Below are 133174 nucleotides of genomic sequence, written 5' to 3'. Positions count from 1 at the left end.
GAAAATGTGATTAAATTCCTTAATTTTTTAATTTTTTTTTAAAAAAAAAATAAGAGAAAATGCTGTTTGTAGTTAGTGCTCTCATACTACTTTGTCTAAAAACATACTATTCAAGGAAAGGTGGCTAGGATAATTGTATTTTGTGCGTGTCTAAATCAGCTATGCAAAGTGAATGGATTCCTCCTCTAATCCTAGTATTTGGATTAGCTTAATTAAGCTGATCTCCATCTCAATAGCAATGAGATATTATTTTTATCTTTTTAGTTGATTTATCTTACAATTTGTGAAGTTAGTAAAGGTGTTATTAGTTATATTTATCAGTAGTAGTCATGTTTATCGGTCTATCGATTCTTTACGTCCAGCAAGAATGTTCTTCTATTTATAAAGTCAAGAAGTTATGATGTAGAATAAAAAAAAAAAAAAAAAAAAAAAAAAAAAAAAAAAAAAAAAATTAATCAAACACGTATGTGTATCGATATCTTCTACCTCGAGTAGAGAAATTATTAATATACCTTCTCAAATTTCATTACTATCATCGTCCACAATCATTCATTCATTTGAAAGTGCCTATCAGAATGGGCTCCGGCCAAGCCATTGCCATCCATGAGACCATGACAGGGTTGGCTTCACTTATCAACTTGTACACTGTTTCTATGGACGAGATTGAGTAGGACTAGCTAGCTGGAACCTTTTGATTTTGATCGTACGAACCACAAACAAACATCATCAATGGCAGTGCCTCTGATGACAGATCGACATGGTCTGTATACAGTCGTTTACTCGCAAGTCGCAACTCTTCCCCGGTCCCACTATATTATTATACACGACAAAATCAATTTGTCTTCGTCTTACTCGGACGCGGACCAAATCTCTAATCCTAGGGAAGCAAAAGTGCTTACAGCTTAGCATAACGGCTGACGCTTTTTTCGACGCTTTCCTCTCATGTGTTTCTTTCAACTTATCCTTCTCTATTTTCTTTCACAATGGAACATATTGAATGGGTTGGGATTTTTTCTTTTTCTTTTTTTCTTTTTTTTTTTTCTCTTTTTAATGATCCATGCCCCTCCTCTTGGTTCCAAAAGAAGCCTTTTGTTAGCATAGAAAGTTGGTGTTGATTTAGAGTGTTTTCAAACTAATGCAAATACAATAAGTGCTTGGTGTTACTCTGACCCCCATCGGTGGATGCTATCCTGTATATATTGTTCTCCTTATGCATTTAATAAATCTCAATTCTCGAATAATATGTTAAAATTGGGTGAAAACTATAATGGCCCATGGCTATGTATTGGTGACTTTAATATGATCCTCTCACAGCAAGACAAGATGGGAAGTTTGCCGTATGCCTCTTCCTCTATGGATTTTTTTTCATGATTTTGTAAACTCCAATGGAATGGTTCATTTAGGATTTACTGGTACTCCTTTCACTTGGTCTAATCATCGGGATGGACATAATCTTATTCGCCAACGTCTGGATCGTGGTATGGCATCCTCCCAATGGGTCCATTTATTTCCGTCCTTTTCCATCTTGCATCTCCCGGCATTGAGTTCAGACCACAACCCTTTTCTCCTCGATACAGCTCAATCTGCAAATTTTCTGTTCCGACCATTTAAATTTGAGGAATTCTGGACACATCATCCTAACTGCTATTCCACGATAAATCTTGCATGGTCTCCCAATTGTTATGGCTCTCCAGGACATATTTTGAATAAAAAATTACGCTTCACAAAAGTGGCTCTCAAATCATGGAATCGTCTCTCTTTTGGCAATATCCATAATCAACTTCACTCTTTGACTTCCCAGCTTGATGCTCTACAAAAGTCTGCTAATCTGTTTAACTTTTCTTCTCAAGAACAGGGTTTGCAGAAAGCAATAGATGATCTCCTATGCAAAGAGGAAATTCTCTGGCGTACCAAATCTAGGGAACAATGGCTTACATGCAAAGATCTCAATACAAAGTTCTTTCATCTTTCGACTCTTATCAAGCGTAGACGGAACGCCATTGATTTCCTCAAATTATCGAGCGGTGCTTGGGTTTCCGATCGACAGACAATAGGCACCACATTGTGTTCTCACTTTGCAGATCTCTTTGCCTCTTCCCACCCAAATCTTCCGGATGAACTACACAATCTCTTCGACAATACTATCTCAATGGAGGAAAATCTTTCCATTTGTTCCTTGCCTTCTGAGAAGGAAATTCATGACTCAGTTTTTAGTATTGGAGCTACAAAGGCTCCTGGTCTGGATGGGTTCACAGGGCTTTTTTATCAGAAATATTGGAACCTTGTAAAACCGGTGGTTCTCAGCTGCATTTGGAATTTCTTCAATAAGAATCATCTTCTGAAAGAGCACAACCACACTTTCATTGCTCTAGTCCCCAAGCAGTTGGGTCCTTCTATGGTTCATCATTTCCGGCCGATTAGTCTCTGCAAATTATTTACAAGATTATTTCCAAAATCTTAGCAAATAGACTCAAGGGCCTTCTGCATCACTTTATCTCTCCATATCAATCGGCTTTTGTTCCTTCTAGAACAATACAAGATAATTCTATTATGGCCCATGAACTCCTCCATTCTCTCAAATCCAAGAAAGGTCGTGGGGGCCTTATGGCTGTGAAGATTGATATGGAAAAAGCTTTTGATCGAATGGAATGAGAATTCTTATTAACAATAATGCTTAAATTGGGCTTTCACCCCACTTGGGTCAATTGGATAAGGATCTGTGTTTCCTCCACTTCCTTTTCGGTTCTGATTAATGGATCACCTTTTGGGCTTTTCACTCCAATCCGTGGACTTCGTCAAGGTGATCCCCTGTCTCCTTTCATTTTTATTCTAAGTACCGAAGTTCTTTCCAGACTCGTTCAACAACAAGAAACCATTGGTCTTCTCAAAGGAATTTCAATTTCCAAATATTGTCCACCAATTAACCATCTTTTGTTTGCGGATGATCTCATTATCTTTGCCAAGGCAACTTCCTCTGACCCGACATCGATCACATCTTGTCTCCATAAATACTGCAGTTGGTCAGGTCAAAAAGTTAATAATGGGAAATCTTCCATTCTCTTCAGCAAGAACACCTCTCCTGCTAGCATCTCCAGTATCCTGGGAATTATTCCTTATCGTCTGACAACTTCTGCCCCTTTCTATTGTTTGGATTCTCTTGCAAGAAGGCTTTCCAACCCTTAATTGATAAAGTTCTTTCAAAAATCACTGGATGGAGGGCAAAGACTCTATCTCAAGCTGGACGGACTGTCCTTATTAAGTCTACAGCAGCGGCAATCCCTACTTATGCTATGAGTACTTTCTTATTACCATCTTCCTTGTGAAAGACTCTAGATAGACGGTTCAAATATTTCTGGTGGGGGTTTCCCCCTGAAAAATCTCGTAATCTGAGTCTCAAATCTTGGGATTCAATATGTCTCCCCCACAATCAAGGTGGTCTTGGTCTCAGGAAAATGGTCACCACTAATCTGGCTCTCATTACTAAACTCGGATGGAAACTCCTTCATTCCAATTCTTTATGGGTTCAGCACTAGCAAAAGATGTACTTACATTATGGTTCTCTCTTTTCGGCTCCCTCTTCCCCTACGGCTTCTTGGCTTTGGAGAGGCATCCAAAAATGTAAGCAATATTTGGTTTATGGTTCTTGTTTGAAGATCACTACAACTAGCTCTGAGCCCATTTGGTCTACTACTTGGGTCCCTACCCTCCCTTCTAATAGACCTTCTCCAAGACACCCCAATAGCAGGAATCTTCCATCTCTCTCTATCTCTGATCTCATTCTTTCAGGCACACAGCAGTGGAACGAGCATCTTCTTTATGGCATATTTGAATTTTCCTATGTTTATGCGATTAGCCGTTTGCCTATTTCACAAGAAGTTAACTCAAGTTACCTATGGACTCCCTCTTGCTCTGGTCGGTTCACCACCTCCTCTGCATACCTTGCAATTCTAAATAATGACTTTACTGGTTCCTCACTTATATCCCCGTCTTCTATATGGAAGAATATCTGGAAGTTACAGCTCACAGATCGATTTAGACTTTTTCTTTGGAAAATAGCTTGGGACATTCTCCCAACGACCACACCGGCTGCAGACTATTATTCCCAATTATAAACCTAATACTCTGTGCCCGCTTTGTAAGTCTGGACCTGACTCCGCTCGGCATCTCTTCTTTCATTGTCATTTTGCGATGATTAATTGGCGCCTTTCACCGTGTCCACTTGACTCTACAACTTTGGATTCCCCCAATTTACAAGATTGGATTAGAATTATCCTATCCCCGGGGGCCAATCTGCATATCCCCAGTTCTGAACATCATCGCTTTCAAGTCTTCGCTACGGTCACATGTGATCTGCTTTGGTTCCACCGTAATAAAGCATTCCACGATGGGACTTCCTTTGATGCTCGTTCAGTTGCCAAGCTCATTACAAAAAATATCACCAGCATTGTGATGCTTGGTCACATAAGCTTGCACCCGTTCCAGAAAAATGGATCCGGCCGCCCCTGAATTGGTATAAGATCAATTTTGATACTGCAATACGAGATTCCTTTTCCAGCCAGGCTGTTATTTGCAGAAACCATAGAGGACAATTGATCAAGATAGCCTCCCAAATACAATCCAAATGTTCCCCTAATAAAGGCGAGGCTTTAGCAGCCCAACTTGCTGTCTCTTTGGCTGCCTCTCTCCACCTCAATAGGTTAATCCTTGAAGGTGATTCTCAAGTTGTCATCCTTACTCTTCAATGTCCAACGATTGTCCAGGACTGACATATCACCGACATCATCACATCCACATTAGACTCTATTCCTCCTGATTCTCCTTGGTCAGTACGGAAAGTCAATAGAAGTGCAAACTCCAGTGCCCATTATGTGGCACATTGGGCCGCAGCTAGATTTAATTCAAGCAGCATTCCTACCTCCTCTGGTTTTCATCCATCTCCTATTCCTTTAGTCGGTGGCACTGTTCCCTTGTGCAATGTTGTTCTATCTCCTGATCCTCCTTAGTAGTTTGATTCCAAGGTCTTTTGACTTTGGTTATTTTGTAAGTTTGAAACGTACTTATATATAAAAAAAAATAAAAAAATAAAAATGTCTATGCTCAGAATGCAACTGGATGCGGAGAAAAGAGTAGTGCTGTAGCTTGTTTTGATCAAAGGCTATTCTTTCTTTTCTTTTTCTTTTTCTTCTTTAAAAATAAAAATATTAACAAATAAATTAAATTACATGCGACTCAAAATTATTTTCAGGCTAAAACATTTTTTTAAAAAATAAAATAAAAAATAGATAGCACCTCCAATTATAATATTAACAAAAACTTTTAGCTTCAGAAAGTAAGGTATTTATAATTTGGCTTATTTATGCTTGAATTTGAAAACGTGAAAATTAACCTTCTTTTATGCTCTTTTTGTTTCGACATAAAATGGTTTCCGTTGTAAAATATTTTCGACGAAATCATTTTAAAAAAAAATAATTTTCTCGAAAATATTTTCCGGCGTTTTGTTCGCACAAAAAAATTACGAAATGTGAAAATGCAACTGTCGTCGGAATCCGACAACGTCCGATCGCCGTAGCTGGATTCCGGCGAGTATGTTTGGCCGGATCCGGCCAAAATTGCCGGACTCCTTCGGATCTGATCAGATTCGGCCGGATCCCAGCCATTTTGGCCAAATCCGGTCAGATTCGACCGGCTTCTGACCATGGCAGGATTTCGGCCAATTTCGGCCCGAATTTGGTCCACCGGCATCCGGCGATGGTGTCGGATTTCGCCGGAATCCAACTTCGGCAATATTTCAGTGGCCGGATGTTGTCGGATTCCAGCTTCAGCAATATTTCAGTGGCCGGATGTCGCCGGATTTTGGTGCTGCCTGGATTCCGATGACCGACCATTGCCGAATTCCAGCAATCGGATATCAAACGTGCGTGCAAGGACGAAAAGTTTAATCTCGAAAAACGATTTATGGTTTTTAAAACCGTAAATCGTTTTCCAAAAATTAAAGAAAGTTTTACGGTCAAACCGAAAATGATTTTCGTTGACCATTATTTTCGCCCCTATTAACTATGTGATTTCGCAGGTCAAATACAAAATCATAGAAAGTGTATCGTTTAAAAAAAATGGAAATTTAATTTATTATTTTTTTTTTTTTCATTTTTCCAAAAAACAAGATTAAATTGTACGATTTTAAAATGCCAAACCACGGCTTTAAAATCCTTTTTTAATTAATTACAATTTAAAATCATTATTTTTCAAATTTTAAAACCGCTAGTTTACTTAGACACTCAAAAACCACTCACAAGCTTTTTTTTTTTTTTTTTTAATTTTTTTTTTCGATTAAACAAGTTACCTTGTTTTGGCTTGTGGGCCAGCGTGGCATTGCTTTTAAGGAATGCAAGGCCTTCTTTTTCTCACATTTGCTACTTTACTTGACTGATCAAATTCAAGGGATGTCAATTGCCAAGGAACCGGTTCCTTTCTTGTTGCTTTTAACCGGAGAGGATTTTAGTAGCTTTACCATTGACAATTTGACATGCTACAAAAAGTTAACCCAAGTAGATCTCATTGCTGAACCTCTTGCTTTTCACTTTTTTTTTTTTTTTTTTCTTTTTAAATAAGATAAATTATTTTATGACCTAAATTAATTTTTACAGTATTTAAAAGTGTATATATGACCTAAATACATTATCAGGTTATTTAAAAATTTAAAATAATATAGTACCATAAATACTATAAAATTTAATCTAAACTATAAAATACTTCTTCCTCATTTTAATTTACTTTTGAAATTAAGAGGTTCCTATTCTTTTCTGGTGGGTTTAAGCCTTTAAGGCAAGGTATCTACTTTATGATCTCATTAATTAAATGTTTAAATTCTTGCCGTGTTAGTATTATGTGTGGAAAGTTGTTGCCGTGGAATATGGTCTTTTCCCTTCTATTTATAGCTAAATTTTTATTTTGTTGTGTTTAACAATTACGTCATTTAAAATTAAATGGCATAATGCATATATAGTATTATATTGTTGTTGGATTATTGGAAATATGGAATGAATAACGGAATCTTATTTTATTTTATAGTAAAAAATAATAATAATAATAATTTTTTAAAGAAGTTTTTGGCCAGGTCATCGTTCATCACCAAGCGGATAGCGTGAGGTTTTTAACTCATTTTTAACCGTTTAAGCGTAAGATTGTAACTTAATAACGTAATTAATTGGGGTCAAAAAGAGTGGCTTGACTAATTCAAACGCAACTACTACTCCTCTTCACGATACGAGTACAAGAACCAAAGCTACATTCCTTCCTATCCACAAAGATCTCTTCCCGTCCGAGTAACCAGTAAAACTCCACCACGTCATCAAGTAGTCAAAACAGGTAACATTTATTCACTAAAATACCCCTAGACAACTACTCCAATTGGCTCCTTGAACATAGCAAACATGAAAATGGGTGCAGAAGATCTAATACACCTCCCGCAACACCTCCTACCTTCCCTATATAACACCTCTTGGCTTCCCCTATTTCTCTTATCAGCATTTCCTCCTTCTGCCCTTCGCCCTCTCAAAAGCTCTTCTATTTCCTCTGTTTCCCTTTCGTTCTCCATAAAAAAAACAAAGACCCACCACCTAGGCACCCACCTAGGCTTCGGCTAGAGCTGGCTAACTCTCAGGAAGATCCGGAAGAAAGTGATTTTTCTAGTAATCAAAGGGTGGTTCTCGCCCTCTATGACGCCCTGAGCACCCGCGACGTGGCCACCGTGCACCAGATCGTCGCCGCCGACCTCGAGTGGTGGTTCCATGGTCCGCCATCTCATCAGTTCTTGATGCGCCTTCTCACCGGCACTGCCACAGCCTCTGCCTCGTCCTTTAGCTTCATCCCCCAGTCCATAACCTCCTTCGGGCCCACCGTCCTCGTCGAGGGCTGCGATCGCGCCTGCTCCATTTCCTGGGTCCACGCCTGGACGGTCTCTGATGGGGTAATTACTCAGCTCAGGGAGTACTTCAACACGTCCCTCACCGTCACCCGCCTCGGCAACTCCAACCCATCTTCACCCTCGTCGTCGGATTACGAGTCCACCTCGTCAGCATCGTCATCGAAGGCTGAGATCACGCCACTCCATTGCCCATCCCTTTGGGAGAGCAGCGTCTCCAGTTGGGTCGGAAAGTCTCTTCCGGGTCTGGTCCTGGCAATATAATCGATCCGCTACAGCCGTTAGTACTATTATCAAGTGCTACGATAAATAAAAGGGTGTAATGGGCTGAGCTGGAGTCCCAGAATTTACATCAAGTCAGATAGATGTGATTTAGCACATCATAAGGTCGTGTTTGGTTTTGGGTTTGTTTCTTTGTTTGGCATCTCTGTGTTTTGCGTGGTCTTGTCTTTGGTGTCTCCGTGTGTGTGCTGGAGTCGGGTCGGGTTGGTGCAACCATGACGGTGGAATATTCCTATTGGTCATCGTATCCCGTTGTAATCGTAGTCCCGTGTTTGGATTGTGCAATAAAATTAAAGATAATAGCCTGTGATTGTCATAAGATTTTTCTGACGCTTGATTTACCTTTTTAATATTTCTGAGGCAAGGTGGACTCGTGATTGTCGAAAGGGTTTTAATGCCAAGGCAGGTTTTATGGCATGACTGGTAAGTGGTAACGTTCAAGACTGCATTTCTCTACCATTCGGACAAATAAGCTCAATAATGAGAATTATCTTACATTTATATTGATAACAAAATGACTATGTTCTGACCACAAATATATTAACAAATAATTCAAAACACAAAAATAATTTTTATAATATACCACATCAAAAGTCAGAACACTTTTTTCTAACCAAAAATAAAAAATGCCCATCAAAACACGTTTTCTTCCGTGGTGACTAATTAGTTCAACTATTTCTAAGTTTCAGACTTCCTTTGGAGTACATGGCTAATTATTGCTGTTCAACAGAAACATATTATTGCTCTTCAAAAGTCTGAATATATATATATATATATATATATATATATAGGAGTAATAAATTTTTAAATTTCTAATTATTCACATCCATAATGTGAACAATTGTGTAGTCTGTTTTGATCGGATGTTTCCAGAAAATGTTTTATTCAATTTCTCTTCTCTTTACAAGTGCCCATGAAGAAGAAGTGATTTGAAATAATTGATGGAGATCACGAGGGAAGGGTCTTGGCTACAATGTGTCATTGACTCCTTCCAAACCATACATTATGGAATTGGTAGTGGCTGAGCCTTTTGGCAGCTTTATTTTGCGGTTGTCTTTAATGGAAATTTGGAATTGCAGAAGCTTGTGATGCTCTTCAAGTTGCATTTGGATCCGATTTGAACCGGAGGGAATCCAGTGTTGTTGAAAGGGTAATATTGTCCATGAAAATGTGAAAAATACAATATTACCTCTAAAATAAAACTAACCGGATCCCTGTGCAGGTATTAAACACGAAAGGAAGAAATTAGACCATGCACGGTCAATTGATTGCAAATTGTTAGAATAAATAAGGAGTTTAAAAATCAAAGTTACGGTTGAAACCTATTACAGTTAAAGACTTAGATCTAATTATTGTTGAAGATTATCACCTAATCACAGTTAAAAATTGTGACCTAACTATAATTGAAATCTATCACTCAGGCAAAGTGAAGACTATCACAATTAAAGACTATGACTTAATTACAATTAAATATTATCACTTGTGACTTAATTATAGTTGAAGATTATTACTTAGTCAAAGTCAAATTTGTGACTTAGTAATAGTTGAAGTCTATCGCATACTATCACATAGTCAGAATTAAAGACTATCACCTAATTGGTTAGTTGTAGATGAAGTCGAAGTCTATTTGTATTGAAATAAGTTAGTTGCACAATAATGCTGATGTATCAAACATTTTTATTTTTTATTTTTTTTTAAAAAAAAATATTAGACACAACAATATTATTTTATAATTATTATATAAAATAACATATCTCATTTGGATTATCTAATTGTCTTGCATGTAAACGGAAACTGGGTATACTGTAAATATTAGTCAAAGAAATAAAAGCTAATCAACCGCGAAAGTCTTAACAACTCAGATCACATCATGTTAATTATTTTTCTCACAAATTGATTAGCGATACAACCAAGGAACGAAAGTCACCTAACCAAAGGCATCCAACATTTGGATTTTGGAAGGATCTCAGCTGAGCATCATTCCTGCTGCTCTATAGATTCCTTGAACTGTAGTTATAGCCTTTTAATTGGGAAAAAGCACAAAGCCGAGACCCGCGAAGAAAAGGAAAAGATTCTCCAACGAACAATTTGGCATATAGGTGATGCCAAAGTTTTTTTTTTTTATATATATATATATATAGTGAGCTCGAATATGGCATATCCATTTTGTTTAAATTGGTCATTTGTGATAAGAAGGCAGGGGATTCGGCCAACAAAAGGTGATGCATAACTTATCTGCAAACATGTCCGAAAACTGTTAAATTCTTGTTATTTTAAAAGTTTAAACTAATCAAAATAAATTATTTAATTAGTATTTTAATATTTTCCTTTAATGAATCAATATTAACACGCGAGATATTTAATTGAATAATAATACTATATAACATACCACTAACCTACTAGCTGACATATTGCCAATTTACCATTTTATTTTTTTTATTATTATTTTTTGCTTTTAATAATAGTTAATTTAAGAGTGAGTAAGATAATAGTAAAATATATAGCAGTACTCTTAATTGAAATAAAAAGTGAATAACAAATACAGAGTTTTAAAGGTGAGAAAAAATAACTAATTTAATTATATATTAATATTCTAACAAAAGCTAAAGCTGGATCTTGAGACGGTAATGTTGATAATCCGAAGCACTTATTCAACAAAACAAAATATGCTTAAAACTTTCTTTATTGTGGTTAAATCAGCCCTGTTAAGTCAAATATCAAATACGACACGCGCATAAATTGATCGGTGATTACATTAAGATTTTATAATCTCCATTATTGTTAGAGTGGGAAGCTTTCAAATTGGCCGGAGCAAGAATTTGAGGGGAATTTGTTGTTTTCCATCTGAATTCATGCCAAGCTATCAACCTTGTCGTTGTCGTGTCATTTTCTACAATTATTCCACCTTTTATATCTTTTTCTTTACGAAAAATGGGAGAAGTATATATTAGAGAAGTGGTCAATATATTCATAAGTTGTATATACAATTTTTTATTTTATTTTTTAAAAATAAAATATTCTACTAGTCTTTATACATATCTGAATAGTTGCTGTGCTTATCTTAAAACGTGTCAAATATGATTACAGGCGCTTGGTAACATATTGAGCAAGACAAATTTAAGGAAAAAGATAATGGTGACAATAATGACTCGATATATCCCCCTCATCCGTCTCAAAGTCTTAAGTGATCGCCTCTGTTCTTAAGACAAAGATAACCCACAATTAAAGCACGAAGACAAACCCTATATAAATATGATTACAGGCGCTTGGTAACATATTGAGCAAGACAAATTTAGGGAAAAAGATAATGGCGACAATAATGACTCGATACATCCCCCTCACCCGTCTCAAAGTCTTAAGTGATCGCCTCTATTCTTAAGACAAAGATAACCCACAATTAAAGCACGAAGACAAACCCTATATAAATATGATTGGTCAAAATGATGAGAAATCAAAGTTCTTTATTAATTCCTTTTTGGGACGTGATATACCGAGTGCCCACCCGACCATCTTTAAAGAGAGAACACAAACTCAGGCAATTAAGGTTGTGGATCTAGTAGGACTCAAACCATAAATCCTAATGCGTTAAGAAAGTTAAGTTAATTCCATTCGCTTTACTTGTAGCATCTTGATTAACGAGAGTCTTTATAATTAATAAGCAAGTTGATAATGTCTTTTTTAGCACAAGTAAGCTTAGAATTTATTCCTTGACTTTAGTGAGGGATCCTATGTTGTGTCATAACTCATAAGATTCTTGAATCGTCACTGTACATTTGGTCTGATAGCCTTTCAATTCTCCATATCACTTGAAACGAAGAAGATGCCGATCGGATCAAAATCCCCGTGGACAGCAGTTTTGACTCACAAGGCTCTAAGAACATGCCACGTAAATCCCTTCTTAAAATTTTAATTTTTAACCAAAATTTAACCACTTTTGTTCTTTTTTTATTACCTTTCTCCCCCACTCTTTTGCAAGTTTTTCTTTTTGATTTTCTTATGTGGATGTCTGGCGAGAAGGAGTAAGGGCAAGAAAATGGGGGTAGAGATCGAGAGAAATGAAGAAGAAGAAGAACATGCAGAAGTGTGAGGGAGAAAGGGAATAAAAAGCCAGAAAGTGGCTTAAAAAAAAATAGAAAAAGAAAAAAAGTGGTTAAATTTTGGTTTAAAAATAAAAATTTAACAAGGAGTTTAAGTGGCACGTTCTTCAGCCCTGATTTTCTTAGATGGAGGTCCGGCGAGAAGGAGTAAGGGCAAGAAAGTGGGGGTACTAGAGAGAGATGAAGAAAAAGAAGATGCGGGAGAGTGGGGGAGAAAGGGAATAAAAAAGAAAAAGAAAAAGAAAAAAAAAAAGTGGTTAAATTTTGGTTAAAAATTAAAATTTTAAGAAGGGATTTACGTGGCATGTTCTTAGCCTTGTGTGTCAAAATTGCTGTGCAAGGCAATTTTCTAACGTCCCCCACGGTCCCAGGTCTACTTGTTGCAGGTGTAAATCTTTGTTGCATTGAGTACACAAAATGTTTTCAAACTTGGTAATGGAGTAGTCGGCTCATTATTGCTTTTGGAACAGGAATTAAACAGTTATTCCATCCTGTCTTTAATAAATATCGACAAGATTGTAGGTAAAAGTAGATGGAAACTAATGCCCTATAGAAAATGAGAGACACGTAAGCTTTTGCAAAACTTGTTTATGGCATGAAATGGGAAAGAAACTGTAACAATTTGCTTAACCCGTTGGTAAAAAATTTAACAGAAAATGTCTGATAAATTTCTGAATTGAAGCATCATTTCCATTGGATCTTTTATTTTTTAAAAATCAATATTTAGTGCTTAATTTTTTTGCGAATTTGAAAGAGAAAGAGATCCTTCCGTCATTTTCTCATCCGTTTTTCTAACTTTCGTTAGGGTGAGTCATCGTTTGTCCACGTAAGCATCCACAACTCAGGTTAAAAACGATATCATTTTAAATGTTGCATTTAAAAATATTATTATTTTATTATTCTATTATAAAATTAAAAAATTTAAAAACTGCTTAGTTTCTTCAATCCACCCATTGTTGCCGGGATTTGACCGGAAAATTGATTTGAACTCAGCATCACAGAGACTAACGACCCATGACCCATCTGAAAACAAGTATCAATGGCCATGAAGATCGAACACGGTAATACTACAGTGCCTGGGGAGAAAGCAGCCATTGATGTGGAAATTGGAGAAAACGGGTGAGAGTGCTGGTGTGGAAACAGAGGCTGATATGGGGGGAACAAGAGGGTGTAGTGTGGAACCAATAAAAATGGGTAACTCGTGGAGAAAAAGAAACAGCAAAACAAGGATTAGAAGAAGCTTCATTGTTTGTTTTGTTTTTTCTGTGTCCTATAATAAGATGAAGAACACATGAAGATAGAGAAATAAATGTAAAGGCCTGGTCTTGTGGCTTGTAAAGGGACAACAACAGCCTATGAAGCAATGTTCGTCAAGAATCTCACCTCAGAAATATTGCCTTGGAGGCTGTTATTACCCACATCAAGATTTAAAAATTAAAAATTAAAAAAAAAAAAAAGCAATGTTCATCTTTTGGCAGTCTCTTTCTTTCTTTTTTTTTTTTTTTCTTTTTTTTTGGTGTGTTGCTGTTGTTTTCGAACAATATTAATAAGATTATGGTCCAAAAGGATAAAAATATGCTCTTCAAGACGTATATTCTTAAACAAGATTTTATTTGAAAAGAAAGGAATGTTGCCATGTTGGCCACACGAAGATCGATATGCGGAACCTAAGCCTCATCCCTCTAGCAAATATCATTCCAGCTTCCCTAAAGATTCCTTGAAAAAAAAACACAAAACACAACCGAGAGAGAAAAGGAAAAAGTGGAAAAGAAGAGCATCCAAGGAGCATAAAAGCATTTGGGTTCCTATATTACGGAACAAATTAAATGGATTGGAATAATTTTAAAAAAATAATAAAAAAAATAAAAAAGCTCAGAATCATCAGGAAATCAACCAACATAAAGTGATGCATACATGTGTGAAAAGTAGACGTGGTTTGAGGTGCTGGAACAGCAACTTTTTGTTTCTAATGACTTTCACTTTTACTCTTTTTTTTTTTTTTTTTTGTTCGATTACTGTGGAATTCACAAAGTTTTGTTCAAAAAGGTTGGAAATAGACTTCAACATTTTTATTTTCTTCCATTGAATTAAAAAAGAAAAAGAGAGTAGAAAGTCTACATCTAATACGACATGCACAGAAAATTGATTAATGACTACTCTTAAGATTTGTCGTTTCGATTACTTTTATGGTGGAAAGGTTTGAGGGGAGTTTGTTCGTTTTATATCCGAATTCAACTTGACACGTCATTTTCTATGAATTTTCTACCATTCTTAATTAATTTTAATATATATATATACAGTTAAGCAAAATGGGGAGACTGATAGACGTGTCAATTCACAGCTCACAAGTTTTTACTTTTTTGTATTGGGATTACGTAAATAAAACCTTTTTTTTTAAGAGCAAAAAATAAGTAAATTTTTTTACCAGACCGGTACAACTTTTTACACTAAAAGCATATTTTAAGCTTTTAAACACATTCTCAAACACGTTCTAGTCATTATTTTTAATAAATAATAATGATAATTAAAAAAAAAAAAAACAGAATACAAAATGAGGAGAGGAGACACCACAACAAATATCAAGTACAATTACAAACATAATAGTGCAAGAGTACCAAAAAATAAAAAAAATAAAAAAAATAAAAAAAATCTAGGTATAGGCCAAATAAATGAACAAGTCCAAAAGCTTCTTGGCACACAAACCGATAAAGGGGCATAGAAAATGACGGTTTGAAATAACACAAAAGATTAGTGATTTGAAAAATTTGAGAGAATTTAAACAGGTGATTGTAAAAGATCACTTATAATTATAAACTCACCTGACTAAATAAAAATTGAGTTGCCTAATTATTTATCGGGTCAAATGAATTATTTAAGTGATTTTTTACAATTATATATTTAAATTTGAGAATAAATAATTTAAAAAATTCTGATTCGGAGAAATAACTATTTGAAACGACAAGACGAGAACTTGAAAGGCACGATAGAAAAGATAACACAAATAATGACTAGATTAGAGCCTCTAAAGAATTACCATCGCAGTGTCTGACGATGGAGGTGCAGAGCAATGAACATCGCATGGTCTTGAAGTCGTCCTAGGCAAAAAGGGAGTGCATTGGCAATGGAGATTTAGATTGTAAAAAATTTTATAGAAAATTTCCTGTGCTTTTCATAAAAGATTTTTGTGATGCGCAACAAGGTCATTATTTTTTATTTTTTGAACGGGGACCAATCTTACATATCATAAAAGCCAGACGGCATCTACAGCTGCCCGAAGGCATCAACGCAGCCCCAATTACAACAGCCCGAAGGCAGCCCCAAAGATACAGCAGAAGCCCGAAGGCATAAGGTGGTGAGAAGAGATGAAGAATCCCTAATTACCAAGTTAGGAACAAGCCTAACTTAAAACAGTTACTAAAACAACAAGCTAAAAATGCAAGAACAAAACAAATGACCCTTTCTAAAACAATGAAGAACAACCCTCCTAAAGTGAAAGGGCGTGGTCTAGCTACCAAGCAACCTAAATGCCCAAGCAATTTTTAGCCCATTACAATAGTACACTGTGAAAGAGGCAAGAATATACAGTAGAAACACAGAACAAATCGAAGCCGGCAAGAGGAGGGACCACTCAAACAGCGGAGCGTTGAGCCACCCCAGCTGCAAACAGTCAACAAACCATCCCGAAAGCACAATCCAACCGACCAGAAAGGAGGCACGCGGCCCATACGCGGAAGCCCTTTCGGCGCGTGCAAGCCACGTTCCGAGCGTGGAGGTACAACACAGCCGAAGGAAGAGACGGCAGGATCAGAGGTTGACGGCGAACAGCACGGGGGGGGGGGGGGGGGGTCGTGTCGTAAGATCTCCAGCGAAACCATGTAGATCTAACTCAAATGAAAGCCAGAAAAAACACGAACGAAAGTCACTCCCGAAAACGACTGAAAACGAAATGAATCTGTTCAAAACAAAAGAAGAAACAACAACCACAACACAAATAAACCAACTCTATAGCCCCAACAGCTAGGAGAACAACAACACCACCGGAAACTAACCGGGGGAACAAAAAAACTTCTACTGGAACAAGCTAGGGGACAAAAAAAAAAAAAAAAAAAAAAAAAAAAAAAAAAAAAAAAAAAACCACCCTAGTTCACAAAGAAACTAGGGAGAGAAAACACCACCGGGAGGAGGGAGCCTCCCTCCCCCAGAGAAACCAACTTCACAGAAAAACTGTCTCTCTAAACGAAGAAAAAACGAGACAGTCTCTCTCCTCTGGCAACAAGGTCATTATTGATTAAATAGTCCACTAAAAAAAAATTTAAAAACTATTTTTTTTTTACTTTTTTTTTTAAAAACAAAAAAAAAAAAACAAAAAGAAAAAAAAAAAAAAGTGTTTGGAGGGTGGCTCATGGCCACCCCAGCCCTAGGGAACTGGATCCTCTCTAGTTGAGAGGAGCCAATTAGTTATACAAAAGGGTATTTTTGTAATTTTACATAGTTATACAGGGAGTATTTTTGTAATTTTACACTGTAAAATTACAAAAATACCCTCATGTATAACTAACTGGCTCCTCTTCAGTTGAGTGTTGCATGCCCTAGGGGGGTGGCTCCCATTTTCTTTTTTCTTTTTTTTTTTTTAATAATATTTTTTCATTTTTTAATTGAAAAATGACAAGTAGCAAGGGTATTATAAACATATTTCGATAAAATGTGCATTTTTAAAACTATTTTATGGTTTTGAAGGCTAGAGTCCAAGCATTGACTTCGTGAGGCTACTTGCAAAATGACTGACAGTTTTAAAAGTTAAGTTGTCACATTGGATCATGTAAAAGTCCATCTAAATCTATAATAGATAACAAACTCACAAAAACACCTCTTCATTGGATTATCTATCCTAAATCTAAAATAGAGTTTTGGTAGATTTGTGAATAGTGCAACTCTACATGTGGAGTTGCACTATTCACCGATCTATCCATTATTTTATTGTTTTCTACATACAAAAAGTGAAAAAGTAAAATGATAAAAAGTAGAAAAGAGATAAAAAGAATAAAAAAATAGTATAGAGTTAAGAATAGATATTCGGATGAAGTGTGCTTTTTAAAACCCATTAGCTAAACTAGATAAAATGAGTTTTGATTAGTTATTTTAGATTGAAATATACACAATCTAATGTGAGTGCTCTAATTTTTCTGAAAATAAAACTTATGCACTGCGACCAATTATTGAGAAAGGGTATGATTTGACAAAGGTAAGATATTTAGGGTTTATTTGGGTTTTAAGTTTCAAAAATTGTGATTTTAAAACGTATTTAAATATTTGATAAAATCGTAATTTGACATTTAAAATTACTTTTAAAAAAGCATTTCTTAATTTACTTGTGATTTACGTTTCAAATGAACTCTTAGTTTAATTCCTAAAGTAATTTCATTACACGTTGAATTGAATATCTTCAACAATTTGAAGAGAAGGATGCATTGTAGATTTTTTTAACCATTATTGTCCAACAAACTATTGAAGATCTCAATCTCTATAAGTTAAGGTCACGATGGGATGTTTCAAGAAATCTATCACTCAATCAATCAAATTCCTTTTCTTGTTTACATTTTACATCACGGTTCTGTTTTAGATAATCAAATCCCTATTTAAAATCAATGCGCACTTAAAATCAATTACGTCATGCACTTAAATAAATCTTTCTGTGCCTACTCGAGAGGGACACAGATTTTCCAATGGCATTGTCAACACTTTCTACCCATAATTTTTAGAGTAAAGTCCGTTTAATTTGGTTTTTATATATATTCAATTTATTAAATTGATATTTGTTGTTGAAAATAATTGCATTCGGACTGGCCATCAGGTCAGTACAAGCTCAAAAAAGAGAAATAACAGAACTTTCGAAAACGTTATATCCCAAGAGATAGACACTAGACAGCTAGTCTTGAGAATATGGGATATGAGGTATAATTAGATTAGGTCCCGGGAATGCTGACGTCTCGGGACCAAGATTCAACTTAGACAACCGAAGCCGAAGAAAGATTGTCCCTGAAACTCAGTTATCAAGTCAGTTAAGGCATGGGACAAGCATGTTCCAGGAACTCAGGTATCAACCACATTTCAAAAAATTCGGATTAGCATCCCACGAACTAAGATAGACGTTACGGTTTAGATCTCTTGAGATAGTGCCCAATCCCTGAAAATTCGAAATTTAGGCTAATCCCGAATTCGTTGCCAAGGATCGCTTGGAGGTTGATAAGGAAAGCCTAGCTGTAAGGGTGCAGATCATTCAACCTATAAATAGGCCCCAACCCCAGTTGTAAATTTAGATTGAATTTTTAAGAATTAAGCAGACTTTATCTATTAGAAGGTGATTCGAGCATCGGAGTGAGACCTCTGGAAGAGTCTCTTAAGTTTGTTGATTTTGCAGGATTCTTGAAAAAGTCTGAAGAACTTAAAAGGATGCACCGAATTCACATCATACTGAAAACTATACTAACATCTGTATTTAGAGCATAAAAAAGCTACATGCTCTTAAAGAAATGCCCGTGTAAATTAAAAATGCCGTAAAATCAGATCCCACCCTGAATACGCTGTGTTTGTTTTATTTTTGTAATGATGATAAGAAGACGAACATGAAGTAGTAGTACATTATTTATATATATATATATATATATGAGAGAGATATGCCCACACTGTGAAAAATGGACTTGGGTTTAAGAGGATGGAGGAATATTTTTATGCTAAGAACGACGTCTGAATAGAATCTACCACTTTTTTTGTTGAAAAGAAAGAAGACTTTTTGAAAAGGTGTTGACGATCGATTCAAAGGCTCATCCAAAAACAAATCTTTTTCGTCTCATTGCGTTGTAAAATCAGCAGCACCGGCCATGTCTTATCTAAAACGACGTCCATTAAATTGATTGACAATAATTTACTTTGGCAAATACAATCCAAGTTTGGTAAGAGTGGGAGAAAAGCTTCCGCGTTGTTGAAAAAATCTTGGGCTAATTTTTGTTTTTTTATGATTTCAGAGAGAAAATCTAGTTTTTTTTTTTTTTTTTTTTAAGGAAAAATAAATCTTTCATTGATCAAAAAAAGAGTACAGACCAAACCACCATATAGGTGTACACAAGATACCCCCAAACAGGGGAATACTCCACCTGAGTCAAAAGACTCAGACCAATACAGACATCACTACTACAAATAAAAACCTAGCAAAAAAGAATGATGCATTTACGGTGAGATAAACCTTTGCTTTAATTGGGAATCGATCACACATTTTGGACTGAAAGCAATGACTAGATTGATCAATACTGAGCAAACTGCCAAAAGAACACACCAACAACCAATCCGAGGGGTAAACAACTCCACCATTAGCTCAAAAGGCTAAGTGGAAACAACAACAAGACAAACAAAAAATGAAACAACTACAAATGCAAAAGCTGGACCATTTCTCTCACTTCCCATAACTATAAAACAGTTTGGTGCACATTTTGGGTCTCCAAGAAAATTGCCTCCAACGATTCCTGAGTTGTGTGCGATTTCATCACACGATTTCGTCTCTGATGTAATCAGTCAAACCAGCGGCTAATCACAAAATCCTGGTAGAAATCAGACACCTGGCGCCGCAAATCGAGAGAAATCATCCTCTGATTACACCCTATCAAGCGAAAGAAAAAACATCTCCAGCCTGAAACCACTTCAGATGTCGATGACACCCAAAGAGAGAAGAAGACTTATTCACAAAACAAAACCTACCACATCCTCCTCCCTTATCATGCTCAAAAAAGACCTTTGCTCACAAAGGAAAAAACTAGAGGAAAAACTAGAGCTTTTTCATCTTCCATTTATATCTATGTAGAAATTATTTTGAGAGAAAATCTTGTTAAATCACAACTTTAGCAGAATAAAAATGGTAATTTAATTATTTAATTAAATATTCTAACACTCTTCCTTACATATGAATTCAAACTCTTATTTACTAAGTGAGTTTAAAGACATAAAATTATTTAATTGAAATAGAATGTGAATTTAAGAGAAAATGTTTGAATTCAAAACATTTACTTTGATAACATGTTAAATCACCACGTGTTAAAAAAACTTAAGCCGGTAAAAACGATGAACTTAAATTATTTAAATGAATATTCCAACGCTACGAACTATCTCAAATAGTACTTAAAACGTTCATCAAGGGAGTCCATGTCTATGCCTTGAAGTAATTTCTTGTTGTGATTTTGTTGAGATATTGAAATTACAATGAAAGTTATTCCATCGAATGTCAGGTGAACTATCATGCTTTACTAACATAATACTGCTAATTAGCTCTTTTTTTTTCTTTCTTTTTTTTTTTTAACAAAAAAAGACACAAAAATTGATTGAAATGTCACATCAACAAAGTACGATAAAAATGAAATAAGAGTGTGGTGTATCATGTATTAGGAGTGGGCAGAACCCACCCCGACTCCCCCGCCCCTAGGGGTGGGCGGATTGTGGGTCTTGGTTGTAAAAAAAATCGGGGACCCGCCCCGCCCTACGTAAGAAAACCCTAGAAAAGAAACCCTACCCTTATACTTGCCTGGCATCGCATCACCCCCCCCCCCCCCCCCCCCCCCCCCCCCCCCCCCCCCTTTTTTCATTTCTTTCTTCCCTCTTGTATAATCTTTCTTCCTTAATTTCTTCAGTCTTATTTTCCTTCTGATCTTGTCACGTTGTTTGATTCTATTACTTTTTCACTCAACAACATGAAATATTACTGCAGTTCTACAGGCTTCTTCCCATCTCTTCTTTGGGAAGAGATGTCGACCATGGAGATTGGAGAGCTTAATAGGCCTTGCCGAGTTGCCGGTCCTGTGGGGACGTCATGAAGCTCCAAAGCAAGGTTGGCGAGGAAATCGGGAACGGCGGGAAGATCGTTGATGACGCTCTTTAAGGCTGGTATGTGATTTCACTAATTTCCAGTGATTTGTTTGAATAAATTGAATCTGATTTTCTTGTTTGGTTCTTGAGAAAGTCTAGCTTTCTAGATCCAGGTTTCCAACCACCACGCCCTGCGCAACCCGCACCCTCTGCCCCGCATCACTCCCGCACCGCACAAATTTTGACTTTTTTGTGCGGTGCGCGGGTGCGATTTTCGCAACCCGCAGGGGTGCGGGGCAGGGGCAAAAAGGGTGAAAATCCGCCCCACTCCGTGCACACCCCTACCGTGTATAGCATTGCTAAATGCTAATCCTCCCATTAAAGACAAATATCTTTGGATAAAAATTAGTTCCAAAAATAGCATGCATGTGATGGGTAGCTCAAATATGACATTGAGCATTCTAAGAAAGGGCTTAAAAACTGGGCCTCTGTCATCGTTGCTATTTAGCAAATCTTACAATAAGTCAAGCCCAGTCTGGCATGATACGCCCAGGCTCGCACCACAGAAAGCAGTGGATTTGGGTTTCCTGTTTTTTTTTTTTTAATTATTATTATTTATTTATTTTATTTTTAAATCTTGTTAATGAATGAATTTGAAAATAGAAAAGAAGGGGAAACACAAAGAGAAAAAAGCTTGTGGTACTACTCCTTACAAAATCTGTAGTTCATATTTTATGAAAATGGGTGTTACGTAAACTACCGTGTTACTTTGTAAATGTAATAAATACCATGTGAATAACCATATGACAGCATTTTTAGTGGCTAGCGTGTCAAGTGTCATGTGAATTGTCACACTAGTTTATAAGAAATTTGTAGTAAAAGTTATAATACCCTTAGCAATATTAAAAAAAAAAAAAAGGTCATTCTAAATTTCTAAACCAGGTTTTATTGGTGAAAACTAAAAAGGCATAGTGTAGCCTTATAGAGAGCCACATGCTAAAAGTATGTCTTATAAAGGAATAATGTTATTTACTACATTAATATCAAATCACTAATATTTTACTATGCTGACACGACATTGTTAATTCACCCTTAGATCAACCCTTGTTTAAAGAAAAAGAAAAAGGAAAAAAAATTCCAATGGTGAATTGGCAATAAAAATTAAATGTCGGTTCAATTACTGATTTTTAAAAAAAGTTGTATGATAGAAGGACAAGAGTATGCTATTTAAACTTTCTTCAAAAAAAAAAAAAAAATGCGATTAGCACTGTCACGGCAGCAAAGTGAGATAGTGATAAAATAAAAATGTTATTTATAGGGTTAAAAATGTAATTTTTAGTGTTACTCTAAAAATAGACGAAAAAAAAAAAAAGGAAAAAAAAAAATGAGATTATAAGGCCAGTCTTTTCACGTTATAGTAGTTTATACAAACAACTAGGCCGCTTTCAAAAAAAAAAAAAAACAACTAGGCCCATATGAGGCCTGATCTTGCACGGCCTCCAGCCTCCAGGCCAACCTAAAAAAAAAGAAAAACCAATAAACCCAAATCTAAAACCCTTTTTTATTTGTAGTTTTTGGCTCAGAGATCTCAGAATTTTTCCATGAAAACCAGATAAGATTGCCAACCTGAAAGCTCCAAAAAGAAAACTAATCCCCTGCATACTTTTCCACCACCCCCTCAATATTAAATACGTTTCGTTTTCACCTTCTGTTTCTCTCTCTATCTCTCTGTTTGTTATATGGGAAAATCACTTCCTTCAGCGACTAAACTTCAAGAATTCGCCAAAATCGTGTCACCGGACAGACTCCAAACGCCGAAACGCGTAAAACCCATATCGCAAATCCGAGTCTCGGCCCCGGAAACAGGGAAATCCGGGGCTGTCCGAGTCGAATCGGAGCGAGTGAAGCAGCAAAAGTTGATGGAGAGATCGGAGGGGCAGCAGAGTCAGAGTGAGAGTCGGATGCCGCTGGGGCAGGTGGTCTCCGACTGCGTGCAGCGGTGGTTCCAGGACGCGCTCAAGGAGGCCAAGGCCGGCGATAGCGGTATGCAGGTCCTTGTGGGCCAGATGTACTACAGTGGCTATGGTGTCCCCAGAGACCCTCAAAAGGTCAACCTTTTTTTTTCCTTGCTTTTTTATCATCATAATAATATTCTTGTAGATGTTACTCAATGCAATTTGAATCATATGTAACACAATGTTTTGGTTTGCGTTTGTTTTTAATGGTTTTTCATATTCATGGATTCTTTTTATCATCGTAATTACATTCACTTCGTTGGTGTTATGGAATGAGGATACTGTCTTTAATTTAATTTGTCTCTCTTATGTGGTTGTTGCTTAGGAAACGAGAAGAAAGTTAAGATTCTGTATGCTATGTACCATTGTGTGTTGTTTTGGAAAGGCTCTTTATTAGTTAGGCCTAGTTGTATTAGGCTCATAGAAAGTGGGGGGTAGTTTTTTAATTTTTATATATTGGTTTGAATTACAAGTGGGCTTTAATGAGCATTATTCAGAGCTCCTTAGGGTCCTGGTGGATATTAGGGTTCTTTGAGTTTTCTAATGGGTCATTGGAGCACTTAGCTATCGTTAATTTTACTCGTGTTTATTAATCTGCTTTATTGTTGATGTCAGACTATTGTATTCATTGGTTGTTAACTAGTGATAACTGAAGAAATATATCATGTATTCGTTATCAAGGGACGCGCTTGGATGAATAGAGCTTCAAAAACTAGGGTTTCAGTTTGGAATGTAAGTGATAAACATCCAGGTACTATATCTCTCTCTCCCTCTCTGTGGCTCCATTATTATTGTGGCCTTGCTTCATCTAATTGTTGAATATCTGGTTTCCTTTAGGTTACAATGCAAGTGACTCAGATTCGGATGAATCAAAGGGTGATGCAAAATAAGGTCAAATGTGATCTCTTCTGTTGGATTTACCAATATGCAAAAACGAGTTATGTCTCTGGCATTTATATTTTTCTTTGATAAAGCTTGTTTTCTGACTCTAGTTTCATTCTGTTTAATGATGTATTGTGAAAACTCATTTCTCTATTACACTTAAACCCAGAAGTATCCTATAAACTCTGTAAGGAATAGAACTCCCAAGCCTTTAAGTTCAAGAGTATTGGTAGATAAATTGTCAGTGCAGTTTCTCCTCATGTTTATGCTGTAATTGAAGTGACCTTATGAAGTATTTCCTGGTCAGGCACATTTTTTCTTTTATAAATCAAAAGAAAATTAAAAAAGCTAGGCTGCCTTTAAGCTCCCTTACAAAAGCTCTTGCTTTGTCCTTGTCTGTTTCATCCCTGACTTATGCTTTAAATGTTCCCTCCTGGCTCCATTGTGCACTAAGTTAAGTTGCATGGTTGAGGCAGTTGCATTTGTTGACATATTTATAATGTCTAGTGGGAGATTTTTGTCAGGGGTCTCCTCTGTCCAGGATCTTAATTTCAACTAAGACATAACGCACTAAAAAAGATTTGTTGTTTCCCACACTACACCTCGAGATTAGATATTTGGAAAAGCATACATTAAAGTTACATTATTTCGGAGAATTTGAGTGAGAACCAACAGAGTTACTTCTCTTCAGTTGTGCATAGACTTTTGAACCTTGTTACTCTTAATAGACTTGAATGTGTTAACCTTTCTATGACAGTCAAATATGTTCCCCTCCCTCCATCTGAAAGTTGGGAGCTGCTGTTTATGACTTATTTAAGGATGGCAGTAATTCAGTGCATAATATAGCTGCGTTCATTTTGCTCTCTTCCTCTCACCTCTTTAACTGTCATCCTTATTTGTTTGTGCATTCAATATGTATCACCCTTTTTTTTTTTAACATAATTTTTTTTCGATGATATCTTTTTGTTTTTATTAGGCACTCCCACTTTAAGCCGTTAAAATTCAATTTTCTGTGTGTTATCAAGCATATTATTGTTGCTTTACAATCTTGCTAATTTTCCTGCATGGTTCTTGGGCTAAATGCATTATGTGAAAATTATATGATCCTAAACTAATTACAACTTTTATGAGCACAAACCTTGAAGGATATTAGTATATCACAATATCTTTAAGAAACAGAAAGGCTATTCTGCTATTGACTTCTTCCCAGCTCATAATCACAACAAAATAAATGAATAAATTTTCATAGGAGTGCAATTTAAATAAAACTGATTCATGCTTAAAGCAAAGCATATCCGGCAGCAGATTACATTGCTAATGTAGGGTTACCATTCAGGACTTGGGAGTTTGGGGGGACAATTTGGCTGATAGGCAGTACAGGGTTTGGCGTCAATTTCACATCCATTTTTCTTAGTATAGGGGAAAAGAAAAGAAAAGAACTACAAAATCAATTGATTTTTAACTTGATTAATGAAGCAAGGTTAGAAATGATTACTGTTCTGCTTTTTAATCAATATGGTCTGCTAGGCTGCAAGCCATTGTGTACTAATATATACCCCACTTTTGTTTTCCAGTGAATTCTGGGCTGTGCGGTGCTAACAAGGTTTCCATGAAATCTACAGACTGATTTTGCTGCTATCTTTGCCTCAATTTTTTTTTTCTCTCTCTCTCTTGTTAATTCGCCTTATTTACTCTCTTGGTACATTCCTTGTATGCTGCTGTATTTATACATAGACTTAAGGCTGTGTAGAGACGTCTTTTTCTTTTTTACAGGATTTTCATTCTCATGGCTTATTTTGTTGCTATGAAGTATTAAGATGAAATTCTTGTTCTTTGGCCCTAAATGACTCCTTTGGAAAATTATTGGTAATTTTGAATGATCTTGCTCCCTGTATGTATCCATTGGATGATTCAACAAGGGTTTGGTACATTGGCTTTGTTTGATAACACTTTTCTCTTTTTTCTTTTGTTTTCCCTTTTCAAAACTACAATATTAACAAACAACCCAAAATACAACATACACACAAAATACTCACATGTTTTCACATTTAGATCACATTAAAATAGCATCTTCTACCCATTAACAAACCAAGCCAATTTTCACTTCCGTTTTGACTTTAAATATTATGTTGCCACAGCCAACGCATAGTGTTAAATAAGATTTGTACATTAAAAAGAAAAGGGACGGAAGCTTCTTTACAAGTTCTTTCTCCGTTTTTCCATTTTTATGACCCTAGTTTTAACTTGATTGGATCAAATGGTTAGCCACAGAGATAGGGCGAAAGGACAACTCTATCTCCCTTCGCGTCTGTCCTTTCTCCATTCCCATGGCTTCTCAGGATTCGATGAAGCCCACAGGCCAACTCGATTAGCTCGGGCCTCTTGTTCCCACTGTTATCACATATAGAGAGAATCAAATTAATAAAAGCTTAACACTGTAAAACTACATGAATCAAGTAGAGATAATTTCTAACGTTTGCGAGTTCTGGGCGTTGGTCGTAGGTTGAATAGTGCCATGCTAACCCTTTCTTGAGCATTAATTCCTGTTACAAAGAGAAAAGATAGGTAATTTAGCTCATTGATAAAGAGGTTCAAAAGAGACCAATTTTGAGAGACAGTACCTGAACGAATTTGCCATCGCAATATAGATCACTTACGTAGCGTCCATAACGATCTTCCCCGTAAACAAGGACTCTCAAACACTTTCCCTGAACAATCTTAGTCAGCTCTTCCTTCGCTTCTTCTCCATATGGCATTGAATTCTCTGGTGCATCTATTCCCCTGTTTATGAAACTATTAACCATTGCTGCTATGTGAAAGAAAAGATTTAGCTAGTGAGTCCTATAAGACAGGTAATCTTACCTTAGACGAATTCTACACTTACGGGCAAGGATCTCCTCATTGTTCTGAAAATTTAGTACCCTGGGTGGCAGAAAACAATTATGAAGCTATAATCAAAATTGGGGTCTAGATTATGTGCAATAATGCTGTCTTATTGTACAGGGTAGCCCATGTAAAAGCTTGTTTAGGCCCTACCTGCTAGAGCGGGTTCCCGGGCAGCCCAGACCTAGCCTGTTTGGACTGCTTGAACACCTACTCAAGCAAGTGGGACATGAGGCTCTCATGGAGCTGCCCTTTTGGATGTGATCGATGAGTCTCTAACCAAAGCCTATATCGAGGAAGTTAGATGACTTACCCATATCCCGAATCCTTAATTCTTTTATGAAGTTCATCGGCCTTTGCATAATTCTTCTGAGCACGTGCTTGTGATCTTTGGACGGCTGCCATTTGTACATCTCTAGGAACGCATGACGACTCTCGGGGGTCTGTCGTACTGACATACACTGTCATACCATCTCCATCTGCTACAGCTTTTGCATCAACCTAGTTTCATTCGAATGATTCACTAAATCAAGCCCAACTAGCTCTAATATGACTAATCATGGCAACATAAAGTCTGAAAATGGCATAAACTCTTACTGGCAACGTCTCAAATTCGTACTCTACGCCTGCCGGCAATGATGTTGTGGCCTCAGCAGTAAGTTCGACTAAGGTATGAGGAAGAGGGAGACCGTAGAAAGTCAATAAACCCTAATAATGGGCAAATAGAGAGATTTTATTGTTTTCTTCCATGTAACTAGTTATAGGTATATATTATGCAACAAGTTCTATGTTGTGCCAGTTCTTTTATTGTACCTCAACATCTGCTTTTTGGTGTCTCTTTAGAGTCTCAATGATAAGTCTAGCAGCTTCTTCAGCTGTTTTTGGAGGGGGTTTTGCTTCTCTCCATGCCTCTATTAATTTTCTGTACCTTCATATATTTTCAAAAAATGTAGACAGTTAAGAGAAAAAGTTGTACAATCAAAGCATATTCATCACTCATTGTTTCTAATTCTTGCTAAATATATAAGGATTTTAGTCAATAAAATGGATATTTGGTTTCACCGGGAACATTTATGCTCTGTTTGTTTCAGCGTAAAATGATTTCTGAAAAATGATTTTGGCATTTTCCGGTGTTTGGTAGGGGCGAAAATAATAGTCAACCGGAAAATGATTTCTGTTTGACCAAAAATGCTTAGTAAATTTCGAAAAATGATTTACGCTTTTTAAAAGTGTAAATCGTTTTTCGAAGACGCCAGACGCGGTCGATCTATTTTAAACGACACAGTCGACCTTCACGTTCAAGCAGCCGACCACCATCGAAATATTTCCGGTAACGGAATCCGACAACATCCGGTTAATATCACCGGAATTCGGTCAGCCCAGATTCTGGCAACAAATCTGGCCAGAGAGGCCGGATCCCGGCCGGCCTTGGCTAGAGAGGCTGGATCCCGGCCGGCCTTGGCTAGAGAGGCCGGTTCCCGGCCGGCTCTGGCCAGAGAGGTCGAATCTCGGCCGGTAGGCTAGATCTGGCCAGATCCGGCCAGCCTGCCGGGATCTGGCCGGAATCCGGCCGTTTGTGCCGGATTCCAGCGAAACTGCCGGAATCTGGCTATCCCAGATTTTGACGAAACTGTCCGGATTCTGGCCTTTATCTCGAATTCTGGCTATATTAGCCGGAATCAGGTAAAAATGGTCAGAATCTTGTCGGTCAGTGACCGAATCTCGTCATCGATGATTTTTATATTATTTTATATTAATATTTATATGTTTTGAATAAAAATTAATTTTTATAGGTTAATATGATTGAATGAAAATATGAAAAATATTTGTGATTTTCTGTACGCGTCAAACACCGAAAAATGCTTTCGGCGAAAAATATTTCCAGAAAAATGACTTCCCTAAAACCATTTTACGCCGAAACAAACAGAGTATTAGTTATAATAGACCAGTTAGAGAGATTGTGCAACTTGTTCAATAATCAATTATCCTGAAAACTTAAACCCATAGAAAATAGTTAATTTAATCATTTGAGTAATATTCTAAAACTTCTTACCAATTAGCTTGAGCATTCTTGGACGAGACAACATGCTTGCTGAGTCCTTCCGGGACCTTAAAACATTGAAGAAAAAACAATTTGATTAACAGGATAGTAATTAAACTTACACAGATATATAATTAGCCCCAAAAATTCATTCTTGTATGCTTCGATATATAAGCCATTGCCAGATATGGTTATCACTTATCATAATAATTCAACATTTCTATGAATACCCGGAAAATAAAAAAGGCAACAAAAACTTGAAGCCATGCTTGAGTAATTGTGGCAGCAATAACGCCAAATGAAAGCACTTAAGAATACCTTGAAAATTCAAGGGAAGAGAAATCTGGGATCCACTAGAATTTCGAAACAAAATTCTCGGAGAAAATATTTCATTCCAACCTGATAACACCAATCAAGTATATATAATACATATTATAGGTGCTTTTTAAATTTCTGGACGAGTCTTTTTTCTTGGAAAATAAAAACTACAAAAATATATAAACTAAAACAAAGTAGCTAAACAGCTTAGACTTGAAAAATAAAGGTCAAAGGACGTCTGAAATTAAGGACGAGGGATCATTCATCTTGATTTCTGACTACTTGTTCTACAGATTCAAACCCAAAGAAACTCCAACATACCTGGGAGTTGATCTCAAAGTGGAAGAGATCCTGGGCGAGAGCCGATACGCCGACGGTGGCTGCCGATACACCATGATGTCCGAGTGATTCGGAGTCCCCAGCTGCGGTGGGCTTGCAACATAGGAACCTCAAGGCGTTTCCCATCCTGGACTTTCCTCAGTCTGAAGCTATGACTGATGGTCAATGGGTTTCAAACAAAAGCTAAAGAAACAAAAGGAAGAGCTTTTTTTTTGTTTGTAAAATTTGTTTTGGGGGCCGTGATTATCGGCTTTTGGCGAGAAACATTAGGTTTAAGGACAGAATGTGGGGGCAAGGCAAAGCAAGCGACGAATAAGGAAGCAGAATGACGCGAGAAATGCGAAACGTTTGTTTTCCTACTCCCCACTCAATTTTATTCTACTCTTTTCTATGTGAATTAAATATATTGTTAAAAAATTAGGGTCTTATTATTCTTTCTTTGATATCTTTCACATTATTAATTCACGTAAATAAAGATAGAATAAGAGTAAAATAAAAGTGGAACACCAAGTATTTCTCAGCAAATAATATACGTTTTCAAAATATATTGCAAAATGCGAGGCAAGTTATAAGAAAATACTGCTATTTCTAGAAACAGGGTAGGGGTACTTATTTAAATATGCACTATTTTAAAACAATTTCGCATTGCAAATATTTGGTGCATTAATTACCAAAATTTCATGTGGCCAAAAAAAGTATTCCAGAAGAAAAATAACTCATGCACAACAGTTGTGCACATGTTGTGCACATGTGTAGACACATGGGGTGGGACTCATGAAGTGGATCCTAGCACATGAGTCTTACCCCATGTGTCAATAGTTATGTACACAACTGTTGTACAAAAATCGCTGCTCGTTCCAGAATGCCTACAGAAAATATGTTAAATCTCTTGTATTTTCTTATCTCTTGTTCCTTCCTCTGCCTCTCTACTCTCTCTCTCTCTCTCCTCTCTTGGCGTTGGACCGCTCTTGATTGCGTGTGTTGTAGTCGATGTTCTCCGCCGCGTCTCGGCCTCCAAATATGAGGTAAGCATCTCACCTTCTTCCTGAAGCACAGACCTTAAAACATTGAAAATAATAAATCTTCAGATAATACTTCTAATGTGTTCTTCTACGAGCTAACAAATGTTTCTTCTTCCTCCTCCGATCTAACCCTAACGACTCTCTTTGCTCTTCTTCTAAAAGAAAATACTGAGCTTGTTTGGCAAATTGTTGTAATTGTAAAATATTTGTTTAATTAGTAGTAAAAAGTGATTGATATGATATTAAGTATAAAAAGGTTTGAAATTGTTTTATGGAAAGATGAAAAAGTTTTGTTTTGTAGTAAATATTTTTATTTGAATAATAATAAAAAATTATTAATATAATATAAAAAGTTAAAAAGAAAAAAAAAAAGAGAAAATGTTTTTTATTTGATTCTTTTAAGAGAAGTGAAAAAAATAGAGGAAGAGTGAGAGTCGTTGGCCAAATAAAGAAGAATAAATGAGACAGCCTTGAAAGAAGAATTGAAAGTTGAAACGAAGCGATAATGATTTGTCTAACTTTTGTCATTTCACATCTTTTCACGTCTGTTTATTACACCGTTTCGGCAACGTCCCGTTTAAACTTCACGGGTGGAGATTGCTAGCCAATAGCCATTATGTACTTTATATACCTTTTTTGTTTTGCAGTGAATTCCTGGGTTTTGAATCTCGTGACGATTCCGGTGCTAACCAGGTTTCCATGAAATCTACAGAATGATTTTGTAGCTGTCCATTCTCAATTTTTTTCTTTTTTTGTTAGTTCTCTTCTTTATTTACTTTCTCTGTGTACATTGCTTGTCTATTGGCTTTGTTTGATAGCAATTTATTTTTTCTTCTTTTGTTTCAACTTTTTAAAACTAAAATATTAACAAAGTACCCAAAAATATTAGGACTGACAAAACGGGTACCCGACACGACCCGTTAAGACCCGCGAGGCCACGACCTGTTTAAGTTAAACCCAAATATGAATCGTTTATGTTAACGGGTCAGGACTCCAAACACGATACGACAATTTCACGGGTCACCCGACAAGACCTGTGAAACCCGTTTAGCATAATGGGTCATGTCGGGTCGGTTTGAACATTCAAAGCTAAAACACCTTCACTGCCTTCAAACTCCCCTCTCTCCGTCTTTCTCGGCAGGAAAGTTGAGCCTCATAACAGGTAGGGATTGGAGTGATCTTATTGTAAGACTCCATGTTCTCTTTATATTTTTTCAATAACTTCTCAACCACAAGGAATTATAAGCGAGAAACAAATTTATCAATCCTAATATATCAATCGGTCATCCTACTCTTTTGAACATTACTATTCTTCTAAAAAAAAAAGAAGGAAAATAACTAATTATGAAGTTCTGTTAATTCAGTCAAAATATGGAACATTACCCCTCAAAATAATGGAGTTGTAACCCGCTGTGCTACATTGTTTGCATGGTAACCGGATACTCTCTCGGTCTCTCCTCCGATTTCAGCCCCGCAACTCGGCGAGGACGAGCTCCTCCAGCCTGAGCCTCCCGCCGAAGATCTCGTTCACGGCGACGGTCGCGGCTGTGGCCCTGGAGCTGAGGCCACTCCCTAAGGGAAGGCCCTTGTGGAGAGAGAGGGAGAGACCGACCGATCGGACGCCGAGCATCTTCATGACCTCGATGGCGGCGATGCCTGCGCAATTCTAGTTGGGGTTCTTGTTGAGCTTGCCGAAAGCGTCGCTAGAGATGGAGATTTGGCCCGAATGGACATTGGGGTCCACGGAGAGCGACACAAAGTCGCCGAGGTTGTCCATAGCGCAACCCAGGAAATCAAAGCCCAGGGGACGGGGAGAGGAAGAAGAAGAAAAAAAAGAAAAGAAGTTAGGTTTTTTTTTTTTTTTTTTTGGTGTTTTCACTGTTAGACTGTTAGCTAATAATAATAAATTTAAATTTAAATTTTTTTTAAAAAAAAAAACATAATCTTGCCTAGCGGGTCACCCACGGGTGACCCGCGACACGACCCGCCAAGCTAAGATAAACGGGTTGACCCATTTATGACCTAAACCCGTTTTTAAGGTAAACATAATTTCGTGTCGTGTTGGATTATTGGGTTGTGTCAAAATTGTCAGCCCTACCCAAAATACAAAACACTCAAAACTATTTTCACATTTATTCAATGCATCCTTTACACATTAACAAACAGACATAAATTTTTAACAAATCGGTTTGTAAGAAATTTCATACAACCCACATATAAGATTGACATATTTCCTTTAAACATGTGAGAAACATATATTTTTTTTTTCTTAATGCTATTAAAAAAGCATATGAGAAACACATGCTATTAAAACAACATATGTTTCTTACATGTCAAGGGACACATATCAATCTTATATATGAATTATAAGAAATTTTCTACAAACCCGTTTGTAGAAAATTTCTATTCTTACCAAACAAAGCCAAATCTCACTTCTGTTTTGACTTCAATATTATTTACCACAACCAATGCATAGTGTTGAATGCGATTTGTATGTACAAATTGCATTCAGCACTATACATTGGTTGTGGTAAATAGGCTGAAATTTTAAAAAAGGGACAAAAGCTTCTTTACAAGTTCTTTCTCCGTTTTTCTGCCCATACCTGCTCTTGGATGCAAGTCCATTTTTATGACTATGTTTGGCTCAAACGGTTAAACATGGAGACAGGGAGAAAGGACAACGCTATCCGATAGGGATAAATGGTTAGATAGGTTTAATAGTTGAGTTGGAATGGAATTTCAACTTATTAGGATTAAATTAGGATTAGATTATTTAATATTAGGATTAGAGCTTATTTGAATTTGAATATTTGAACTTTAAGCATTATCACCTTAGGTATTATCTACTTGTATTTCTATTTAAAGACCATTTGGTCGTTAATGAGAAAGGAAGAAAAGAATTGATATAGACTTTTATCTTGTGGTTTGATTCCAGCCTTAATTGGATTCACTTGGGGTCTGTCTTCAGCCATTAATTGAAGTTCACTATCATCTTTCCATTCAATTTCTATATTCATCCCTATTTTTCATAACTTGGATTAAATTAATTGGATTCACTTGGGGTCTGACTCCATGTTCTCTTTATATTTTTTCAATAACTTCTCAACCACAAGGAATTATAAACGAGAAACAAATTTATCAATCCTAATATATCAATCGGTCATCCTACTCTTTTGAACATTACTATTCTTCTAAAAAAAAAGGAAGGAAAATAACTAATTATGAAGTTCTGTTAATTCAGTCAAAATATGGAACATTACCCCTCAAAATAATGGAGTTGTAACCCGCTGTGCTACATTGTCTGCGTGGTAACCGGATACTCTCTCGGTCTCTCCTCCGATTTCAGCCCCGCAACTCGGCGAGGACGAGCTCCTCCAGCCTGAGCCTCCCGCCGAAGATCTCGTTCATGGCGACGGTCGCGGCTGTGGCCCTGGAGCTGAGGCCACTCCCTAAGGGAAGGCCCTTGTGGAGAGAGAGGGAGAGACCGACCGATCGGACGTCGAGCATTTTCATGACCTCGATGGCGGCGATGCCTGCGCAGTTCTAGTTGGGGTTCTTGTTGAGCTTGCCGAAAGCGTCTCTAGAGATGGAGATTTGGCCGGGATGGACATTGGGGTCCACGGAGAGCGACACAAAGTCGCCGAGGTTGTCCATAGCGCATCCCAGGAAATCAAAGCCCAGGGGACGGGGAGAGGAAGAAGAAGAAAAAAAAAAGAAGTTAGGGTTTTTTTTTTTTTTTTTTTTTTTTTTTTGTGTTTTCACTGTTAGACTGTTAGCTAATAATAATAAATTTAAATTTAAATTTTTTTTAAAAAAAAAAATAATCTTGCCTAGCGGGTCACCCGCGGGTGACCCGCGACACGACCCACCAAGCCAAGATAAACGGGTTGACCCATTTATGACCTAAACCCGTTTTTAAGGTAAACATAATTTCGTGTCGTGTTGGATTATTGGGTTGTGTCAAAATTGTCAGCCCTACCCAAAATACAAAACACTCAAAACTATTTTCACATTTATTCAATGCATCCTTTACACATTAACAAACAGACATAAATTTTTAACAAATCGGTTTGTAAGAAATTTCATACAACCCACATATAAGATTGACATATTTCCTTTAAACATGTGAGAAACACATATTTTTTTTTCTTAATGCTATTAAAAAAGCATATGAGAAATACATGCTATTAGAGCACTAGTAGCAGTTACCCTATATTGGTTCCCTTCCTTATATTTAGGGAAAATTTCATGAAAAACATCAAAAAACCTTCCACAGCAGATGCCCTATATTTAGATGAGGGGGTTGGGAATGAATAGTGATTCCCTATGTATACATGTCTACTATTCATTCCCTATGTATTATTTTAATATAAAAGAAGTATAATTAATTGATATAGGGAAGAGAGAAAAAGTAAGAAAGGGAGAAAAAGATTAAAATAAGAGTAAAAAAATAATATTTAATTGATATAGGGAAAAGTAAGGGAATCTATTGTGGGGTATTTTTTTATAGGGAAGCAAAAAGTAGTTTTGTTCCCTAAATATAGGGAAAATGGTTGGGAATCTGCTGCTAGTGCTCTTAAAACAACATATGTTTCTTAGAGCACTAGTAGCAGATGCCCTATAAGTAGTTCTATTCCTTAAAATAGGGAAAATTTGAAAAAAAATGTGCAAAATATGAGCCACAGCAGCTTCCTCATTTTAGATGAGGATGCTTGGGAAGCTACAGTACTTCCCAATACATTGGGAAGCACTGTAGCTTCCCAACAGATTATTTTAATAAAAAAAAATGTTTCTCTCTCCTCTCTCCTCTCTTCTTCACGCATCATCATTCCTCATTCTAAAAAAAACAGCTCTCTCTCTCCTCTCTCATTTTGTTCTCATTCCTCAACCTCAAAGAAGATGCAGACAAGAGAGAGAGAGGGAGAGAAGACGGAAAAAAAAAGAAAAAAAAAGAAGAGAGACAGACGAGAGGGAGAAGAAGACGAAAAAAGAAAGAAAGAAGAGAGACAGATGAGAGGGAGAAGAAGATGAAAAAAAAAAAAAGGAAAAAAGGAAAAAAGTCTCGAGAGAAAAAGAAAGAAGAAGAAGAGGAGGAGAGGAAAGTCTGCAATGAAATTAAAAAGAAAAAAAAAGTAAAAAAAGAAATATTATTTTAATTTATAGGGAAAGATAAAGGGAAGCTGTTGTGGGGTGTTTTTGTATAGGGAAAAAAAAAGTGGTTTGGTTCCCTAAATTTTCCCTAAAATAGGGAAAATGGTTGGGAACCTGCTGCTAGTGTTCTTACATGTCAAGGGACACATATCAATCTTATATATGAATTGTAAGAAATTTTTTACAAACCCATTTGTAGAAAATTTCTGTTCTTACCAAACAAAGCCAAATCTCACTTCTGTTTTGACTTCAATATTATTTACCACAACCAATGCATAGTGCTGAATGCGATTTGTATGTACAAATCGCATTCAGCACTATACATTGGTTGTGGTAAATAAGCTGAAATTTAAAAAAAGGGACAAAAGCTTCTTTACAAGTTCTTTCTCCGTTTTTCTGCCCATACCTGCTCTTGGATGCAAGTCCATTTTTATGACTATGTTTGGCTCAAACGGTTAAACATGGAGACAGGGAGAAAGGACAACCCTATCTGATAGGGATAAATGGTTAGATAGGTTTAATAGTTGAGTTGGAATGGAATTTCAACTTATTAGGATTAGATTAGGATTAGATTATTTAATATTAGGATTAGAGCTTATTTGAATTTGAATATTTGAACTTTAAGCATTATCACCTTAGGTATTATCTACTTGTATTTCTATTTAAAGACCATTTGGTCGTTAATGAGAAAGGAAGAAAAGAATTGATATAGACTTTTATCTTGTGGTTTGATTCCAGCCTTAATTGGATTCACTTGGGGTCTGTCTCCAGCCATTAATTGGAGTTCACTATCATCTTTCCATTCCATTTCTATATTCATCCCTATTTTTCATACATCCAATCAGAAAGCGTGCATCACTATCTCCCTTCGCGTTTGTCCTTTCTCCATTCCCATGGCTTCTCAGGATTTGGTGAAGCCCACAGGCCAACTCGCTTAGCTCGGGCCTCTTTTTCCCACTGTTATCACACGTATAGAGAATCAAGTTAAGAGAGGATTAACACTGTGGAATTACATGAGTGAAGTAAAGATAATTTCTAACTTTTGCAAGTTCTGGGCGTTGGTCGAAGTCTGTGTAGTGCCATGCAAATCCTTTCTTCAACATTAATTCCTATCAGATTGAGAAAAAATAGATAATTTAGCTCATCGATAAAGAGGCTCAAAAGATACCAACTTTGACAGAAACCGTACCTGTACGAATTTGCCATTGCAATATAGATCACCTACGCAGCGGCCATAACGATCTTCCCCATAAACAAGGACTCTCAAACACTTTCCCTGAACGATCTTAGTCAGCTCTTCCTTTGCTTCTTCCCCATATGGCATTGAATTCTCTGGTGCATCTATTCCCCTGTTCTAAAACTATTAACCAATATTGCCGCTAGGTGAAAGAAAAGATTTAGCTAGTGAGATCTATGAGCAAGGTAATCTTACCTTAGTCGAATTCTATACTTACGGGCAAGGATCTCCTCATTGTTCTGAAAATTGAGTAGTACCCTGGGTGGCAAAACAAAATTATAAACAACTGGAGATTTTGATGTAATGCAATAGCGTTGTGGACAGCTCATGTAAAAGCCTATTCAGGCCCCACCTGTTCAGGCAAGTGTCCAAGCAACCTGGTCGACGATCTTCTCCAGTTGAAACCAACTAGAGAGAAGTTGGTCCTTTATAAGTAGAGGGTAAAATTGTCAAATAAAATATAAAAAGATAATTTTGCCCTCCACTTATAAAAAACCGACTCCTCTCCGGCCGGCTGGTTTCAACTGAGGAGGATTCAAATCCAGCAACCTGAGCCTAACCTAGGGCACAAGAAGGTTTGGGGCTGTCACACGATTGCCAACAGCCTATTGCATGCGATCTACGTTCTCAAAACTGGAACCAAATTGGATGAGCCTCTAACCAGGGATTGATCTAGGTAGAGACCAAAGGGACCATGGTTTTAAAAATTAAGTTTAGCCCCTATATACTAAAAATAAATTTGCCCGTCATTTATACTTTGGCCCCTTCATATAAAAAATTCAGGTTCCGTCATTGCCTCTAACCAAAGCCTATATTGAGGAAGTTAGATGACTAACCTATATCCAGAATCAATAATTATTTTATGAAGTTCATCAGCCTTTTTATAATTCTTCTCAGCACGTGCTTGTGATCTTTGGATGGCTGCTATTTGTACATCCTTGGGAACGATCAATGACTCCCGGGGGTCTGTCGTACTGACATACACGGTCATACCATCTCCATCTACTATAGCTTTTGCATCAACCTAATTTCATTTGAATGATTCACTAAATCAAACTCGGCTAGCTCTAATATGACTAATCATGCTTGGCAACAATAAGTCTGAAAAGGGCATAGCTCTTACCGGCAACGTCTCACATTCATACTCTACCCCCATAGGCAATGATGTTGGGGCCTCAGCAGTAAGTTCGACTAAGGTATGTGGAAGAGGGAGACCATAGAAAGTCAATAAACCCTAATAGGCAAAAAGAGAATGTTAATTTTTTGTTTCCTTCCATGTATTATATATGCAACAAGTTCTATGTTGCGCCAATTCTTTTATTGTACCTCAACATCTGCTTTTTTGTCTCTCTTAAGAGTCTCAATGACAAGTCTAGCAGCTTCTTCAGGTGTTTCTGGAGGGGGTTTTGCTTCTCTCCATGCCTCTACTAGTTTTCTGTACCTTCATATATTTTCAAAATGTGGACTGTTAAGAGAAAAAGTTGTATAATCAAGCATATTCATCACACCTTGTTTCTAAATATATGAGAATTTCAGCCAATAAAATGGATAGTGGCAGACCCAGCATTGACAAATTGGGGGGGCCAGGCCCCCTTGGCCCCTGAATAGGTCCACCCTTGAAAATGGATATTTGATTTCACCAGGAACATTTAGTTTATTTTTGATAATAGACTGCTGAGATAGATCGCAAGCTACTTACCAATCAGCTTGAGCCTTTTTGGACGAGACAACATGCTTGTCGAGTCCTTTCGGGACCTTAAAACATTGAAGAAAAAACAATTTGATCAGCATGATGGAAATTATACTTAAAAAGATAACTAATTAGCTCAAAAAATTCATCCTTATATACTTCAATAAGCCTAAATGACATTAAATCACAACTTATCTCAAATGCTTAAGCTCATAGAAATATGTAAATTTAATCAATACTTGAACATCCCATTACGTGTGGGCTTAAACTTCATTTTAATAGGTGAGGCCCAACACGTAAAATATTTAATTATAATAATAGGTAAACGACGGAATCAAGGTTCGAACTCATAATCTTTAACTCATATACCATATTAAATTACCGCTCTTTCTAAACCAAACCTTGAAAATTCAAGGAAAGAGAAATCTGGGATCCACAAAATTTCGAAAGAAAATTCTCATTGAAATTTTTTTCATTCCAACCTGATAAAGCCAATCAAAGTATATATAATAGATATTATCGCTGCTTTTTAAATGTTTTGACAATTCATTTTTCTAAGAAAATAAAAACTACAAAAATATATAAACTATAGAACAAAGTAGCTAAACAGCTCAGACTTGAACATAAAGGTCAGAGGACTGAAATGAAGGACTAGGCTCGGGATCATTCATCTTGATTTCTGATTCCCTTACTTCTAAGAAATTTCAAATGAACTTATTCTACATCAAACCCAATGAAACTCCAACAAACCTGGGAGGTGATCTCAAAGTGGAGGAGATGCTGGGCGAGAGCCGATACGCCGACAGTGGCCGCCGATACACCATGATGTCCAAGTGATTCGGAGTCCCCAGATACAGTGGGCTGCCAACATTGCCCAAGCAACCTCAAGGCCTTTTCCACGTGGACTGAGATCCACTGCAATTTGGGCATTCCCATGTTGGAATTTCCTCGATCGGAAGCTCAGAATTCAGATAGATGGTAATGGGTTTCAAACAGAAGCTAAAGAAACAAAGGAAGAGCTTTTTTTTCTTTCGGCTTTTGGCGAGGAATCTTTGGACTAAGAACAAGGAAAGTGCGGGCAAGGCAAAGCAGGAAAGCAGACATCGACTAAGGAACCAGAATAACACGTGGCGTGTTTTGGTTTGTCATGAGTTTCTTCTGCGACGGGAACTCTTAATGGAGCTATTTTTTACGATGCATGCTTGCCCCACGATCGGCATAAGTGCGTGGAAACTCAGGCCCGTTTAATAACCTCTTTTCCTCTCTCTTCCTTTATTTTTACGTATCCCAAAAAAAATCAACTCAAAACATTCTTAATCTTTTTTATTTTTTATATCACATTAACAATTTTTTATTATTATTCAAATAAAAAAATTCACTATAATACAAAATTTTTCTACTTTTTCATATAAATTCTTTTTACTTTATATCACATCAATCATCTTTTACTCACACTTCAAAAAAAATTCTTCCATAAGAGAAGGGGAGGGGAGGGGAAGGGGGTTACTAAACAGGGCCTCAAACTGTTGCGGAGGAATCCTACATAAGTACTGTAGCACACATGCTCTCAAGTCTTCAATCACCTATTATAAAAGCATCTAAATAGTGAGCACTTGGATTATGTTTTTTTTATTCTTTTTGAAATTTGTTGGGGGTGTGTTTTAACTTATTGAAAAAATATTAGGATCATTTTTATCTTTTTATGGGACATGTACATTGCAAATTTTTGGTAGTTTATGTTAGAGTACCTCACACGACACTGCTGAAAAGAAGAGAAAATAAAAACTGCCGAACTAGCTTCAACGGCTAGTAGCCGTTACTCTACCCGGTACTGCAGAAACTGCAGTTTCTATTTCTGCAGAATGAAGTATGACTGCCCATACTTCATATCTCTCAACTTCACCACAAGACAAGCTCTCCATACTTCCCATGCCTCTGGTCATCCTTCTATGCTCTCTATACTGCTGATCACCTCTCCACTCTGATTACCTCAAGATTATAGGACAGTTTTTATTATTTGTTTAGTCATGTAAAGCTCTGTATATAAGTGTGCCTTGTAAACTATTATAAACTAAGAAAATCATCAATACACTGTTGAGATATTCTTCAACCTTCATTACTTTCTTCATGGTATCAAAGCCATCATAGGCCAACGCCAACTTTCTCTCCTAACACTTCCTGTTCCATCTTCATCTAACACTTCCACCTTTGTCCTACCAAATCTTGCCTCATTTACCAACACCAAACTTGATGGTCCTAATTACATGTCTTGGCTCTTTTTGGTTGTTCCTATTCTTAAGAGTCATGACTTTATGGGCATTGTGGATGGTTCAGAACCATGCCTACCTTAATTTGTGCCTGATGATCAAGACAAAGATGTCCTCAATCTAGATTATTCTCTCTGGAATAAGAAGGACCAATTTATTTTGAGCTGGCTCAACACCACACTTAATGAGTCAGTGTTGTCCACTTTGTATGGCCTCCATACATCTCAATAAGTATGGACCTTCTTGGCCACTAGATTTGCTTCACAATCTCGGAATAGGGTGACTCACCTTAGACGTGACCTTCAAAGCATCCGTCAAGGATCCAAAACCTGTTCTGCCTACTTACAGGAAGCCAAGAACTTGGAAAACCAACTAGTAGTAATTGGGAAGCCCATAGATGATGAAGACTTAACCTCCTTCATCATCAGTGGTCTCAATCCCACTTTCAACACATTTGTCACTACCTTCACCATGACCACCAAAGACAAGCTTCCAACATTCACTGATTTCCAGGATGAATTACTCAACCATGAGGCACTCATCAATCAGCAGCAACAAATGGTTACAGCCACTGATGCCTCCAACTTTGCATTGTTTGCATCTCGACAAAGAGGATCCTCAAAGCCAAACTTTCAGTCTTTCAATCGAAGGCCAAAGGGTGGCCAATACAGCAAGTATTCTCCTCGACCAGGACCTAAATTTTCTCCACCATTAGTCAGTTTTTCTCCACCTTTAGCACCTTTAGCTCGTCCACCTCTGCCTCGTCCTGCATCACCAAGGGGTCTTACACATCCTGCTCCTCAGAGACATCCTTCTGGCTCTTTTCAACCAAACTTCCGCATACCTTGTCAAATATGTGGACTATGCTTATCAGGGCAAACACCCCCCACACAACTTGTAGCCATGGCAACACAAACCGACCCAGATATGGAAGACCAACAGTGGTTTGCTGATAGTGGTGCTAACTCTCACATCACTAGTGAGCTTGAAAATCTGACTTTCCAGCAGCAGCCCTTCCAGGGAACAGAAACAGTAGCAGTTGATGATGGTGGAGGTCTTGCCATTGAGAAAACTGGTTCAACTATTCTAACCTCTCCTCACTCCAAATTTTATCTTAATCATATCCTGCATTGTCCTAAGGCTGCCACTAATCTCTTGTCCATTTACAAATTTTGTAAGGATAATGATTGCTACTTTATACTTACTTCTTCCCATTTCTTTGTGAAGGACATCAAGACACACAAATTGCTCTTGGAAGGCAGGAGTGAAAATGGGTTGTATCCACTTCGGTTCAAAGGAGCTTCTTCATTCAAACCTCTCTTTACTGCTTTCCTAGGACTAAAAGCAACCCTTTCTGTATGGCATCATAGGCTAGGCCATTCATCCTTTTTGAATGTTAACCGTGTATTGAAGGCTCATCATTTGCCTACTTTCAATGATAATTCCAATGAAAATCTCTTTTGTGACTTATGTCAAATGGGAAAAGCAAAAAAACTCTCATTTTCTGCCTCCAATCGGCTTAGTACTGCTCCCCTTGCTCTTATTCATTCTGATTTATGGACCTCACCTGTTCCATCAGTTAGTGGTTGCAAATACCATATAATTTTTGTGGATGACTTTACAAGATATACTTGGTTGTATCCTCTGCATAATAAATCTAATACCTATGCAACCTTTGTAAAGTTTAAAACTCTAGTGGAAACTCAATTCAACCATAAAATTTAAAGCTTGCAATCCGATGGTGGAGGGGAATACACCTCCATTCACTTTCAAAATTTCCTATCTCAACATGGAATCACTCACAGAAAATCCTGTCCTCATACCTCTCAGCAGAATGGACTTGCTGAGAGAAAACTTCGACATATATTGGAAACAGGTCTTACCTTGCTTGCCCATTCAGGATTATCCAACAAGTATTGGGTAGATGCCTTCTTAACTTCAGTATATATCATCAATAGATTGCCTACTCCAATCCTCAACCATTGTTCTCTTTATGCCAAACTCTATGGAAAGGACCCTAACTATTCTCTTCTTCGTGTCTTTGGGTGTAAGTGCTTCCCTATTCTCAGACCTTACACTGCCAACAAACTAGAATATAGATCCAAAGTCTGCATCTTTCTAGGATATAGCTATGCAGGCTACCGTTGCTTGGATCTTTTCACTGATAGGGTCTATCTCTCAAGGCATGTTATTTTTGATGAAAAATCATTCCCAGCCAAGGATCATGCTCATCTTCAACTGCTAACCAAGGTCAATGTTGTGTCCGAATCCCCTTTCACAATTCCGGTAAGTACTACTTCATCTCAGTCTTCATTACTACCTGATTCTATTTTTTCTGCCACTGAACCTATCTTGGAACCACTTGAACTTACTCCTCCTGTCTCCCCTAGCTCACCAAATCATGGCCCTACTCTTGCTCACCAGAGTGATCCTCATTATGCAGTCTCCCATGCACCTACTAGCCAGCCACATACAACCTCTCCTTCACAGACCCTTACAACTCTGCCACATATTTCCCTTTCTAATGAACCAGTTCAGACCTTACCCTTGGTAACTCCCTCAACACCTACACACTCCATGACCACCAGATCACACACTGGCTCCTTAAAACCTAAGACCTTCTCTGATTATCATCTTTACTATACCTCACACCATCCTCTCAAAAGTCATCTTCCCATATCCTCTATCATTGAACCAACCTGCTACTCAAAGGCTGCCATTGATCCTCGCTGGAAAACTGGCATGAACCAAGAGTATGAGGCTTTAATTTCCAATGGGACATGGATTCTTTGTCCTAGGCCCCTCAATCATAATGTGATCAGAAATAAGTGGGTGTATAAGATCAAACAACATTCAGATGGCACTCTTGATAGATTTAAAGCAAGATTGGTGGCAAAGGGGTTTGAGCAACAAAGTGGAATTGATTACACGGACACCTTCAGTCTTGTAATCAAGTCATCCACCATCATAATCGTTTTAGCCTTGGCAGTGACCTTTAATTGGCCCTTGAAACAGTTGGATGTCTCCAACGCATTCCTCCATGGTTCTCTCATGGAAGAAGTGTATATATAGAGCAACCACAAGGCTTTATCAACAAGGATTTCCCTGACTATGTGTGCAAATTACATAAGTCCATCTATGGACTTAAACAAGCCCCAAGAGCTTGGTTTCATTGCCTCTCTACTACCTTGCTGGATCTCGGGTTTCAGGCCTCCTTAGTGGACACTTCTCTTTTCATTTTTATCTGAAATCACATTAAAGTGTTTCTCTTGATTTATGTAGATGACATAATTATAACGGGCACTAACCAATCTGTCATTAGTTCTTTAATTACTCAATTGCAGACCAAGTTTTTCGTCAAGGACTTGGGAAATCTTGCCTTCTTCCTCGGCATTCAGGTTACCCGAACAGAAAAGTCTCTTCATTTGTGCCAAGCCAAGTACATCAAAGAACTACTCAATCGCACCCGCATGATAGGTGCCAAACCTGCACCTTCACCTTGTCTAGCTGGCTCAAAGCTTTCCAAACTAGATGGAGAACCTCTCCCGGATCCAACAGAATATAGGTAGGTTGTTGGTGCATTACTCTACTACACTCTCACTCGACCAAACCTTGCATATGCAGTGAGCCAACTATGTCAGCACATGCATGCTCCTTCCACTACACATTGGTTAGCTGTCAAGCGTGTTCTACGCTACCTCAAACACACTCTTGATCATAGTTTACAATATACCCTAGGAACACTTCAGCTACAAGCCTTCAATGACTCGGATTGGGCTAGGAATCCCGATGGCCGTCGCTCAACCTCTGGTTTTGGTGTCTACTTGGGCAATTGCTTGATTTCTTAGAGTGCTAAGAAACAGGTTGTGGTGTCTCGCTCTAGCATTGAGGCTGAGTACCGTTCCATGGCCCTCACTACAGCTGAATTATTTTGGATCCGCATGCTTTTCAAGGAATTCTGCATTCCTCTTACCTCACGTCCAATCCTTTGGTGTGACAATCTCAGTGCACTCACCCTAGCCTCCAATCCAGTCTATCATGCCCGCACCAAACACATTGAAGTCGACTACCACTTCATCCAAGAAAAGGTTCTAAATGGTGACATCCTCATCAAATTTCTCCCCACTAAAGATCAAGTGGCTGACATATTCACCAAAGGCTTATCTTCAACTCAATTTTCTTCCCTCAAATCCAAGCTCATGGTGCTTCCTCCACCATGACCTTGCAGGGGGATGTTAGAGTACCTCATACGACACTGCTGAAAAGAAGAAGAAAAGAGAAACTACCGAACTAGCTTCAACGGCTAGTAGCCGTTACTCTACCCGGTATTGCAAAAACTGCATCTACCCGATACTGCAGAAACTGCAGTTTCTGTAGAATGAAGTATGACTACCCATACTTCATATCTCTCAACTTCACCACAAGACAAGCCCTCCATACTTCCCATGCCTCTGGTCTTCCCTCCATGCTCTCCATACTGCTGATCACCTCTCCACTCTGATTACCTCAAGATTATAGGACAGTTTTTATTATTTGTTTAGTCATGTAAAGCTATGTATATAAGTGTGCCTTGTAAACTATTGTAAACTAAGAAAATCATCAATACACTGTTGAGATATTCTTCAACCTTCATTACTTTCTTCAGTTTAGACTTTTGGAAGGAGGACATTGATGCAATTTTTAATTTTGGGAACATTACGAATTGAGTGATAATTTGATGGGGGGTATACATACTTTTCCAATAATTTTATTACTTAATTGTAAATTTAAAAATAAAAATTTAATTACATATTTAAAATATTTTCAAGAAAGAAACAAATTATTTTTGATACAGGGCATTGGATAGCCCAATGAAACAGAGCCACTTCTCACTTCGGCTTTGACTTTGACTTCGACTTCGAATATTAAGTTACCATAGCCAACACATGGTGCTAAATGCGATTGGTACATAAAAAAAAATAAAAATAAAAAAAGCGGACTGAAGCTTGTTTACAAATTCTTTCTTCGTTTTTCTAGCTCTGGTTTTCACTTGCTATCTACCTCCGCGTTTGTCCTTTCTCCATTCCCATGGCTTCTCAGGATTCGATGAAGCCCATAGGCCAACTCGATTAGCTCGAGCCTCTTTTTCCCACTGTTATCACACAGACAGAGAATCAAGTTAAGAGATGCTTAACACTGTGGAGTTACATGAATGGAGTAAAGATAAGTTCTAACTTTTGCAAGTTCTGAGCGTTGGTCGTAGGCTACGTAGTGCCATGCAAAACCTTTCTTCAACATTAATTCCTGTTAGATTGAGAAAAGATAGATAATTTAGCTCATCAATAAAAAGGTTCAAAAGAGACAAACTTTGACAGAAACGGTACCTGCACGAATTTGCCATTGCAATATAGATCACCTACGCAGCGGCCATAACGATCTTCCCCGTAAACAAAGACTCTCAAACACTTTCCCTGAACAATCTTAGTCAGCTCTTCCTTTGCTTCTTTCCCATATGGCATTGAACTCTCTGGTGCATCTATTCCCCTGTTCTAAAACTATTAACCATTGTCGCTAGGTGAAAGAAAAGATTTAGCTAGTGAGTCCTATGAGCCAAGTAATCTTACCTTAGTCGAATTCTATACTTACGGGCAAGGATCTCCTCATTGTTCTGAAAATTGAGTACCCTGAGTGGCAGAAAACAATTATAAACCTATAATCAAAACTAGGACTGAGATCTCATACAATAGGGTTGTCCAATTGCACAAGGCAGTCCATGAGAAAGCCTCTTCAATCACCACCAGTTTGGGCTGCTTGAACACCTACTCAAGTGGGTAGGGCATGAACATGCTCTCATGGGCAGTCCTATTGCAAGCAATTCCCATCCTCAAAATTGGAACCAAATCGGATTAGCCTCTAACCAAAGCCTATATCGAAGAAGTTAAATGACTAACCTATATCCGGAATCAACAATTTTCTTATGAAATGCATCAGCCTTTGCATAATTCTTCTCGGCACGCGCTTGTGATCTATGGACGGCTGCCATTTGTACATCACTAGGAACGCAAGATGATTCTCGGGAGTTTGTCGTACTGACATACACCGTCACAGTATCTCCATCTGCTACAGCTTTTGCATCAACCTAGTTTCATTCGAATGATTCACTAAATCAAACCCAACTAGATTTAATATGACTAATCAACATTAAGTCTGAAAAGGGCATAGCTCTTACCGGCAACGTCTCAAATTCATACTTTACGCCTGCAGGCAATGATGTTGGGGGCCCAGCAGTAAGTTCAACTAGGGTATGAGGAAGAGGGAGACCGTAGAAAGTCAATAAACCCTAATAATAGGCAAAAAAGAGAATGTTTATTGTTTCTTTCCATGTAGTTCTATGTATTATGCAACATGTTCATTGTTGTGCCATTTTTTTTCTTGTTGTACCTGAACATCTGCTTTTTTGTGTCTCTTCAGAGTCTCAGTGATAAGTCTAGTAGCTTCTTCAGGTGTTTTTGGAGGGGGTTTTGCTTCTCTCCATGCCTCTATTAATTTTCTGTACCTTCATTTATTTTCAAAAGGTAGCCAGGTAAGAAAAAAAGTTTCACAATCAAAGCATATTCATCACTCATTGTTTCTGATTCTTGCTAAATATATAAGGACTTCAGTCAATAAAATGGATATTTGATTTCACTAGGAACATCTAGTTCATTTTTGATAATAGACCGTGTAGATAGACTGCATGCTACATGTTCAATAACCAATTATTCTAAAAACTTAAACGGATAAAAAATTGTTAATTTAACTATTTAATTAATATTCTAACACTACTTACCAATTAGCTTGAGCCTTTTTGGACGAGACAACATGCTTGCTGAGTCCTTCCGGGACCTTAAAACATAGAAGAAAAAACAATTTGAGATGGAAATTAAACTTACACAGATATCTATTTAGCTCAAAAAATACTTGTATACTTCGATATATAAGCCATTGCCAGATATGGTTGCCACTTATCATAATAATTTAACATTTCTATGAATACCTGGAAAATGAAAGGCAACAAAAACTTGAAACTATGCTTGAATTATGGCAGCAATAACGCCAAATGAAAGCACAGTTGGCCAAATCTCGTTCTACCTTGAACAATACCTTGAAAATTCAAGGAAAGAGAAATCTGGGATCCACTAGAATTTCGAAAGAAAATTCTCGGAGAAAATATTCCATTCCAACCTGATAACGCCGATCAAGCATATATAATAGATATTATAGGTGTTTTTTAAATTTCTTGACAAGTGTTTTTTCTTGGAAAATAAAAACTACAAAAATATATAAATATATAAACTAAAACAAAGTAGCTAAACAGCTTAGACTTGAAAATAAAGGTCAAAGGACTGAAATTAAGGACTAGGGATCATTCATCTTGATTTCTGACTACTTCTTCTACAGATTCAAACCCAATGAAACTCCAAAATACCTGGGAGTTGATGCCAAAGTGAAAGAGATCCTGGGCGAGAGCCGATAAGCCGACGGTGGCTGCCGACACACCATGATGTCCGGGTAATTCGGTGTCCCCAGCTGCGGTGGGCTTGCAACATTGCCCGTATAGGAACCTCAAGGCGTTTCCCATGCTGGAATTTCCTCAATCCGAAGCTAAGACAGATGGTAAATGGGTTTCAAACAGAAGCTAGAGAAACAAAGGAAGAGCTTTTTTTTTATAAAATTGGTTTTGGGGGGCCTTGACTTTCGGCCTTTGGCGAGGGATCTTTGGATTAAGAACAGGGAAGGTGGGGGGAAGGTGGGGGAAGGTGGGGGCAAGGCAACGCAAACAACGAATAAGGAAGCGAAATGACACGTGGTGCGTTTTGGTTTGTCGTGAGCTGTTTCTACGGCGGTAACCTGTTGAACTAGCGTGCAGTTAAATTAACGGGTTAACCGTTAACGTACCTTTGAAGATGAGTAAAAAGTAATGTTAGTTGTACGACGCATGTTGCCCCACGCTCGGCACGTGGAAACTCAAACTGTCGCGATTGTGGTCCCTCCAAACTTGGCTTTTGTTGAAAATGATGCAAGACGACGAGAAGCTGGTGAAATAAGAGCATCCTTAGTTTGCTCTTCATTTTAATCTTTTTCAAAAAAATTTAGTCAAAAATTTAAAAAGTTTCTTCAACAAACTCTTTATAATTTTTTTTTTTTATTTTTTATTTTGACTCTCGTTAGAATTTCACTTCAAATTTAACTCACAAATTTCATGAACCATTGAATGTTTTATTATTTTTCTCATTTTATTTCATTTTTCATTTTTTCTTTTTTCTCATTTATTACGAATGACTGCTTAAAATCAATAACAAATTAATATTTAATTGAAATAGAGAAATATTTAGAGAATTTTGTGTATGAAGATTGTTAAAAGTGATAGATAAAATAACAAAAATAGATTGTTTAGCTAAAATTTGGAGAGCTCACTAAAAGTGTTCTAAAGGTTAGGTAAATTTCCTTAAAAGTCTTTTCAATTTTCAAAACCCGAAATTTTTTACAAAAGCGACTGGATGGTGTGGACGCATGTCACGCATGGATTTTCAATATATTACAGTTTTGAAGAGAGTGGACTTTCTATTTTATTTTTAACATTTTAAAGTTTACTAGACTTTTAAAATTATTATTGAATTTGAATTAGACCATTATTAATTTTTTATCAACTGATAATTTCAAAAGTCTCATCAACTATAAGAGAATAAAATAAAAAATAAAAAGATAGTTCTTAACATTACTCGCTCTACTCAGCGCACGAAAAGCCAAATGTATGAATACATGACTAGTCACTGCGCTTTCCTAAATTTTAAAACAAATTTATGAGTCAAATTACTTTTTATTTACTTATTTAAACAGACCTTGCGGCTTTCCTTTTCCTTTTTATTTTTTATTTTTTATTTTTTTATTTTTTTATTTTTCCTTTTTAATTACTTTATTCTTTCATTTCTAACGGTCATATTTTTGGCGGTTCTCAAATGTAGGACCTTCTTCCAGTGGTTAAAGCATTTAAATTTTAATGCCTAGAAGTGGTAATTGCTCCTCAGAGTGCTTATTTTTCTATCTCAACCAAAACTTACAGGAGAAAAAAAGCACAGTTTTACACAGCACATATAGACCGCTCACTTATTACGGATATTGATTGTCCTTCAAACTAAAGTGCAAATCTTGGGCAGAAAGAACTAAGATCCCAGTAAATAACAGTAAATTCAGGTGATGACAAAACTAGAGTCGATGAATCCGCAAACGGAAAGAGCAAACAAGTAAGAACAAAGAAACAAAATGATTAAGCACTAAAAGAAAAGGGATCCCAATTGAGGCCTGAAAGTTAAACTACTTAAAAGAAAAGTACTTGTCAGATCTATGTTATCAATGTTAAGAGTCCCACATTGTCAAGGTATATTTGGGTTGTGGGCTTTATAAGCCTTAAGCAAACCTCTTCTCTTAAGGTGCCTTTTGGGAATGAGTAAGGCTCAATGGACTTTATCATGGTATCAGAGCTTCAGGGCCTTGGACAATGTTGGGCCTTCCCTCCCGTTGTACACGTGTTTGGACAATAGTGCCACACGTGAGGGGGCGTGTTAAGAGTCCCACATTGCCAAGGTATACTTGGGTTGTGGGCTTTATAAGCCTTGAGCAAACCTCTTCCCTTAAGGTTCCTTTTGTGGAAGAATAAGGCTCAATGGACTTTATCAATCAATTCAAAAAAGATTAGTTAATTTTGAGATTTCCAACAACCACATATAAATCCCAATTTTACCTAATAACTAAATAAAAAATGTAAAACTTAGAATTCAAGAGTATTTTTATAAACTACTAACTCAATATAAATGACAAAGTTACTCATTGAACCGCAGTGTTATAATCTCCCTTTCGTTTTCGTTGGGGCCACATTATACAATGTTCTAGTGAGGAAGAGAAAGCACTAGCAACATTACACTATCACTATTGAAGGACTAATGAATTTAGTACTCTAGAATTAATTATAAAGCTGAGTATTGTGATCTAGTAAATAGGCAACGTGAGTCTTTATAGACTATCTACTCCTACTTTATCTTCTTAATATAAAACCAGAGTGTTATATTAATCAACCAACTGAGATAATCAAAATGGAATTTTTCAAACTACCAATTTACTTCAATAAACGAATAAATAAGAAACCAAACAAAACCCAGATCTTTTCTTTACCTTGGGTATCTCCGGCCTCGAATCAATCTGACTCCCTTTGCTCAGAACAAAAATGAAAAGCAAAATCGCCATCCCAGACAACACCCGCCATAACACATTCGAAACTCGCCTCCTCACTGGCCTCCGAAAATACACCGGCCTCCGCCTCATTTTTAATCACCACCAGTTGGGTGTCGGGGCATCTGTAACAGATCGCGAGTGGGGCTTTGAGATCTGTAGCAGAGGTAGGTTTTTGGCTTGATACAGTCTCTCTCGGCCGCGAGCTGCAACAGGGGGTTCTTTGCATTTTGTGGGGAGAAGAGGGAAAAACAGATAAAGGCGTGAATAAAAAATAGAAAGATATATGCTTTGGAATTATTACTGCTTAGTAGATTCGTACGGTACATTAAAATTGCAACTTATAATTTGATGATTAGGGACACATCATTACAATTGACAAAAATAAACTAAAAAGATTTCAAAAAATTTGGATGGTTTGAAACCATTTAAAAATTGTAAAAAAAATGTCTTGTAAAAGGTCCAAACGAATTTTTTTTGAACGGTTTCAAACCGTCTAGGAAAATGTGTTGTTAATCCGAGTAATAGACGATTTGGTTCAAATCATCCACATTTTTTTAAAAAACATATATATATTTTTTTAATTATAATCATTATTTTTTTTAATATAATAATAATTATTATTATTTTGTCCAACGATCAAAGCTTTGTTGCCTTTTCTTCCATAGCTATCTCGCTGGCTAAAGGGACCACCGGAAGGTTGTCACAGTCGCACTTATGCGATCTCCATCTCCACCAGCTTCTTTTTCACTGCACCCATGCTCTCGTACTACCCATCAAACATTAATTCCAAACCCAAAACAAACACAAAATATAAAACAAACACAATCCAAACTCAAAAAAAAAGATTTGTCCGGTGGTTTGGAAGAGAGTGGTGACGAGGAGGCCGGAGGGGGGAGAGAAAGAGAGAGGAAGAGAGAACAAATCGGAAATCCACGTATTCCAGCCGGATTTCTCTCTGTATTCCAGCCACAAATTTGGTTGAGCGTGCGTTTCGGCCGGATCTGTTAAACCCACACACATACACCGGCGTACGTTTGACAATTTCAGCCGAATCCGGCTAGATCTGTCAAACCCACGCACGTACACCAACTTAGGTTTGACAGATCCATCCAAAAATCGTCGCGAGATCCCGTCGCGCGTCCCATTTCTGTTGATGTCCGTCTTCAATCACTGACTGGAGAGAGGAAGAAGAACGAGAGAGAGCTCTAAGAAATAGGAAGAAGAACGATAATTTTTTTTCAGAGAGAGAAAGAATTAAGAACGAAGGTTTTGTTTTAAAAAGAAAGAAGCTAGAAAACAAAAAAGAAAGAAAAAAAAAAAAAAGAAAAAAGAAAATGTTACAAACGGTTTCAAAAGAAACCGTCTCTAAATTTATCTGAATATTAATTCCTAGACAGTTTTATTAAAACCGTCTGTAAATGTTACAATGAAATCGTCTGAAAATTAAAATATACAGACGGTTTTTCAAGATGATTTTATTAAAACCGTCTGTAAATTTGCTGACGGTTTTATAAAATTATCTGTAAAACTAATGAAAACCGTCTAGAAAAAAACCGTCAAGAAAATGTGATTTTTTTTTTTTTTTTGTAATGAATATAATCTTAGTTTAGTAAATTGATAATTCAATGAAAATATTATAAATTATGATAATAATCTGAGTCGGTAAACTGATTTGCCCTTGAGTCCTTGACTACTCGAAGGGATAGAGAGAGAGCCGCTTGTGCTATGTGAATTTCATCTCTCCTACAAAAGACCGGAAGAAATGGGCTGCAGAAACTTTGGATGGCAATATGGCATGACATACATTTGAGTTGATAGCCATACACGCATTGCTTAAAATGAGATTGCTAAAATATGTTATGCTTATACTTTGAATAGTTTTCTATTTTCATAATTACAAAGTAATTTGTGACAGCATGATTGATTATTCGGCTAATACAATTCAAATAATCGGACCGTAGCTGTTCTTTTTCTTTCTTTTTCCTGAGCGCCCAACCGGGCCAACCCATGTGAATATGGTATAAATTATATAATCTCTCAACAATTGCTCAAATTGTGGTATACTTATATTTGTCGAGAGTAATGCTAGAAACTATATTTTTATCTCATTATTATTTTATATATTCTGCATACGTGGTAGGGCCAATCAGTCCTTAGAAACCGTATTTTTTTTTTAAAAAAAAAAAAAAGTTCTGATTATTAGCACGGACAATGCCACATCATCATGATCGGATAGTATTAAGATAAAAATATAATTTTTAGAATTATTCTTTGTCCAAAGGTGTCCATGGACTACCTAGTATGTAGCCTCCTCCATAGTTATAGGGACCATGGACTGCTTAGGCCACTTGCATAGGCCTACATTGCAATGGGCTTAGGTTCACTATTCCTAGTTTTCGAAATTAGGAGGGCCAACATTTCATGTAGGGGTGAAAATGCAGGCGGATAATAATCACCCGCGTCCGCTATCTTTATCTAATCGATATCCGAGATCCGATATCTGCATATGCGGATAGCGTTTTAAATTCACTAAAATGATGTTTTAAGAATTTGGTAAGTTTATAACATTTAGGTTATGTTAAGTTTTTTTCATTATCATCTCAAAGTCGTACATCTTTGCATTTTTTTCTTCTTCTTCTTTTATTTAGTAATTCAAATCTCGATTTCTCTACGAGACAAGTACCTTACTACCCTCAATTGGTAATCCAAATCTTGCATATAGATTAGTAATAAAAAACGCTCATTATCTAAATGCGGATGACAGATTATAATGGCAGTAACCGTGCGGATGCGGGTAGTAATCACATTATGCGGATACCTAAAAGTGATAATTACATTTTGCGATTTTAAATATTACTAATTACTGCATCCGCACCGTATTTTCATCCTTAGTATTAAATTAAAGCTTTGACGTAAAATATAAAACAATACGTACAAGAAAAACTGTCGATTTTCGGTGCTATTCAAATCGAATGTGTACCTTTAAGCGTGATGCCTCACCGCCAATGTCCAGCTATATGAGACAAGGGGCGCCATCCCCGTTAAGATTGCATTCGGCTATGCGATTTTGTAGGTTAAAGTGCATGTTTAAAGAATACATTGAAAAGTATCATACTTAAGAGTGAATTTGAATATATATAGTTTGAAAGCGAATAAAAATTCACGCTAAAAAGCAGAACATATTCTCCCTCAACCCAGTATTCGGGGGGTTGTAGGGCTGATGTATATACCCATTACGAAAAAGGCCTGCAACAAAAAGGTTTTTGGTTTAGACTATAGAAGCAACGTTGAACGGTGTTTGTGTTGCCACCTATGGGTTTCTTTTTCTCCACTTACTTTCTGCTTAACCCGATTTCTCAGACATCTTCCATTTCCTCGATCTCCTCGAGTGTCTGTGTGAACTGAATGCTTCTCATTCAAATCTGGGTCCTCCAAATGATACATAAATAGGCATAAATTATGGTTTGTTATCATTACTTTTCACCTTTCTCTCACCCATAGCCATCAGTGCTATGATTTTTGCCAACCTCAAATGTCAACATGGAGGAATAAAGGAAGCTTTATCAAATTGAAAATTCCCATCAATCACGTAAAGAATCCAATACCCTACTTCTCTTACATCTATATATTTGGTCTTAATAATCTAAACATAAAAAGGCCCTCCTTTCTTCCTTCTTTCTTCCTTGTTATAAGTTGGCCTGGCCTTCTTCCCAAACTATCAGAAGGGTCATTGGAATTTAAAGGTCATATATTGCCAATCCCATAAATTCTTCAATTAAAATGGGCAATGTAAGTCGCTCATCCTATACTTATTTCCATCCTCCTCTATCCTCTCACATAGATTCCTTACAATTTTCTGTCGAGCATGAAAAATTATGAAAGAGTTATGAAATGGACTTCCCTGTTCAAGTAGGATAGCCCTGCCCGATGGAGCTCCTCTCACAAATCCATGCTCGATCCTCAATTGCAGGGGATCTCCTCCCCAAGGGTTTCATTGCAATTCCAATTGTCATTTATGTGAATTCAAGAGCTAATGGTTCTCTTTGCTTATTAGGTGGTAGAATTGAAGGTGGGTTTGCATTGTGAGGAATGTATTAAGAAAATCTTGAAGGCCATCAAGAAGATGGACGGTATAAATTTCTCATACATATATATACCTTGCGTAATATCTTTTTCTATTCTTTCGATAAACAATATTTACACGTGATTGGTCTTTTTGGGTAGCAGATATTGAAACATACAACGTCGATACGCAGCTCAACAAGGTCACGGTGACGGGTAACGTGACGACGGAAGAAGTCATCCGAGTTCTTCAAAAGATTGGCAAGTCCGCAAGCACTTGGGAGGGAGATGAGATGTACCGTTGATTCTCTACATTTTTGTGATGCCATGGATCCTGTTACCTTAACTACTCACCTCGATCGTTACCATCGTACCAGAGACTGGAAATTTTCGCCAAGGAGATCGATTTTGATGGAAGGACATCAAAGAAAAAACAAAAATTGGTCACGAGGAGAAGATTGGTACTTTTTAATTTATTGTAAAATGACTAGTAGTTTAAGGGTATGATTTGAACATCAATATATTGCTATCCGGCCCGCTTCTGTAATAGAGTATTTTGGAGGCTATATTCTATATGTATTTTCTTTCATCATGGTAAATTTCCAATATGCGATACAAATAAATCCGTATGCAGGAGATGAATCAGGTAAATACAGTTTTCATAACCGATAAGAGGCCTTTATTGTTATAAAATTATGCCATTTGGATCGAAAAACGCTGGAGCAACCTACCAGCAATTGGTGAACAAGATGTTCAAAAGACCAAATGAAGAAATGTGAAAGTATATGCGGATAATATGCTGGTCAAAAGTGCCAAATCTGAGGACCACATTGCTGATTTGAAGGAGACATGGTTTCCTTGAGAAGAAGCCATGGAAAACTCCCAAACAAGATAGAAGAATTTATAAAATCGTAATTAGTAATTATTATCTAATATAACTAGTTTAGATTTTATTATTTGTAATATACAATTTGATGAGATAAAATAAATTAAAAACTTTAAACTATTTAAATAAAAATAATAGTTGGAATATTAAAGCATGTTAATCAAATAATCAAATCCCAATAATAGGCAGTTAAAAGGTTTGATTTTTTTATAGATTAAAACAAGAGATAAATTATTAAACCAAGTAACAAGAAAGAACAACAACTGTGCAGAACAGGAAGTACACATTACATCCAAGTCAGAGTGTATGATGTACAAAAACTACAACAAATACATGCTCATCTACTGGGTCTTACCCATACATACGACTCAGTGAGTCAGTCTATCTTGGTTGCTGAATGTTTCGCGGACTCGTTTTCACATTGACAATCTTGGGGGCCTTCTCTATATACCTCGGCACTTCAGCTAAAGCTCGCGCTTTCCGCCATTTCAACGCCCCCATTGAAATCAAATCCCTGCAATAGTCTTCCTCTTCATCCTGATCACCTGCTCAAAAAAGAGAAAAAGTGAGTTAGTGAGTTGGATCGGCAACGCGGACGAGTGAACTTACGATTTCAAACTTACGCTTGTCTTCTACGCTGTAGTCGTCGAAGAGGGCATCTATGTCGGGGAGGTCAAGGTCGTCAATATCGGGATGGTGAGGATCATTTTGGGGATCCTGGAAGCGCTCTTCGAGCCAGTAGTCGCGGAACCAAGGGGAGGACTGGACCAGGGCCCACCACTGCTCAGAGAAGTCCTCCACCGCCCGATAAGCCAAAGGTACGAACGACGGAGCGTTGGGATTCAAAGTTGAAGACGAAGATCTCTGAGAAATTACGTCCATTGCAATATACTTTGGGATAGGAAGGTTGGGCTGAAGAGGATAAGAGCACAGATCAGATTGTTACTGTGAAGCTCTATATATACCGACAGTGCCAACAAAAGGACACCAACTTGGATATTATCACATAAATGACATTGCCTTTGCCTCCTCTCCCCTAAAATTTTAAGATATTTTTATAATTTCGTCCTTTCAATATTTATACTATTTTTTTGTATTTTAAAAAATATTAAATATTAATATAATGAAATATCAATTATTTAGTATATTTTAATCCGATGATATTTGTATCATTTGCTTCTGGTGATGTATTAAGAGTTCAATGATTTCTTTTGGATGCTGCTGGTGATGTGTTTTGTGAAAATTGACTAGGGCAACATCGAAACAATAATGATACCGTGTATCCCCTAAACAAGCAGCGACCGCGCACGGCACACGGTTTTGGCAGAGAGAACACCGTATCTATTCCCTCGGAGTTTCGCCTACTTTTAGCCAGCCGAATATGAATTGTGCCTTTTGTCAGGTTGTGGCAAGCCCCTTTCATATATATATATATATATAAATCATATTTTAACGTCACATGCTTCTCGTTTTTCATTTATCGACTAGTAATGATATTTTTGATACTTATTTATATTACATATTAGGGTTAAATATCTTATTGATACTTGAGTTTTACGTGATTTTAAATTTAATACTTCAGTTTTGTTTTGTATCATAGGTGGTACCTGAATTAAGGGTAAAAACTCATTTGATACCTCTGTTAAATTTTCCGTCCGAATTTTAACGTCTCGCTACGTGTTAACCGCTAAGGTTGACACGTGGCACTACATAAAATAAAAATTAAAAATTAAGAATTGAAATCTTTAAAAAATGATTAAAAATAATAAAATTTTAAAAAAGAAAATTAAAAAAAGAAAAAAGAAGAGGGGTGGCTGAGCCACCTCCTTGGCCAGTCTGGGGTGGCCGAGCCACCCCATGGTAGAAAAAAAGAAAAAGAAAAAAAAAAATTATGGGTTTTGGCCCTTGGGGGTGGCCAAACACCCCCTAGGGCCACGGGGGTGGATCGGCCACCCCCAGTCCGGTCGGTATGGGGGTGGCCGAACCACCCCCATGGCCCTAGGGGGTGGTTCGGCCACCCCCAAGGGCCAAAACCCATCCAAAAAAAAATTGAGAGTTTGCCCTTTGGGGTGGCCGAACCACCCCCATGGGCCAAGAAGGTGGTTCAGCTACCCCAAAAGGCCAAAACCCATAAAAAAAAAATTGAGAGTTTGCTTTTGAGGGTGGTTCGGCCACCCCCAAGGGCCAGACTAGCCAAGGGAGCCACCCTTCTTCTTTTTTCTTTTTTTAATTTTATTTTTTAAAATTTTATTATTTTTAATCATTTTTTAAAGATTTTAATTTTTGATTTTTATGTAGTGCCACATGTCAACCTCAGCGGTTGACACGTGACGAGACGTTAAAATTCGGATGGAAAATCTAACAAAGGTACTAAATGAGTTTTTACCCTTAATTCAGGTACCACCTATTATACAAAACAAAACTGAGGTACTAAATTTAAAATCACGTAAAACTCAGGTACCAATAGGATATTTAACCCTACATATTAATATAACAGTAATAAATAAATAATAAATAAATGTAAAGAATAATATTACTTTTTATTAACCATCTTTGACCCAAGCACGCGGAGGATTATATTTTTTTGATGTTAATTAGGTTACTATTATATAGATAAAGATATGTTTAGTTTCATTTTCTGTATATAATTTTTAATCTCTATAAAAAACATTTGTAAATTTATCATTTAATTTATAAGACTACATGTTAATATTAAAAATTTAATAACTAATTTACAAAAGAGATATTCATATAGATATATATTGGGTCTAATATTGAATTAAGATACGATAGATTGTTGCTTTAAGTCATAACTTTGAATTACCTTTGCCTACACGATAATTTTTATTTTTATTTTTTTAAAAAAAATTCTAAAACTAATCAGGAGTCCATCTTATTACATGAACAAGGCGATAAAAATTGTATCTTATAGTGATAAAAATGATATCTCTGTTGAATATGGCGGTAATGACTAATGAGTAGCAAAACCACGCGTATTCGTATACTCGTTCTCATCCTGACATCCTGTCATCCATAACGGGCAAAGAGTACACGTCATTGTCCTTATCCTCGACGGAATTGAAAACGAATTCAGCTGTAAGGCACACCAACATTAATAAAATGGAATTAAGTGCTTTAAGGAGCTCCATAGAGATAAATTTTGATTGTGGATGACAGCAAACCCCAATATTTCTATTGGTCACTCGATTCTTTTAGTGTGTGCAAAAGTTGACGATGGTTGATGTAACGAACATTTATAGTGATTTAAAGCCGTTATTTATTTATTTATTTACTATTATTTATCATTTATCTCAAAGGGAAGAGCGCCACATGCACATGTAAGATAAGGGAGAGGGGGTTAGAAGGTTGGCCGATCAGAGGCCAAAGGCACTTCGATGTTCAAGTAAATCGAAAATCTTAACTAAGAGAGTAACGCTAATAGAAAGGGGTAAGAGAGTTTATTTAGGCGTTGTAGTGCTTGAGAGATATATAGGGGAGTGGCATGCGTAAAGCACCAAGTCAAAAAGCGAATCGCTTGTTATACACCCCATAGAGAAGGGGATGCACTTTGTTGTTGGTCTTGAGCTTAGTGTAGGCTTAAATATGCGTGCATCTTCCAATGCTTCACTGGGCTTTTGTAGAAGTCATGCATTAGGTCCGATTGATTATGGAGGCTGGTTTATGTCCTTAAAATCTTTAAAAATCATATGTTTTTCACTTATTAAAAATATAAACAATTTTATAAACTAAATTGGAAAAACATAAAGAGATATGATTCTCAACCACCTAAATATACAACTTTTCACCACCTTAATTATCTATGTAGCAAGGTGGTCCCCCGGTGAAGAATCATTTCTCAAACATAAAATACAGTGCGACTTACCACATGTATCACATAGCCCTGGCCACCTCATGCACTTGATATATATATATGCATTGCGTGCAACCGATGGGATGCCATGTCAGTTGATCAGGTTAATAGTCCTTTTACCGCTAGCTTTATATTATACTAATTAAGCAAGTTATCATATCCTAAATTGTGTCATCTCTAATCTTTCATTCACGAATAAATTAAGAAAATATCTGAAATAAAAGACCAAACAAACTTGAAACTGAGTTAGACCTTGGATTGCATATAAAGTCACCTTTTCATTTCAATAATGTGCTTAATGACGTAGCGAAAGCAAAGAGATCTAGAATTTTTTTATTGATTAAAAAATTACTAATTTCAGTAGAACAATTGTTTGTTTATTATAAAAACACCCAAAAGCTGAGCAAAGGAAAGAAAATATTCTAATTAAAGATGCAACAATCACCCAAAGATGAAGAATTATAGAACAGATACAGAAAGTTATAATCTTTGAAATCAGAGAGAAAATTGAAGGGAATAGAAGTGGATTATTGTTGCCTAAAGCATAAAGTATATCTTTCAAAGTTGTCAGATTATAGGAGACCCGCTCGAGCGCTCGATGGGTTGAGTATTGCTCGCTTCTGGCCGGGGACCAGTAGTGCTCGAATGGTGGTCGAGCACAGGTTGAACACTTTAGCTTGTCCCTAATTGGCCACCACCGCTCGAGTGGTCCTCTACTTTGTCAAGCGCTCGCTGGAGCGCCGTCCTTGGAGTGTTCTACATCACTTAAACAAGGAATTCTAGCTAGCTAACTACCAGATGGCCGGGAAGCTATTCTGAAAGTGGGAATATAATATGCTTTATCAAATTAACTGATGTGTTGCATGCATAAGGGGGCAAAAATAATTCTATTGTCGGAGGAATGTCAAAAACATTATGTTCATCCAAAAAAAAAAATGTCAAAAACATTATAAACTCTAAAAGTTTAAACAAATCTCATCCACATTGTAATATATATGTCATTATAAAGAAAACAAAGCCTAATCTGTGCATAAACATTCCACAGGGTATATCTGGTTCTTATCCCGATCATGATAATTTTGTGTATTATGTTGCAACAAGATTACCATTCTTTAAGCATATAGCAAAATTCGTGTGAAATATGTAAATGACAATTTTGTGTCACTTTCACATTATTTGAACAACTATAAGTCTATAAACATTGAAGCGAGTGCGAAAATGGGAATAATTACTAGCTCAAACAAGTCAGTGAAATTATATGTACAACTTTATTAGTGGCTGGTTTAGAATAGAAAGCATGTGATAGTGGAGGAAACCAAAGATTAAAGCATATGCTAGAATCATATGTATGTCATGCTGAATAAAATGCTCAGTTTCCTCCTATCTCTCAATTTGACCAAAAATAAATACGAAATTTCTGTGTGCGTGATTCTCTCTTTAAAGATTTTTTTGCTGTCGGTAAAAATAGAGTTAAATATCCATTACAATGTAGTAATAGTTCATCGAGGTAAGAAGTAATCGTCTTAATTAATAATTGCATATTACTATAAAAAAATAAAAATTGATTATTGCATTTATACCGAACAAGAAATATGAGATAAGTTTGGAAACGAATTACAGAGAGTAATGTATGATATATAAATAATGTGCATCTAAAAGTTTTATTGCAGAACCTCATCTTCCTCGAGACAAGCGATGGACTTTGTGGTGCTATTCACGAGGCAAAATATCTTCTGGACAACCATTCTGATTCTGTCTCCTTTTGGATGACAGGATATTAACCGGAACAACTAGCAGTGCCAACGGTGGTACCGATCTATTCATTTTGTTGGCTATGCATGGAATGTGTTGATATTAGAGAAACCTTGGGGGCATGGACAAACTTAAAACATGGCAACAAAAGCCAAAGAAGACCAGTGTTGGATATACTAGAGGTTTCTTAGATATACTAGAGGTTTCGGTAAGAAATTTGGCCCTGAGAAAAGAATACGCGAAATATACGAGCCCAGTACTCGATGCGAATAATATGTTCGTTAAGAAGAAGAGAACACAAGCCACCATCGATCCCCAATCTATCCTATTAAAGAGGCCAGGTGGGCAGAACTTAGGGCTCAACGTTGATCGATCATGAGGGTAGGTTGGAGTTAGCTTCAGTTGTAAAGGAGTGAACATTATCCTTAAGTGCATACCTCTTCTTTAAAGAAGCTTAGTTCCTCCTTTTGCGTATAATAAACAAAAAAAAAAAGAAATTATTATCATGTTTGACATAAAAAATCTCCTGTAAAATGTAGCATTCGCCAGATTATAGCTGAAGTACAAAAGGTTCTTAGAACAAATTATGGACATCCAAAAGAAAGAGTAAAGAGTTCCTGATATTATATGGTACTTGGTAGTCTTTCAGTGGTAATCTTTTTTTAAAAAAAAAAATCAAAAAATCCTGAATAAAAAATCTGGTTTTGGGACATCGATGGAAAATTTATTCTCTTATTTCCTCATTTTTAACGTTGTGGAATCCTCAGTTTATCCTCTAAAAGATCAAACTAAGCTACCTACCAGCATTTCAAGATCAGAATTCCCCCTCACGGAAACCAATAGCAGAAAAACGACAAGAACAAGCAAACCAAATCAAAATTCACATCAAGGACCAGACGTTTCAAACTTTCAAGAATCTGAACAAGTTATAATAGTCAGAAAGACCAGAAGAAAGAAAGAAAAAAAAAATTAAACGAAAATTTCATGCATACAAAGAGGCCAATTGTATAATAATCGAAACCGGATCCAAAAAAGTTACAGTGTATGCCGATTGAACTCTTAGCATATTTAGGGTATTTTATTTATAACTCTATTATCATGCCCGGCCTTCAAAACATATTCAATGCGGTTCATTTCTTTAGAGTTCGATTTTATTTAGGGTATTTTATTTATAACTCTATTATCATGCCCTGCCTTCAAAACATTTTCAATGCAGTTCGATTTCTTTAGAGTTAAATATTTAATTTCATCTCTTCTGTTAGAGATAACAAAACAAAATTTTAACAGAAAAATATGGTGCATCTTATTTCAATTTTTGACGGTTTGCCATCGATAGTATTCTACCTAGCTATAAAGAAAATCAATTTGATTATATGGTAGCAGGCTATTTACAGGGGGAAAAAAAAAGAGATCGATATCGATCAAACTCTTCAAAACATGGAAAACTCCATGTGAGAAGACCCGACTATAGAGGGTCGTTCTTCATAGGTTGTGGTCAGAAGTCAGAACGGCAATTTAGCAATTTGAATCTAGGCGTTTGAAAAATTAAAAAAAAAAAAATAATAATAATTATATTGACCATTTATTTACTCATAGCCACATTCATCCAGAATATTTAGGAAACCAAAACAAGAGGTTCACCTCTTCCATGCTCTCTCTCTCTCTCACGTACGTAAACCTGGATTACACGTACTCTCTTCTTCTTCTTCTTTTTCTTCTTCTTCCTCCTCCTCTGGACGCCATAGTCTTTTTTGATCCTCCTTAATTTGAAGCAAATAACAAATTACAATGTCGGTCCAAGAAATGGTCCTGCAGATGGGGAACAAGACTCTGATATGTAACGATCCCCGGCGCATACCAAACAAGAGTCTCTGGTTACATGGGAACCCTTTGGCATCCCCTACACCCCTTCTGTTGCTGCAGCTCTCTGCGATTTCCTTAGCCTCCCAGCTAATCGATCTCTGCCTAAAGCCTCTCGGGCAGTCAAGTATTGTATCACAGATTTTTGTACGGTTTCTCTAATTCCCAGTTATATATATGTTGCATGATTATATATGTTACATTACTTTGCGTTTCCACATTAACATAAATCAAAAGACAAAAAAAAAAAACTAATTTCAAAATACAACAATGGAACCTAGAATCAAATGCACTGAAAGAACTAAAAAAGAAGAAAGAATCAAAATACACATAGCAAATTTAAGAAAAACACAATATAATAATTAATAAGTTGCAGTAGAAGATACATATAAACTCTTAAAACAGTTTCCAAAACGAGTCAGAAAAACCCACACAATCTTGTAGACTATTTTAATTGAAACATGGAATTAATAAATGATGAAAATAAGCTTCGAACTCAAAACTAATTAAATAGTTAATTATCACAAAAGCTTAAGTAGATAAAAAGATGTGAATTTAATTATTTAATTAATACTTTAAGTTTGCTAAAAGACTAGCCATGGGGAGACTGAATTCAAAAATGCATATTCTGTAATTAGCTAGCAGGAAAACCAAATGCTCAAATGTTGATGCAATTGAGGAGCCCAGAAGCATGCAAGAAGAAAATGTAATACATGCACGTTATAAGTAGATAATAAATCTCATAAACTAGTTATTTCCATTGTATTTGACAAAATCATTCATGCATGCCAACAGGCTGGTATGGTATTTGGCCCATCCCTTCTGGGGCATAAAACGTTAATGTCAGCAAAATTGTTCCCGGCAAGAGGCAGCATGGTGATTGAAACAGTGGCTACATACGGCCTCATGTTCTTCCTGTTTTTAATGGGAGTTCGGTCGGACCCCAGCATGATGATGCGCGCAGGACGACCGGCCTTCATCATTGGATTTTCAGTATTCTTCTTCACATTTGTACTCTGCGGTTTACTATCCTTCGTTTTAGTGAAATTCCTACCTTTGGAAACCTGCCTGGTAAACTCGATCTTCTTCATTGCCGGAGCACAGACTTTAACAGGATTTCCCGTCATCGCTTGCCTTCTACGCGAGCTCAAGATGCTAAACACTGACATCGGCTGTCTAGCTCTCTCTGCATCAATGTTTTGCGATATTCTTGGTATTGTTAGACTATATTTGAATTACCCTAAATTTAGAAATTTGATAAAAAAAATTATGAGTAGTTGGGTGATAGACAATGTTACATCTTATATATTCTTATTTTCTGATGATAAATTCAAATACAAATAGTGATGCGCCTATTTATGTTAGAATATATGATCTTATTTGATATTAGGGGAGTGATCATTACACTCATATTACACAATAATGGCAAAACACCAAGGCACAATGGAGTGAGGTCTATGTGTAGACCCCACTCCATTGTGCTTTGGTATTGTGTCATTGTTGTGTAGTGTGAGTGTTTTAATCATTTCTCTTGATATTATGTCCACCTATTACAATTTTACTATAAATATGAATAATTTGTATTGTAATTTATCGTCGACATATAAGACTAGCTATTTTCTTTATTTTCTTTAATTTCCTTTACATTTACGAATTTCTTCAGGTATTTCCATGACAGCGATTACTTTGGCCGTAATGGATCCTAAGAGCAGAGGTACACTAACACCGTTGTGGGCAATTTTATCAGCGGTTGCACTTGTGGCTGCCATTGTATTTGTCGTCCGGCCGGCAATACTATGGACGCAAAGCCGTGCACCAAAAGGGAAACCCATGAACGAGATGTTCATTATCAGCATCTTTGTTTTGGTTCCCTTGATGGGGTTTATGAGCGAGACCATCGGCCAGCATTATGTTTTTGGGCCATTAGTCCTGGGTTTGGCTATGCCGGACGGGCCGCCGCTCGGAGTAGCTATGATATCAAAACTGGATACTTTTGCGTCGGGGTTGTTCTACCCGACCTACCTCGCCATTAGCGGGCTGCGAACGAACATCTTCAAGATTCATTTCCAGGCCCTAGGGGTGGTGGGCCTTGTTGTTCTCTTCTCTTGCGTGGTCAAGATTGGCGCAGTTATGGTTCCAGCCGTCTACAGTGATGTGCCTGTACGGGAAGCTTTCGTGCTTGGGCTTATTATTAACGCCAGAGGCATCGTCGAGCTTATGATTTTCAACTTGTGGAAGGACACCTTGGTATGAACAAAATCACGTCATAAGTAATTTGTTATGTTGCCATGATCTGGATTAATCTTTTATGATAGAATGTGTTCCACCAGCTCTTGAAGGGCATTGCTGTTTGGAGCAAGAGTAATGTTGCATATCACAATTTTATCCTACAGACTATTTCACAACGTTGATGTGGTAATCCTAATTAATTATTGAATTTTTTTGTTTTAACAATGACCGATTCAATGATTGATTGTGACTGTCACGTTATTATTGTGGGATAAAAATGTGGTTGCTAGCATTAGTTAGTAAGAATAATGTTATATATATATATCACACACTATATTGATATGGCATTATCAATTCACCTTTAGATCAATCTTTATTAAAAGTAACAAAAAAAAAAAAATTAAAAATCAATGGTGGATTGGCCATTGATTTGTAGGATTTGAATAGAATTGTCTTGCAGGAAAATTATGCTTATGATTAGTAGGAAAAAGAAGGGCCAAAAATGGGAACAAAAACCTTTGCCTTTAGCTAATATATAGCTAGAACTCATTCTTCAGTAAAGTTCTTCTATGGACACATTTGGCTTAATTACCTGTCTTCATATTTCATTACCAAATTAATATGAAATAGTAGCTAATCCTGAATTGGCATTGGAGCTCGATCTTTCCAAATTGCAGGTTCTGACAGATGAAGGATTTTCTCTGTCAGTGATCTCAGTGGTAATGGTAACTGCAATCATAACGCCATTGATAAGAATCCTCCACGATCCTTCAAGGCAATTCATTGCAATCAAGAGAAGTACCATCCAACATTCTAAGCGCGAGGCAGACCTCCGAATCTTAGTCTGCATCCACAATCAAGACAATGTTTCTACAATCGTAAACCTCCTTGAAGTTTCCAGTGCTTCCGAAGAGAGCAAGATCGCAGTAGTCGCACTTATCCTCGTTGAGCTTGTGGGTAGCAACGCCCCGGTCCTAGTAGCCCATCAATCTCATTCAGTCCTTCCAACAAGCACATCCCCGACCAGCCGAATTATCAACGCCTTAAGACAGTACGAGAATCAAAACGAAGGCTTCGTCACCGTCGAACCCTTCACTTCCATCTCACCCTTCGAAACAATGCACAATGACATTTGTCGGGTAACAGTGGACAAGAGAGCCACCATCGTGATTTTGCCATTCCATAAGCAGTGGGCCATAGATGGCTCCATTGGGTCGGTGAACCGAGCAATCCAGGCTATGAACATCAAGGTCCTCGAATCTGCGCCGTGCTCCGTCGGAATTCTCATCGATCGGGGCATCCTAAGCGGTTCGACATCGCTTCTAACCGGTCGTCCGTCATACCATGTTGCTGTAATCTACATTGGTGGTGCGGATGACGCAGAATCACTAGCCTATGGTGCTCGCATGGCTAGTGACGAAAGCGTTGATCTAACAGTCGTCCAGTTCCTCTTCTTTGGAGCCGAAAATACTAAAGACAGGAAGCGTGACAGTGACTTGATTGATGAATACCGGCAAGCTAATGCAGGAAACGAACGATTTGTGATCGTAGAAGAGGTGGTAAGAGACGGGCCAGATCTTGCTTCATCTATAAAAGAGATGGTAGATTGCTTTGATTTGATACTAGTAGGGATGCACCACCCGGCATCCTCTCTACTCACAGGACTTGGTGTGTGGAGTGAGTGCCCGGAGATCGGAGTCATCGGCGATATGCTTGCTTCGCCAGATATTGGGAGCACAGCATCGGCGTTGGTGGTACAACAACAAAGACTAGGAGGGAAGTTAATAAGTCGTGGCATGCAGCCTGTGGTCGGCGATAGAGACCAACTCGTTCACGATGTCCCTTATGATGAACCGGCAAGAGGATCGTGGTCTATTTCAATGGGAAGGAGCTAGCTAACAGTTGAGGTTTAAAGCCCAGGAATGCGAGCTCTCTATATACCTAGATTTTCCCTAGCTGTAAATTAATGATGTTTTGGAGAGTTGTTACGTGTTATGTACGTAAGGCTTGTAATTTGTAAGGTTAATTTCATTCACAACTTGCAGCCTAGCTAATCAACCACGTTGGCCGGAGATGCCAGTGGATTAATAGATGGAGGAATATTCGGACTTGTTTTCTGCTTTACAACTGTGATTTGTGCATCAGGACTGCAGAAATTGGTCATCATAGAAATTGAATTCAAACAATAAGCACGAAAGAGTAGGGTCTGTTTCAGACTCGCGACTTCGAAATAGCTAGGGTCTCTCTTTCTTTCTGCTCTCTAGCCATTTCAAAGTCGCAAAATAGTCGAGGGTGCCACTTCTCACCTTTTATTTGAAAGCATTTTCAATAGGTTTTTCATTCTTTCTTGATCCGGAAAGACCCTTCTCTTTTGTAACATATTTTTCCTATGGAAAAAAGATGAATGTTAATGTTCTTTTTAGGTCTTTTTATGCTGATATGTTATAACTATATTTTTTTAATAAAAATATGAGAAAAAAATTAAGGTTCTAATTTTTTTTTTATTAAAAAATGATATCATATCAGCATAAAAAGACCCTAAAAAAATACTAGAAAGAATACTACTATTTCTCTTGAAAAAAGAAAAGGGTAGCGGAAGGCATAACTAAGAATAACTAAGAAAAAGAATTTTGTCAGGAGCAGCTCAAAGAAAGAGAGATTTATTTTAAGAAGCCAACCCATGGACACCCCAAAAATTGGCTATAGTTTAGGGATAGGAATATAATCTTTTGTCACTTCAAGACATAATTCTTGACTAACTTATCTATATGATAAAGTGGTGATCTAACTAGCTTTATGATTTTTTTATTTTTTTAAAAAAAAAAAGTTAAAATAAAAGTTATTGGTGAGTAAATTAAAGTGATCAAGAGGTGCATCGTCGTGTAACAATGGGTTTGTTTGTTAAGCTCAGGGACAATACAAAATAGTGCTGGTCACTATTTACATTTTTTTTATTTTATTTTTACATTTTTCAATAACAATCAACATCAAAATATTTTCACTTTTTATATCACATCAATAATTTTTTATTACTATTCAAATAAAAAATTTTACTACAATACTAAACTTTTTTATACAAATTTTTATTTTTTATATCATAACATCACCTTTTACTAATTTTAAAACTACCACCCCGCTATTATGTTACGTTATTTGTGGAACAAGGCCAATGAATCACATATCTCGGGATAAGCTGCTCGCGGTCCACTAAAAGACAAAGCAAGACATAAATTTATTAATTACGGACCCCACCAATACGCAATAACAAATGTCGACACGCTTGGCGTTCCTAGGGGTCTAGTCGAGCAAGGCACTCTGATCTCTGAGCTCTCTCTCTCTCTCTCTCCTCTTCACCATGTCCGTTTCGTCCTCGCACTGTGCGGCCTCAAGAATTCTGCAAATAGGCATATTAGGCTTCGGGCCCTTCGCACAATTCCTGTCAAAGACCATGATCAGACAAGGCCATATTCTACGGGCAGCTTCTCGGACCGATTACTCTACTCCCTGTGCCCACCTGGGTATCTCGTTCTTCAGGTAAACACAAACGCGTCCATACACGTTGAGAAAGATGAAATTCATAGTGATAAAAAATGGGCCTGTATTATGCATGCCTTTTAATCTTTCAGGGACGTTGGTGCGTTTCTTGAAGCAGAAAACGATGTCATTCTGATATGCACATCAATCGTATCTCTGTCGGAGGTTCTCCAGTCACTTCCACTCCATCGTCTGGAACGGCCAACACTTTTCGTCGATGTACTCTCGGTCAAAGAGCACCCAAGAAACGTTCTTTTGCAAGTACACATAATAGATCCCCGCTACATTAATTTCTTCATGAATTTGCTTGTGGTTAAACATGTTCAGAAGTTCACAAAAAGTGGTCCTTATTTGTTGTCCGTTGACTTGTAGTTAAGTTGTGGACCTTGTGGTAAGCGTGCTTATGTTAAATTAAATTAAAACATGTTTAAACATGTATTTGTGTTGCATTAGGTACTGCCTGAGGAGTCCGACGTGCTTTGCACGCACCCTATGTTTGGGCCAGATAGCGGCAAAGATGGGTGGAAAGATCTAGCCTTGATGTACGAGAGAGTTCGAATCAGAGATGAAGCAATCTGCTCAAGCTTCCTCCAAATTTTTGAAAGCGAGGTAACTTCTATAATTAATGCTACTTTTACTCCATTTATTGTAATTTGTTGGCGCCACATCAGCACAGGAGATATAAAAATATTATTTCCTTTTAAGGAATAAGGGAAAGACCAAAAAGATGATTTTTAACATTACACTCGATTTTCTATTATATTTACCTCCAACGAGTCAGCGACACCTGCCAGTCAAAGGTTATCTTCAAGTGAAACTAATCCAATGATATAAATGTGTTATTATAATAATATTCAAATAGTTTGTTGCCAAAATATAAGGGAGTGGCCAAAATTCGCACCTATACGTGTCATGAAGATATCCACATTAGCTTAGAGCGTCTCTAAAAGAATAGTCAAATGCTCTATGCTAGTCAAACTTGCCTATTATCAGCTTAGAGCAATATCTGTCTCTATCAGTTTTTTATACTCAACCTAAGCTTCTCGACAAAGAAAGTTTTTATTCCCCATCATCTTTGCGTATTTAAATTGCACAAGGCTTTTGGAAAACGCCAATGAAAAAGGAAACCCAGTGGATAATCATCCTCCTCTTTCGTTCTATTGAACCCAAAAATAGTAAGACAAAGAAAAATGGGAAATTCTAGTGTTCCCACCAGCATCCCACCCCCATCCCACCAACCTTAAGTTTAAAAATCTGAAAATAAATTTATTAAATAAAAAAAAACCAATCACTTAGGATTGGTGGGATGGGTGTGGGATGCTGGTGGGAACACTAGCATTTCCCAAGAAAAATATGTGCCCCAAACAGAAAAGGAATCTTACAATTTTAAAGAAATCGTAGATTTTAAAATTATGTAAATTTAGACCATTCCTTTATCGAAGGGCTTGAAAAATACTACCTATTAAAAGACAACTTTTGATTTTCTAAAGAAGAAAAAGTATTTTTAAAAGTGAAAGAACTTTTTGAGAAAAAACATATTTTTGGCTGCCTAAATAACATGTCATCTTTTTAATACGTAGCATTTTTTAAGTCGTTCGATACAATGAACGGCTTGAATTCATATAAGTTTTGAATCTATAATTTCTTTAAACTTACAGGAAATCTTAATCCACCCCATTGACCCCAAGCATATATACTAACTCTAGCATCTTTGGGAGGTCTTCAGAATGTTTAATTGTTTCATATATGCTTTTAGTTAGGCGAGACGTCAAGTTTTAAGATTCTCTTAACGTTTAATTCAAGCAATTCATCCTACATGACTTCATAACTACAACTCATTTTCTTGAAGACCCAGCCCCAACACTCCAGCAACTTTCTTTTTAATGAAATTTTCGTGAGGAACTCTTCCCTTATACACACACACACACAACTGAACATACACAAATATACATACATACATATAAACGTCTATATATATATATATATACACACACACGGCTCGTTCCACTTCCATGTAGTAAAGCAGAAAGGCCTTAATCGTAATTTTCTAAATGCATTGATCTTTAGTGTAACAAAAGTACTGTACATCAGGGTTGCAGAATGCTTGAAATGTCTTGCGAAGAACATGACAGAATGGCAGCTAGGAGCCAATTTATAACTCACACCATTGGCAGGTAGAGACCCCACCTAATCACATATGTTAAACTACTGGAAAAAGCTCATCGTGATAAAACTGAGGCTTCCAAATTTGACAGGATGCTATCAGAAATGGAGATCCAGTCCACATCTATAAACACAAAGGGCTTTGAGGCACTTGTTCAATTGGTACGTACGCTCAATCAGTTTTAGTTCCCACGTATTTTCTCTTCTTTTTCCTCCTCCTTTCTCAATAGACACACAGCAAAAAGAAATGCAATGAAAATACACACTAACATCCAAACTAAATGCAGAAAGAGAGCACCATGAGAGATAGTTTTGATCTGTTCAGCGGGTTATTTCTACATAATAGGTTTGCCCAACAAGAGGTATGGACCAGTTGCCTATGTCTTCCTTCACTTTTAGCAATAAATCAATAAATCAAGGTTTGACTTGATACTTTATCATGCAGCTGGAAAACCTTGAGCTCGCCTTCCAGAAAGTCAAACAGCAGCTGGTAGAGAAGATGAACAAGGAGGAACAGAATTTGAACGATTCTAAACTCCGATGAAGAGTACTCTCATTATTACAAAGATGTACCAATGACCTTTTACTCATTTCATATATATTGTTTAAGTTTTGGGAAAGGTGTTGAATTTTTTGAAATAAGAAATTCTAATTTACTGTTTCAAAGTTTGACTTTATGAGATAAATTTTGATAAAGTTGAATAAATATTATTTGTTTTTGAAAAAAGTAGAACAAAATCAGTATTTTTTTCTGTTGCCAAACAAACCATAGTCTTTCATTACCAAGGTATGTCTGGGTTGTGGGTTTTATAAGCCTTGAGCAAACCTCTTTCCTTATAGTCCCTTTTGTGGAAGAGTAAAGTACAATAGACTTTATCAAATAGTACACATATCCATGTCAAACTATTATTCAATTGTCAATGTCTCCCCCTCCCAATACTACCAATTGTATTAATGTCCCCCTTCAAACTACCAAAACATGTCAATAGTCCCCCTAATGACGAAAATACCCTTCATAAAATTATTAAAATTAAAAATATATATTTTTTTAAAAAAAAAAATTATTCTTTTTTCGTTTTTATTATTTTATTTTTTTTAGTGTTTTTAATTTTATTTTTTTTCAAATTCATAAGGACATTTTTGTCTTATGCAGAAAAAATTTGAGTCATTTTTGTCTTTTTATTAGTCTTAAGGGGGACGTTGATATTTTTTGGTAATTTGAAGGGAGACATTAACACAATTGGTAGTTTATGAAGGACATTAACAATTGAATGATAGTTTAAAATGAATGTGTAATTTTCCCTTAAAGTTTTTCTTTTTTCCTTTTTCACTCTTCCTAATTTTCTTATAATTGATTGATGGCCTTCGCATAACATAACTATTGGCCAAACATACGTCACCTAAACCTTACAACTTTTCCAATTTCAAGCAGAATTTTCTTTTTAATTTTGGTCTTACAAATAGAAAATTCAACGACACATTCGATTCAACCTTCTTTCCATTTATGCACCCCTAGTAAATTATAATCGAAAATGAACTCAAGACCAAAGATTCAATACACCAATCACCACATAATCACATATCTTTTCCAAGGAGTTCCAAACTTCCAATTCTCCACCAATAGCAATCTGTAGTGCAGTATATGTTAAAGGTAATTACGATATGTAACTAAGAAAATTTGTATGGAGGTTTTATCTTCCAGAGCACTGACCTCAAAGGTTGAATCTGCCAAACTTCACATTTTTTTTCTTCCTATTTTGACCCATTTACTATAATCCTAGACTTGTTGGTGCAGAAATTGACGGAATCCAATACAAATTCTTCAATTGGTTACCGACCGAATTGTTGTGGAGATAACTTCCATCACAATTGGTTGATGGTAGACTTCTTGGCACAAGCTAACAGTGTCCCGCTAGAAGAACATTTTATCTTTATTGTCTTGTCAATAATGTGGTTGCAGTGTAAGCAACCACCAAGTCTTTTACTTTTATGTCATTCAGTCATTCCTATAGGAGTAATGTTTCTTGCACACTTTGTACACAAAGTTTATTAGTTTTCAAATGATTTTTTTTTTTTTAAAAAAAAAAAAAAAATCTACTGGACAAACTTCATGTACAAAGTGTGCAAGAAAAATTACTCTTCCAGTAGTAGTAGTCTAGTTCACATTCTAGTAGTAGTATTTAGTTCATCAACAATGGGCCAACGCCTATATAACAATGTAATATAGTCTTTATCATATATGCAAGTATTTAAATTTTCTTAAACTTTCTATGAGATGAGACTTCTCTAGACATTGGTGAGACTATAGTCACAATTTCCACAATTTTCTTGTTGTTTTCCTTGTATTCGTTACTTTTACTGCCCAACTCTTCTTGTGCTGCATCGCTTGGATGAGATATGATACGTTTACAACTTTTATACAACTTTAACAACTTTTTTTAAAATCAACTATTAGATATGTAGAACCCACATGTAAGAATAGAGATCTAAAGGTTAGTTTGAAAAAAAAAAAAAAAAAGTTGTTAGAGTTGTATAGAAGTTGTAAACATATCATATCTCATACATATATTAGCTGGGAACATAGAAATTGTTAGGCACAAATTACTGACTTATGCCACTGCAGTTCATATGCAAGGCAGCCAATTATTTCATTAAAAGATTTTCAGCTCTAGAAAAGGTTAAATAAGGCATACAAAAGTTCTAGAAAGTAAAAATAAGTTATTCAAGATAACTACATCTCTTTACCATTACGGCATTACCATTCTATTTGTTAGTCAGCTGTACTCTTTCTCAGTACCTCCTTTCTAAAACTCACATGAAACTCTCCTGCCCTTATATTCATCAAAACTGAAACAACTATGTTGAACAATTTACAATTAGGTCATGGAAGAGATGGATAAAGTATAAAGACTATAATCTATCTCTTCCAGGTCTCTCCTCAGCAGCTTTTAAAGAATGAAATACAAATTGGTAATAAATTGTGAAGTCAGATTTTCACCTCATTGATGCTTGATTTTATCAACAGTGGCATCCTCTGTGTTGATGCGTCCCAATGCAGCATGGTTAGGAGAATCTGGTATTTCATAAGAGGGTGGCCCACTCCTTTGCAGTCCAGTAAACCGTGCAAGATCAACCCATTGCTGCAGCATTAAAGGGGGAGACATTATTCAACAAATATTGGACAAAAAATTATTCAAATGCAGTATAGTGGTGGTATTGATGGGTGAAGGTCCAGCAGGAAAGATATCACAACTGAAATAACAGTACAATGCAAGTATCCGAGCCATGAGCACCAAACTGGCAAACAAAAATCAACCTAAATGCAAAACCACCACTAATCAAAACCCAAACAATAAATTCACTGATTCCATAAAAGTTTTACTTAAACAACAATGCATGAATATTTTGGTAGCTGCAGGCTTTCTTTTCTTCTCTTGTCACGAGCATAAGCAATCTAATAACATAAATTACATATTTCATATACATAAAATTATGTGATGAAAGGTTTCTGTAATGGTTCTTGGAAAGAATTATATGTTGCCATAACTTCATATGATCCATTCAAAATTGTAGGAATAAATGGAACAAAACATAAAGACAGGATAAACCATATAGAGCATCAGGATGATTCTAACCTGAGTTCCCCAATAAGAGTTGACCGTCCGAACAAGAAAAGATAGCATATTTACAAATAATATCTGAGAAGAAAATTGATCAGAAATCCGATGCTCCACTATTCCAGCAATAATCTGCATTACAATTCATTTTGATGTTATTATCTAACCAAAAACTGATACAAGATTTAGATGCACATATAATATACTTTCATGTCAATCTTGTAAAGAGAGATAGCTGTTGGCTAGTACTTTTTGATAACTTTGAGCTTCATACTCACCTTAAAAACAGGTGAGTGTGAAGTTCACGCCAATTTAATAGGTTGTAGCATAAAAACATTGAAGGACATTCACAGCCTTAGTTAAAACTTGAAACAACAGGGAACAAACTGTAGTGTTAAAAGAATTTAATGGCAAAGGTATGCCATGGACAATGGTGCAGATTTGAGGCTTTAAAAGAGTGTGAAATAATAAATCAATAGTAAGGGTTTGAGGGGGGGAAGTGAAAAAAAAAAGACAAAATAGGGGAAAGGGACAAAAAGACAAAACATACCAACTCACACGAATTAATTTTAAAAGGTAATATATCCTTGACAAAAAAAGCCTACCAGACAAAAAAGCACCATATGCATTATATCCATCTCGACATAATCAATGATTGATTGGCAGATTCATCTCAAGATTATATCTTAGAAAATAACGTAGCAGGCCATTTCCAATCAAAAGGAAGCCTTTCTCAATGCCATTAAAAAGAGCAGTCATTGCTACTGACCTATAACTTAGGTAGGTTACACTTACCGAGTATCTAAAAGGGAAATTTTAAAATAACTCCCTGGATTTTCATGTGACGTCAATTTACTCCACCGGTTTGTAATATCGACTTTTAACTCCTTAGGTTTTTTGCCTTTTTCAATTCACTCCTTCAGTCAAAAAATGGTTACGTCGCATTATGTTAGTGGCATGTAGCAGTTAGCCGCGTCACATGTGTCATGTGTGTGCTTTTTAATTATATTCAAAGAAAAATAAAATTAAAAAAATACAAGAAAAAAAAGTGGCCCGAAATCTCCCTGGGTGGCCGGGTCACCCCTCAACTGCGGGTGGTCTAAGCAACCCTTTAAAAAATAAAAAATAAATTTTTTTTTTTATTTTCTAATATAATTAAAAGTAAATTTTTTAACACGTGGCAAACTGCTTATGGGGCATTAACGGGGTTAATGTCACGTAGGCAGTTTTTGTCGGAAGAAGTGAATTGAAAAATGAGAAAAACCTAAGGATTTACAAGTCGATTTTAGAAACTCAAGAAGTAATTTGAAATCACACAAAAATTTCCCTATTAAAAAAGTAAAAAGAACAATGAAGATAAATGGTCACTATGAAATTAATCTTTAAATTAGTGTAGAAGAGTAGTAACAACATTGCTAAAATAAAACTGATTAGTAGAAGCATCTGAAATAAGTACTCTATTCACCTGATAACGAAGATTTGCCGATGCTCCAAGAAAACATCCATAGACAACTGCCGTTTTGAGCATTGGTGATCTTTTATTATGTTGATAAGCAACAAGTGCGGGATTGAGAAATCTCCGAATTGCATATAAAACATTTGAGGCACCAACAGCTCCAATGCTGGAAATAAATCCAACACCAGCCAGTTTCACACCACCAAAAAGCACCGATGCAACTCTGTGACTGAGATTCCAGTCCTTCCCAGCAGGAGTTTTTTGAAAAGCATTATCAGGGATGGAACCAAGGAGACCTTGGAAAGCATCCATGCTGTCAGGCACATTTACCTCATTCGTATATGAAAGAAACGACAGAGTTGGGGCAGGAAGCCAAACTGTGAAGAAATCAACAACTGATCCTCTGACAGTATCCGTAATCACATAGTCAAGCTCTTCAAAGAAATTTTCTTTACGCCTCTCGTACTGTGCTAGGAGAGTAGTTGTTATAGATATAGCTTCTTCTATAGCTAATCTATGCAAGAATTTGGGATCTGCCAACAATCTTTCCCTGAAACCCTGCATCACGATGAGTTATGGTCAACTTATGTTTCCTTCCCTATCACCAACTGTTTTCTCCATAGCATCAGAAAATAAACAATTGGTCCAGTCCTATGATATGCAAAATTTTACAAAAAAACATGAAAAAATCTTGTCTTGATCAAATAATAAAATAAAGATTTCACTTTCACAAACTGAAATACCTGGAAACGGTGAGTCAGTTCTGAAATAAGAGGATATTGCTCCAAATCAAAGAAGTTCTGTAGTACTTCAGGTGATACTAAACCAAGATCAAGTCCTTTTTGAAGGTCCTGAAAAGCATATCAACATTATAGTCTTCATGAGACAAAGGAAGGTCATGATGGAGATAATTCTTACATAAAGACATCCCTAACTTGTAAACCCAACAAAACCACCATATTTTACAACTTCCCTCCATTATAAATGAATGTAATGGTGCCCAGAATCGTGATGCCTAAACAAAATCATAAAAAAGTAAGACGTCAAATACAGGTCAAGTCTTAATATTAGATTGTAGAATTTGTCCCAATTCCTTGATTCATTTTTTATGACGAGGAACCCCTTCAAGGCAGGGCCACTTCGTGTACCCACCCCTGTCAGATAAACCTCGGACTTGTGTAAAGTGCCATCTCCACACGAATCGGGTAATACTCCGACTTCGGCGGCGGGCTAGCCCCAAATAATTGTTTACATACAAGGGAATTCGAATCTTAGACCTCAAAGGACTACTATAAAGACCAAGGCCCTTATCACTTGAGCCAACCCCTTGGGGTTGTCCCAATTCCTTGATTCATAGAAATATATACAAATAATATATCTAGATATATAGATAATTGCAAGATTATGTATCATGTATACACTATATAGTTTTCTTCACCGTCAACACTAGCATATGATATCGGTTCCCAAGCATCTTATTGACCAAAAAAGCATATTTATTGAATTAGAAAGTATCTAATTATTGATTACTTTGACTTTCAATAAGAATAAATATCATCTAAGAAGTTCAAAATACAAATTTATTTTTTAAACAGATTCAACAACTGATGTTATTTACATAAATAAGTCACTCACATATTCAGATTATCATTCTTTTTTCAATTCAAATTCTAATATTGGTTTACAAATGATATATTACTTTTTCTCTTCATGTTTCATCATGCCTTATAATTATCGCGATTAAAAAAATAAATACCACCTTGTGCAACCATGAACAACAAGGTGATTCCTCTAAACACGTCAGAAAGAAGAATTTTTTAAGATGACGATTATCTCATCTTGCGGAGGTCTTTAGAGGGACAGGTCGGTCCTCCGAAATATTGTTCCTCCAACTATTCGTGAAGGAAGCTTTAAACAGTTATAAGGTTCGTCAACTAACCAGCCCACGGCACTCAAATAACAGTTCAAATTCCAGGACTTCAGATTCTAATTTTTGCAGTAGTATATCCGAAAAGAAGACAAAAATAAGAACCGATAAAGTCGAGCAGATCAATATAAGGCACCATATTTCAATGAAGACCATTAAGAACAGCTAACCTGGGGAAGGGCATCTCGCCTCCTGCCAGCTGCATTCATTACTCGAGCAATTTCAGCACGATCAAAACAATTTCTACTGCAGGGTCTAGCAGCAGAATACCACAAGAAATCAGCAACAGGAACTTCTCCCTCTCTCCTTATTTGTTGCCTTTCAGGATCAAGTAATATAACCACTTGGTTTTTCTTCTGCATCTTTTTTGAAATTCTTGCTGGCAGCCCAGTCCCCCTAGATCCATACATGACATGGCTTGCACCTGTTACAACTACTAGCATACCAGTCGCTCCTTCATCCACCATGTTTTGTAAAATGATCTTGGACATGGTATATTCCTCAACCACTCTTGCTTGTGCAGATAAGTATGAGCCTGGCCCAAAAGGAACAGATTGACTAGGAGAATTCATATCAATTGGTGATCTGCGTGAGATGGAAGTGAAGCCTGAAATGAAGCCTGAACCAGCTGGAGGAGCATATACTCTACGATCGGCCTTCGAAAGCCCACGAATTCCTTCCGCTTGGACAGTTCTTAAAACCTAATAATATCAGAATAATTTGCATGCTCTCCATAGTTACTACATCAACTCATGCATAAGACAAGAGAATAAAACGACTGCAGCTGAAAGTAGTGGAAGAAAGTTTGGACAGTAAAGAAGGATGAGAAAACATTCTGTTCCTTTCATGATCGCAGATAAGTATCTGAAAATAGGACTACAGGATCATGCACCATCACACAACCAAGAAATAGAAATAAAGAAATTGAGAACACTAATTTTATCCACCTGTCAAGCATACATGACAACTTTTTTCCGGGATATAATCAACTGTAAAATCATTCTTGTTGTAATTACCATTAAGTGGTCTTTTGAGTTATTCATCCATATCTCAAGAGAAACAGTTTACTTTGCAACCCTAGCTTTTAGGTACTAAATATGCTACAGCTCAGGAAACAATATCAAGAATCGAGCCCATAATTTCAGATTGTCCTATGGAAGCAGGTTCACATGCTTAGGATCACACCAACTGGTTTTGCACCCATTGTTTTAGCATCAACAACCAAACCACCCTCAGCGCCATATTGTTGGATTCTTAGACCCAGAGTTAACTTGCACAGAGTTGATGCTGAGCTAATAGATTACTATTTTCTACACACATATATCATATTAGTTCCCTACCTACAGAGCAGAAGGGCCATTTTAGCAAGGTGCCAATTGAGTAATGTGAAAAATGCAAGAGTACCTTGAGTGGAGTACCACAAGCAACAAGACGAATTCCATTATCTTGACAGTAGCTTAGAAGAGGCTGATACTCCTGCCATCGTTGAGGTGGCCAATGTGATGCATAAGACTTCAATGTTTCTCCATCTATCCTGCCATCAAGTACAGGCCTCAATATAAGCAGTGCATAAATGTGATAGAAGATGAATAAAATAGCAGAGGTCCAATGCCAATGTTAAATAAATTGATGGTATTTCTTAGAAGTTAGAACCTAGAGGCGGATAATATTTAGTTTAGGATTTTTCAGTTGAGAGTTAGCAAAATATTGTATCTGTCAAGAGACTAACACCAGAAAATGGCTACTCAAGATATAAAACTTAGTAAGTAAAGAATCTTGCTTCACTAAAGACCTTCATTTCTCTTCAAAATTAAAATTAAAATCTAATGCTCGTCATTTGACTTCAAAGCATAACATCGTTCACTACACACACACAATATGTTTATTATATACAAATATAACATAAATGATACATGATCCGATTTGGAAATTGCTCCAAAATTAATAAAATCTACTCAAACATTAATCAACTAAATATAGTCAAGCACCGCAAACCATCAGAAGAAGCATCATTTATAGCGTATAGAATTATAGATGTATATATATGTGCAGGTATGGAATTTGGTCAGACCAAAACCTTTTATTCATATACTGATTGAGCTGCTCCTGCATATCACAAGGAAATGCCTCCAGAGCCAAAGATATGGTTCTATCACTCTCTGCGCACCGTTTCCTCAAGTTCCTCACAATCTCAAGCTCCAATTCCTTATCGTCTCGGATCGGTACGTGTTCGGCCTCTCCTAAGTACACAATCCTCGCGATCATCAGCTTCTCCCAGACCTTAATTTTATCCTTCCCCACCGCCATCGGCTCTCCGATCCCCGTCGAGTCGTAAATCCTCGAAACTATCGGTTCCTCCTTCTTCTCCTCACCCGTCGGAGCCGGCGGTGCATGCGATTTTTCCGGAGCCCCCGAACCCGTCGTCTTGTCCTCGGCATTCGCCAGCGCCGACCGCAGAACCCACGCGCCGATGGTCAGAACAGGAGAGAGTAAGACGTGCCGTCTTGAGTGTGCGACGCGTGGACTTTGGTTCGCGCTGGCTGAGAGTATGAAGTGGCAGCGTTTCCCGGCGGGTATTCGCCGGGAAACGACATGGCGAAGAGAGTTGACCGCTGGAGCACATGAGCGGCGGAGACTAGAGCTTGTCTGTAGCGGTGGTGGAGTGTCCAGTCCTCTGCAGGTGTGGGGCTTCATTTCGCGGCTAGGAATGTTAAAGTTGATCCGGGTGCCACATAGTTAAGAGAGAGATAGACAGATAGTCGTTGATTGATTGAATTTCAGCCTTCAGTTAAGTTTTGTTGTTTTCTCTTCGTTGTATGGCTATAATTTTTTTTGCGTGCGTTGCAGACTTGTAATTATCTTCGTCACATATATATATTCGTAAAATAGAAAAGCCAGATAATGGCTCCGTTTCACAACCAATTCCTCTGATATTGGAGGTGAATTTTTATTTTTTATTTTTTTTATGATGTTGTATAAAGTAGAAAAAATTTATAACAAGTAATTTTAAAATATAATATCAGAAACATAATTAAACATTTGATAAACATAATTAATCATCTAACATTCTATTAAAATATTACTCTATCCAAAAATAAATTATTTATGAAAAAGTATTAAAACAAACAGGAGAGAAAAGAGTTTAAGCGTGGTGACGTGGAATAGGATCCTCTCCTCCTCCTGGTGACGTTTGACTTAAAAAAAGTGGATAAAAAGCAGACTACGGCAGGGCCTACCACTCTTACGTACAACAAACACAAAATAATAATAATAATAATAATAATAATAATAATAATAATAACAATAAAATACATAAAAATGCTCGTGACTATAAGCACAAAAGATGATACTGTTCCTACGTGGATCTCCGATATTAATGAAATTAATAGTAGATTGCAATCCTTGACTTCTGTTCTCTATAATATTCAAACTTACTGGTCTTCTATTTCATTTTACTTAGAGTAGTAATTCACTACCACCTAAATATACAACTTTTCACCATCTTGTCTATGTGGCAAGGTGGTCCCCCACTTTAATTTATTTTTAAAAAATAAAAAAACTCAAAAAGTAGTGGGGGACCACCTTGTCACATAGGCAAGGTGGTGAAAAGTTGTATATTTAGGTGGCATTGAATCATTATTCTTTTACTTAATCGTTTTTTGTGAAATGGCGCGCAGTACTGAACTGTCCCCTGCTAAGTCTAACCATATTTGTGCTCCTGAGATTGAGGGAATTGTGGGTTTGAAAATTCAGGTTTATTGGAATAAAGTGGTCATTTTAAGGCACACATGGTCTCTTTTCTCTAGATTGGGTTCTGTTCGGAGTTCGGGTTGCTTGCGTTCATGTTAACTTGATTCAGGGTAAGAGTTTTTTGCTCTTAAAAATTCTCAGGATTCTGCTTAGAGTTAGAGTTGGAGGAAAATCCTAAAGCTTGGCGATATAGCTAAGAATTTTTTTAAATATCAAGTAGGTGATGGTAGGTGGTAGCATTATATCTTTGTGGTTGGATGCATGCCCCCTGATGGTGTTCTTTTTTGACAAATATGGATATAGGGTTATCTATGATTCTAAAAGCAAAATAGGTACAAAGCTATCTAGTGTGATCAAAGATATGGATTGGAGCTGGTTGCCGGCCATATATCTGAAGATTTGGTGTCTATTCAAACCGCTTGCCTTTTGTTTAGTTTGGCTAGCTTGAAAGCCTGCTGACTTTGCGACTTATTTTAGTTTGATAGTCGGTATAGTTTGTTTTTTTTTAAAAAAAAAATCAGTTAACCGAACCAACTTCCGATCGACCGAATCGAACTGACAATATAGAGTAAGGAATAACCGACTTTTAACCGATTATAAGGAATAGATAAAGGAATCTCAAAAGGTTAACCGATTTTTAACCGAATTAACATGTTTTTAACTGACTATGTTTTAATCGATTTTACCAATTTAACCGTTTTAACTGAAAATATCGGAATTAAAGATTGTCAAAATAAACTCTGTGAATTAACCGACTTTGTCGGTTAACCGAACCAAAAATGACATTAACCGAACCGATACCCACCCCTACTTTTTCGTGTTTAAAATATCTGGAGGAAAAGATTATTCCAAGTTTGGCAATGAGCTTAGCTATGAAGATAATATTTTGCAATATATTTGTGGGAGGTTAGTTCTGGGTTGTGGGGAAATGCTCAAGTAAGTTTAAGGCTTTTCATTAAGGCTGACAATTTTTGACACGACCTGCAAATTTGACACGAATCTTCAATGCGAAATTAAATTGATAGGATTAATAAGCCTAACCCCGTTTAATTAAATGGGTCAGGTTATGGTTGATTAATATAGTTTTATACCTATGTTTCGACACGATCCGAACTAGACATAATGACAAACAATTTTTGACGTAATTCGCGAACCGAGACGAACCTAATACAAAATTCGAGGGTTATAGTTAAAGAGTTTGACTCGTTTAATTAAATGAATCAGGTTATGATTGACTTATATAATTTTATACTCATGTCGCGATACAACCAAAATCCGACACACGAAATACGAACCGCCACCCCTACGCTAATGTTCATCATGGTAAAAATTGAGAAATTCTTGTTAGCGTTCTGCTCTAGAGGCTACTTTTGAGAGTCTCTGTTATGTGGTGGTCTTGGTACGGCTAGTTTGTCGTTGTGCTGTTGCGATAATTTTGGTGCTGGAAATGTATTTCCAGTTGTTCGGTTTTGTTTTTTTTTTTTTTTCCGTGTATAGTTTTTTTTTTTGTTGTTGCGGGTATTTAATGGGGTTTCTTTGTATAGTTTTGTATGGATTGTCTAAGTTGTTAGGCTTTCTTCAGAAGATTGAGACTAGCTTCTTGTTGTTGTATAGTTTTCGTGCAACTTGAGGTTCATTGGAGTTTCCCTCTTGCCGGAGAGATCATTTGTATTTCTTTGTGTGGAATGAAAAATGTTATTAGAAGAAGAAGAAGAATGAATTTATCTCTTGGGACCCAAACTAAAATTATGATGACTAAATACCTCATTTTGTCCACAGATTTAACGTGTAAAAAGAAATGAGAGATGTTACAAGTCATTTATAATTTTATTTTTTTTTGGCAAATCTATCATTAAATATGTATAATTTATATTGGATCCCATGAATTTAATGGTAAATTTACTTATTTATGGTAAGGAAATGGACAATAGATAGCCATGGACAAAAATTAGAAACAAAACATTTCTCAAAAGAAAGTATGTAGTAGTGGGAGTCAGGATTTCTCTCCCGGATGATCGAATCAGTAAAATAAGAGTATTATAAATAAATTAAATATATAGGGTGAAATTAAATATGGAATTCTTTATATATTAATATTGTCTTAAAATGAAAAAAAAAAAATGAGTATATAAAACTATATCTTGACAACTTGGATATAGATTATTAAATATATTAACGAAAACAAACAAAAAATTCACAAATTTCCTACAATAGTGAGACCCGATAAAATATAAACAATAATCAAGTTTAATCACCAAACAGAAATTATAGTAACATAGAGAGGACGCCAATAAAAACAAATTGAATTATAGTACTCTATTCGTATATTAAACTAATAAATAACCCAAAATTGGTGACCAAATATGTCTTATTCTCTAAAGGGAAAAGGGGGGCGGGGGGCCTATGCCTGATTTTGTGTAGTAGTACTTGGGGGTGATAAAAGGCCAATCAATGACCCCTACAGCCCACTCTTTGACACTGCATATACACAAACAGAGTATATCTATTAAAATTTAATAAAATATGTGCCGAGCAAAAATATTTGATATCTTGCTACCTTTATTAATAAATTATAACGTAAGATCTAACAGGTAGGAAAAAGAAAAAGAAACAGAATACAAAAACTATGTAAATCAAAAAAATATCATATGGCATTAGAGAGTAATGCACCGCCATGTTAAAAATTATATTTTTATCTTACAATATTTATGAACTATCTCAACCACAATGTTGACTTCTTGCTTGCTATTCATTGTAGCACAATGTCCAACTAAAAAAATTTATCACCATTCATCTATTATAAATGAAAATATGTGAAATAGAATATAATTAAAATAAATGAGAAATAATATTTAAAAAAGCAATTGGGAAATTGTTAGTGTATATAAAAAAAAATAAAAACATTAACTAAATAGAGAGTTGCACTTTTTCCTTGTGTATTATAACTACTATTGATGGATATGTTATAGACAATGTCCAATATTTTAATACGAAAGATATGTATATAAAATTTAAATTAATTGCATTTTTTTTTTACATCTACATGTAAATAAAACACTCATAGATAAGGATCTCTTACAATTTTTAATTATAAAATTATGTAAATTCAGACAATTCATTGCATTGAACGACTTGAAAAATGCTACATATTAAAAATGTGGCAGGTTACCAGTTAGAATTGAACATATTTTTATTAGGTTATTGTTCTTTAAGTTGCAGAAAATCTTTAAATCAAAAAATGTATTTTGATAACTCATTTATAGCTAAAGATGTTAATAGAACTTCTGTCCAACTTCCGCCCCAAAATTGATGGAAGTACACTTCAGCACCATTAAGAAATTGACATGTGTCATATGCCCCATTAAAAATAAAATTAAAAAACTAAAAACATTAAAAATATTTTTTTAAAAAAATACTTTTTGAAAAAAATAAAATAAAATAGTGGGGTGGCTCGAGCCACCCCCATTTTGGCCAAAGAGATGGCTCCAAAAAGCAAAATAAGGGTAGCCAAAACAATCCCAAGGCCCTTTGCAGGTAGCTTGGCCGCACTTCTTTTAGTCTGAGGTGGTTTTGGCTACCCCCAATAGCTAAATCCTATGACAAATTTTATTGCTTCTTTCTTTTTGGCCTTGTGGGGGTGGTTGAGGGTTATGGGGTGGCCCGACCACTCCCAAACTAGCCATGGGAGTGGCTCGGCGTCTCTATTTGTTTTTTATTTTTTCAAAAATTATTTTTTTAATGTTTTTAATATTTTTAGTTTTTTAATTGTTTTATTGTTTAATTTTATTTTGAATGAGGCACGTGACTCATGTTAGTTTTTTAAAGAAGATGACGTGGACTTCTGTTAAGGTTTTGGACGGAAGTACCATTTATCTTTTTAACCATAAATGAGATACCATATGTGGTACAAAACAAAAGCATATGAGGTAAAAATAAAGTCATTAAACTAAGAGTTAAAGGTATTTAACGACATTTTTTGGAGAAATTACACTATTGGTCCCTAAGATTGACCTAAATGACAAATTGCTCAATGTGGTATCAAAATGAATTTAAAGATTCCTATAGTTGGCCTAATTTACAAATCGCTCACTTAAGTTAAATTTCATTAAAAAATTTAACAGATTCTGTTAAGCGCCATGCCAGCGCTAATAAGATGGCGACACATGTAACTCTTAATAGGTGGCTGGAGGTGGCTGCCTGTTCTTTTTTTTCTTTTTTCATTTTTTTAAATAATAATTTTTAAAGTTTATATATTTATATATTTTTTTATTAAGAGTGATACGTGTTGTTATCTTAGTGGTGCTGACATGACTCTTAATTAAATATGTCAAATTTTTTTAACGAAAATTAATTTCAGATAGTAATTTGTAAATTAAGCGAATTATAAGAATATTTGAATTTATTTTGATACTAAATAGAGTAATTTGCCATTTAGGTCATATTACAATTTTTTCATCTTGTTTAAAATGGCAAGGATTACGATCCATATTAGGATCATCTCCCATTCCTATCCAGTTAATTGTAGTATACGGGTATTTTTATAAAAAAAAATATATATATAAATAAATAAAAATACCCTTACATTTATAATTTTCAGTTCTGTTCCGTTTCTTTCCTCACGTTCCAACTCTCTCACCACGTGACTCACCACTCAATGCCAGACTCCGTTTAAATACATATTCCCATCAAAAGTTCCATCAGTCCATCACCATCAGTGGGAGCAGACCGTACCGGATTACGTGTGACCGTCTGAAATCTTCCCAAAACAGTAAAAAGATTTGTAATTACGTGACCGTACCTAATTGAGCTGAAAAGGAAAATTAGGAAAGAGGGAACCGGCTAAACTGGTACGTGGCATGGCCACGAAAGCGACTGACCGACTGTATAGACGCCTAAACAAGTAACAAACAAGTCGACAGGGACAGCATGGTAATTTCGTATCTCACCATTCGCGTCCCACGATACAAATTGGGACGTTTCGCGCTTCAGAACCTCAGTCCAACCTCATAGCCCATAGGCCTTTCATTTCAGTTTTCAGAGTCCTGACGACGCTAACCGTATCTTTTTTCTCTTGTTTTCTCTCACTTTCTCGACTCTAAACCCCAGTTTTTTTCCCGAGAAACAAACACTAGAACGTCCGTACTGCTTTAACGTTTAAAACTCGAGAATCCGTCGTTGATCGTACATCCTCTGGTCTCAAGGTGAGGAAACGCCGTTCACTACTTTTGCTTTATAATGTTAGTTTTTACAAGGTTCAAATGACGCTCTTTTTAATTTTCCATTTACCTTTATCGTACCTTCGGAATGAACATTGCTTACGACGAAGAGCATTTGAACTGTGTTGCTCTGTCTGTGATTATTATTATTTGAATTTGTTGTTGAGAAATTTTTATAACCGAGGGTTGTTCTTGTTATTTGGACGAATTTTGATTATTTTCCTTTGAAATTTATTGACTGTTTGAGTTCTGTGAAATTCATTTAATATTTTCACTTCCTGAAAGCTTCAATTCTGAAGTTAGTATTGCTGTTTTGTTTCAGTTCTTATAAACAAATATCGTTGATGATAATGGTTAAAACCTTTGTTTACATGTTTTTCGTCTAACCGATTGCTTGTTTGTTGATAAATCTCAACCTTAATTTCCGTTTGCTTTGGTTGTGTTTTCGATCAACCTTAACCCTCTCCATCCTATTTCGGTGCTTGATTAAAGTTTCTTACATTAACGCATTGGTGAACCTGAATTTCAGTGAAGGAAACTTGTAGAGGCTTATATTAAGAAGAGTGGCTGTGACCAAATAGATACCTAAGTTAAATAACTTAAAATCAGAAACTAATAATTGTTCTGTCATGATCCCGAATGGGAAAAAGGTTTATAATATTTGCAAGAAAGGGATATTTCATTACGTTGTTGAAAGTAAGTGTTCTAGAATTCCTGTACTTGTCAACATATACGTGTATGTTCTAAAATTCCTCCTGAACTATTCACTTTGCGGAATTGTTTTGTATTATTACCATCATTTGATCCTAAAATTTTTATATAATTATCATTTTTAGCTCTTTTTTTGGTTGCAAATTTTGTAGCAATTAATTTTTTGCATGAGAATCTGTAATTTTTGGAAGTGGTGCTTCAATCAAAGCTGTAAACCACTTCAAAAGATTTTAGTATCTTTTTGGCGTATGTGGAATAGGGAAGATGGTTAAAGGAGCTAAACTGTTCCTTATCTACCTTCGGTTATTACTTCAAATTACTGAAATTTATGGTAAAGGACGTCATGTGATTTTCTGGAATAACAGAATGGACGCAGGGAGGAAGAAAGAGACACGCAAGATGAAGGAAATATCTAAAACTCGGTTGTCAGTGAATTGCAGTGTAACTGCAAGGAATCTAAGGAAGAGCGACCTGTGTGGAGTTATCTTTGGCTGCACGCATAACACTATTAACGAATGTTTTTCCAAACAATTGTTCGGTTAGTTGACTCTCACCCATGCTTTGCATGCATAGTTGTCTCTGTTAGAAAATTTGTTCGTGTAACCACGATTCACATTATTGAACAGGATTACCGGCTACACATTTCTCTTATGTAAAGAATGTTAGTGTTGGTTTGCCGCTTTTCTTATTCAACTACAGTGATAGGAAGCTTCATGGAATGTTCGAGGCTGCAAGCCCAGGACAGTTGAATATTGATCCACGTGGATGGACTTCAGATGGTTCAAATACCCACTATGCTGCACAGGTATTGAATGCGATTATTTACCATCATGTCCAGTAGTTGGGTTGTGATGTCATTGTCTGATTTTTGTTTTTACTATATCAAAGTCAATATATGGAGTTCACATATTTTGTGCTGTTTGTGATTTTAGGTCAAGTTTCGAATCCAGATGCATTGCCAGCCCATGCTGGAAGATCAGTTCAAACCTGTAATTGCTGAAAACTACTATAAACCAAGACTATTTTGGTTCGAACTAGACCGGGATCAAACAAAGAAGTTGATTTCATTGTTTTCATCTTCACCGGTCATTGCGGATACCTCCCTCCCTAGCAATAGCAGTCTGTTCAAAGCTTCATCTGTGCAGGAAGGTGACAGCATTGAGATGCCTACATTAGAATGGGATGCTCATCCTGGCCAGGCCACTGCAGAATGGGAATCCCGGCATGGTCGTGATCTGTGGGGAGGAGAAGCTCTCATTGACGAGGAAGTGGCAGAAAAGGATGAGGAAACAGGAGATCATGATCGATCTTATGCTTCTGTCGTGAGAGATGTGAGGACTTCTTTTCCACAAAAAAAGTGGAGTGATTTGCTTAAAGATTCAAACAGTTATACTGCAAGAAGGAAAGTCGAAGATTTTAAGACACCAGCTTTAGAACAAAATCTTCCTAGTTCACACCAGTCCAACATTAAATGGGAGTCTTCAGGAGTTGCACCTTGTATGGATGGAGGATGCGATCTTTCAGAAGCTGCTGCAGATGATTTGGGAATATATAATGACCAACTTGTAAGCTTGGGACCGAATAGTGAGGTACTGTACTCTTCTTCTTTCTTTCTTTTTTGTTGAAAGGGTACTGTACTCTTCTGTTGCAACAGAAACGTGTTATTCTCTTCCTCAGAGAACTTCATATGAAACTGGACCTACTGCTGATAAAAGATGGGAAGGTGAAGGTTTTAAGACAGCAGCTTTGCATTCTCATTTGGATGAGTCCAATTTGCAATGGAACTCTTCATGTTTTGCACCCTCTCTTGACATAGAAAGACAGTTTTCAAAAGTTTCGATAAATGAGGGTGCAGCAGAAATAGGTTACAGGCAAAACATAAGCCTCAAACCAAGTGGGGAATGCTCTTCATTTTCATCCATGAAAAGGGAGATGTTATCAAAGGATAAGCATTGGCAAGGCACTGGGGTACGTGGGATGTCATCATATGATATTTGCTTGCCAGAAGAAGCAAAGGTTTTAGAAATGGAGTCCTCTGAACTTCAGTGTTTTGTGGCTGAGGTAATTGATACTGTCCATTGTCCCCATGTTTTTTAATTTTAATTGCCATTTTCATCTAATTACCTTTTCAACTTGGTATCATGTGTGTGTTGTACAGTTACAGCAAGAAAACAGGGAGTTGAAATTGTCTCAGTTAAAACAAGTACAAACAATCAATTCTTTGGAGCAGGATCTGGTATGGTTCTCATCTCAAAATGTTATTTTCAGCTGTCCAATTTTCTACTGTTTTGAGCATAGGCATTTACATTTGACTGCTTTACTAAGGTGGCTGTCTTTAATCTGCCAAATGTTTTTCAAGTTATGCATTTATTTTTCTTCATGTTCTGAAAATAACATCTCTTGCTTAGTTTCCTAAAGAATTATCATGAAGAAGACGGCAACTGCAATAATATCATGCGGAGGATAAATATTTCCTTTTTTTTTTTTTTTGATCCGAATCTTCCTTGCAATGATCTTGAATCCATGCCTAATTAAATTTGCAATTTAGGTTGAATCAAGAAGAGAAATTCTAAGTTTAAAAGAGCGAATTAAGATGTTAGAACGTGGGTCATTTCCTGAAATTGGACTTGTTACTGAAAAAGAAGTCAGCTCAAGTGATGAATCTCATTCAGACCTTGATGAGAAAATACTTATTGCCGGAGGATATGATGGTTCTTTGTGGTTACCGGCTTTCAATTGTTACTCTCCTGCTCGTGACCTTATGGAATCTCTTTGTCCAATGAGTTTTGTACGTTCAAATGCCTCTGCTGCAAAGCTAAATGGTGAAGTTTACATATTTGGTGGTGCATATGGTAATATGTGGTACGATACAGGTAATAGTTATGGTCTCTCCTTTTGACTTACCATTTTGTGCATTGCTTTATTGACTAGTCAATGAATCTTTCGTGTTTGAAGTTGAATCATACAATCTACAAAGCGATAAGTGGGTTACTCGTCCTTCATTGAATCAAAAGAAGGGAGGCTTAGTAGGAGTTTCTTTGAATCAGAAAATTTTTGCAATTGGTGGTGGAATTGAAGCTCAATGTTTCTCAGAGGTGGAAATATTTGATCTAGACATAGGAAGGTGGATCCCCACTCAGTCAATGCTACACAAGGTACCTCTAAGTGACTCTAATGGGTTTACAAGTGTTTAGTGTTTAGTTTTTTTTTTTTTTTCCTGAACAAATGACATTCTTTAAATATCCGAGTACAGCAAGAATAGAAATCCCTACTACAACATCAAACTAACAAGAAACAATACTAGTAGAACACAATACGACCACAAATGGCCAAAGAGGGAAGATGGGTGGTAGGAGGAGAGAGAGAGTCTAATAAATATTGATAATAAGGTTTGCTTGCACCCAGATATTAGCATGTTAAACATACTAAAAGCAAATTAAGTACTGATAATAATTTTTAGTGAGAGAACTAAAAAAGGAGATATATATTTTTTTTAAAGTAGAACTAAACAAGGATATTGCGAGATCCACAGTTTAACATATTTTGTGTTGCAATAATTTTTTCCATTCGTTCCGTCTATATGTATGTGTGATGCATGAATGTATATCAGTGAATGCTGGATTTGGCCAAAAGATGAATAATTGTTCATTTCAGGCTTCTCACTTGTAACAACTTGCATTAATAAGTGACAAACTATGTGAATAACATGTACTATTTTTTAGAAGAGTGCTTCTCTGACAGATATCATACACCTACCCATACCCTTTTGCTTAAAAATTTGAAATATAGGAATATGTTTTAAGATGTTGTATGTCTTCAAACTAAGAATTCCGTTCACTAGCATTTTTTTTTAAAATTTTTTCTGTCAGAGATCCGCAACTGCTGCAGCAGAAATTAATGGCACAATCTATGTTGTTGGAGGATATGATGGAAAGGATTACTTGAAGTAAGATCCCATTTTAGTTTTTTTTTCCTTTTCAAATCTTTATTTATCTGGTGGATGAGTAGTTATCTGCAATCAGTAGGCAGAGTACATCAACACTTAATTACGTTATATTTGAAATCAGTCCATTGTGCTATACATGAGTATGAAGAACAGTTCAAAAGAAATAATCCCATGTCTCACATGCCTATGCTGGCAACATCAACCTAGTCTCCAGTATAAATGGCTCTACTGGTTGTCTTAACAAACATGTAGAAGCATAATGTATTGAATGCCACTCTCCCTTGTATGCATTTATCTCTTGGGGCCTTTTCAGTTTAAAATGTGATCTTAATCCTGGCACTGCCTTGGCAGGTTGCATTTTCTTCCAGAATGGTCGCATGTATTTTGGATGCTCTATTATTCGCATTTATTAATTTCCGTTTTTTTTTTTTTTTTTTTAAAAAAAAAAAAAGTTTGAGGGGATATTATTGGTGTGGACATATTTCTTTAGTCCCAAAAAATTTTATTCTTGGGCCAACCACTTTGGAATCCCTTCCTAATCAGGTTTCAGTAAAATGCAGAGGAACCTCTCACTTTTGTTTTTTGAGCAGTAATTTGGCATCGATCTGATCATTCGGGTTTTGTGTTTGCTTTGTACCGGATTTGCTCAAATTTATTTTAATGTCTCCAGTTATACATTTTCCATTTGGAATGTGATGGGTGAATGCCCATAATAACATCACATGCCCCAATTACTTTTTATCCCTGCATAAAGTAGGCATTGCAATTGCTTATACAGGATTCATGTCATTTTATCCATAAATATAGGAGTATAGAAATTTCTGATTTCTAAAACTGACGACTTGGAAAACTCTCTTTCATAAGTGTCTCTACCATACTTACCAGCTGTAAGGATAGTATTAGTGGATTCTTCTGATCTCATTATGATATAATGTACATTTTGTTGAAGAAAAAAGGTTTGTATACTTGAAATAATGACACAGTTTCTTATAGACATGAAGTGAACTTTGGAAGTTCCTCCTAATTGTCTGACTTATTCTTCTCTACTGTCTCAGATCAGTGGAAAGACTGGATCCTCGAGAACAATCATGGACTAGACTTGAGAATATGTCCACAAAGAGAGGGTCTCATTCATTGGCTGTGCTGAATGACAAACTGTAAGTTGACCTTTTTTCTTTGAAATGTATTTTGATTCCAGGTATTCTGCATGGATGGATAGGTTATTTAACAAAAAAAAAAAAAAAAAAAAAAAAAAAAAAAATACCAGTAGGTTTTTTCACATTGAGGTTTGCTGCAATTTTGTAACTTAAAAGAGAGAACTTCACTTATAACCTGATCTTTTATTACTTTTGCAATTAGGGTATTCATCTTTAAAAAGTGTTAATTTATGGTATCCATCTTTTAAATTTTTTCAATTTCAATCATTCGATAGAATTTTTCGTTAAATTCTATTAAAATTCCCAAAATACCCGTGTTTTTTTTTTTTTTAAAGAAATTATAAAAATTTTCAAAAATTCAGGCAAGACTATTTTTGCGAATTCTGTTAAATCCTTGCATTTTTTTTCTTTTTTTTTTTTTTTTCCCTAAAAAAAGGAGGGGTATTTTGGGAAAAAAATTATAATTTTTTTAAAATATTCAGGAAAGGGTATTTTCGCAAATTTTGTTAAATCCTTGCAATTTTTTTTTTCTTTTTTTTCCCCTAAAAAAAAATGAGGGGTATTTTAGAAATTTTGACAGGATTTAATGGAAAATTTTAACTGAGGGTTGAAATTGAAAAAAATTGAAAGATGGATACACTAAATTAACACTTTTAAAAGATAGATACCCTAATTTGTTTTTGTAACTTCTGAAAAATCTTTAAATGGCTGTATAAATATGCAACTTTTGAAAAGAAAAACAAAAAAGAGAGAGGATTTCACCATAAAAACTTTTTATGTGTTTGTCTTTTAGTATCCAAAGAGGTCATTATACTATGGAAATTTTTCTTTGCAGATATGCTATTGGCGGCCATGATGGAAATGGGATAGTTTCATCTGTTGAGGTCTTTGACCCTCGTGTCAGTTCATGGATGATGGGGGAATCCTTGAATGAATCAAGGAGTTATTCTGGTGCCGCTGTAATAGCAGATTCTATATATGTCATCGGGGGATTGAACGAAAACTCCATATTGGACACGGTATGCAAATTCACATGGCTAGGCTCATCTTTCAAAAAATTTCCTTGGACATGAGGGGTTCTTTAGCATCCTTCTTTCTTTGTAAGTCTTCTTTCATATGATGATAGGTGGAATGTTACAAGGAGGGACACGGATGGCAGTTGACAAATCTTAAAGGCGTTGGGAAAAGATGCTTCTTCTCTGCCGTTGTCTTGTGATGTCAGGGAGTGTAGAACAGCAGGTTCTCTTGTACAAATTTTCAATATTGTACATCTGTCTATGGTGTTCATGTTTTAGAGTAGTGGTCTATTAACACTTGGGTTTTGGCTTTGGTTCCGTTCGAGTTGAAATTGGACCTACAGGAATTGAGACGTGTACCGTGTATCCCATAACTGGACACAAAGGGCACATGTCTCAATCTTAATAGGTTCAATTCTAACTGAAACTGGATCCAAGCTAAATCTTAAGTTTTGTTACTAACCCTTAAAAAGGTAAGAGCCTTGTACTCTCTTCAGTAACATACAAAAACCTGGATTAAGCATACCATACAAGCCTGAGATGGAACAGGCCTAGATTTAGCCCTCTTTTTTGTATAATACTGTACCCCGATGTTGAGCTGTTACAAATAGAAGTCTAGTACTGTAGTTAATATTCTAGACATTTGATGCTGCTTGTCAATAGTTCGATTTCATTATAAATCCCTACTTTACTGAAAATAACAAGCGAAAAAGTTCATATTTTCACCTCAAACTACTACATTATTGACAATGTCCCCAAACTTTAGATTGCTACAATGTCTCATCAAACTATTAAAAATTGATCAATGGTTCTTGGGTGGCCATGAACTACCCCTAGGTGTTGGAGGTGGCTTCGCCACCTCAAGGGGATGGATTGGCCGGCCGCAAACAACGGTTAGGGGTGGCAAGAGCGTTTTATTATTTTTTATTTTTAAAAAAAATCGCGATTTTAAAGATTAATTTTGCTAAACACTTAAAATTGCATCTTTTAAAATCAAATTTTTCAATAGAGGTAGATTTCTTCCTAACTCGGTTGGGGCAACTTCTTTCAACCTAATCTACAAAAATGATGTGTCCATTTTTTAGTAGCATGTGAGATGCATATGTTTTTTTTAAATAAAATTCATTGGGCAACTTCCTTCAACCTAATCTATAAAAATGGTATGTGTTCATTTTTTTATTAGTATGCGAATGCATATGTTTTTTTAAATAAAATTCTTTTCAACTTTGTCATTGTTATTAAAAAAAATAGAAAGTGTTTTTTATAAATAGAGTTGGAGGAAGTTCCTTCAACTCAGTTTGGAGGAAGGACAAAGATTTCGTTCAAACTGGGCTGAAGGAACTTCGTTCAACCCAATCTATAAAAATGACATTAGTCTTTTTGCATGTGAGAAGCGAGTAATTCTAAACGTTATACTTATGTCCCTTTAATAATGATGTGGTTTTTAAAATTACTATTTGATCAAAATTCAATAATGATGAATTACAAGTCCAATGGTTATTTTAAAAGGCATACCATTATTAGAAGGGCAAAAAAGGAACATATATGACATTTATAATTACTCTATGAGAAGCACATGCTTTATTAATTGCAAGTATAAATTTGAAAGAAATTTTATTAAAAAGACATGAAAAACACATACTATTTAAAAGCATATGTTTTTTACATGTAAAAAAATGTATGCCATTTTTATAGATAGAATTGGAGAAAGTTTATCCGCCCCGAGACTTAGGTCCGTATATTACTTCTTTATTGAACCACTTGACAAAGGTTGATCACTTGATTATTCTAGTGCCTTTGGGAGGCTTGTTTCATGCCGACTAAAAACAAAATGGCTGGTTATTAAGATTTTGTTGCAATGATATCTCCAATTGGATATTATGAATTGCAATGAGAGCTTGTGGGGAATATTTGTTGAGACTGTTGGTGGTTTGACCATTGAGGAGATTGAGCAGCATGTCACATGAACAGTCTATTCGGTTACATTTTTAAATAAAATCGGAAAAAAGTGTCCAGCTTAGGAATGTATTTTTAATTGCAAGAAATGGAGTGCATTTTAAAAAATCACAATTTTAATAGCCAAACAACAATTTCAAAGGATGATCATGACTTTACTAAACACTAAACTGTATTTTTAAAAATCAAATTTTCATTAATGGCATTTTGAAATCACTATTTTTCAAACCACACATTTTGAAACTGTTAAACCAATCAGGCTGAAAAATATCTGGCAATTTCCAGAAAATGACAGTTTTGTATGGATTTTTATTGTCACAATGTCACACAGGGTCGAAACCTAATTTAATGAAGCATCCTCATGGTTTTTAAGCTGAACGACATGCCTCCATATGCAGATTAAAAAAATACAGGAAACATAGTCCTAAGAAAACAACCCACTTTCTCAATATTATAATGCTTAAACAAACATTCCCGGATCTACACCCAATTCAACTCACAAGAGATGTCAATCACCAACTATGCTTTACGTGCCCTACTTAAGAAGAGGCAAACGATGGCAAGACAGGGGAGAGCTCACTGGATACCATGAAATGATGGCAAGACAGCAATAAGTGGGTCTCCATAACCGACAGCTTCTGCAAAGTGCAAACCATATACAGTTGAAATCAAACGGTTAAGAGAGTCATTACGGCTGCTCATGTTGTACCAACACACATTCACCGACTTTTTGGTGCATTATTTTGAGATCCTAAATAAATCCTGGAAATTCTCTATTCATTTCACTGACTCAACCTTATTTACCAATGCCTTTTCTTAATGGCTAGACACAATAGTGTAACCATACGACAGAAACTATTTCATGGTCGAAATTTTATCTAATACTGTGTACATGATGTCATATGGTGAATATACTGCCACATCATTTAAATTTTTTAAATGACGTAGCATCATATACACTGTTAGGTAAAACAAAAATAAAATACTGATCGTGAAATGGCCTGAAGATACTTTTCCATTCAGTTAACACCGTCTGTTGGCAATTTCAGGACAAATTATAACACCACTGACTGATGATCATCAAGAATTATAATGAACCTGGTAAACCTCTATGATTGCACCTTAGAATGGTATCAATTCACATATCATGAACAATGCACAATGTCAGCGAAGATAGGAGGGAAGGAATATATCATTATTTGTAGGTGTATTAATATTTTATCAGTCATGTTAACAAATCTAAGTTTTATATTCATTGTCCATATTCATCCTGAATGTTCGGAAGACCAAGATACCAAAAGGATGATGGATTAGATGAAACTATCATAGTTGTTCTTGGCTTATGTCTCCTGGTGGCACCCATGGTGGATGTACTTAGATCCTGCTGGGCTACATAATGGTACCCATCTTCCTTACAGAGTCAAACTAAAATCCCCAATAATTTAACCTTTATGCGATGTGATTCAAGTCAATTAAAAAATAATAAATTTCTAAAAAAAAAAAATTAAGGACGTTTTACCTCCATCATCAAATAGGATCTTTAAGATTTCTCCAGCCTTATCCGACTGCTCAAGATACCAATAAAAATCATCATTATAAGCATTTATCATGAATAAATCTCCATGATTAAAGAAACTGAAACAAGAGTATTCACCTTCACAGGAAGTTCAGTGCCAAACTGATCCAAATATCCAATTACTTGTCCTTCTTTTATCAAATCACCCTGTAAATCCCAAAATCAAGAAAAGCCAATTATGATTTCTAGCCAAGGTGGTGTTTCTCCCTCTTGTTCGCTACAAATTAATTTGACAACTTTTAGACCTACAAAAATATTAGACAGACGAAATATATGCATGCACAGATACCTCTTTACAGATAGGAGGTTGCTTCTTCCCTTTCACTGTTCTGCCCCTACGAAATGAACCAACCTAACAGCAAAAGGTGATAGCAGAGAGTACATGATATATGTTATCCCAAAACAATAAAAATAAAACATGAAAAGTGGTCCACACGACATAAGACCACCACTTACCGTAGGAGATGATACTAGGAGATATGCATTGGATCCAGAAGCCTCTAAGGCTGCTAACTTTGAGGACTTCTCTATGGGGACATTCGCAAATGGATTGGAAGCTTTTGGTGGTGATGGTGGTGGGGAAGCAGGTGCTGATTCAACCATGGGTTCTGTTGGAATAGGTGGCGGTGTCATTGGTGAAATTCCAGACATGGGAGTTTTCATGGCTCCAATGTTCCGCTTCAGATGCATTTCAAATTCTCCAACCTATCAAAGAGCAACATATAACCAGTTTTCATAGAAGATAATGAAGTAAACATCCTATACATTCATGCAACTGAAAGCCTCAACTAGCAATGATCTGAGGCCCAACATGTTACAGACAAGGGGATAATTGATTTCCGATTAGGTTAACTCTAACACCAGTAAAAGTATTTGACATAACATTCATAGGTGCATTAACTATATGCCCCTGCCATCCATGATATCTTAGGCTTCCTTTATGCACAACATCCATTGTTTGTTCAAAGGAGCCTATTAAAATTTCCTCGTAGGATATTTTGAGTTGCCAGCACCTTTCTGACACTAACTGGTTTAATGAATTTTTCAAATACACGATTAAAAAGAATTAAAAGAAAGAAAGCCAGCTACTTAAACAAGGGTATAGAATTTCACCTTTAGTTTCAGCTCAGCAATTTCAGTCTCGTCACAGACCTCTAGCACGAGTGCCTGATATAAAAAATAATATAAAATAAAATAAGCAACTCAGTTACATCATAAAACAGAAGGAAAGAATGCAAAACATGAAGGTAGCAAGATTCCTAATCGATGTCAATCAAGAAAAATGTGAGAAACACAACCAAGAGACGACAAGTAAAAAAACAACCATGAACATAGTTTAGGAAGAGTAGTTATGAAAGACAGACCAAGGCAGAGTGCTGAGCATGTGTTTTCAGCATTGAAGATTTGCTGGAGTTTAAATTCAGCCTTGGAAAAAACTTATATATGAGATTTAAACAGACATGGTATGTACAAGAATAGAAATCATCACAGAGGAGTTCATTATATATCAACCTCAATAAGCTTAGAAGCATTTGAGCTTCATGCATCAAAGCATGAATGAAAATAGCAATTAACAAAAATGACTTTTTCCAAAAAAATTCGGACAGCTTAGCAGTAAAACAAAAAGGTATATGTTTTTCTAAAGGAGAAAAAAAAGGTAATATTAAAGCTAGTTTCTGTAGATCTATCGCTAATCAACTTTAACACTACATCAACAGATAAACAAATGGAGCGGGAAAGCTAGTAGAATTCAAAGAGATATTGTCACCTCAAATCCATTAGGAAAAGTAGCATTGAATGGTGTTTTCTTCTTCAATGAGCCTCGGGTAATGCTATCTGTTGAAACTGTCACATCATAACCATTCAGTTTTAGGATGCAAAGATAACAGATAAACTCAGACAATTAAATATGACATATTCAAAAACCATATAGCTATGCAAAAGAATCTTCAAATCATCTTGTTTTCATGAATACCATGAACGTCAATAAGCAGAATGGCAGTATCATGTTTGAAGAAGACAAAATCCCAAATGCAACCAGATTTCTCAATGATAACTATTACCTTTAGTAGAAACACAGTGAAATTGCAATCAGACAATAGTCACAATACCCCATATGTATGCAGAGAAGAACGTAGGATGAATGAATAAAGATAATAAAAAATGGACATATTGGCATCTGTTCTCTAATTTTTCTTTTCTTTTTTGTTAAGCATAATAACAACCACTGTTGAGGAAAAATTACAAAATTTCTGTGCCACTTTTATAGCCAAGATCACACAAGTTCTGAAACTGAAGCATGATTGTGTATCTTATTATACAACTCCTAAGCCTGTACTTTTCTATTTCATGTCTGCTATAACCAGAGAATATCAAGAATACAGATTCTGTAGAACTCTACAGCATTCTTGGCCATAAAGAAATAACCTCACCATCAGACTTAGATGTTTCGGTAGCTTCAGATGTCTTTGCAGATGATGCCATCACCCCCTTCCGCTTTGTTGATGAATATACGAGCTTCCCATTAACCGCCACACCTTGAGAGCAGAATTTACTTGGAATGGTCCAGTTGGCATTATATACAGCTACCCAACCAGGTTTCTCAAGTAAGGATCGCACATGTGATGTCCTCCCTCCAGAATCTGGAATTCAACAGAGCCATGCAAGTGTTACGTGCAGATTGAGCTATCGTAACAGCTCAATAGTTTGAAGTTTGCAGCGTAAAGGGAAAAGCATTATACAAACATGACTATATAACTGATAGATGACTATAAAGTAATGCAAGAAAGACACAAAATTCAAGTGCTAGATTTATATTAAAAGAAGAGAAAAAGAGAAAGAAAGAAAGGAAGAAAAGAGAAACTGATTGACTTGTAATGAGTTAAAGACCACCTCATGAAAGTCAATGAAACTAACAAACTGTCACAATAATACTTTGGCAAAGGATAAATTACACGTGGATTCTATAGATGTCAGCTAGAATTTCTGCGTTTGAAGGAGAAAACCATTTTAGGCACCAAAAGCATACTATTTTTTTTTTTTAAAGGGGCACATGCAAACTTACACAATTTTCTTTATTTGCCTCCCACCAGGAAAGGGTTTGATTTCTTATTTGAAGTTGGCAGCTACTGTTCTTAACTGTACTCATATTCTTTGTGAAGAAAGTTAATACTATATAGCTCCCTATGTGAAGTTGGCAATCAACTAGAGGAGCATTCACTAAGAGCTTATTATTATTAATTTCCAAATAAAAAAGCATCCTAAAGTAAATAGAATTTGCAAAACCATTTGTGACTAAAGAGGCAATAGCTTTGAGATCACACCATTACTGTTTTTTCTTTCCTCTCCTAACGAAAACTTAGAAATGGAAAATCATGAACCATTAACTACAATTAATAGTTAAGATTTGAAGAACTCCATTGTAGAGTTATCCTTCCAAAATGAACATGTAAGCAAGTTTCCTGCATCATCAAATGCAGCCATTAAACAATGACCTAGCTTCGTCACCTAAAATTACACATTTAATTTCTTTCCGTTCACAAAATCTTTAGTACTACAACGGCAGTTGTTCCTGTACTACACAGCTCCTGTTATGATTTTTAACTTCGCAACTAGGACACCACCACCAATTCACAGGTTAAAAATCATAACCGCAAGAATGCCAATAAATTCATATACTCACAAGTACCGTAATTTTTTTTTTATTATTCTTTTTTTGCGCTTAGACCCCCATCAAAATGTCAAAAAATGTTGGGGTTATTTGGGGGGAATCTAGATTCACTTAGCTCAAGAAAAACACAAAAGAATAAATTTACACTGTTCCGATCCAAGTTTTACACTAAAATGAGACAAATGCTAAAGGCGACACACTAAGGCACTGCCGAGCTCATGGCTTAGCTAGATCGAGAAGTTCTGTATCTAATAGATAACATGGCAAAGCTCATACGATCTGAAATCACAAATTAAGCTCAGTTTGGTTCCTCATAAAGAATGCGAGAAAAATCTCGCGAAAATAAGACTATGTTTTAAAATTGTTAATTTCTCCTTCACAATATAAGGCATTTTTCAATTCCTTTTCCACTCATTCTATCATCGAACCAAACAGAGCCGAAATCAAACAAGAAAACCAACTCCAAGCTCAAATCAAGCAAACCTCACACACACACATATATAAATAGAGAGAGAGAGAGAGAGAGAGAGAGTTACAGTGAAAGGATCGGAGAACAGCGGAGGACTCCATGGAAGAGAGAGCGAGTCGAGTCGAAGGGAACAGAGAAGTCGAGGGGGATAACAAGCAAGAAGAAGAAAATGGAGGATCTGGGATAAGAGAGGAAATTTATAGTGAATTCGAGGGGGCAAAATCGAGAAGAAGAGAAATGGTTTTTTATCATGAGAGTTTGGTTGGTTTAGTGCAGTTGGGAGAGGTTGAGCTTCGAAATGTCCGCCTCCCTCTCTTAACTTTCTCCGTTTGTTGCCTTCGACTCTAGTCATCGCTAACGAGAAACGTGACTACGTGAGCCGGGTTTATGAATTACTATATTCTAAATTTTTAAGAGGGAGTAATAATGGCTGTAATGCTATATATACCTCAAACCGCATTCATATTATATTAATCTACGCTCCAAAATTTGGACCCAATTGCTTCCAGAATATGATGTAATTAATTCACACCGATTGAATTTGAATAATGCATAACAATTAACAATTAATAGACTACAATACAATTGAGATTTATGTAATTGTGAAAATAGTAATGCTATATATCACACTAGTATCTCATTATACTAACGTGACATTACCAATTCATTTTTAGACCAATCATTATTAAAAAAAAAAAAAAATCAATGATAAATGAATAATATCATGTCATTATAGTAAGATAGTAATGTGGTATATAGTATTACTCCAATGAAAATCTATCGTTAGTTTTTATTTTTACAAGTGTTCATTCGATTGCAGTTATATAATAGTCTACTAAATAATATTACTCGTTAGATTGAACCTTCAAAATCTTACTTAATTTTTCGCTTAATATATAGAAGGACAAAAAAAATAAAATACAAAGTGGATGCAAATATTTGTGGGAGTACAAGCCGGCCTGAATTCTAGTCTGCAAATTTCTTGTGGTTTTCTTAGCTAACCAATGGTAAGATAAACGATTTCTCTGAATTCCAGTCTCCTAGTCTCAGTATAAAATGTTTTATATTTGTTAGGCAAATATGTTAACCAAATCCACCCTCGAATCTCCCACTCCATGGTCCTTCCTAAGGCACTTTTGTCCACCTTCCAGCACACTCTCTCGCCATACTCGTCGCCGGCAAATATCACTCCTCCTTGCCTTGTGAACGGCCGGTATGCGCTTGAGTATCGGTCTCTAAACCAAGCCTTGGGGTTAAGCAATGAAAGCTTGGAAGGCTTGGAAGAGAACACTTCTCTTCCATCCATGCTATCGTGAAGAAACCAATTAAAGTTTGCACTATAACCATCGACGGATTCCTCAAACTTCCAAGGCTTCAAGCTCATAGTCATGGTCTCTCCGGCTGATACCTTGAGCCCCAAGTAGGAGTTTGGCGCGTCGAATCCTGCTTCTATACTTTTTTCAGAGCCAATCTCTCTTGCTGGGTTCTCAGATGACTTGCTCACTGAAAGGCTCAGTATGTCTGTCTGAAAAGATGGAGTAAGTTGCAGGGAAATTCGTGAAGGGAAGTGCTTTTCCGCTGCCCCAACTCCTTGTTCCTTCAGAAGGGTCTCATTCACAAGTCTCATAACGTCACACCTGCTCGAAAAGGAAGACAAACCTGAGTTGGTCGCAATAGAGGCAAAAAAGAAGAAGCTTGAGTTGCTTATTTTTGTTTTTTTTTTTTTTTTTTGTTTTTTTTTGTTTTTTTTTTTTTTATAGTAAGTTTATTGTTTTTTAATAATTATAATGGGACAATTCTAGTTTTTCTCTGTAAATTAGAACTGAAATATGGGACAAAAATCATCGTACCTTATGTTATCAGTGTTCACAATCACGTCAACCCAACTCTGTTGAACTTGTACTTTGTAATTGAATTGGACAACGCCTTCAAGTTGGTGGTAAGTTAGAGAAAATTGTATTCGCTCATCAGCGGAAGGATTGCTCGAATTTTCGATATCCATGGCTATGACAGGACAATATAGATGAACCTTCCACAACCCAAGTGTTGAAATTGCATAAGAGAACAGGGGAGATGGTGTTTTGAGGGAGCGGTGGGTGGCTTGGAGCTCTTTAGTCCAATTAGTAATGGCAAGGTTCAGGGACCGCATCCATTGCTCTTCTAAATTAGATCCTAAGAGTTTCATGAGCAGCTTTGTTGCTTGTCTTGACTGACAATTTGCCAGGTGAGTCTTAAGAGCATTAAGACATCCTGAACGAAGATCTGCCGGAGCTTCATAGATGCAGATGAGGAATGCTAGAGTGAGAAACGCGAAATTGAACATGTCTTTGAAGTTGGACATGGAATCTAGTCGAGGGAGCTTGAGGAAGGAGTTGTTCTTGTTTGAGCCATAAAGAAGGACATCTTCAATGAAATTAACCAAGATATTGGACATGGTTTCCTCATCTATCAGCTTTATGGATTTGGAACCGAGCTTGAATGGTTTTGAGGTCCAAAGAGCGACAGGGAGATTGAAATCTGCAATGATAGAAAAACAGAGTGTTGAGTCTTGGTTATTTTTGGCTATGGAGAGATTGAGGGATGGTTGGGATGAACTTGAAAAATATATGCACAGAGACGTGGAGTTTTTTCTCCATTCAGTGATTGGTGGAAGGTTCTGAACCCAGCAAAATATATCAGGAAAGGCACAAGAAGCAGCCATGATAGTCTCTTCCTTGGTTTGCAATGACTTCTGAAGATAACCTGCATATGTATATATATAAATGCTGTTTCATGAAGGGAAGTAGTGCTGAGATTCTGCCATTCTGCTGGGGGAAGGAAAGTCAAAAAGGTGAAGCAAATAATTGGTAGATCATAGATGGACGATAATACAAGAAAAATAAATGATGCGTATCACGTGGTTAATTTGCGGGTCCCGTCTGCAGATAACAGCATTTGATTAATACTAATTATATGATTGGACCACTCAGAATTAGGATAATCTTCCATTTCAATTGATTTAACAACAGAAATTATTTGCCTATCACAACTCAAAAAATAAACAAAAATTTTAACTACTTTCATGGCATGATATTTTACAATTTTTATTTTTTTTTAAAAAAAAATTAAATAGAGATTTTATCTAAATTGGGGTTTCATTTAGGTTTATTTTATATTTATCATTAAAGCATGTGATTCTCACGCACATTTTTAAATTATTATATTAATTACATTTCACATTACAACATAATGGAAAATTGAAATCCAGAATGTTCAAAATTTTAGTTATTAATTAACAAGTACTTAAAGTAGTGAAAAACCAATTAGTGGTGCATGACCTAAATATTGGTTGGGATTGCAAAAAAGAGCTTATTTGAGATTGCGTGTAAGAGTTTAAAAATGCTTTTAACTCTAAAAAATTTATTCCAAATCAAAAAATATTCGTTTGGAAGATTAAAAAGCTCTCCGAACTCTTTTGTTGCGTTTAAAAACTTGAAATTGATGATTTTTCTGAAAGCTCGTCCAATGCAAGATGCGGGCGGATGCATGTAAACCATCTAATGGGATTTGATTCTTTCTTTATGAAACTTTACTACTATTTGAGATACCCTCAGGCCTCAGTAGAGGGATTAATTAAACCCCTCAAGTCTTAATGTTTTGGGAATCAAATGCTTTTTTACACCTTTTTTTTTTTCAGCTACCATTTTCTTCGAATAATCTCTCAAGGAGAAACCGACCTGATCCAGGCATAAAAATGTTTCCACGCGCGTCTGCTATTTGGCCTAACCTACGGGGAATACTGATCAATAGGATCCACGCGTACGTCCAGCATCCTTCCCCGCTAGCTGTTATAAAAGCATAACTTCTTTCGTGGGGACTCTTACATCAACAACCTTAATACGCTACCTGCTTGCTTGCATGCATGAAGATCAAGATTATCCATCTCATGCCTGTTAGTCTTCTATAAGATATATATAGCCACATAGGCATGTCTAATCATGGTGTGTCTCAATTCTAATTTCTAATCCACTTCAGCAGTTAAATAATTCAATAACTTCTTTTTATTGATTTATTCTGGATAAAGATTGATGGGATAATACAATGTTAACATGTTGATGTTCCCCTATAGATTTAAGAGTTAAAATTTTAAAATAAGAGGATGGGAGAAAGATTTAAGTGTACTAAATAATATGTCTCTTCTTATTAGCTTATAAGTAACGTCTTTTGATGAAAAATACCAAGATTTGGGATTGCCTTTTGCCTTCTAATCTGACTTGTTCGTAGAAGAAATTCTCTTAACGTTGTCTATTAAATTGACATATCTTTATTTCCAGGAAGGTAAAGGACAATGGGAGTTCTAAAAGGAATGATTGCAGAAAAGGAACACTCCAACTTTAGAGCCGCCTACTGCGAGGAAGAAAAACGTCTAATTGAACATACGCTTGAGGCCTCTCGGAATTGAATCGCATTTTAGTCTGATTAGTCGGATGCTGTTGAGCCGAATACCAATTGCCAAATACACAGCACAAATCTGTTGAGGCGGCAATACAAGTGCGACTGTGGTTAGTCCAGCTTAGTAGTTTAAACAATTTAATAGTCTGAATTGAAAAAAAAAAGATAAAATAAAAAATAAAATAAATCTCTTTCTTATAATTTCTTTTTAGAACAAGTGAGAGAGAGTGGAGGATTAAAGGAGAATAATGCTATTGTAGCAATATCCTTTTAGAAAACCATTTCAACCCCAAACGTTATTGGTAATTTTTGTAAAACTAAGCAAAGATATGATAGAACAATTTGACAAATTTTGTAAAATTAAATACAAGGTGATTGTTTGATACTTTTCCTTACAAAAATAAAGTGATAAGGTATTTCTAGCCATTTAAAGTTAACAAAAAGGAAGCAGCTCAATTCTAATTCAAAAATAAGTAATGTTATTTAGTAGACTATGGACAAAAATTAGCTACAAACTAATTTTTATAATTAATTAATACAAACCAGTCTCATAAATCCCTTAGCACGTGAGAAACAAATGTTTTTTTTTTTAATAGCATGTGTTTTTCATATGTTTTTTTCTTTTTATTTTTTTAATATAATTAATAAGAAAGCATATACTTCTCACATATTTTAGAAACACGACTACCATACGACTTTTATACAATTGGAATAATGTGGCAGTAAAAATCAAGTATTTTTTTTTTTTTTTTACAAGTGCTAATCTAATGACTGATCTTTACTGTTATATCATCAAGTTATATGGAAGTAGTATGGTAGTATATTAAATAACATTACTTTTCAAATATCTCACATTTCCTATCATTTGACCACGAGAAATGCTATCTATTTGATTTCTATACAACTGGAATGACGTGACAGTACAAATTCGCCTGTGATTTTTCTTGTTTATAAGCCCTTATTAATTTAAAGACTGCCTAATTATATAATAATTTACTAAATAACATTACTTTTTTACTACGAATGTGAAACACTTCAAGCTTTTAACATGTAAAATACAATCATGTGTAAAAAAGATAGGCCTGTTTTGTAAAATTTTACAAAGTTCTTTTCACTTTTTATACACTTAAATTATTATAAAAACTAGTTAACCAAATAGATTTTTAAGATTTAGCATCCACAGCTGATACACATATCAAAACAAATTACAAAACTCTTTTTAAAACCCAAAATACTTATGAAATAACAAATACAAAACAATTTTTTTTTAAAAAAAAATATTAAAATTAAAAAAACAAAAAAGGTAGTGATCATGCACGTCGCATGATGGGTTGCTTGTGGTTGTTCGAAGATTACTCATTGAATTGGATGAAGGGGTGTCCCGTGTGCCGTGTCCCTGCCCTTTGGCCCGTTTAATAACCTCTCTCCTTTTTCTCTCCCTTATTTTTACCTCTTTTAAAAAAATCATCTCAAAACATTTTAAATATTTTTTATTTTTTATATCACATTAATGATTTTTTATTATTATTTAAATAAAAAAAACTCATTACAATATAATTTTTTTTTTTACTTTTTCATATAAATTATTTATACTTCACTTAATAAAAAAATTCTCCCATAAAAAAAATTTAAAAAAAAAAAAAAAAAAAAAAGAGAAGAAGAAGAAGAAGAAGAAGGAGGGAATGAGATTACAAAATCGGCCTTTACCTCTATATCGAGGGTCAGTTGTCCTTAAATGCTCAACATGCTCATCTGACAAGGGAGGCAATTAATGTTCTACTAGCCCTGTCAATGGTGGGAGAGAGAAATTTAATGTGGTGCTCTCCAGATTGCGGTTGACATGATATTTGCTTTTCTCATTTTTTATTGGAATGAAGATCTCTGGTTACGGGTTATCAATTATTAACTAAAATTGTTAATAGTAATCGAGATGGTTGGCGTGGCCAAAATTTTCAATCGATCCAAGTAAATAAGTAAAGCCATCTCTAATAATTAGAATTAAAATAGCTACTCAAAAAGTATAAATCTCTACTTTAATCACTGTCTATCTTAAAAACACTCCAACAATAATCTCTATTCCACTCTTCATTTTCTTAAAATATTGTTTTTTAATCTTTTTATTTATTTTTTTTATTATTTTTCACTTCTCCTCTTACTCTCCGGTCTCCCCCAACCCATCTCCCAAACTCCAATCCGTCTCATTTCTTGAGCTGATGAGGATCGGCGAGCGTTGAGATGATCGGCGACGAGGAACCAAAACCTAGACGAGTCGAGGATCTGGCAGGCCCCGGCAGTGACGATGCAGAGATCGGATCCGACGGTGACGGTGTAGTTGACGGAGGAGTGGATTTTGGTGTGGGGGAGGAAGGCAACAACGTGCTGGAGGTCGAGCATCTCGCCCCGAAGCTTGTCGGGCTTGGTGTCGACGAGGACGAGCTCATCGGCGAGGTCTTGGGTGAGAATGACGACGTTGTTGGGGATGGAGGAAAGAAGGGCAGCGGCGGTGAAGGAGATGGAAGGGGTTGGTGGTGTTGACCGAGAGGGGCGGAGGGTTTCGTTGGGCATCAGGACCGGGAGGGACGAAGAGGGAGAGTGGGAGATTGAGAAAATATTAATAAAAAATGTTTGTAGTGTTGAACCGTGAATAGCCATTGTTGGCTATTTATTGTTCACTGTTAAGAAAAAATGGTTAAAATAGCTAATCTGCTGGAGAAGAAAAAAGGCAAAAAATAGTTAAATTTGACTTTTTAGCTAAAGTAAAGCATCTGCTGGAGATGGCCTAATCAGTTAATCGGGTATTTAATAACCGGCAGTTAGTTGTTAATACCCGGTTATCCACACTGGTAATCAAAATTTTTAAAAATTGAATCTTTTGAGCCTACTTTTTGGGCTTCAATTAAATGTTTTTATAGATTAATTCATGCATTTTAGCTTTTTAATTGTTTGTAGGTAGAAAAACGTCCACAGGAGTATGAAAATGTTGAGCAGTATTTGGGGTCATACTTTTACCCCCTAACCGTAAGAGACTCGTGCACAATTGCATTCGAGTATGAAGAGATTATATCAAACGCTCATTTCGCTGAGGTAAGAGCATTTGATGATGTTAGTTCCTGGAGAAAAAGATTCAGTGCTCGTGGGAAGGAGCCCTACAAAACGCTGCCTGGACTATTTGTTTTAGCAGATGCTAAACTTGAGGATTTTATGGATTTACAAAGAAGAGGAAGGCAATAGATTTACAAAGAACAGGATGTCCATTGCAAAGAACAGGATGCTAACTCACATGATTTTATGTTAAAACTGTTGAAGGATATATATATAATACTTAGTTATTCGCTATCACCGGATCAAATAATTTCTTTAACAAGGTTATCGGTTATAACTGACCGACTTTACACCTTTATTTTTTTAAGTATGAGGAAAGATTTAATGTTATGTGATTATTACAAAGCTGGATGTAATTACTGAGTCTGGTTCAAACAGTTTAACAGCTTTTTCAGAATCTTTTCGAGATGTGATACTTAGACTGGCTAGTGAATTTTGGCCAAACCCGTAAGTAGTAAATATGATATTTTATATATATACATATATTGGCCATAATCAAAGCATTAATATTGAATTATTGATCTTCTTTTACAAACAATAAAAGATTAATTATATTCTGAAAGTAAAAAAGCAAAATATTCGATTTTAAGCATAAGCCTCACACCTACCTGTGGTACCATGTTCCGCGACCCACAAAATAACTCATCCCACCACTTTCCAATACAGACGCGCTAAATTGTTACTTGCTTTTTACATCTCTCAACCGACACCATAACTAAAATCTGTCCACAAACACTACCCTCTCTCTCCGCGTCTCTTTCTATATTCACGCGAAAGTATCGAGCCCCACGCGCCGCCACCAATGGCCTCCGCACCGACAATCCCAATCTCGAACCCGTCTCAATCCTCCCAGGCCCCGATCGCCACGCCCGCCTTTCGCTTGTTCATCTCACGGATCTCGTCCTCGATCCGCCAGGGGTTCTCGCAGCGTCGCCCGTGGTACGAACTCGTGGACCGGAGCGCCATGACCCGACCCGAGTCATTAACGGAGGCATACTCTCGGATCCGCAAGAACCTCGGCTACTTCCGCGTGAACTACCTCACGTTCCTCGCCCTCGTGCTCGCATTCTCGCTCCTTTCGCACCCTATCTCCCTCATCGTCCTCCTCTCCCTCCTCGCCGCGTGGACCTTCCTCTACCTCTTCCGGTCGTCCGATCAGCCTCTGGTCATCCTCGGCCGCACGTTCTCCGACCGCGAAACCCTACTCGGCCTGTCCCTCTTGACTGTCATCGTGGTCTTCCTCACCACCGTCGGATCGCTCCTGATCTCGGCGCTAATGATCGGCTTCGCCATCGTCTGCGCGCACGGCGCGTTTAGGGTTCCAGAGGATCTCTTCCTGGACGACCAGGAGCCCGCGAATGCAGGGTTTCTCTCCTTCCTCGGCGGCGCCGCCTCCTCCGCTGCTGCTGCCGCCGCCCCCGCAGTTGCCGCGCGCGTTTGAGAGGTTGGTTAATTTGTGAAATTGAATATTCTTACCTTCGTGTGTTTGTAATTGTAGGACAAACTATGAAGGTTCATTTGCTTGGGAAATTCGAGGCAAATGATAGGGGTTTTGATATACTTACCTTTTGTGTTTGTAATTGAAGAACGTTTTTTTCTTAGACTTGCATGGCTTACTAGTTCTTAGTTCCTGTACTTCTGGAATTTAATGAATCCAGTTTTGCCAATTGTACTGTGTTACATCATGGTATTTTTTATTGATATTGAACGTTCCAATCGATCCTTGTCTGAAGTTCCAAGACATGCTTTGGTGTACAGAAAAAGTGGTAACTTTTTGGTGGTAAATTGAAACATGAATGTCGTCCTAACAAAAGGTTTTGTTCGTTTCTATGAATGATTTGTCGGGATTGAATTAGTACTATGCTGAATTAGCTTTTATAGTATAATTTACTTGGTCGTACATGTTGGGTAGATAAACACCCAAGTGAGGCCTTGATATAAATCTTAGAATTGGACACCACCTTAACCGAAAGGACAGTTTTTCTCCAACTAGTTTGGATTCCTTAAATCCAATCTATTAAATTGACTGTCCTTACAACATGTGATTCTAAAAATATATGTGAGAATGACATAATTTGTTAATCATATTAAAAATGCATGTAAGAATTACATGCACCCTCCTCACACGCTCTAAAGATAGATGCTAATTTAATAGATTGGGTTGAAGGAATTTTCTCAAAACCAGTTTGGGGAAAAACTTTGTCCTTACCCAAAGCCAAAAGCTTGAACTTATAGGTTTTGGATTCAGTTATTATGATATCAACCACCCGCCCGCGAGGGCTAGCTCGAATGGTCGCTTGTTTGGTGTAATACCATGAGATCAGCTATTCGAGTCTCTTCAATTACCTGATACTCGGTTCTTGCCGGTGCGGTTGTGTTTTAGGAGTTTACCTGAGAGGGTTCCAAAGGTGTCCTACCTTGATGGGGTTCCTTGTCCAAAAATAAAATAAAATTGTGATATCAACCACTCAGTCTTGTGACGATTACTTGATATAGGGCATGATCATATATACTCAGTGCGTACATACTCCAACAATGCACAAGTTTGAAGCGGTTGTTGGTGATTGACTCTTGCACAATTATTGCCAATGTTGCACATGTTTGCCTATACTTTCAAGTTGTTATTATTCAAGATGTTTGAAACCTTGCTGAGATTAGAGGGTTTTTTTTTTTTTTTTTTAGTAAGTAATGCATATCATTAATCTACGAAGAGGAACACAACTCTAATACACATGATGTATACAAAGAGAGTCCCCATTGATGGGGCTGCAATGAATTTATTTAGGAAACAGGCTTCATGTATTGCCGAAGATTATGGTTTTTCTCTATTTGAGCTGAGTATATTTCAGATGATTGAGGACAAATTAGGTTCTCGTAACTTTTACCTGCTTTAAAATGAATTTATGCCAGTTTAGGAAGAGGCAGATGTTTCAGGTAGTGCAAGATCTTCTATTTGGGAAAGCTTGGGATGTCTTAGTTGCAACATAATTTGTTTCAATAATATTCTGTGATAGGCATGTTTTGGCCATACATGCCTGAACAGTTGCGCCAATTTATTGTATTTGGTGCATAGGATGGCTGTTTGTGTTTCTGAAGCGTGTCAATTCTAATATCACTCAGTGGAACCATAGACTTGCTCATTGGATTTGTGTCATGAACAGTCTTCCTCCCTGATCTGTGTCCATTGGAAACTTGATTACCCTCGGTTGTTGCATGGAATGACTGTTTCCCATTCCCCTGCGCCGCTGGCCTCCTGCCCCCAAGTGATCATTTTTGGTGTTTGAATGGATGTTTTTGGGGCAGCATCACTGGGATGCAAGTGCTAGAGCCAAGCTTATTCTGCATGTATTCCTATCTTCGTATGCTGTCTTTACAGATTTTTTTGCCATTATAGAACCTGCGTCTCAGATCCAATGTGTAATTTGCCTTAGACGGGTGGACCTGTGTATGTTTAAACATTCCTATCATTTTATTGGTTTAATTACTAATACCATGTCTAGCTTTTACAGATGTAGATAACCCTTTAGATGATTTTGGGTGCTTAGGCTGGCTGGACCGGCTGGTATTGTAGTTGATTTCAATCTCTCTATGTGTTCTCGCTTGTGTAAAAATTCAATGGCTATTAGACCCTACTACGACAACATCGTGGGATAAAAGGTATTGAGTTAAAATGGAGGCAAAAATCTGGAGATATGCTTGAAAACTTTGTTTCATTTTACATGAGCCATTCTTCATCTCTCTTCTTTTATTGAGCTCAGACTGGTGACTTGACTTATTCCTTTGGCCTTGATGCTGATTTTTTTTTTTTTGGCGCCCTTTTGTTTCTCTATGTGTAGCTTCAGGGGATTTGGAAGATGATCTTTGTCCTTTGTTTCTTTTATTCCCTTTTAATTGTTTGAGTTGGGTTCATAAACCATAAGTTGTATGGTCTGAATGGCTCATTGCATGGGCCCAGAGGTTCATGGGCTCAGCGGTTCATTGCAGTAAGCACAACTTCCCGACAAAAGAAACTAAAGAAACCAGCCCAAATAGCGCAATCAAGAGATGGATGCCTAACGGGAGTAATGCTATACAGCTTTGGGGAGATGTACAGCATTACTACTACCTAATGGACCATCCACTCAACTCAAACCAATAATAAGGGGAGTGCCATTTTACGTCTCTTTTGATCTCCAAGAGATTCCTTTCCTGTCGGCCATTTGTGATCCATTGATGTAACGGTCCTATCCATTTCATAAACAAAATCCCGTAAAGCGTAATTCAAATTTGTTAAGCTTGACTTGGTTAAAAAATAGTTTTTTTTGTTTTTTTGTTTTTTTGGTTCTTCTCAAAATTGGGTTAAAAAATATATTAAAATATGTGTTTTTTACATATATTCTTAATTCTCACGTATATTTTTAATAGAGCAAGTGATTCATACATATATTTACGAATAAGACCATCTCTATTTCAAGTGTTACTAAAAGAAACTATGTTATGGTCTAGATTTTATTTTGTTGCATCTAATGGTGTATATAATCATGTTATTTAAAAAATTAATTGATGTGGCTACATATTCATCATGTGAAAATATATAAACTATCATATCTATAAAATCTAATATGAAATATAATAATAAAAAAAAATATATAGGGTATTGATTATTTTAAAATGGTAGTTTCATATACTGAATTAAAGAATTCGCAAAAAAACAGACCAAAAAATAAGGGGTCCAAGCTCAACCAGAGCTCAAGCTTGAATCGACTATATGATCGTGTGTTGAAAATTGAACTTTTATCTTTAACTTTTAAATCTAAGATCGATCGATAACTAATCGGAAAAAACATTTTTGGTACAAAGCCTTTCAAAGTTGATAGGACAGGGATTCCTTCTCTTACTCTTATCATTTTCTTTTTAAGTAGAGTATGTAAGAGCAAAAGTGGAGCTAGTACTTAGAATTTGGGAAAAGACAAAACTGAAAACTAAAAAAATTTAGAAAGTAAAATTTTCATTTTTTAAAAGCTACAAAATATATATGTTGTTTTGGAGAAAACTTGGTAGCTTGAGGGTTACAACCCAAGCTACCATGCAGCTCCGCCTCGTGCAAGAGAGGCTTTCCCATCATGCTGGAAAACCATGCTAAAGTAAGGAGCTCAGCTCACATGTAAGCAAGGACAGGAAAATCATTCTCGATTGGAAAATGTTAAAAATTCTCCCCTCATTCCTCATTTGTTCTCCTTTTTTGCTAAAAAAATTGATTTTAAGCAAAAAAGTGTATCTGATGTCACATCAGAGACACCCTTTTTGCTTAAAATTAATTTTTTTTTTTTTTATTGTAAATGGAGGATGAAGGGTAGATGAGGGGTGCATGTGTAGCACCCCTCTTCTCTATTTCCCTATTATTTTTCGGGCAGTGATTGGCAGGGATGGGTACCGTCCCCTGCCCGCCCCTTTTCATAAAAAAAAATGCTTTCTTTTTTTTTTTTTCATTTTTTTTTTATCAAAAAGCAACTTCTGATGTCACATCAAAAGTTGTTTTCTGATGCATTTTTTTTTTTTATATTAAAAATGCTGGTTGGGTGACGGTAAAACATCTCCCAACAATCATTTCCCTTATTTTTCTCGTCTTTAGAGCACGAGCAACAAATCTCAACCATTTTCCTTATATTTAGGGAACAAAACTACTTTTTGTTTTCTTATAAAAAAATATTCCGCAATAGATTCCCTTACATTTCCCTATATCAATTAAATGTTATTTTTTACTCTTATTTTATTCTTTTTATCTCTTTCCTACATTTTCTCTCTTTCCTATATCAATTAATTATACTTCTTTTATATTAAAATAATATATAGGGAAGGAATAGTAGACATGTATACATAGAAAATTACTATTCATTCCCAACTCCCTCATCTAAATATATAGTATCTGCTGTGAGAAGTTTTTTGATGTTTTTAATAAATTTTTTTCTAAATATAAAAAAAAGGACCAATATAAAATAACTGCTACTAGTGCACTTACTCTTTGGACAGAATAATACGAAGATCCGGATCCAAGTCGATAAACTCTATTTGGACCACTCGCATGTCCGCTTCACCTAACAGCCTAACACGATGACGACGACCCTTCTCGGTTCCAAGTGTATACTGCCAAAGTCAGAGATCCTCCTGGTTATACTTTCCAAACTGGGTTAATCATTTAATGGTGAGGGTGCAATCCAATGGTGACATTCAAGGGATGGCCCACTCCACCACTTCCAACCTCGTATGCCTAATCTTAATGCCCCTAAAAAGCTACCCAATCGGTTCTTTTTAGTTCAAACCCTATGTCATCAGGCTTAAGCTCTGTGGGGGACAACGTGGTACTCTTTACATGATCCGGTTGATGTGGCAATGGGACGGGACCCATTGAAAAAAGATAGCCGTTGGGAGGAGCGGGCTGGGCAATAAAAGACCCCGGTATTCTACCCATGAACCTCGGCCATAAAAATAATAATGAAAACTAGCCGTTAGGCTTTGTAAGAAGGCGAGCCTGTGAACCTTGTTGCACCCACCTGACATTTTTGTCTCGGGCGTTTCCTTTCTCCCAATACAAGATTCCCTCTCTCTCTCTCGTCTTCACGTGCATCATCACAGGAACCCCACCCCCCTTTGGCTCTCACTCGCTACAAAACCCTTCTACCAACTGATTTTGTTTCTGTTTTATTCACACGCCTCTACTTCTTCTAGACTAGCAAAACACACAAAGTAAAATCTGAATAAAGAGAGGAAAGGGAAAAACCCACAAAGCAGATTCCTTTCTCTCCTCTCTCCTCCTCCCTCCTCTTTCTACATTCTTTGCTATTTCTTAGAGTTTATGCCGAACCAAACTTTAGTACCTTTGAACAATTTTTACGAATACCCTTTTCAGATTCTTGAGTCTATGATGGAAAGGGGGGCTTGCATTTCAGATAAGAAGAAAGAGAAGTGGAAGCTTCAAGAGGGAGTTCCTTCACTTCATTTTTTGGCGTTTTTGAAAGAGTTCCTCCTCTGTACGGCCCAGTTTCTCTTGCTTCTTCTGCTTCTGATTTGTGTCACTAACCCCGTCTCGGGCGAGGATTGGGATGGTGTAGTTGTGACAGCAGCTGACTATCAAGCACTTCAAGCATTCAAGCATGAATTGGATGACCCGAGAGGGTTCTTGAGGAGCTGGAACGATAGTGGATTTGGAGCTTGTTCGGGAGGTTGGGCTGGAATTAAGTGTGCTCAAGGACAGGTAATTGTAATCCAGCTTCCATGGAGAGGATTGGGCGGCCGAATCACCGAAAAGATTGGCCAACTTCAAGCACTTCGAAAGCTTAGCCTCCATGACAATGTGATTGGAGGTTCAATCCCTTCGGCACTGGGGTTCCTTCCAAATCTCAGAGGGGTGCAGCTATTCAACAATCGGCTTTCAGGTTCAATCCCTCCTTCATTAGGTTCATGCCCTCTGCTTCAGACCCTTGATCTTAGTAACAATTTGCTCACTGGGATAATCCCAGCTAGTCTTGCAAACTCGACCAAGCTTTATAGGCTCAATCTAAGCTTCAATTCATTTTCAGGTTCAATCCCAGTTAGTCTCACTCACTCGCTTTCCCTTATCTTCCTTCATCTCCAACACAATAACCTCTCTGGCTTTATCCCAAACTCCTGGGGCGCATTAAGCGAGCTCCAAGAGATTTTGCTTAGTAATAACCAGATCAGGGGAGCAATCCCCGTTGAAGTGGGGAGGCTCGCTAGGCTAAGAACACTGGATTTATCTCATAATGCCATAACTGGAAGCTTACCTTCTAGTGTAGCCAATCTATCCTCACTTGTTGTTTTGAATCTGGCGAGCAACAACATTGATAACCAAATCCCAGAAGCTCTTGACAGATTACATAACCTTTCTGTTCTAAATTTGAAGAGAAACCAATTTAGTGGTAACATTCCCTCAACTATAGGCCACATTTCTACGCTTACACAGCTTGATTTATCAGAGAATAATCTTACCGGAGAAATCCCGGCTTCCCTTGCTGATCTACAGAATCTTAATTCTTTCAACGTTTCTTACAATAACCTTTCTGGTTCTGTTCCCACTCGTCTCTCCCAGAAATTCAATGCAAGCTCTTTTGTGGGGAACATTCAACTATGTGGGTTTAGTGGTTCAATTCCATGTCCTTCTCAAGCACCCTCGCAAGGTGGGCCGGCTCCATCTCAAGAGATATCAAAGCCCCATCACCGCAAACTGAGTACTAAAGACATAATTCTCATAGCAGCAGGAGCCCTTCTCGTTGTTCTGCTCATTCTGTGTTGCATATTGATCTGCTGCTTGATAAGGAGGAGGACTGCATCAAAAGCAAAGAATGGTGAGACCACAGGAAGGGCCGGTGCTGCAAGGGCTGAAAAGGGGGTCCCGGCGGCCGGGGTTGAAGTCGAAGCGGGCGGAGAAGCTGGAGGGAAACTAGTCCATTTTGATGGGCCAATGGTTTTTACAGCCGATGATCTTTTATGTGCAACTGCAGAGATAATGGGGAAGAGTACTTATGGAACTGTCTATAAGGCCACATTGGAGGATGGGAATCAAGTTGCTGTGAAGAGATTGAGAGAGAAGATAACTAAAAGTCAGAGGGAATTCGAAGCCGAGGTTAGTGTGCTTGGGAAAATCCGGCACCCAAATCTTTTGGCTCTCAGGGGTTTTTACTTGGGACCCAAAGGAGAGAAGCTTCTAGTTTTTGATTACATGCCTAAAGGAAGCCTTGCAGCATTTCTCCATGGTGAGTAACATGTGAAGTCCAAGTAACTTCATGTACTTAGACTTTGCAACTATCAACAAATTGTTTTTTTTTTTTTTAATGACGTGGAAACCTTTAAGGCAAGGGTAAGGCCACTTGGTGACCCATTCCTGTAGGATAAACCCCGGGATACACAACCCCGCCCACAAACCATGTCTCGGTTGAGTGCCTAAACTCATCAACAAATTGTTTTGTCTACTAGTTTTGTTTACCTGCTGAAAATGAAATGACCAACTAAATAATTTGTTCCATTTTGTTGCAGCTCGCGGGCCTGACACACCCATTGATTGGCCAACAAGGATGAAGATAGCGCAGGGCATGACACGTGGCATGTTCCACCTTCACAGCCTTGAGAACATCATACATGGGAACCTCACATCCAGCAATGTCCTGCTTGATGAGCACACGAATGCCAAAATTGCAGACTTTGGCCTCTCTCGGCTAATGACAGCTGCTGCCAATTCTAATGTGATTGCTACTGCTGGAGCATTAGGCTATCGAGCACCTGAGCTTTCCAAGCTCAAGAAAGCCAACACTAAAACCGACGTATACAGTCTAGGCGTCATCATTTTGGAGCTCCTAACAGGGAAGTCTCCAGGTGAGGCGATGAATGGTCACGATTTGCCTCAGTGGGTTGCCTCTATCGTGAAGGAGGAGTGGACAAATGAAGTATTTGATTTAGAGTTGATGAGGGATGCATCTACAATCGGTGATGAGTTGCTGAACACGTTAAAACTGGCTTTGCATTGTGTTGATCCGTCACCGTTGGCTCGGCCAGAAGTTCAGCAGGTTCTCCAGCAACTGGAAGAGATTAGACCAGAGACCGCCGCCAGTTCTAGTGATGATGGGATTGGAATCCCTTCAACGAGTGATATTTAGGAAGACAACTACTAGTCTAGTCCACGATTCTTTTATTCTTGAACATTAATTTTGTTTAGCAATTGCATTGGCGTCTGTAAATACGAGTTTGTTTCAGTTTATTCAAGGCTTTTTTGTCTTGATCATTTGTGATTTGATTTAATCATGCAAAAATGATTGTAGACAGGAGCCTTCCTCCTTCCCTTAGCGGAATAAGATTCTCTCCATTCCAAGTGGTATATCAACTCTCTCCTTATTTTATTGTTAAGATTTTATTTTGTTGTATTTGATGGTGTATATGTTACCACATGATAAATTGTTACACCATATATATCGTTAGATACAACAAAATATAATCTTCACTATAAAATGGAGGGAATCCTTGCCCTCTTATCTCCAAGAAAGAGAGAATATTACCGTCAAAATTTTGTTTTGTTGCATATAGTAGTGTGAGAAGTGCTAAAAACCACACTTTTTATAGCACTTCATTGATGTTGACACTATCGGTTAACCCTTGAATCCGCCATTATTTAATTAGCAGTGCCATATCAGTAAAGTATAATAAAAGTATGTACACATAAAATGGAGATTTGTGAAATCTAATTTGGACCATAAAATAAATGAGTTGTGTTATTTGTACACGCATACTTTGTACACACTCACAATGAGAAAAGGTACCATAGCATTACATTCTAGCTAGGTCAAGTCTTCTTTCCATGAATCAGAGCTTAGTCTAAAAGAAATGTCATCTGAGATCCTACCCATCTGCCTTCTCGGATATTTAACAATGAAATAATCTCTAGGGAATGGTTGAATGAACGACCTTTTCCTTCTCCTGTATATAAATGATGAAATAGCAACACAGAGTCAAATAAGAGCAGGAAAATTTATGCCCAGGTATCTTGAGAATCTTAAATCAATTAAAAAATCAGAGCAAAGCAACTAGAACAAATTATAAATTACTTTTTAAATTACTTTCTTTAATATATCTTGAATACAGTGCCTCACTTGCAAAACATTTTGGGTAATTTCAAATTACCTGGTCCGAGCAAAAAGCAAGGACGGTCGCTTCAAGCAGAGAGCCAGTGTAAAAAATTCAATAGGAAAAGATTCTTGGACATTAGGAAATGACAATGGAGGTAATGGTCAACTCAACTTAGCAAGTGTAAAGCTTGATGAGCATTCCAACTACTGTACATACATGAATTACACGACGAAGTACAAAGGAAAGTTTGAAAAACCAAAATTTACAGCCAAGTATTTCAGCTGCCATCTTTCACAAACGATCAGTTTCTTCTGCAAGCTTCTCCCACACATTTGCCATATTCTCTGCATAACCTGCCTGTTTACATGCGTAAATTGTCATCAGAATAAAAAATTGTCATATAATGGAACTTATTTAAGTGTAAGGTTACATAGCATTACTCTCGTCCAGGATCACATATTGCCAATCTAAAAAGAATGTACCTGATTCACAACAAACCCTCTCAACATGCTCATGAAGTCATCATGCCTCTCTTTGTCAAGTCTTTCAAGCTCACTCCTGTTATTTTCCTGCATATAGTTAACCATAACCATACTTCAACATTTTTACATAATCTCTCCAACGAAAAAGAGGAGTTCTCAAATGTAAATGTTCTTCCACAAATTTCAAAATCGGTGCAAATAAAAAGGAGACACAGAAACATAGTCGCTTTACCAAACAAGCCCAAGCTTTTGAAGGTTTAAATGACATTAGAATGATGAAGACACCAAGATGAACTGATTGCATTAGACTTAGACACGGATGAAAGGCAGAGCATCAATCTGTTGCGAGTCTTTCAAAAGGCTACATATTTTCTTCTACCTTTGATGAAGTTAAAGAGTTGTATATTACAAAATCACAGAAATGGATATGGCTGTCAAAGACTCGGGCTGTATTTACAGTCTAACAAAATAGAACAGCTCCAATCTAAACGTTAACAAAATATCTTTTATACAACACAACTTATGCATAATTTGTCATTACAAATTCTACACCACAATGTGTTGCCATCATTTTACCATTCAAGGAATAATAAACCTTCATTATATGTCTATAACACACACATGAAAGCGAATACCTTTATAAGCCCAATAAACTGAACCCCAAATATAACTTAACCAAAAAAAAAACTAAAAGCCCAAATTTAAAGCGTGTACCCAACTGGAATCTATACAGCAATATCAATTTTGTTTGAGAAGTGTTCCTTCAATATTGCAAAAGATAGATATACACACCATGTGAGATGTGAAAAGTCTTGACATGGAATCTGCTAGTGTCTAGAAGGATAAAATAGTCACTTTCAGAATCATACAAATAAGTAATAGTCCATCGTTCTCTTCTGTCTCCGGTTACATGCTTAAAAGTGAAATTTCAGCCTTAAATGTTCAGCAAAATAGTGTCTTAACTTTTAATGTGGAGGCTTACCATTACAATACCAATCTCTGTGGCTAAAATGCTATCATATGGAATCCCCAAATCATCTTTCTATAAATCTAACATTCCCTCTCCCTCTCCAGCCTTGAGCTTTACCAAAAAAAAAAAAAAAACTCTAGGTATAAACAAATTTGACAAATAAAATACATGTTAGAAAACATAGTCGATTTGTTCATATTCAGATCTTGGCATGAATCTGACACATAAATGTACAAAAATATTATACTACACACAGAGATTGATAAAGTTTAAATCTTTCTCAGATCAGATCTATACAATAGAATTTCAAGAGCTAAGCTTGAACCAAAACCACAACTGAAAACATCAACAACCTGACCTCAAAAGATGGTGTTCAGACTTTGGTTATTTATTTATTATTATTTTTTTTTGGAGCATTGTGAACCACTCTAATTAACTGACAATCAAGCTATACCTATCATATCTATCATCAAGGTTGCCATGTCACTGCTTTAAAATTCATGGGGGTGTGGGGTGGGAGGGGGTGTCAAAGTTGAGTACCATGTTGGTGGGTCGAGCAGGGTTTTTGTCCCTTTTTTTTATCTTGTGATTACTGAATATTTTTTTTTGATAAGTAATTACTGAACATTATATGGCAAAAAAGCAAGAGGAAAAGAAATCAACTTAAAAACAATTTGTCCATATAGGAGGCATGCAACACATTGCAGGTAATAGGAAATAATCAGACTTATTTCTGAAGATTGGCTATATATAATCAAAATGATAGACCCTAAATTTCAAGTTCCTTAGCGAAAAACCAGAAAGAATGATGTTACCTTGATTTGTTCATATTCTCTCTCTGCACAAGTTTTAGCATCTTCGGTAACTCTAATGGTTTCTTTCAACTCTTCTATTTTGCGTATTCTGGACCTGTCACCACCAAATATTTTCAATGAAGCAGCTTCAAGCTTCTCAATCCTTGAATGCAAGGAAGCTAATTCCGATGAAAGAGTCTGAACTGTTAGTAAAGCACTTGTTCGGTCAGAAAATGCATTGTTGACAGCTAACATTATTCCAAGATAATCATGGAGTTTATCCTGCAATATTAATGGAACACAATGGCAAGTGAAGAAGTGAAAGATTTTCCTTAAAAGGACAGTGGGCCAGAAATATTCTATCAATTCACTACCACTCATTCACAGTCAAGAAAGTTTTCAAAAAAGCTTGCAATACATATATCTATCATGGACCACCGAGATTACATAAAGAGTCAGAATTTCAGTCTACAGTAAGGACTCTTGTTAATTACCAAATGTTTGACCGTCTGCGAATTTAACTCCCGGTACAATCTACTAGCTTTAACAGCAGCAGTCGCCACATTTTTCATATCAGTGGCTCGTACTCTTTGAGACTCAAACAATGCTTCCTCCGTCTCAAACTTGGTCAGCTTAACAAACGCCAATCCTAACTCCCCCATTGTCTCTCCAATGTCTTGCTGGGCTTTAACAAGCGATTCAGCCTGCAAAGACAATCATTTACACCAAACATCACCATTGAAGCAAGCAAACCATCAAAGTAAGGGCACCTTCAAATAACCCACTAATCGCCCATTGCATTTTTACACATAAACTCGTCACCAAAACCGTCCTTACATAAACAACATTCATCAGCACATTGTTTCACCATATCCCATTTCCTCCTCATTGCCACATTTCAAATGGGGTAGCATATTTTCACCATCAATTCCTTTCTAGCACACACAATGAACCAATTCATTTCATTTCCCCAAGAAACATGCAAATCAAACAACTTCTAATTGTTCAAGTCCTAAACCTTTATAAAGCAAGAACCATATATTCATATTAAGCAAATAAACAAAAGACTAACCTGTAGCGAGACATTGCTAAGTTGGTTCTCAAACTCCACCAACCTCTCCTTCCTCTCCAAGAACTCCTTATCCTCCTCCACCACCAGCGGCTTCGTGCCGCCCCAATCGTTCGTCATCGCCTGCTTCAACTCCTTAAACATCCTCAGCAAGTCCCTACCGCCCTTGGCACTAGCATCCATCGCCTCGTCGCCCAATAACTGCCTCGGCAGCCTCGCCGCCCCGTCGATCACCCTCGAAGCCACGTCGATGCTCCTCGCCAGTGGCAACTTCCCTTTCACCTCCAAAAACACCCTAAATTCCTCGCTCCGCCGGATCGCCGGGTGCGCCGCCAATCTCCGGAGGTACTTTTCCAGTAATACCCTCCTCTGCTCCACGAATTCCTGCTTTGACATCACCTGGCTCTCCACCACACTCTTGTCGGGTCGGATCGGTATGAAGTACCCCCGGTACGACTCCGATAACCGGTCCGATAGCGTCACCACGTCCCGGAACCGCCTCCGGAGGGTGAATTCGGACCCGGGTCCGCCGAATTCGGGTAGGTTCGTCCTCGTCGTGATTAAGTACGTGTAATACGTGGTTCCACCCGGGACCAGCGAATTGGATAGCTCCTGCTCCTTTTGCGGGTCCGAGACCGAGATGTGGAGATAATCGGAGCTCCGAGGGTTGGAGTTGGAGGAAAGTCGGGGGCTTTCATCGTGGCCGTTGGATGAGGAATCGAAGGAGGTGAAGATCGCTTCGGCGTAGGACGGTGGGTCCAGGAAGGCGTTGAAGGAAGAGTTAGGGCTCTGACGGTCTACGAAGGAAGACGATGCAGACGATAGCAGCGGATCATCGGAGGAAGATCGGCCGTTGGATGGCTCGTCGAGGACCAAAGATTCCATTTCTTCTCGGGATTCGTGCACGTCAGCTTCTTCATGGCCCATCATTTTTATTATCAACAAATTTTCGAAACAAAAATTGACAAAAAAGAAAAGGAAGAAGAAGAAGAAGACAGAGGGGGGATGGGGGTTGCGGGGATTGTAAGGTAAGCGAGTGGTGAACTCGGTCGAGTCAACTCGGGGTGTGAGGTAGTCTTATTGGGCTTTTTCTTTGTCAAGAAGATGCTTGTGCCGCCACGCAAGCTGACATACTGACATGCATGGAGCGCATTTGGAGCTTGAAGAGTCGAAGACACTGTTTCTAGAAGCCTGGGTGTGACTCGAATGGGCTTCCGCCCGTATTCATGTTTTATGGGCTGGGCTAGGCCATTGCCGTTTTCCCTTTGAGCCTGCCAGTGTGTAAAGTCGTTTGGACCAACGATCTATTTGGACTCCTCTCACACAATTTGACTCAACCAGGATCTCATACAATTTGAGAGAATTCATTCTTCTTACCTCTGCCCTTTCTTTTTTGCTAATAGGGCTCCTATGAGATCCCTACCAAAGCAAAAGGCCCACCCAACCCTACTGCTAGAGTGGGGGAACCTCTCTCACATAACATTGCTAAAAAAGAATTGAAACATGAGACATGTTACATGCATATCACTTGTATATCTTTTATACATCACTTTTTTAAAATTAATCATTAGATCTGTAGGACCCACATGTGAATCATTATTAGAGGTAAAAATAATCGCCCGCTAACCACTAACCATCCATAACCGTTAACCGGATAACCGCAAAACCGTCTCAAAACCGGTAACCGCCTTTATATATATATATATATATATATATATATATATATATATATATATATATATATATATATATATATATATATATATATATATATATATATATATATATATATATATATATTTTTTATAACCAAAACGGCGCCGTTTCGGACGTTTACATTTAACCTACACGGAACAAAAAAAAAAACCCTAACATCTCATTTCTTCTCATCTGCATTCTCTCTCTCGTCTCCCTCTCCTCCATGCCGCCACCTCTCCATCCTCTCAAATCTCTCATCTCCGTCCTCTACCTCTCGTTGGCCTCTCTCTCTCTCTCTCTCTCTCTCTCTCTCTCTCTCTCTCTCTCTCTCTCTCTCTCTCTCTCTCTCTCTCTCTCTCTCTCTCTCTCCTCCATGCCTACGGCAGAGATTGACCATTGCTTCCATAGCGTCAGTCCACCCAGAGAAGAACACGGCTCCGATGACGGGACTCGATGCTTCTGTGTCCCATACAGTTGCAGGGGAGTTGTATGACGAATTTCTAGCCTCGGGGACGCCCGACAGGGCAGGGAGGCCGTTCGAGTTCATTGTTCGCTGGAAAATTGGGACTGCGCTTGTGGTACGAGTCCCTGTATTGCGTTTGATTTCTGTGTAGTATTTGATTTGTATGTATTCTAAACCATGGCTGATTGGCTGGCAACCCCTATTTTTTTATTTCTGTTTTGTATATATATATATATATATATATATATATATATATATTTTTTTTTTCCTAACTTCAGAAATTAAAGCCATGGCCGGTTACCCCTGTTTTGTAGTTGATTTTTGTGTATTTCATTTGCCAAACGGTTACCAGTTGGCGGTTTCCTGTTTATAACCGCCAACCGGCGGTTATTTCACAACTAGGTGGTTGGCGGTTGGTCATTTTTGGTAACCGCCCATGCGGTTGCGGTTAGCGGTTTTGCCCAATAACCGCTAACCGTAACTGCATTTTCACCTCTAATCATTATGGGTCCTACAAATCTAATTGTTGATTTAGAAAAGTGATGTACAAGTGATTAGGGGTGGGTATCGGTTCGATAGGTAGTTAAGTCGATTAATTTGGTCGGCTAGCCGACTTTTGTTGGAATGCAGTCGGTGAATTTATTTCGATTAAGCGGTTAATAGGCAGTCGGTTAAGCGATTAATAGGCGGTTGATTAAGTCGGTTAATAGGCGGTCGGTTAAGTTGGTTAACATTCGATTAGCATGAGTAATGAAACGACGTCGTTTTGATTTTTTTAAAGGGGAAAAAAGAAAGAAAGAAGAAGATCAAACGTCACATTCTTACTAAAATGCGGTCGGAATAAAAGACGGTTCAGTTCAATTAACGAACCGGCTTTCAGAACAAAATTTTATACTGACTACCGAACCGAAATTAGTCGGTAGGCAGTCAATGGCGGTTCGGTTCGGTAAGTGGAGTTAATGGCTTGACTCAAAGCACTTGATTCAGGATTTGGATTCTCAAATTTTTTTTGTTTGGATTGCTAGCAATCTGGACAGCAAATGTGAAAGAACTTCTATGAGATCCATTTTTCTGAATAGGAGGGCGAGCAGGATGCTCGAGACTTGTTCAGACATGTAGGCATCATAAGAGCTTTCTCAAATTTCATGCAAGAATTCTTAACAATATGAGCAATAAAATTGTTGAAAATCTCTATCCTCGATTTAAGGCTCAACCAGTATTGATGATTAGCCATTTATTACGTGGGGTTGAAATTGAGGATTAAAAGAATATTAAAATCTCTATCCCTTATTTTGTTTTTTAGAAACAGCATATATATAAATAATATAATTAAAAATCATATTTTAATAACTCTTTCTTCTCCTCTAGAACACAAACTTCAACTTGTTTCTTCTACTTAAGCGTTCAGTTGGTTAGACCCCTAATTTTATTTGATGGAGGCTATCCCTACAAATTGTGATAAAGGTCTTAATTTGGCATGGTCAACTTCCTGTTTTATTGAGATAGAATGCAATGGGATGCAATTAGTTACCTATTTCTCCTTATCTTTTTGTCTTTGCCATGAAAGTTCTATCTCTTTTGATGGAAGATGCTGCTAAAGGATCCTCAGGCTTCACCTTTCGCCCGAAGTGTAATGTTATTAACCTGACCCACTTGTGTTTTGCAGACGACCTCCTCATCTATTCTTTGATTGTAGCTTCAACAGGAGGATTTGGAGATCCATTATGAGTGATTGTTCGGTGACCAACCCTCCTACTGGTTGGGATGATGTTGTTCTTTGGAGTGTTGCCGAGTTGCAGGGTAGAAGTTTGAAGAGTTGTGTTCATAAGCTTTGCTTTGGGGCAACTGTGTATCACTTGTGGCTTCAAAGAAATGTTATTCTTCATGAAAAAACTCTTAGAATTGATGAGTAGATTGTTTCGAGAATTAGATGGGAATTAAGTGAGGACTCGAGTTTTGGCCAAATTTCAGTCTAGAATGGCTCCTTTGGTTTAGTTTTGTCTGTTCCTGTTTTGGAGTTTGTTTAGCTAAGAAGTTGAGCTTTTATATTGTTTTGCAAAATGTTGTGCTTTCCTGTTGGATCTTTGGTTGTAATGTGTTGACTAGTGTTGTTGTTTGTTTGCTCTATTGTTTGAGCTATGAGTTTTTTTATTTTTTATTTATTGTTTTGCTTGTTGTGCAGCTGGTTTATAGGTTGTTGTTTCCTATTAGAACTTTGCATTCAGTTTTGATTCGAGTGTTTGTTTTGAAGAGTTTCGTTTATAAAGTTTTTAGTTCATATAAAATAAATAAATAAATAAATATCGTATTTCAGATTATACGGACAAGTACAGAGCCCACATGCTCTTTCACATTAATTACTTGTATTGCATACGAGCAGCTAATTGTAATCCATCAAAAACCGGTGAGATGAACCCGCCAGCATAAGAGGGAGAATTTTTTTTTTTTTTTTTTTTATGAGGCTTTGAAGTTGGAACTTTATGGGCCTCAACTCTGAAGCAATGCCACGACAATGAGATGGTGACCGGTTAAAAGTTCCTTGTCGCTGACCAAAGTATTGTTGGACTTTGTCGTCTAGGCTAAGCTAACGTGTCAACCCGGGACAGTTTAGAGATGAAGTCGTTGAGTTGTTTAATTCTTGTTGCTTTCATTTCCGTTATATTATTGCAAGTTCCTTTCGGTAGGTGCTGGCAAGAGGACTTGGTTATTTTCTTGAATAAGAAAGGCTAGTTTTCTTTAATTGATGTAAGAATCTGCTGATTAAAGTGCCTTTACCACTTCAGATAGTTGCCTTTCTTTATGTAAGGTGCAAGATGTTTGTTGCTTGGGAGATACAAAAACCAATCAATTTTTTTTTTTTTTTTTTTTTTTTTTTTTTTTTTTTTTTTTTCAAATTTTCCCCTCCAAAACTGCCGTTCAATTAAATTTACTCTAGACATGTTTTAAAAGGAAGAGAAATTATAATATATATGTTTGATAATCATTTTGAAAAATTGGTTCGAAAAAAAATGTTTGATTGTAATATAAAGGTGAAAAGTATTTTTTTAATGGAGTTTATATTTGAAAAATGTTATATGGTTTGAATTGTTTATTAATAATTTTTTTTTTTTTAAAAAAAAGTGTTTAAAAAAGAAGAAGCAGAATAGTATTTTCAAACTGTTACCAAACAAGACCAAATTTTTCTAAAGCTGCTTGTATATTAATTAGTTGTACAACCAAAGGTTGTGTCAACTCGTGATACTTCTCATCTCAAAGGGTAGGAGTACATAAATTAGGCGTGGAATGAGGCGCCACACGGTAGTCAAAATTCAGAAATTAAGCGAAAAAAAAGTTTAATTATAATTGTAATAGGTTTAAGCTTTTAGGTTGTGTAGTTTTTGAACATGCTATGTTATAGGCTTATTAAAAGAACTTTTCAAAGTGCCAATCTCTCTAACACCGGTCTACCTATATCGATCAAGCAGCTTAGGGTAAAAGATCATAGCCTTCCATCACAATCCGTACAGTAGACAATGAGTTGTGGGACTTCTTTTTTTTTTTTTTCGGATATATATAACGTATGTACAGTCTAGTCTAGAACAGATAGATTTTAAGTTTATACATGCAAGTCCGCACCCACCCATAACAACCAATGAAAGTGAGACCCAATAAAACAATAAAGATAAAGAAGATATTGATCAAAGACAAGGCACCGGACGATTTTTGGCAAGGAGGCTAGGACTTCTGCTCTAGGGTCAATTTTTTTGTTTTTGTTTTTTGCATTTACTTAAAAAAAAACTAGTCATGCACATTAATATTTCTCTTCTCAAGATTCAGGAAAAGTCAGTAACAAACTCACCCAACTTTGTTAATTGTTCTTTCCATATTCTTGTTCACCTATCTAATCCTAACCATCGCTCTCTCTCTCCCTCCGCCCGACATCCTGCAAAGAGATTAATTAACGGTTAAGTGCAGCAAAAAATCTTGCATTATAGTCTAGTCCGCTAGGACTCGATCAGTCGTAGCTATCACAACTTCAACTATTATCATCTTCCTTGTGCTTTAAGATACTTTTGGACAATTTTCATGAATCACGTTGCGGTATATTCAGCTAGACGTACTTGGCAAAATATTTAGCATTAATACAAATCGCCCTAGGCCTAAACATATCAACTTCTTTTTTCCTTTTTTTTTTGGATCCGAGTGTAATGAATTGCCCGTATTATTGTATCGGAAATTCAGAATCCCATCCCCCCCTTTTTTTTTTTGGGTGTAGGAGCAATATATAATTTTGCCAAATATTGATTTTTAGAAATAAGCATTACAACTTACAAGCTGTCACAAATGATAATTCCATTAAAAATGGCAATCTCTCTCTCTCTCTCTCTCTCTCTCTCTCTCTCTCTCTCTCTATATATATATATATATATATATATATATATATATATATATATATATATATATATAACAGGCAGTATCTTTCAGGTTTAGAATGTTTTTCTGTTGATGTGGTTTCCATCAATCGTAGACAAAACCCAATTCTTGGGTACCTTTTCAGTTATGTGGTCTCGATCGATCATAGACAAAACTCGATCAATTTCTGTGTGCCTTTTCCATTTTTCTCTCTCGATCTTTTGAATAAAGCAGAGGATCGGAGTACCTGATAAATTAAGGACCCTACCAATTGGACATAATTTTTCACATCGTCTCCTTAAAAAAAAAAAGAAAAATATTTGGAGTACTATAATTTTTATTATATATAGTTAATTTATAAACTTATAATTATATAGTGTTAATAAAATGAGAGGAGGCCATTTGACATGCTATGCAGGCTAATTAAAAAAAAAAAAATCGAAATATATATTTTTTCTAACTTAATAGGATTACAAGAAATAATCTTTTCCACTCCTAATTCGAAAGGAAAGAGTGATTCTAAAAACGAAAATGAAATGAGCTCTCCATCAACATACCAAAAACAAATATTAAGCTATATAATTAAATAAATAGTAATAGTATACTTATGACTCATGTCCTCTTTTAGGAAAATGATACTTACACATCACCCTCACAACAACTACACTCACACAAAACACATTGGGGTGGAGCTCACACTCGTTATGCACAAAAAGTGTAAATATTATTTCTCATGCAAACTCATATATCTTTTTAAAAAGAAAAATAAATATGCAAAAGATTTCTACAGGTCATCCATGTGTGTATTAATTGTTTATTGACAGGCTACCTAATTGAAGTGTGTAAACGATTGCCACCTAATAATTAAAAGAGGTCTGCTTCTACACTTTTTTTTTTTTTTCTTTCAAAGGAGACTTTATTAATTTAGTCGGCGGTTATGGTCCACATATACATTAATTAAACGAGAAATGATCCCTACACTCATTTCTCACAACAGCCTCACAACAAGCTGATGTGGCTGGTAATATTTTATTACTTTTTTTGTTTTATTTTGTTTTCTTTTTGTAAAATAATAATAAAATACTACCAGACATGTCAACTTGTTGTGGGGCTGTTGTGAGAAATGAGTGTAGAGATCATTTCTCTAATTAAACTAACCAATAACTAGACTTAATCATGCTCCGATTCGCCATTGCGTATTTACATGCGTGGAAAGGGCAGAGTGAAAAACGTGCATTTTCATCGCATCGCATCTTTGTACGACGAATATTCAGTCATTACTTATGAGATCGAGCACAAAAAAAAAAAAAAAAAAGTTATTAAATTTTTTTTTTTTCATAGATGAGAAAGGAGTTGCAAAAGAAAAAGAAAAAACAAATACAAATACAAAGAGCTGGGGCCGGGGTCATTCCCACTGTTCAGGGGTCATGAGCTATGAAGCTTCGCTGTAGATCAAGAATATCTAAAATTAGATAATTGAATCCTTTTCATTTCAAATTAAATTAATTGATGTTGTTTATTTTATGGTCAGAATTTAAAGTTAATACATCTAATAGTGTATACATTATTTTAATTTTTTTTTTTAAAAAAAACGTGTTAATATTAATTTAAAGTTAGCTAGGAGATATCTTCCTAATAGTAATTATGAGGTAATTATGCCGGAGAGCAAGAACAATTGTCAATTAATTGCCTTCTAAAATAATGATTTCCTTCTAATGACTTTTTATATGCACTCTATATTGGATTATTTATTATTATTTTTATATCATTTAAATATTATTTATTTTATTTTACTTTTTAAACATATACTTGCTTTTTGATGAAGGAAGAATACTTTTGCATTTTAATGCCCGGTGCTTTCCCATATTTTTGGATAAGTAGTGTAACTCATATGCAAAATGTATTTGGTTTAGAAAATTAGAAAGACACGTTTTTTTAGGTTTTTGGTTAACTATTTTACATACAAGTTATACAACTATATATAGGAACCATTCTTAAATTAAAATACATGCCTTATTTAATAATATATCTTTGGTGTTTAGAAAATTTTCGAACAGTAGAAGTTGAAGGCTAGGGGGAACTTTAGCATGGAGTATATATATAAAGTCCGATCAATATGAGGTATTTAATTGGATTGAGAAATGATTATTGTACAACTCTTAACACAACTCTTGTACAATTTTAATAATTTTTTTTTAAAACTAATTATTGAATCTTTTTTTTACATGTGGGTCTTATATACCCAATAATTATTTTTTAAAAAAATTATTAGAGTTGTACAAAAATTATATAAAAATTATAAATATATCATATCTTATTTGGATTAATTTCTAAAAGTTTAATTAATACTTCCTAGAAGATGCTTGCTTCTAACCTTGAGATCCGAGATCTGATTTAAGTAATGATTATTCAATTCGGCTAATTAAACCCGTCAAAGAAGTAAATAATGAACGAATAAGATTGATTCAATAAATTTGTTGGCTCCACGTACATGATGCGTTAAGCCTAATCCTCTTAAAAGGGACGCTGGCCCATCATCACATGTATATATTTGCTAGTATGAATCACTTTTCTTTCGTTTGTCAATTGTCACTGCTTTTTTCTTTCTTTTTAACTCGTTCAATTCCCACTATTATGAGGAGAAGGCAACTTGGACTAATGCAAGTTGTACACCATCCGCCAGTCGATCTATCCCTTTCTAAAAGCCTTTACCACATATCAAACTCGATATTCATCCGCCAAAAAAAGAAAAAGAAAAATGCTACTAAAAATACAAAAATAATTTAGATATAATATTATAACAGTTTCATTTTTTATATTTATATAATAGCAGAACACTTTTTTAAAAAAAATAAATAAATAAATAAAACACCTCCAAAACACGTTAACAAATTAACATGTACGTCTTTTTCTTTATTCTTTTTAAGCTTAATTGTCTGTCTTTACGGTCTTTGGGTACGTACTGCTAAGATTAATAAAAAAAGAAAAAAAGAAAAACAAAAGTTGGGATTTCACCTTTTTCATATTTACATCAACATACATGCATGGAAACATCATACACAATATCGTATAATAATGATGGTTTATTGAAATTCAAC

General features: G+C 36.5%; 16 protein-coding genes across 24 annotated transcripts; 8 read left to right on the top strand and 8 right to left on the bottom strand.

Moving 5' to 3' along the window:
- Positions 1–7513: 7513 nt before the first annotated feature.
- LOC133863629 (wound-induced protein 1) lies at positions 7514–8522 on the top strand. Its single transcript, XM_062299664.1, has one exon. It carries the CDS (start codon positions 7814–7816, stop codon positions 8183–8185), a length of 372 nt encoding a protein of 123 aa, XP_062155648.1. The 5' UTR covers positions 7514–7813; the 3' UTR covers positions 8186–8522.
- Positions 8523–22716: 14194 nt separating this feature from the next.
- LOC133862884 (uncharacterized) lies at positions 22717–25934 on the top strand. Of its 2 annotated transcripts, none has more exons than XM_062298794.1 (4): positions 22717–23255; positions 23844–23913; positions 24000–24053; positions 25619–25934. In XM_062298794.1, exons 1-3 carry the CDS (start codon positions 22887–22889, stop codon positions 24050–24052), a joined length of 492 nt encoding a protein of 163 aa, XP_062154778.1. In that variant the 5' UTR covers positions 22717–22886; the 3' UTR covers position 24053; positions 25619–25934. The 2 variants fall into 2 exon arrangements, with proteins under 2 accessions (XP_062154778.1, XP_062154777.1); XM_062298793.1 differs by having other exon boundaries at positions 22718–23255; positions 24000–24099.
- Positions 25935–26062: 128 nt separating this feature from the next.
- LOC133862883 (staphylococcal-like nuclease CAN2) lies at positions 26063–29907 on the bottom strand. Its single transcript, XM_062298792.1, has 9 exons — positions 29608–29907; positions 28981–29036; positions 27741–27855; positions 27525–27635; positions 27241–27428; positions 26907–26966; positions 26666–26825; positions 26519–26587; positions 26063–26435 (listed from the first exon to the last, which is right to left on the bottom strand). The coding sequence occupies exons 1-9, from the start codon at positions 29749–29751 to the stop codon at positions 26337–26339; spliced, it is 1002 nt and encodes a 333-aa protein (XP_062154776.1). The 5' UTR covers positions 29752–29907; the 3' UTR covers positions 26063–26336.
- A 6701-nt stretch (positions 29908–36608) lies between these two features.
- On the bottom strand, positions 36609–39661 carry LOC133863437 (staphylococcal-like nuclease CAN2). The gene is made up of 10 exons (XM_062299371.1): positions 39476–39661; positions 38735–38790; positions 38362–38476; positions 38159–38269; positions 37872–38059; positions 37628–37640; positions 37231–37274; positions 36988–37147; positions 36839–36907; positions 36609–36755 (listed from the first exon to the last, which is right to left on the bottom strand). Exons 1-10 carry the CDS (start codon positions 39659–39661, stop codon positions 36657–36659), a joined length of 1041 nt encoding a protein of 346 aa, XP_062155355.1. The 3' UTR covers positions 36609–36656.
- Positions 39662–45717: 6056 nt separating this feature from the next.
- Positions 45718–51458, bottom strand: LOC133865018 (staphylococcal-like nuclease CAN2). Of its 2 annotated transcripts, none has more exons than XM_062301482.1 (9): positions 51181–51458; positions 47801–47856; positions 47413–47527; positions 47201–47311; positions 46923–47110; positions 46596–46655; positions 46356–46515; positions 46207–46275; positions 45718–46123 (listed from the first exon to the last, which is right to left on the bottom strand). In XM_062301482.1, the coding sequence occupies exons 1-9, from the start codon at positions 51328–51330 to the stop codon at positions 46025–46027; spliced, it is 1008 nt and encodes a 335-aa protein (XP_062157466.1). In that variant the 5' UTR covers positions 51331–51458; the 3' UTR covers positions 45718–46024. The 2 variants fall into 2 exon arrangements, with proteins under 2 accessions (XP_062157466.1, XP_062157465.1); XM_062301481.1 differs by lacking the exon at positions 51181–51458 and adding an exon at positions 48440–48760.
- A 3415-nt stretch (positions 51459–54873) lies between these two features.
- On the top strand, positions 54874–55849 carry LOC133863582 (heavy metal-associated isoprenylated plant protein 45). Its single transcript, XM_062299590.1, has 3 exons — positions 54874–55029; positions 55295–55370; positions 55468–55849. Exons 1-3 carry the CDS (start codon positions 55021–55023, stop codon positions 55605–55607), a joined length of 225 nt encoding a protein of 74 aa, XP_062155574.1. The 5' UTR covers positions 54874–55020; the 3' UTR covers positions 55608–55849.
- LOC133863581 (protein EARLY RESPONSIVE TO DEHYDRATION 15-like) lies at positions 55346–57139 on the bottom strand. 2 transcript variants are annotated; one of them, XM_062299589.1, is made up of 3 exons: positions 56812–57139; positions 56544–56733; positions 55346–55682 (listed from the first exon to the last, which is right to left on the bottom strand). In XM_062299589.1, exons 1-2 carry the CDS (start codon positions 57068–57070, stop codon positions 56570–56572), a joined length of 423 nt encoding a protein of 140 aa, XP_062155573.1. In that variant the 5' UTR covers positions 57071–57139; the 3' UTR covers positions 55346–55682; positions 56544–56569. The 2 variants fall into 2 exon arrangements, with proteins under 2 accessions (XP_062155573.1, XP_062155572.1); XM_062299588.1 differs by lacking the exon at positions 55346–55682 and having other exon boundaries at positions 56371–56733.
- Positions 57140–63599: 6460 nt separating this feature from the next.
- On the top strand, positions 63600–67886 carry LOC133864897 (cation/H(+) antiporter 15-like). Its single transcript, XM_062301330.1, has 4 exons — positions 63600–63818; positions 64467–64884; positions 65335–65918; positions 66578–67886. The coding sequence occupies exons 1-4, from the start codon at positions 63600–63602 to the stop codon at positions 67793–67795; spliced, it is 2439 nt and encodes an 812-aa protein (XP_062157314.1). The 3' UTR covers positions 67796–67886.
- A 1296-nt stretch (positions 67887–69182) lies between these two features.
- LOC133863074 (arogenate dehydrogenase 1, chloroplastic-like) lies at positions 69183–72263 on the top strand. The gene is made up of 7 exons (XM_062299059.1): positions 69183–69434; positions 69527–69695; positions 69888–70043; positions 71526–71608; positions 71690–71759; positions 71885–71959; positions 72043–72263. The coding sequence occupies exons 1-7, from the start codon at positions 69256–69258 to the stop codon at positions 72139–72141; spliced, it is 831 nt and encodes a 276-aa protein (XP_062155043.1). The 5' UTR covers positions 69183–69255; the 3' UTR covers positions 72142–72263.
- Positions 72264–74408: 2145 nt separating this feature from the next.
- Positions 74409–81373, bottom strand: LOC133863073 (protein RETICULATA-RELATED 5, chloroplastic-like). The gene is made up of 7 exons (XM_062299058.1): positions 80675–81373; positions 80002–80131; positions 78768–79298; positions 77414–77521; positions 76680–77228; positions 75233–75346; positions 74409–74737 (listed from the first exon to the last, which is right to left on the bottom strand). Exons 1-7 carry the CDS (start codon positions 81289–81291, stop codon positions 74597–74599), a joined length of 2190 nt encoding a protein of 729 aa, XP_062155042.1. The 5' UTR covers positions 81292–81373; the 3' UTR covers positions 74409–74596.
- A 7267-nt stretch (positions 81374–88640) lies between these two features.
- On the top strand, positions 88641–95118 carry LOC133863435 (uncharacterized). Its single transcript, XM_062299370.1, has 11 exons — positions 88641–88812; positions 88901–89079; positions 89207–89863; positions 89952–90335; positions 90433–90510; positions 90823–91147; positions 91230–91429; positions 92144–92220; positions 93276–93377; positions 94213–94396; positions 94504–95118. The coding sequence occupies exons 1-11, from the start codon at positions 88641–88643 to the stop codon at positions 94591–94593; spliced, it is 2448 nt and encodes an 815-aa protein (XP_062155354.1). The 3' UTR covers positions 94594–95118.
- Positions 95119–96670: 1552 nt separating this feature from the next.
- Positions 96671–102395, bottom strand: LOC133864882 (biotin carboxyl carrier protein of acetyl-CoA carboxylase, chloroplastic). The gene is made up of 9 exons (XM_062301311.1): positions 102132–102395; positions 100358–100567; positions 99694–99770; positions 99039–99092; positions 98382–98630; positions 98215–98277; positions 98004–98072; positions 97869–97914; positions 96671–96987 (listed from the first exon to the last, which is right to left on the bottom strand). The coding sequence occupies exons 1-9, from the start codon at positions 102163–102165 to the stop codon at positions 96926–96928; spliced, it is 864 nt and encodes a 287-aa protein (XP_062157295.1). The 5' UTR covers positions 102166–102395; the 3' UTR covers positions 96671–96925.
- A 542-nt stretch (positions 102396–102937) lies between these two features.
- On the bottom strand, positions 102938–104800 carry LOC133863891 (uncharacterized). The gene is made up of 2 exons (XM_062300024.1): positions 103915–104800; positions 102938–103701 (listed from the first exon to the last, which is right to left on the bottom strand). Exons 1-2 carry the CDS (start codon positions 104763–104765, stop codon positions 103062–103064), a joined length of 1491 nt encoding a protein of 496 aa, XP_062156008.1. The 5' UTR covers positions 104766–104800; the 3' UTR covers positions 102938–103061.
- A 5481-nt stretch (positions 104801–110281) lies between these two features.
- On the top strand, positions 110282–111315 carry LOC133862835 (PRA1 family protein B3-like). The gene has a single exon (XM_062298713.1). It carries the CDS (start codon positions 110400–110402, stop codon positions 111036–111038), a length of 639 nt encoding a protein of 212 aa, XP_062154697.1. The 5' UTR covers positions 110282–110399; the 3' UTR covers positions 111039–111315.
- Positions 111316–116036: 4721 nt separating this feature from the next.
- Positions 116037–119462, top strand: LOC133862833 (probable leucine-rich repeat receptor-like protein kinase IMK3). The gene is made up of 2 exons (XM_062298710.1): positions 116037–118347; positions 118628–119462. The coding sequence occupies exons 1-2, from the start codon at positions 116430–116432 to the stop codon at positions 119242–119244; spliced, it is 2535 nt and encodes an 844-aa protein (XP_062154694.1). The 5' UTR covers positions 116037–116429; the 3' UTR covers positions 119245–119462.
- Positions 119463–119812: 350 nt separating this feature from the next.
- Positions 119813–124627, bottom strand: LOC133862834 (sorting nexin 2B-like). Of its 6 annotated transcripts, none has more exons than XR_009899321.1 (6): positions 123527–124626; positions 122949–123158; positions 122476–122736; positions 120691–120777; positions 120232–120565; positions 119813–120058 (listed from the first exon to the last, which is right to left on the bottom strand). XR_009899321.1 is itself a non-coding variant. In XM_062298712.1 (6 exons), exons 1-5 carry the CDS (start codon positions 124451–124453, stop codon positions 120500–120502), a joined length of 1551 nt encoding a protein of 516 aa, XP_062154696.1. In that variant the 5' UTR covers positions 124454–124627; the 3' UTR covers positions 119813–120058; positions 120475–120499. The 6 variants fall into 6 exon arrangements, 2 of the variants coding, with proteins under 2 accessions (XP_062154696.1, XP_062154695.1); XR_009899320.1 differs by having other exon boundaries at positions 120263–120565; XR_009899323.1 differs by having other exon boundaries at positions 120380–120565.
- Positions 124628–133174: the final 8547 nt, after the last annotated feature.

Source organism: Alnus glutinosa, chromosome 3 (genome assembly GCF_958979055.1).
Source record: "Alnus glutinosa chromosome 3, dhAlnGlut1.1, whole genome shotgun sequence".
NCBI lineage: Eukaryota > Viridiplantae > Streptophyta > Magnoliopsida > Fagales > Betulaceae > Alnus > Alnus glutinosa.
The sequence above is the reverse complement of the archived record's forward strand: the minus strand, read 5'-3'. Positions and strand labels throughout refer to the sequence as shown.

Excerpts from the sequence above, each read along its gene's own strand:
- LOC133863629 (XM_062299664.1), top strand. The coding sequence starts at position 7,814 with ATGCGCCTTCTCACCGGCACTGCCACAGCCTCTGCCTCGTCCTTTAGC.
- LOC133862884 (XM_062298794.1), top strand. The coding sequence starts at position 22,887 with ATGGGAAAATCACTTCCTTCAGCGACTAAACTTCAAGAATTCGCCAAA. Across the intron at positions 23,256-23,843 it reads TCCCCAGAGACCCTCAAAAG|GGACGCGCTTGGATGAATAG; the intron begins GTCAACCTTTTT and ends TTCGTTATCAAG. Across the intron at positions 23,914-23,999 it reads TGTAAGTGATAAACATCCAG|GTTACAATGCAAGTGACTCA; the intron begins GTACTATATCTC and ends GGTTTCCTTTAG.
- LOC133862883 (XM_062298792.1), bottom strand. The coding sequence starts at position 29,751 with ATGGGAAACGCCTTGAGGTTCCTATGTTGCAAGCCCACCGCAGCTGGG. Across the intron at positions 27,429-27,524 it reads ACGAATTTGAGACGTTGCCA|GTTGATGCAAAAGCTGTAGC; the intron begins GTAAGAGTTTAT and ends GAATGAAACTAG. Across the intron at positions 26,588-26,665 it reads GCGATGGCAAATTCGTTCAG|GAATTAATGCTCAAGAAAGG; the intron begins GTACTGTCTCTC and ends TCTTTGTAACAG.
- LOC133863437 (XM_062299371.1), bottom strand. The coding sequence starts at position 39,661 with ATGGGAATGCCCAAATTGCAGTGGATCTCAGTCCACGTGGAAAAGGCC. Across the intron at positions 36,908-36,987 it reads GCAATGGCAAATTCGTACAG|GAATTAATGTTGAAGAAAGG; the intron begins GTACGGTTTCTG and ends TCAATCTGATAG. Across the intron at positions 36,756-36,838 it reads AACGCCCAGAACTTGCAAAA|TGGGAAAAAGAGGCCCGAGC; the intron begins GTTAGAAATTAT and ends GTGTGATAACAG.
- LOC133865018 (XM_062301481.1), bottom strand. The coding sequence starts at position 48,592 with ATGGGAAACGCCTTGAGGTTCCTATACGGGCAATGTTGCAAGCCCACC. Across the intron at positions 47,111-47,200 it reads ATGAATTTGAGACGTTGCCG|GTTGATGCAAAAGCTGTAGC; the intron begins GTAAGAGCTATG and ends GAATGAAACTAG. Across the intron at positions 46,124-46,206 it reads AACGCTCAGAACTTGCAAAA|TGGGAAAAAGAGGCTCGAGC; the intron begins GTTAGAACTTAT and ends GTGTGATAACAG.
- LOC133863582 (XM_062299590.1), top strand. Across the intron at positions 55,371-55,467 it reads GGCCATCAAGAAGATGGACG|ATATTGAAACATACAACGTC; the intron begins GTATAAATTTCT and ends TTTGGGTAGCAG.
- LOC133863581 (XM_062299589.1), bottom strand. The coding sequence starts at position 57,070 with ATGGACGTAATTTCTCAGAGATCTTCGTCTTCAACTTTGAATCCCAAC. Across the intron at positions 56,734-56,811 it reads CTACAGCGTAGAAGACAAGC|GTGATCAGGATGAAGAGGAA; the intron begins GTAAGTTTGAAA and ends TTTTTTGAGCAG.
- LOC133864897 (XM_062301330.1), top strand. The coding sequence starts at position 63,600 with ATGTCGGTCCAAGAAATGGTCCTGCAGATGGGGAACAAGACTCTGATA. Across the intron at positions 64,885-65,334 it reads AATGTTTTGCGATATTCTTG|GTATTTCCATGACAGCGATT; the intron begins GTATTGTTAGAC and ends GAATTTCTTCAG. Across the intron at positions 65,919-66,577 it reads ACTTGTGGAAGGACACCTTG|GTTCTGACAGATGAAGGATT; the intron begins GTATGAACAAAA and ends TCCAAATTGCAG.
- LOC133863074 (XM_062299059.1), top strand. The coding sequence starts at position 69,256 with ATGTCCGTTTCGTCCTCGCACTGTGCGGCCTCAAGAATTCTGCAAATA. Across the intron at positions 69,696-69,887 it reads CAAGAAACGTTCTTTTGCAA|GTACTGCCTGAGGAGTCCGA; the intron begins GTACACATAATA and ends GTGTTGCATTAG. Across the intron at positions 71,960-72,042 it reads ATAGGTTTGCCCAACAAGAG|CTGGAAAACCTTGAGCTCGC; the intron begins GTATGGACCAGT and ends TTTATCATGCAG.
- LOC133863073 (XM_062299058.1), bottom strand. The coding sequence starts at position 81,291 with ATGAAGCCCCACACCTGCAGAGGACTGGACACTCCACCACCGCTACAG. Across the intron at positions 79,299-80,001 it reads CTTGTGGTACTCCACTCAAG|GTTTTAAGAACTGTCCAAGC; the intron begins GTACTCTTGCAT and ends TGATATTATTAG. Across the intron at positions 77,522-78,767 it reads GGCGAGATGCCCTTCCCCAG|GACCTTCAAAAAGGACTTGA; the intron begins GTTAGCTGTTCT and ends TATGCTTTTCAG.
- LOC133863435 (XM_062299370.1), top strand. The coding sequence starts at position 88,641 with ATGGACGCAGGGAGGAAGAAAGAGACACGCAAGATGAAGGAAATATCT. Across the intron at positions 91,148-91,229 it reads TAATATGTGGTACGATACAG|TTGAATCATACAATCTACAA; the intron begins GTAATAGTTATG and ends TCGTGTTTGAAG. Across the intron at positions 91,430-92,143 it reads CTCAGTCAATGCTACACAAG|AGATCCGCAACTGCTGCAGC; the intron begins GTACCTCTAAGT and ends TTTTTCTGTCAG.
- LOC133864882 (XM_062301311.1), bottom strand. The coding sequence starts at position 102,165 with ATGGAGTCCTCCGCTGTTCTCCGATCCTTTCACT. Across the intron at positions 99,093-99,693 it reads CTTTTCCTAATGGATTTGAG|GCACTCGTGCTAGAGGTCTG; the intron begins GTGACAATATCT and ends TTTTTATATCAG. Across the intron at positions 98,073-98,214 it reads AACCTCCTATCTGTAAAGAG|GGTGATTTGATAAAAGAAGG; the intron begins GTATCTGTGCAT and ends TGGGATTTACAG.
- LOC133863891 (XM_062300024.1), bottom strand. The coding sequence starts at position 104,765 with ATGGCTGCTTCTTGTGCCTTTCCTGATATATTTTGCTGGGTTCAGAAC. Across the intron at positions 103,702-103,914 it reads GTGAACACTGATAACATAAG|GTGTGACGTTATGAGACTTG; the intron begins GTACGATGATTT and ends CTTTTCGAGCAG.
- LOC133862835 (XM_062298713.1), top strand. The coding sequence starts at position 110,400 with ATGGCCTCCGCACCGACAATCCCAATCTCGAACCCGTCTCAATCCTCC.
- LOC133862833 (XM_062298710.1), top strand. The coding sequence starts at position 116,430 with ATGCCGAACCAAACTTTAGTACCTTTGAACAATTTTTACGAATACCCT. Across the intron at positions 118,348-118,627 it reads CCTTGCAGCATTTCTCCATG|CTCGCGGGCCTGACACACCC; the intron begins GTGAGTAACATG and ends ATTTTGTTGCAG.
- LOC133862834 (XM_062298712.1), bottom strand. The coding sequence starts at position 124,453 with ATGATGGGCCATGAAGAAGCTGACGTGCACGAATCCCGAGAAGAAATG. Across the intron at positions 122,737-122,948 it reads CGCAGACGGTCAAACATTTG|GATAAACTCCATGATTATCT; the intron begins GTAATTAACAAG and ends TTAATATTGCAG. Across the intron at positions 120,566-120,690 it reads GAGGGTTTGTTGTGAATCAG|GCAGGTTATGCAGAGAATAT; the intron begins GTACATTCTTTT and ends GCATGTAAACAG.